This window comes from Zootoca vivipara, chromosome 11 (genome assembly GCF_963506605.1).
Source record: "Zootoca vivipara chromosome 11, rZooViv1.1, whole genome shotgun sequence".
Classification (NCBI taxonomy): Eukaryota; Metazoa; Chordata; class Lepidosauria; order Squamata; family Lacertidae; genus Zootoca; species Zootoca vivipara.
This window is the reverse complement of record NC_083286.1, coordinates 3,723,006-3,853,944: the sequence shown is the minus strand read 5'-3', so window position 1 is coordinate 3,853,944 and position 130,939 is coordinate 3,723,006. Positions and strand designations below refer to the sequence as shown.

Below are 130,939 nucleotides of genomic sequence, written 5' to 3'. Positions count from 1 at the left end.
TCCCCATCCCCTTGAATTCTTAACAGAGGCCAATAGGTACAGGTGAAACTCGTAAAATTAGAATATCGTCAAAAAGTGAATTTATTTCAGTAATGCAACTTAAAAGGTGAAAGCAATACAGTGGTCCCTTGACTTACGAAGTACTGTACTTAGAAATTTCGAGTTACGAATGGAAAAAAAATTGGTCGCACGCTTACGTTTTTTCGACATCCGAAAGGAAAACCGTTGCAGTTTAGATGGGGTTTACTCGACTTACGAATTTTAGATGCGGTTTACTCGACTTACGAATTTTTCAGTTTCCAATGCATTGCTATGGGAAACGGCTTACAAACTTTTCGACCTCCGAATGTGCATTCGGAATGGATTAAATTCGTATGTCGAGGGACCACTGTATATGAAATTGATGTATGACATGCAAAGCAAGAAATGTCAAGCCTTTATTTGTTGTAATTGCAATTATTTGTCGTTGGGCGACAAATTATAAATGGAATGTAATTAATGAAATGTAATAGTGATGTTTATTATTGTAACTATTTGTTTTATTACTATGGAATTTCCAAAAGAAAGCATTTGTAAAAATTAAAATAAAAATAAAAAATAAGTTGCAATACTGAAATAAATGCACTTTTCAACAATATTCTAATTTTACGAGTTTCACCTGTATGTACAGATAGGTTCCACAAGCTTTAGCCCCAAGTCTGCAAAATGCATTTTGCAATAGATGTATTTTGTAGTATAGTAAAAAAATATTTTTAAAAAATATAATACCTAGATTGGTAGTTGGTACATGGTAGGACCAGCATTCTAGTTGCAGAGTAATGGACTGTTACAGCCATAGTATATTTTGTTCCCTCTTCCTTTAAGTAGTGGGATGCTGTTGTCATTACGAGAAATTTAGATATCTTGCATTAAAATATCAAGGACTGCAGCAGCTGTAGCTAGATACACTTTATTTATTTATATTTATTTCATAAAAAATATACATGGCTTGACTGTAGAAAAAACAAAGTGGATACTATTAAATACACATATACACACACCAATTAACTTTTTCAGCTTTAGATGAATGAAAATACATCACAATGTAGACAGGGTTAATTTTCCCCAGAGGTCTCTAATGCTCCTGTATCCAAAGCAGCTTTTGGAATCCATTCATTCGCATGCTTTGAACCAACCTGGCCCATGCCACTTTACTCGCTTGTGGACTTACCGCGGGCGCGCTTTTGGCCACAGAGGAAAGGCTGGATCGAGTCTTCAGTCTGACCAGCAGGGCTCCCACGTGGTGCCGGTGTAATGCAGAGCCCTTCGCGGTTCATAGGGTGGGATTTCAGGGCCGCAACCCCGAGGGCCGTGTCACCCACGCCAAGCCCCTTTAGCGGGGCCTCGATATCTGCGGCTGCTGTTCGTGGGAGAAAGGCGGGAGGCCGAGGCCCTTCTTCCCTCGCGGACACGGAAGGTTCACGGGCAGCCAGATCGTGGGCCCGCCAGGCAGGGAGCCAGGCGAGCCTGGTTCGCCTCAGCCGCGTGGAGCTGCCTCACTCCCTATGGAACTCAGCGCGCTGAAGGAGCCGCACCACGAACGCAGCCTTCGGCGGCCCTTCGCGTCCGGCTCGTATCTTCCCGCGAGAATTCGTTCGTCCGTTCGCGCGTGCGCGGGGACCCTCGCGGCACAACGCGCCTGCGCAGCCTCGCTTCTTTCGGCGGAGATCTTTCTGCGCGTGCGCACACGGCCTGAGGCGGGAGGAGGAGTCGGCGCCGCCGCGCTGGGCGAGATACGGTTGGTCGCGATGCTGACGGCGGCCGCTTCTCTATGAAGCAGGAAGCGCGAGCGAGGAGCGTCAGCCGTTGCGCGTCGGGAGGGAGCGGGATGTCGGCCGCCGCCGCCGCATGCGCTTTGTCCCGGAAAAGGCAGCTGCAGCCGCCGGGGAAGGCGATGCGCAGGGGGAGCCGGCGGAGCGGGCCCGGCGGAGAGGCCGAGGAGGCGGAGTGGGAAGGGGAAGCGGCGCTCGGCAGCGAGGGGCGCAAGCGGGAAGCGCAGCAGGTTCCGCTGCAGACCCAGCCAGCGGCGGAGGGCGGAAAAGAGGAGGCGGAGAAGGAGGAGGAGTTGGAGAGGGAGCACTTCCGGAGAATCATCAACGCCTTCCGTTACTACGGGTAACCGGCTCCCCCCCCCCCGCCCCGAGGCTGCCTCCCAGAGCCTGGGCCTGTGGAGTAGCGCCCGCTGGATCCACTGGCTGCCCAATAAGCGCGCCAGGAGGACGGTGGCGCTGCCATCCCATAGTACAAGGGGGATTGCTCCTCTCCAAGGAACCCTGAGAGCTACTTCAGGATGGAGGAGCAGTCAGACAAACTAAAGTTGCCACGAGTGTTTGAGGGAAAGTCGTGATGTTTAACCTGGGATAAAGTGGGAACAGGGTAAATAAAACTTTGTACTGCAGTTAGTTCCGGATATTAGAGGCAGATTGGTAAGCACCCAATTCAGTACAGCTAATTAACAATAGGATCAAAAAGCTTGAAACCTTTGAATTAAAGTACCTGCCTTATTGTTTGTGCCATGCTAACAGTAAATACTTGTGTGGGACTGCTTGCATGCATCCACACATTTCAACTTCAGACATCACACTGGGAGGATGCATCCAGACAAAAATAAGTGTAGCTTTTCCAAAGCTTGCTACATAAACACCTAATAGAATTCTAATGAATACTGTACAAATATGTCTCTTTATCTTATAGATTAAATAGTGCTTTTGGTTCTGTTCGGCCTCTCAGTATTTAGTACCTTGGTAGTTCCTGTCATTCATTGGGTGGTGTTGGGCAACTCCTATTTGATATCTTGGCCTTTGACACTTGGTGTCCCTCAAGCATATGAAACAAATAAAGTTAAACCAACAGTAAGTGGCAACCCATAACAATTCCATAATAATTGTTTGCTTTTGGTTGCATGGTGAGATGTACAGAACTCGTATATCTTATACAAGTAACCATATGAATATAGAATTAAAAATGGTCCCAAAGTAGGAATCCTCAGTGGGTTTACAATACTAATACAGAACTTCAGCTTAATTTTTGTTTATATTTGTTTCTGATGTTCATTTTGATTTTTAAATTCTAGAATTAATATGCATGAAAGAGTCAATCGTGCAGAAAGACAGTTCAGATCCCTTCCAGCCATTCAACAGAAATTGCTTCCTCAGTTCCTTCCTCATCTTGACAAGATTCGGAAATGTATTGACCATAATCAAGGAATCTTGCAGACAGTTGTGAATGACTGCACACACATGTTTGAAAATAAAGAATATGGTGATGATGTATGTATAAATTGTATTTCAATACCAACTATTTGCTACTTTCCCTCTTTTATCGGTTTTATTTCTTATCTCATCATAAATGTGTGTTTTCTATAATTTATGTATGTTTTACAGAGAGATGGGGAACCTGTAGCCTTCCATATCTTGTTGGACTCTTAACTTCTGTCATTCTCAGCTTGCATGTTCAAATGCAAGAAATAATGTTAGAAACTCAGGTGTATAATCTAATCGCCAAATGGCACCTCAAACCTAGATTATGGTTGCCGCAATGGAATGTCTGGGTGCCATTTTTTTAAATAATGAAGTTTATTGATGTTGTTAATGTCATTTCTATACCGCTTTAGATTTTAAAGTACAAATCTCAAAGCAGTTGACAACACATTAAAACATCAAATGAAACCAGAATAAAACAAATTCAAGCTTCAAGTAAAATATTTCAGATCCTTCTCTAAGGGACATTTTGCTTTCCCCTGTTACCTCCTGGCATCCAGAGATCTCCACAAGGTTGCAATTGGACTATCGCCAGTTGCATAACACACCTGGCTAGTTTCAAATACTGTAGAAAGGCAAGAACTCTGGCCACACAAGCAAAATTGTGTTGGACTAATAGTTCGAATGATCCAATTTTTCCAAATAGTCTCTTATGGGTAGATTAATTTTTTGAAGTTTATATGCCAGGTGAAGTTTATGCGTCAGGACATGACCCTGTTTCGAAAATTCTTCAGCATATAGTCTTAAAGTCAACGTGTACTGGTAGCTTAGAGTTCTATGTAAGCTTCAATCAAGAACTCTAACTTCTTTAGTTTCTAACACTGGCAAGAAATTATGGGAATTGGAGTCCAACAAAATCAGGAGGGCCACTGGGCTAATCAGTTATGAATATTATTTTTGTTCCTTGATACATATTAAATCATTTGATTAGAGCACTTGGTGGTTGTGTCCAGCATTAGTAACTATATTCTTACAGTTAAATAAGCATAAAATTTCAATCTTTGTAAGTTAACTATTATTGCACATTTGTTCTATCATTTGGGCTGTATCACTTACCTCATAATTCATTTTAAATGCTTCTTTTCCTTGCAAAGCTTTTCTTTGATTTCATGGACTACATATAATTTCAAATGGCTCAAGTTCAAACTTCTCAGTGAAGTCTTGCAGTGTGTGTAAGAGCCCCTTACTGAGATAAAATATGCAGTTTCCATGCTAGCTTAGCCTTCCACAAGTATTACTAGTCCATATGTAGTTTCCACAGGCCAATTTGCCCATACTTCTGTGTTCTCAACTTATAAAGCACACCAATTAAAAAGGCCTCTGCTTCTTTGCCTAGAACAGATTCTTACTTGCCACATTTGGTGAAGTAAGGGGCTATTTATGTCTATGTTTTCCTATTTTACTTAATAACTGCCCTACTTTCTATAAAGAAGTATATTCAGAGAATGGTACAGTATGTTAAGGGTAGATGTGATGTTTTCACGCTTACTTCATTTATGATTCAGTTACAGTGGTGCCTCGCTAGACGAATTTAATTCGTTCCACGGGTCTTTTCTTATAACGAAACATTCGTCTAGCGAATCCCATAGGAATGCATTGAATTTTTAGTTTGATTTTTTTTTTGCCCATAGGAACACATTAATTGAATTTCAATGCATTCCTATGGGAAACCGCGATTTGCTAGACAAATTTTTCATAAAACGAATTCGTCTAGCGAGGCAACCTCCGCTAGAAAAATCCTTTTGTTAAGCGGAAATTTCATTAAGCAGGGCATTCGTTAAGCAAGGCACCACTGTATGCATATAGATGAGTCTCAACCTGGAGGTGAGAAGGAAAGGGCATATCAACTAACTGCCCAACAGTCCAATATACCTGAAGGAGCGTCTCCACCCCCATCGTTCTGCCTGGACACTGAGGTCCAGCACTGAGGACCTTCTGGCGGTTCCCTCGCTGCGAGAAGCCAAGTTACAGGGAACCAGGCAGAGGGCCTTCTCAGTAGTGGCACCCGCCCTATGGAACGCCCTCCCACCAGATGTCAAAGAGAAAAACAACTACCAGACTTTTAGAGGACATCTGAAGGCAGCCCTGTTTAGGGAAGCTTTTAATGTTTAATAGATTATTGTATTTTAATATTCTGTTGGAAGCTGCCTAGAGTGGCTGGGGAAACCCAGCCAGATGGGCGGCGTATAAATATTATTATTATTATTATTATTTACTTGATTTTCTGGTTTTACACTTTTCTCAGGAAAATGGAAAAATTACACCAGCTTCAACTTTTGATATGGATAAATTAAAGTCCACCTTGAAACAATTTGTAAGAGACTGGAGTGAAACTGGGAAACCGGAGCGAGATTCCTGCTATCAGCCAATCATTAATGAAATTGTAAAGAACTTTCCAAAAGACAGATGGTAAATCATTTTTTAAAGATGTATTTGAAAGGAAGGTATGCAGAAGAATGCATTTGTTGCCAATAATCTTTAGACTGGAAAAAACTATAAAATACTATTAGAATTGATCTTTAAAAATGTCCATGTTAGCTGCACAAGGAGAAGTTATAATAAACTTCGGCACACCTTACTAATATGATTTTGCTCAAAATGTTAAGGTTCAGCAGTTCAAAATTATGGCTGCACAGACAACACTCCAATTAAGTTTGATAGGATAACATACTGGATTAGCGCCAAGAAAACATAATGCATACTATTTATATTTTATCATGTGGAAGAACATGTTAGATATAACAGTATGATTCTCCTACAATCAGAAGGACTTAATGGCTATCTAATCTAGTCCTCTTTTCTAAAATAGAATAAGTACAGTGTACGACAAGTGGAGAACAGATACACTATTAGAAGATACTTATATCATCAGTTTCTAAATAAATATTGCAGGAGGTGAAGCTGCACATTGGAGGAGAAGCTGAAAGGTGTCTTAAAGCAAAATAGAATAATTAAAGAAACACTATCACATAATATTTTTATTTTTTGCTTTTTATTTCCATAAATGTGAGGTCTGATTACACTGGTTATAAATAGCTAGCAATAGTATAGCATTGGTTTCCTTACAGAATTGAAACGGCACTTCAGTCTTGATTCAGAGTGCCTCTTCTAAGTTGTCACTTGGCTCTGTTGACAGAATTCCTGTTACAACAATGGTGGGCTAGTCCAAAATAACCAGCCATCTCCAATCTCACTTTTAACTTAGCTTGCAGTCAGTGTTGCTGCATTACCTAACAAACAAGAGTTTTAAAGAAGATAAACGCTCAAAAGCTCATTCAAAATATAACATGAATACCCTTCCCTTGTTAGATTCAAGGCATTCAAGAATGTCTTCAATTGTAGAAAAATATACGGTAAGTTTTTATACATCTAAATAAAAAGGTGTTTTGCTTTGTTCTAAATAATCGCATTCTCCCCCAGCTTAGTTGAAAATGGAATGTTTCCAAATTTTTGGTAATTTAAAGTTGTGTAGAAATGCTTATAGCTGAAGATCAGCATTGTACATTTTCTGTCTTTCTACAATGTACTCTTTTTGTTGTTGTTCTATTTCTTTTATAAATTTACTGATATTTGACCTTCCACTTGTTCAAGGCAAGGGCAACTTTTTGCTGATCACCCCATTCACTACTGTTCAGTGACCCCCCACAAAACAGGTCCTGATGGTTTGGGGAATCCTCGAAAACAGTATGGGATATGGTGCAGAGGACTACAGTCAGTACAGAAGGTTTGAGAAAATGAGATGTCCTGACTTGCACAAGTAGAGGCGCTTTCTGCTACTGCAAAGCTATAATTGGACATAATCTACTGGGCACAGTTATGTATCATAGGACGTTATGGTTATATTGTACCATGAAAGTACAGATTGTTCCTTCTTTGCTCCTCCTTGCTAATAAGCAGAAGCAGCAAACCACAGCACATGACTTAGTGTTATGTCTGAATAAGGAACCATGGTAATTTTGCGCCAGACAAACCATACTCTTTGTTCTTGGCTTCCTGGCATAACACAAAGTCAAGGATTGTGGTTTGTTGCTCCCACTCACTAGTGAGAAGGAGCAAAGGGGAGACAATCTGCTTTTCAACATTAACCACTGCTTATGCTATGATGCATGAATACAGACACTGTATTTTAGCATTTTAGCATTCTAAAGCAGGTGCATATGCATCTTAAAATGTTTGGCTAGCCCAAGCAAGTGTTAAAAGAAAAAAATACAGGACTGTTGAACAGTATTCTGATTAAACAAGTAATTTTTCGTAACTAGGGTGGAATTCAACATAGCACTAAGGTTCCATCACCACAATAATTTCTCCTTATGCAACAGAACAGTGTCCCCTTTTCCTCTCCTTCTATGCCCCCTGTCTGTTCTAGGATTTCTCTCAATCCTCTGGAGCAGATTTAGAGATGGCGTGGGTCATGGGGAGTCCTGTTACACAAGTGGAAGTTCTCCTCATGTAGTTATTTAGTTGAATACATCCAGTGTTAGAAACTAAGATATGAAAGCTAGGAGCTAAATGGCATCTGAAATCTAGGTTATGGGCGCCACAACAGAATGTCTAAGCACAGTTTTTTAATAACAAAAATACAAAGCTGAAAATGAATGAACTGCGGCTAAAATCTTACATTCACATGGTCTAGTCCTCATCTGATGACTGCACAAAACAAAGCCCTGCTTCCCCTGCCCATCCCCCTAATATTCTTAAGAGGGTTCCTTCTCCAGTCTTCAGAGAATGGCTGGAAGTGGGGAGGCAGAAAAAGGTCCTCATTTCCTTCCACTCTGCAGACAAGCTCTGGATTCTCCCTACACCCCCTTTCATTCATATAAATATATCTTTTTGGCGCCACAATTAACAGGCCTATACAACTGATGGCAGAGACACCCACCTTGAGTGTCCAGTTCACTAATCTAAGACTTCAGTGTCCTTCAATAATCCCACTCCAAAATTTGTTTCGAGAGTCTGAGGTAGATAACATTTTAACATGAACTAATTAAACCAAACCTATTTAAGCCGATCCGAGGCCACAGAGTGCAAAACACTGCCTTTCTGTAAGGCCAGCTGAGAGGTGGAACCTATCAACTTGCTTGACGCTGCAGCAATCTCTAGGAAGTCCAGCAGGGAGGAATTTCTCCTTTCATGCCTTCAGCGTAAGCAGTGAGAGATTTAATCTGATATCTTAGGCGCAGTACTGCACCCAGAGCTCAGAAACTACTTGCTCTAATGAAATTCCCTGTCGCAAAACGTGCCTAGAACAATGGGAGTTTCGAACGTTGAATACATCCCACAATTTTGAAATACCAATGTGACAAAAGCAAATTTGTTGAGCTATTTCTTGGCAGAATGTTTGTCTTCATACATTCTTTTTCCAAATCATAACATTCTCTGAACAAGCCAAAATATATTACCAAATCTGAATTCTTAGGTTTCAGGCAATATTTGTAGTCTGAAATAAGTAGCTTATCTGTTTCTTCCATTTTTTTGGGTGGTGATGTTGAATTAATTTTGAGGAAATTGAAAATAATAGATTGGAGCTATATAAGTTTATTATTCAACTAAGATAAATCTTAAAATGCTTGAAAATGTTTAAACATTTTCAAACAATCCTGTTTGACCGTTGCCAGTGTTCTGTTCTAATTTTCCCCACATTAAACATAATTAGTAGCATCTACATTTGGGGATTATGGGGCAGTTTTATGATGTAAAATACAATAACTGTCTTAGATTTATTTTACTGTTAGATGTTGCAGTCATCCCCACCCCTCGTATAATGAAGAAAGAGAGTTGCATTACGAGGAACTTGGTTGACTTCTTAAATCTGAAATACAGTTTTGGATAATTCAACAAAGAAAATATGCTGGAAGCCTATGTTTGCCTTAGGATAGGGAAAGCTGACATGGTGCTCCCTAGATGTTGCTGAACTCCAGCCACCATCAGCACCAGTCAGGATGGCCAGTGGTTAGGAATGATGGATGTCCTACAACATTTTGGGGACACCATGTTGGCTGTATGTAACTTAGAACATGCCTCCAAAGACAATAATCAAATGTTTAAACTACTTTCAGGACTTTGGGATACAGGTAAAGTATTTGTGTTTGCAACAGATTAGCAAATTTGTATTCTTAAGACTTGCAACTGAATAAGAGTTGTCTTGGTGGTTATAGAATGAGAATGGTGATATGAGAAGGCATCTATCAGAGCTAATTGTGTAGGTAAAATCCAAACAGCAGCAGTAAAAATACATTTGCTGTAATCAGCTGAAAGTCATAATGTAGTGACAAAGGTCCCACTACGCGTTAGTATAGCCTTGCTGAACCTGGTACTCTGTAGATGTTTTGGACTACAATTCCCATCACTCCAGCCAGCACAGCCCTATAATGCTGGGGCTGCTGTGAGTTTGTAGTTGTAGTCCAAAACCTCTGGAGCGCAAGACGTTGCTGAAGGCTACGATCAAAGAAACAATGGCTTCTCCCCCTTTTGAAAATGAAGCCAGTAGTCAGAACATTCAGGTTCCTTTGGGAGATAGAGAACAGAAAGAAAGAAAGCATTGAAATTCATGTAGGAGGAGATCTGGAGATACTAAGTAAATATAAACCAAATTTAATATTATTTATCTGCTAAACAAAATTTGGGAAATAGCACAAATTATCCATATAAATGTGATCAAATACCTGCAAGATGTAAAAACCCTTGACAGGGCTATTCATTCTATCAAATATATTTATTAAAGGATTAACAATTATTTTTGTTGTGTTACAGGGATCTCTCCAAAGTTAATATCCTGGTACCTGGTGCTGGGCTAGGTAGATTGGCCTGGGAAATAGCTATGCTTGGTTATACTTGCCAAGGAAATGAATGGAGCCTCTTTATGCTCTTTTCTTCTAATTTTGTGCTCAACAGGTACTTAAACTTGTTTTCAGTTGTTGGTTGCTTCTTTATACATGTAGTTCTGTATTTATATCTCTGCTTTGGCCAATGTCAGACTTGTTTAAACCACAATTTCCCATTATTTTTGAATTGGGAAACTGTTGATCAATCCATGCTTATTAACTGTGAAATGATAATGGTTTCCTATCCAGGTTAATAAGCAGAGGCTAAACTACAGTTATCCAGAGCATGGAAAAATAATTGGAAACTATGTAATGTGTAAGCAACCCACCATATCAGCGTGAAAACAGGGAGCACAAGGAGAGGAGGGCAGGAGCAGGGCAAGAAGGGAGTATATGGGCATGTAGTTCATTCTAGGATTCATCCATTTATCAGCCAAAATTCATTATGTCTGGATCAAGCTCCTGTGTGTACATGTTTATAAATCAGTAGATGGAACTGCTTAAAACATGAAATTGAAAAACATTTGATTCTTTATTCATTTATGTACATAATTTATACCATGACTTAAAAACAATTGTAAATTGGTCCCTGGCCTCAGGCTCACAATCTAAAAAGACATGACACATAAGGAAAAAGCAATAGGAGGGAGGAGGGGGAAATAAAGTTAAATCTTGGGGAGGGCATATAACTTCAGGTATGAATCTGTACACACATAGTTATTATAATTTGAAAAATTTGAAGATAGGTTCACGAGGAGAAAGCATATTGGAGAACTGCATTACCTGCAAGCTATCAAAACCTTAATTTAAAAAAATGTTAATAGGATTAATCACCAACACAAATTAAAGCTAACCTCAATCTATTGCTTTAAGAATCTTAGAATTTATTACATTTTCAGAAGTAGAACCAGACTTTTAAATAGTGAATGGTTTCTCTGATTGCGTCTTTTGTAACTCTTTATATTGTTATATTAATATATATAATATATATATTATATATGATGTATATATGACATATATAATATATGTCATATATTATATTGTTGGGATGCAGGTGGCACTGTGGGTTAAACCACAGAGCCTAGGGCTTGCTGATCAGAAGGTCGGTGGTTCGAATCCCTGTGACGGGGTGAGCTCCCGTTGCTTGGTCCCAGCTCCTGCCAACCTAGCAGTTGGAAAGCATGTCAAAGTGCAAGTAGATAAATGGTACTGCACCGGCAGGAAGGTAAACGGCGTTTCCATGCGCTGCTCTGGTTCGCCAGAAGCGGCTTTGTCATGCTGGCCACATGACCTGGAAGCTGTACGCCAGCTCCCTCGGCCAATAATGCGAGATGAGCGCGCAACCCCAGAGTCAGTCAGGGGTCCCTTTACCTTATATTATATTGTTAATGAATAATGGACCTTCAGGATGATGTTAAATTAACTACCTCTAAAATGCAGATTGACACTCCCTACCAGCTTGTGTTACTGAAAGTCAAACTAAAATTTTTAAGCTTTGCAATGTTTGCAAGATTCTTTTCTGAGTGGCAAGGTGAAATTGTTCTTTTGATAATCATATGTTACAGATGCTCTGAAACTAATTCACACAAACTATATCCCTGGATACATCAGTTTAGCAATAACAAGAGATCTGCTGATCAGATACAGCCAGTTTATTTCCCTGATGTTGATCCTCACAGTCTTCCTCCTGATGCAAACTTTTCTATGACAGCGGGAGATTTTCAAGAAATCTACTCTGAGTGTAGTAAGTAAGAAAAAAAATACTCAGACAATAAAATTTATGCCATTTGTCAATCCTTACTAGAAAAACTGTAAAACAAAACCGATTATGTGACAGATATTACTGTGTTTTATTACGTATTTTTAATGCAAAGAAAAATCAGTCCTTATGTTGTAAAATAATTTTCTACTTCTTAAATTTATTTATTTTTAAAACTTGAAAAAGTTTATCTTCTTTAAATGTTTGTTTCCCCTGATTCAAAAGTTAAGAAGGTGAATTTGTTTACCGGCTAATATTCAGTTACTAGAGGCATGCACAGATGTTTATAATTGAAGATTAGGTGTGATCTATTCCTCACTGAGAGTGAGCAGGGCATATTCAGTAAGCAGTGAACACTTGTGCTTAACCTGTGTCAGTCTCTGAGAGGCTGCAGCTAGAATCATCGCTTAGAAAATTTGGGCTGCCCTTGCTGTGCATTTTCATGTCCTAGACTAGCTCTCTTGTCTGAATACAAAATTCATCTAATACCAAGATCTATCTGTCAAATTAATATTTTGTAAACGGGACTTTGCTTCAAGATTACTTCTATACGATTTACTTCTGTATCATTGGCAGTGTTAGCATATCATTTGAAACCATGGTTTAGTGTAGAGGTTACCAATGTTTTTGGCTCATTGAACATAAGAATGGAAGAAGTGCCTTCTGGATCAGGCGAGTGGCCAATCTAGGCCAAAACCCTATTCTCACAGTGGCCAACCAGATGCCTGTGGGAAACCTGAAAGTTGGACATGAAACAACAGCATTCTGCCCACCTGCAATTCCCTGCAGTGGAGGTAATAACTATTGATAGCCTTACTCTCCATGAATTCGATGTGCAAATGTGGCAATTTTGTACAACTAGAGGGAGTTTTTTGGGCAGGGCTAGCCAACATGCCTCCCCCCAAGATTTGAACTACCGTATATTCCGGCTTATAAGAAGGCTTCTGAACCCAGGAAAATCTTTTCAAAAGTTGGGGGGCCGTCTTATACACCGGGTACAAGAATCTGCAGTCGCCACATATGGTGGGGGGAGCACAAAAACGGCCGCGGCTGCATCCCCACCATATGCAGCGACCGTATGAACGCGAAGAGGTGCTCAGGAGAGGGCTGCTCCCCACCAGGGAGAACGGCTCCCTCATGGCTTCACGACCCGCATCAGCATAGAGATACAGTTTTGTGTATTTCATTGGTGTCAAGCTGCTGGCTCTTCTCTCTTTGTCAGCGCATAGCGAAGGGATCTCTCCGTCTCTCTCCGCTCTCTCTTTCACTGCTCTGCTCAGCGTCTTTCGCTGGCTGTGCGAGCCCCGATGTCTCTGCCCCTCTATCTCTCTCCTCTCTATGGCTTCTATTCCCCTTTCACTTGCTCAGCCAGCCTCGATGTCTCTGCCTCTCTCTCTCTCTCTGCCTCTCTCTCTCTGCCCCTCTCTCTCTCTCCTCTCTCTCCTCTCTATGGCTTCCTTTCCCCTCTCAATAACTAGACAAACAAACCACCATTTCCCCAGCTGCAGGCTTGAGTGCTGGGGAAGACAGCCTCCCCTCCCCTCCCTGCCAAAAAAGGGCTAGAGTATATCCCAAATTCTATATTTTAACTTGAAAATTAGGGGGTCGTCTTATACGCCCATTCGCCTTATATGCCGGCATATACGGTACTGTTCCCATCAGTTTAATGGGCCATTGGTCAGGGATGGTGAGAATTAATGCTGAAAATACCTAGAAGACACCATGTTGGCTATCTCTGTCTTAGGCCCAACAGAACAAAGAGCAATAAAAAGTGAGTAATAATGTGAAATCGCCTCCATTTCTTTTGGAGGCATGAATATATGGTTCAGTTATGTGTGAAATGAGACTGCCTCCCCCACCCCCTACAAAAAAGCTGCTCCTCTGGAACACTGTTTGATGCACTGCAGAGGGTTGCAGCTGGGGAAGGAAGAGGGAGAGGGAGGAACCTCCACTAAGCAAGGCAAAGTGCTTTTCTGAAAGTATCTCTCAGTTCTAAAAGTGCAGGTAACAATGCGCAGTAAAATATTGAAAGCTAGATTACTTTCTGCCTTTATACAGATATATGGGACTGCATAGCAACCTGCTTCTTCATAGACACGGCACATAATGTCATAGACTACATTGACACAATATGGAAAATACTCAAACCAGGAGGAATATGGATCAATTTAGGTAACTTGCTATTTTGTTGAGTAATTTTAGCAGAAAAAAACTAATGTTAGAACTAGAGTTTGTACAATTAAGGAGAAAAACTCAACTTGGTCTGTACTTCTGGAACTAAGTGGATTTTAAATATTAGACTTGTTCTCTTTTAATGCCAATCCATTTTGTCAAAATTTTCTCTAAAATTGGACCTACATGGATTCAACAAAAGGATGCCAATGAGCATATGAGGTTTGGACTTGTTTGTTCCATCCCGCAGGGGTTGGGGACCCATTCAGATAGTCTGCTCCTGGAAACTAATGGAATCCAGTGGATTTCTGATTGCTCTGTAGGATTTGTTTGGGTGGATAGAGTGGGCCAAGTTTAAAGGTTCTGCTGTTACTATATGAAGCCCTAAGCAATTTGGAATCAGCCTACTTGAGAGACTTTCTTCTCTGTTATTGACCTTGCCTGGTCACGGAGATCATCTGAAGAGTTCTTCACCATCCAGGTGGTGTTATATGCTTTGGGAATTTGTAATATGTTAAGTGATTTATAAGTATAAATAAAACAATTAAAAACAAAATCTAGATTTATAATGTTGTATTAAGATGCACCCAGTTCTGTCCTTGATCTATAGTAGTTGTTTCAGGGTTGGCAGAATTTATGAGTATCAGATACATTTGACAAGTTAATTTTACTGACCTTTTCATTGTATTGCAGGTCCTCTTCTTTACCATTTTGAAAATTTAGCAAATGAATTATCTATTGAGTTAAGCTATGAAGATATAAAAAGCGTTATATTGCAATATGGATTCCATATAGAGGTAAGTATTTTTCTGTTGTATTAGCAGAATAAATAATCTAAAACATTGGCTATTAGATTTCAGATAGTTCCCCACCAAATTTTGTCTTCCATCAGCCCTGTGTCATTAAGATGCGCTTTCAGTCATCACAAATACTAATACTGATATTGGGTGTTCAAGTGCCTATCAGTTTGGCCGCAAAACACAGCAGCCCAAAATAAGGTAGTGGTTTCTGCATAATGGATCCATTTGCCTTATCCATATTATGCCGGTGTTGAAATATCTGGGTTGGCTGCCTGTTAGCTACCAAGCCAAGTTCCAGGTTTTGTTGTAGAAATGTAAAGGCCTAAAAAACTTGGGACCAGGATTTTTTAATGTTCCCGTATCTTTTTTATCCTTATTATTGCCTGCTATTTGTTTTAAAACAATAAAACAATTCGACTTTTGATGTATTGCTGCCTTTTAATCTTTGGGTTGGATCCAAATTTAGTCACACATAGAGTAGACAGACTGAAACCAATGGGACTTAAAATTATAATTACTAACTTAAATCCTGTTGATTTCGTTGGGTCTATGCTAAGCATGGCCAATTCTGGATCCATGCGAACATAAGAAGAGCAGGCCTGGTCAATGTATCAATACATTGTTCAGGGCTGGTGGGAGGGGCCGACTGTGATAGCGCAGGTGAAACTGACGGCGCTCCTGTGTCCCTCTGCTACCTGTGCCGCTTTCAACATCGGGCTGCTGGTAGTAAAGGGACTCAAGAGCAAACAGCAGGGACATTGAGGCTTGCTCAGCTAAGGAGCCGGAACTTACCCGCTCCCCCAGCTGAGCAGTGCAAACAAGCTGTGTTGTCCCGGCCCTCAAGGTGCTGGGGTGGTTGCACCTCAGTTCCTGCAGTGAGAGCTGCGGCAGTTTCACCCCACACCTCTCAGGCTGGGGCCAAAGCAGCTTCTTGTTTCAACATTGTGGTGTATCACCAGATCCGTGATGTTTGGCTGGTGATACAATGTGATGTTGAAAATCTGACATTGCCCAGCCCTAAAGAAGAGCCTGCTGGATCAGGCCAAAGACCCTTTTAGTCCAGTATCCTGTTCTCGCAGTGGCCAACCAGATACTTGTGCGAAAGCAAGGAGCAAAACGTGAGCAGAAGAAAGGACTTCTTTTTTATGTATTTATATTTCATTTGTTTTTGTACCTATTGGAATTTCAATTGAAGGGAGGTATATTAATTTCTACAATAGCAGTAATAATAACATATATGAATGAAATGCCTACAAGGGTTTTCAAGAAAGTGTTGTTTATTTTCAGGTGGAGAATGAATCTGTTTTGACCACATACACTGTGAATGAGCTATCTATGATGAAATATTACTATGAATGTGTGATGTTTGTGGTTAGGAAACCAGGAAGCAGTGTCTGAAGTGGATTATCCAAGAAGAAAAATGCACAGTGGCTTCTGGAATTATGACTGAACACAACCTCATATCAGTGGTGCCTTTTTATTCATCGCAGAATGTAGCTCTGTTGTCTATTTTTTTATCTATCCTATAATCTCCAGATGTGTACTTCTGGATATTTGTATCTGTGTAATGAACGTAGAGAGCAAACACTCCTGTATCATTTCTTCAAATTCCGATTAATGGGTTTTTTTTCTGACGGGTACTACTTTGCAAATGCCATTACTAACACTTGCAGTTCTCTGTAAGGTATAAAATGGTCTAAGGTTTTCTCTGAAATAATATCTAATGTCATATTGGATACACAATTCATTTTTTGTCCCATGTTGTACAGAAAACAAGACCACTCCTCATCTTAGCATATTTAAATACTATTTGGGTGACTTTACTCCCCATAGAAATTTTGGTCTTCTGCAGTCTGATAAGCAGCATCATGTGAACTTGGTCTTCTACTTATCAAACACTTGTAAAAATGTAAAGAGTTTATAAAAATAACACGTGCATTCACAAGAAAATATTACCGTGAATCTGACTGATATTTGTGGCCGATGCATTTATATATATACATATACTACACACACACACACACACACACACACACACACACACACACACAATTATACTATTCTTCATGCCATCTTAAGCATTTGATGGGTAATTTGAAGTAATATGTGGCTGAAGTCACTTAAAATAAGATCTAAATTAAGACTAACAGTAATGTTTGTACATGAGTACTTTGATCCCATTAAGGGTGTTCTAATCAAGACTGAAATTGATGAGTTTAAGTACAGTGAAAAAATTTTACAAGACGAATGCGCCTTGCGATCTGATGGTGACTCGCAAGATAAATTCATTTTGCGAAAAATTTGTCTTGCGAATCATGGTTTCAAATAGGAATGCATTGAAATTTAGTTAATGCATTCCTATGGGCAAAAAAAGAAATTTTAGTGCATTCCTATGGGAAACCGCGATTCACAAGACGAATGTTTCGCAAAACGAATTGACTTGCGGAACGAATTAAATTTGTCTTGCGAGGCACCACTGTATGTTAGCTGTGGGTTTACAATTTTAAGAAATTTTTTGATGGCATTAACCACACAAAGTGAAACAAATATGGGCAGAGCAGTCCCATTCCACCACAGTGTAGTGGGTTGTTTTTAGGTGCAGGTATTGCTTCACCCAGCTGTCCATATTCTGATGCACGGAACTTCCAATGGAGCCTGCTTAAGCCACAGGGGAAAGCCACTCTTAGCAGGATTTAGAATCATAGAATCAAAGAGTTGGAAGAGACCACAAGGGCCATCCAGTCCAACCCCCTGCCAAGCAGGAAACACCATCAAAGCATTCCTGACAGATGGCTGTCAAGCCTCTGCTTGAAGACCTCCAAAGAAGGAGACTCCACCACACTCCTTGGCAGCAAATTACACTGCCAAACAGCTCTTACTGTCAGGATGTTCTTCCTAATGTGTAGGTGGAATCTTCTTTCTTGTACAGTGGTACCTCTACTTATGAATTTAATGCATTCCGAATGCACATTCGTAAGTCGAAAAAAATTGTAAGTCGAATCCCATAGGAATGCATTGGGAGAAAAAATTCGTGAGTCAAAGCAACCCTATCTAAAAATTCGTAAGTAGAAAAAATCCTATCTAAACCACATCCAAGATGGCGGACGGAGCTCCATTCGTAAGTAGAGGTACCACTGTAGTTTGAATCCGTTGCTCCATGTCCGCTTCTCTGGAGCAGCAGAAAACAATCTTTCTCCCTCCTCTTTATGGCATCCTTTAATATATTTGAACATGGCTATCATATCACCCCTTAACCTTCTCTTCTCCAGGCTAAACATACCCAGCTCCCCAAGCCGTTCCTCATAAGGCATCGTTTCCAGGCCTTTGACCATTTTGGTTGCCCTCTTCTGGACACGTTCCAGCTCGTCAGTATCCTTCTTGAACTGTGGTGCCCAGAACTGGACACGGTATTCCAGGTGAGGTCTGGCTTTGGAGCTTGGATGCTAAAGATTCATGGGATCCTGAGCCTGTCCCTCCAGTATCAACAGGCCTAGAGCTGATGCAAACAAAAAGAAAAGAAAAATTAGGAGTTTTCTTCCTGCTGCTCCCCCCCTTCTGCCCTAGCCAGTGCAAGCAGCCATGCTCCAGGTGCAGTTGGTGCTCCTACTTTGTGCTAAGCCCTACTGCTGTTGCTGTTGCAGTTTGAATTTCTTTCTAAGTTACTGTTTTAGGCCCATAGTATTGGCAGTTCTACCGAATCCACCTGCACATGTGAAGAAGCCACCTGACATCCATGCTTATGAGCTACTGCCATTCAGCTTGCTACCTGCTTGTTAGCTATTCTTAACTGAATGTCATGCTAATCAACCGCCTGGCCAATTTACACTTTCATAATTCTTTTTGGAGTTATACTAAGGTTACCAGACATCCCTGTTTCCTGGGGACTGTTCCTGGATTTACAAATCAGTCCCCATACAAAATCCATTGAAGTTGAAAAGTATCCCCAGATTCATTGGAAAAGTCTGGTAACCTTAAGTTATACCCATTGATGTCTGATAGGTTGAGTTTCCAAATTGTGTACAGGTTTTCTTTAAGATTAATTACAGTTAGATTTACAACTTAAATTAATGATCAGATCCAGATATTGCAAGACATGAGATATGCTGGGTGCTTTTTCTGCACACCAAGTATGATGACCTGACAAATACAATCCAAACTGATGGGGAAACTAAGCACAATGGCTTCATTTTCAAAAATACTTTTAAATTATTAAAGGTATACTGAGGAATTGGTGAAATCTAGGACTACCTTTTGCTGAGGATATCAAATAACACAAGTTTGTCAAATGGTTAGGTTTGTGGTTATGTGCTAGCAAAAGTCTGAATGTCCAGTTATTATTTTATTTTATTCATTTTAAAGGGAAAGATTTAACTTAAAATGCAATGTAGAAGTTTAGCATTGATTTCTTAATTTACAAAGTCAACCCATATGCAGCTGATATAACAAAGAACTGTTTACAGCAACTACTTAATTAGCTAATTAGACGCACTTGCTTCACCCTCTCTGTTCCATGCTCTCAAGTGCTTTTGCCTAGCTGAAACTTGTTCATGAACTGTGGTAAGTTTCTTCCTTGCCTGCATGAAGAACGGGGGGGGGGGGTTAGAAGCCACAATTTTCCGAGGGTGCCATTCATTCCGTCGCTCCCTGCCACCCTCCCTCCCTCCCTCCCCCTGCCTGGTTTTGCTTCTGGCATTGCCCACCATCCTTGGGCAGCTCGGGGGGGGGGGGCGAGGCCTTATCCCTTGCGCTGAGAGTGATCCTAAGAATGTGCACTCGGAAGTAACTCCCATTGCACGCCAGGAAGCTTGCTTTCTTCTGAACGTGTCTAGGGTTGCAGCGTTCACAAGGCGCATGTGGCGCTATAGCTGGCCAGCGCTGGCGGGGAACGCTACTCCCGTAACACCCTTGAGGCGCGTCTCCGCCAGGGGGCGCCGGCGAGCGCGAAGGCCCCGCCCTCTCCCCGCGCGTGCGCGCTTGGGGCGTGGAGCGCGGCGGCGGCGGCCCCTATGGCGAAGCGCGGCGCGGCGGCGGCGTTGGCGTGTCACGCGCCCGGGTGCGAGAGCTTTGCGGCTGCCGCGCCGCTCCTGAAGCGCCGCCGGGGCGATCCGGAGAGGAAGGAGGAGCCGCGAGGCGGAGGAGGAGGCGGAGGCCTGAAGCGCCAGAGGGCGGAGGAGGGCGAAGAGGAGGAGGCGGAGGCGGCGGCGCGGGCCGCCAAGAGGGGCAGAGGCGCCACGGCTCTCTCGCGGCAGCAGCGGCCACAGGGCTGCGGGTCGGCGAGGGGAGGCCGCCCCAAGGCGCCTCTCGAGGAGGTAAAGAGGCCGGGGGGGGAGGGCTCCTTGAATCCGCACAACAGCCCTGCGAGGTCGGCCAGGCGGAGAGGGGAGAAGGTTGCTGTGGGCGAAGAACCAGGTTGCAGCAGCGCCCCCCCCCAAAGTAGCTAACACAAGTGAGGAAAGGGGTAAATGGGGCGAAGGCTTCTGAAGTAAATCCCTTTATTTTGCGAAGCTTAGCCCAACTTTGGTAAAAAGCGGCGCACTGTCTGAAGGAGTCCAGCAGTACATAATATTCATATGCAGGTGCCCCATTTCCAACAACGTCCAGCCAGTTGCGCCCCCCCCCAAAGGGTGTTTCCAGAGGGCGGTTCACATGTCAGAAATTGGGGTTTCTGCAGAAAGAGTGAAAAGGGTGTGAGAGGGACCTTTCTGTGGTGATCCCCCAAAGTGCACCTGGCGTTGTCATTATAAATTTTTAAACACACCTTTCTGCACGTGCTTTTGGGACCAGAGGATGCAATCAGAATATTCCTCCCATTTAATGTAAATGTATTGCACGTGGTTTAATTGTATTGAGCCGTATGTAACCTGCCATGGTACTGTGGTGAAATATGTAAATAGAAATTATGGTTTGACATTTTGATGCTGACCTCGCAGTATAGATGATGTGAAAAATTTGTATCCATGAGCAGCACTGATCCCACGATAAACACCTACAACGAGTAGCCCATAGGTAGAGCCATGAAGGTGGCACTTTGTCAGCAACTGATTCAGTTTCTCAGTCCACGTTATATTTAGATATCATGGCTACCGTAGTTGGTAAACCTTTCATAAATTTACGTAAATTTAAAGCTATATATCATAATGGTTATCACCACAGTAAATTTTATTAATGAATTATGCATTTGTGAAATACTTTAATTTGTTTCTCTAATATATTGTTAATTAATTTCATTAGCTGATCCTGAGTTAGGCTACTATTGCTAAAGGATAATATTTCCCCTATTGCACCATTCATTATTTTATATATCTCTATTGGCTTCATCAGCATGTTACTTTAAACCACAGTTTAAAATAAACTATGGTATAAAGTGAACAAGCAGTGTGCATGCTGCTAAAATCAAGTGAAGTGGGTTTCAGGAAAATTTTGAATTTGCATTGGAACATTTTCTGATGACCTAGAAGGTGATAGAATGTAACATGTTTATCTTACTTATATTTAGTAAACAAAATCTGTCATGTATGATCGAGTTGTGATTCCTGCATTGCAAGGGGTTTGACTAGATGACCCTCAGGGTCTGTTCCAGCTCTATAATTCTGGTTCCATATGATTCTTTGTTCCTATTTGATGTCTTCAATCTGTGGAATTGACCCTTTTACATAAAGGTCCTTCCTCAAATACATGTTTGGATTAAAATATTGAAAACTGTTGCCTTAAAGAAATAATCCTTGCTATTTGCAATTTTTATACATTGCCCCCCCTCAAAATGTAATAATACAACAGTAGCTTATTTTAGCAGCGAGAACTGTCACAATGAGAACAACTGGTTCTAGGCCTAATGGACAAAATAAAAACTGAAAAATCACTGGGTCTGGATAGTATCAATCCCAATGTTCCAAAAGAACTCAAATGTAAAATTGCTGATCTGTTAACAAAAGTATGTGATTTGTCCCTACCGGTAAAGCAGGCTGCATACCTGAGGAGTGGAAAGTGGCCATTGTAACACAATTTTTTCAAAGAGAATATGGGCAATCCCGGATATTACAGGCCAGCTATCTTAATGTCTGTCCTGGGAATACGGGTGGAAAATATTGTTAAACATAGTAACCAAACATACAGAAGAAGAGGTCTTGCTGAAGGAAAACAAGCATGGCTTCTACAAGGTCATGGACCGTCTCACTAGCCTGTTAAGAGTTTTTTAAGAGTGTGAAAAGCTTATAGATAAAGGTGATCCAGTTGACATTGTGTACTTGAACTTTCAAAAAGCTGTTAACAAGAGTCCTGATTAAGTTTTGCAGTCATGGAATAAGAGGTAAGGGACTCTTGTGGGTTAAGTGACATGAAGAGTAGAAATAAATTGACAGTTCTACTGATAGAGCGATGAAGAAATTGAGGTGTCTCCAAGGATTGGTATTGGGACCTGTGCTTTTTAATTTGTTTGTAAATGATCTAGAGTTCGTTATGAGCAGTGCGGTGGCCAGATTTGCTGATGATTTTAATTTGTTCGGGATCATTAAAATAGAAAGGATTGTGAAGAGTTCAAAAAACACCTCTCCATACTGAGTGGATGGCTGTAAAAAGGCCAATGCAGTTCAATGTAAACAAGTGTTAGTGCAACCAAAATGATCAAGGAGCTGGAGCAACTTCCCCTATAGGTTACTCACCTTTTTTCTAAACGAAACAGTCCCAAACACTGCATCCTTTCCTCATAGTGGACAGACAAACAAAAGTACCTCACGCAGCACATAATTAAACTATGGAACTCTCCCACAGGAGGCAGTGATGGCCACCAACTTAGACTGCTTTGAAAGAGGATTAGAAAAAATCATGGAAGATAAGTCTAGCAGTGGCTGCTAGCCATGGTTGCTTTGCTCTGCTTCCACAGTCAAAGATAGTATGCTTCTGAATTCCAGTTTGCTGGAAACTGTGTCATGCTTGTAGGTTTCCCAGAGGCATCTGAGAACATGATGCTGCACTAGCTGGACCATTGGCCTGATCCAGCAGACTCTCCTTGTGTTCTTAGGATAAATGTTTGCCTGTTTGTGTGATTCTCTCTCTATTGCACATGTTCTTTGCGTTAGATCCTGGCTCTTAATTTTTACTAAACTATTGAATTTTTCATAAATAGAGATTCTTAAGCTGTAGATTTGGCTTGTCATTTCGAAGTGCTTTTTTAGAGGTGTTCATTTAATGTTTAATAGATTATTTTATTTTTCTGTTGGGAGCCACCCAGAGGGCGGGGTATAAATAATAAATTATTATTATTATTTTCTGCTACAGTGATATCTGTTAATTACATTTTATTTTTCTAGCATGAAGATGATGTTTGGCGCTACAACTCCTTCCAGTACTGGAGGTCTCCATTGCCTGCTATTGATCTGTCTGATATTCTGGATTTAGAAAAAGATGATACAATAGATGCAAGACAGTCCAGCAGTGTTTGCCTCTCAGAAATGGAAACCTGAAACCTGATTAATTCTCAAGTTACTTTGCCGAAGTTGGTTTCTTCTTTTGCTTGGAAAAGTAAGCAGAGATGATAGCCTGCTGGAGAAAAATATGTTTTGAAGGAAGGAGAGCTTCTTAAAAAGGAAGAATGGCAAAAGAACCATCATTGGACTGTCTAGAAAATTGATGGTATACAGAATGAAGGGAGCATGAAGCTTTGAGAACTATTGGAATATTTGAAAATGGATGTATTCTGACAAAAAAAAACCACGTACTGTAGTTGGTACTTACTTCATTGAAAGAAAGTCAGAAGGGTGTGTCCTAAGTTGAACCTGGTCAGATAACTCAGTTGAGATCTGTGCTGTCTTTGTTGGTAGACAAAAAATATTGTCGCTTAACCAAAAAATATTTTTTATAAATCCACACTTCTATGCAAAATGATGGCAATGGATATCATTTTTTTGCCAATGCCACTATACAAGTTTCTTTAAGCATTTCTGAGAATGGTGTGAGGGTAAAAATGATGTCAGGAGCTGATTGCATTTTGGCTTGAGCCAGCAAATACATGGACTGCGATGGACAAGGAAAAAGAACCATGCTGTGCAATGTGAGACTATTGGGCACATTTCTTGGGGCTTCTTGCTGGACTCCTCCAATCCTACCTAGTTAATATGTTTGATTCTTTGTGTTTTGTATCATGTGCTTGTCAGATATTGGACTTAAGTATGAATGTCACCATTTTATATTCTTTGCTAGGAATGACTACATGAAACTAGAGAGTTTACCAGTAGACTTCAACTTCAGATCTGCTAATCATTTCATAGTGTTATTCCAGTTGAATGGCATTTCTTTATTAATACACCATAACTTTGGCATATTTGTGGAAATACTTTTCACTGTGTAATAAAATCTCCAGTATGTTTTTTTAATAAAAAAACCCTTCTGAAGTAATGCTCATGTTGATTATCTCATTTGAATACTTTCTCTGTGTGCCTGGATGCTTTATCAGTAAGCTTTTCTGGGGTTGGGGGTGGCTTTTAAAAATGTACATTCAGTGTTAACAGTGTACACATTTTACTTTTTCCTGAGCTGTAGAAAGGAAAATATGATTAGACTATCACAGCCCAAGTTTTTATTGTTTCCAGTGTTCTACACACCATCTTTTACTTTTAAGTCAAAATGTAAACGTATGTACATTTCTTGGACTAGAGGTATCCCTCCTAGAAATGTTACAACAGAAAAGGAGGCAGGCTCCAAGTGAAAAGCTAGGCCTTTACTGAAATACAAATAATGTATAGGGACAGCCTCAGCAATTAGCAAGAGGCTGTAAAGGACCACTTCCAAAGCGATGGGTTTTTTAAATACATTTTCAGATTACACACATGGTTTCTATTCACCAGTCAAAGGATCACAGCAATCTTAATACAGTGGTACCTCTACTTACGAATTTAATGTGTTCCGAACGCACATTTGTAAGTCGAAAAAAATTGTAAGTCGAATCCCATAGGAATGCATTGGGAGAAGAAATTCGTAAGTCAAAGCAACCCTATCTAAAAATTCGTAAATAGAAAAAAAAATCCTAGCTAAACTGCATCCAAGATGGCGGACGGAGCTCCATTCGTAAGTAGAAACATTCGTAAGTAGAGTTATTCGTAAGTAGAGGTACCACTGTAGATGCAACCAAATGTCATCTTCCTGAACCAATCAAAATCATTTGGCTCTTCGTATCAGCCCTTATCATAATATCATATGATTACAGTGGTACCTCTACTTACGAATTTAATGTGTTCCGAATGCACATTCGTAAGTTGAAAAATTTTGTAAGTCGAATCCCATAGGAATGCATTAGGAGAAAAAAATCGTAAGTAGAAGCAACCCTATCTAAAAATTCGTAAGTAGAAAAAATCCTATCTAAACCGCATCCAAGATGGCGGACGGAGCTCCATTTGTAAGTAGAAACATTCGTAAGTAGAGTTATTCGTAAGTAGAGGTACCACTGTACACATAAATTCTTTTCAGTGTCTTTCTTTATTGACTGTTTTTCCTATTCATTAAATGTCTCCCAGTATCCTCTTTAATCTGTCTACAAAACAATTGCTTAGCCAGTTCTCTTTTCATGCATACAATGGCCACCATAGATTCTAACAGTTTATTCTTTTCATTGTTCTGGAACAGACATTCACTGCCTACAGTACCTAAAAGCAGCTAGTTTTGTACTGTAAAAGGTAGGCAGGTGCAGACCTTTTCAGTTTAGCTAGGTCATAGACTCAAAAGAAAATGGAATCATCAAAATGATACAGTATGAAATTATTTTCTCTACCACATTTTTATATAGCTTTAAACTAGAGTCACAATGAATTCCTATACATGTCTATTCAGAAGCAAGTTCAAGTATGAAGAGGTACAGAACTACAACCTCAGTTTGATCAGGTGAGGAGGACTGTGCATGTAGATTGCTCCCTCACAGAGTGTAAAAAAAGATAATGTTGCAGCCTTTCTCATTTCAGTATCCTGTTGTGATTTTGAAGCATCCATCATCTGTCTCTTGACCAAGGAGAAGAAATTTAATGAATTCTCCCCCTTTCTCTTAATCTGGGGCTGGCGGAAGGGGGGAGGTTATCCCATGGAGTGTAGAATAAGCTTCCTTAAGTATTATTGCCCATTTACTAGCATTACTTTCCTATTATGGGTTGCAAAAGGAGAATGGGGAAATTTATAGGAAGAAAGTAAGGCAGTGTTTAGAAATTATGTGGGAAAGCCAAAGGTGCCACCTTTGTAGTAGAATAAGCACCCCGGGACCTCTTTTTCTGCTGTGAATATTGCAGTGTATGTAAGTTCCTGAACAAGTGCTGGGATGGAAATGGAGAGGGGAGATTTGAGCTGACAACTGAGGTTTGGGACAGGAGAAAATATGCACATACCTTAATTTAGACTGGGGACGGAAACTTTGCTGGTCTCGTATATACTCGCAGGTACATTGGCCAGCTGGTTTTTGCAATACACGGCAAGACCTGAACACAAATTGTTAATTTTCTGTGACTTGTCGTCTATTAACTTACTCAGAGCAGGCCCATAACAAAATAAGATCCAGTAATTTCAGGGAGTCTACTCTGAAGTAACAGTTTGTTGACTACAACCCTGTATTTACCCAAAGGTCCCAGAGCTTATGGTTGTAAGGACATACTTGGCTACATACAAACATGAGCAAGTTTCCTGAAGATACTTCATGCATTTTATTTTGTGGCAACTGGTACCATTTGAGAACAAATGCATTTATCGTAAGTACTGTTGAGATAAAATAGAAACTAGTGTAGCCTAAATTGCTCTGTAGTCATCATAACGCAAACAGTTATAAACCAGACTCTTTAGATGGCAATAGAGATGCACAATAAACTCTTGAAAAATCTGAATTTGTTTTCATTGGAAAGGTTTTATTTTGAACCGGGCTGTTGTTGAAACAAGTGTCGTGAATGTTAATCATTTCCCTAATGTGGTATATAAACTTGAAACCAGATTGTGTCACATGCTTCTGATTACCAGGTGATAGTCTCTTCAGTTTAATTGCAGTACAAACATTTCACCAGTTTTCAGGGGCCATCTCTTTTCCATCTCATTAAAGCTTTTAAGTGCAAGTCCATGGAACTTTGTAATCATTGCTTTTTGGCATTGTTTCCACTAGTTTCTAGAGCTAAGCAAGCTTTATCTGATTGGGAATGAGATGGAAACTTCAGACTGAGATCCAGTGGCTGAAGGCTACAAAAATGTTATGTTTTAGTGATCAGAATGAAGGTAAGTAGGCTGACTTTTCTGTTGCAATGTTTAAGATTTTGATACAAGCATTGCTTAATCTGGAATAAAATTATAATGTGTTTTTAGTAGCTTCAGTTGGAATGCCTAGTTTGTTTTTTAGTAGAAGTGCATTTCAGACACTTTTCTAACAGACTGTTTACGAAAAGGTAAGGACTGGAGACGGAAAAGTTGAAATGAACGCACTCTTAAATTGACAGCCTTTTCAATTTCAGTTCAATTTGATGCTTCTCTTCAAAAGACTATAGAAATATCTTTGCAAAACAGCAGTGCTTGGCAAATGTAAAAAAATGTTGGATTTGGTTCTGTGAATAGTCCATCAGCATAAATTACTAAACAAGGGCCTATAAAGCAGGATGAAAAATTAAATTATAGCTTTAAATTATTAATTGTGTCAATTAAGACTTGCTTACTAATTTTTTTATCTAAAAATTCTTGAATCTTCAAAATTCATGATGTTTTTGTATCCTTATAACAAGTTTGCAGTCCATTAATTTCATGAACTAGCTTATCATCTTGCTTTACACGTTGAGCAGTTAAGTACTGATTATGCTCCTGTTATATTTTAAAAAATAAATTAACATTTATTTAACTCAATATATCGATAGCTTCCTATACATTTCAAAGTGATTTATTAAAGACACCAATAAAACATATATAAAACAATATATGAAGACAATTAAAACAATTTGGTGTTTTTATATATGAAATGGTTTTAATTGTATTAAAAAACACATAGTCAACCAACAGAAGCAGTCTTAGAAGAGTTTTTTATATGTGACGAAAAACCCTTCTCCAGAAAAAAATATAGGGGGGAACAAAAATATCATACATTATGGACAGTAGACAAATAAAATACAGAGCTGGTACCTGAACTCTGGCTACCATTTGGAACTAGTAAGAGGAAATATGGCAAGAGATTATTTCTCAAAGATATATGGAAGATAGCCTTTAGAAATCTGCAATGGACCGCACAAGGGAACAAGCCACATTAAACATAGTGGAACTTCTGATTAAATATGTGAAGGATTTTTCTGCATGTTGCCAAAAAGGGGGTTGCTGCTGCGACAAATTTAACTGCATATAAATGTCTACTAGCCAGTTAAAAATGGGTGCAAATTTAGAAAGTGGTTATCTTTTGTAGATGACTAGATGACTGGCGAAATTTCAGTTGATCAGATTGACAAGTAGTTGAACTTGCCAGTTTCCATGTTGGTTGTACCAAAGAAGGCAGACCTGTCATAACTATAGATGTTCTGTTGAAATGTGTCTGACAACCAAGTGACACCTGCAGTTATATATATATATATATCTTATACTCAATGGTATTCTAGAAAACCCCCAAAATATTTGTGTAATAAAATTATTAACGTACCACCTTTCTCAGGACAGCACCCAAGTGGCTCACAATATCATAAAAGCACAACAATTGCAATGATCTAAAATAATATTTTTTAAAAATAACAAATGCAGCAGCAGTAACTAACATTAAAAAGGTTAAGTTAGAAGTGGTTCAGCTTGGTTTGGTTGTCTTACTGTATTTTCTAAGAGCTATATAAAAAGGGAGTTTAAAAAGATGGGTTTTGTAGCAGAAGTATGCTGGTGTCCTTTAGCCATTTCCCCCTTCAGAAATACGGAGTGAATATGCTCCCCCGTCTTCCTCCGGTGGTGAATGAGATGTGTCCATTCATGTCTTTGCCCTTATAGAGAGGAAAAGCAGCTAGGGAAAAACTTTATACAGAGAAACAAACAGAAGAGAAATGTGTAAGAAGTCCCCTTTTCTCCCAGTGTTCCCCCACTCACACAATCTCCTGGTTTCTGCTTAGAGAGTTTTAAAAAATACATAGCTGCATGTCACATTGAGTTCAGACCCTGGAGCTGAAGATGCACGTTGATCTGTACAAGAGGAAATGTCAAGCATTAGTTAATTTTTTAGAAACTACCAAGTGCTTACACACAAATTATGTCCTGACGAATATCAAAGAACAACAATGCCCAAGTGATTTATATTTTTCAGAACTGCCTTTAGTTTTCCTTAATGCTAAGCTTCTCTCTGCCTTGAAAAATACATGCATGCCAAGAAAACATAAAGCGGGCTACATTTATGTCACAGGTAGTGATATCAATCAAACTAAACTAGAATTGCGTGCAAACTGGATTTTAAATTACATGTTGCAGAAAATCTTGAAAATGTGACCAGCTATATTTTCTTACACACCAGCCCCCTTTCAAACTGAAAGCCGAGATTGTGTGGTTAGTTGGCCCAGCCCTGCTTGACAGGTTCCTAATAAGAGCTTCAAAAGTTTAACTCCCTCCCATTATTATTTAACCTAAGGAATCACAGAGTATCTCATCAGGGGCGGAGAAGTATATTGGTGTTTATAGTGGAATAAGATTCATAGAGTGATCTGTACAAGAGGAAATGTCAAGCATTAGTTAATTTTGGCCTGGCCTGGTTGTTGCTTAAGTGTTGTGCAAGAAAGCGACTTGGTATGTAACCTGCTGAGCTGCTGGAAGAATCCAGGCCATAAAGACAGCTGCCAATCGCTGATAGGGGAAAGTGGAACATTAACCATTCTCTAGTGTGGTCCAAGGATCAAGGAGTACTCCTTGAGGTCTGAATGGGCTTCCTTGCCTCCTGCCTACACTTTGGTTGCTGCAGAAGCTTTGGGGACCAGAAAAGAGTTTGTCTTACGAGCGCAGTCCTGACTGTGTCCAAGAATTACAAGATGCAAGAGACAAAGCAGGACAAATGAAAGTTCAAATGAAGGTAAAACTCTGTACACATAGATAGGCAGATAGATGAGTTTGGACAGGAACTTAAATGCCTCCTGGCAGCTACTGATCACCACAGGTTGAAATGTGAGCTTAAATTTGCTAACTCACTCTTCACCACCGTTAACTTTCCAGGGTTCATTTGCACAGCCATTCTGTTAGGCTTGTGGATTCAAAAATAGACTGAAGCAAGAAAGAAATACAGATGATCTGCAGCATATGTGAGAGAGTGCATTGCTTTGTTTCGGGATCTGTGGCATCATTAGTTCAGGAGGTGATTATATATTTTGAAACTTTTGTCCTTGTTTGTAAGGTATGGAGGAGAGCTGTATAACACCATTCCTGGCTTGCCAGTGTGTTCAACTGAGTGGGCAGACGGCAGTGTTCTAGGGTTGCAAAATGAGGTTAGGTGTTTGTTCTGTAGCTGGAGGAAGCAAGAATCTTCTCAAAGGAGCCACCTGGCACCCTTAGTTTCAGCAGTATTAATTTCAACAGGATTTCCAAGAACTTCACTTTGATTTAAGTAGCAGCATTATTGTCATATACTGTACTTATCGTGAAGCCTTTGCCAGTACCGTGTCTCAGTGCTAGGCAGCTTCACCTGCTAACTTTGTCTGAATAAATTGTTAAAAGCACAGGTGCCCTGCAGAAAAAGGGTCATCAACCCTACTTACAAGTCCTGCGTATTCCTTACACTTCAAAAGTTAAAGCCCTTTGTGCCTCTTAATGCGTTTTTTTCTGCAATAGCAAGCAGGATTCAGCGTGGGTGGGTTTGTTTTGTTATTGTTTGTATTATGTACTTTGTGGTTTTATTTTGTATACTGCCCCGAGTTCTTTGGATGAAGGGCGGTATACAAATTTAATAAAAAATAAAATAAAATAATAAACATTTCACAGTAGATAGACAAGTATCAGCAAATGGGAACCAGTGATCAGGGATGAAGCTCAGTGGTTCATTTTTTCCATATCATTTAAAAGGTTAAGTGGCAAGTCTACTTGTTTCCACACCTTGTTTGGGAGTAAAAATAAATAAATTCAGTGCCTCCTGTCCTAGATATAATAATTAAAGACCCAATTTGAAATCCCTACTTTGCTTAGAATTAGTCTGCAAGATTTGCTGTGCCAGCGTATAATCATGTCAGGGTAGAGTGGAAATGCACATACCAGTTGTTACGTCAGTACAATGTCACAGGTATCGGTATCAAGTTTATTGCTTATAGCCAAAGGCTGCTGCCATGTATACAATGTCATTCAGTAAAATACCATATATTCCGGCATATAAGACGACTGGGCATATAAGACGACCCCCAACTTTTCCAGTTAAAATATAGAGTTTGGAATATACTCGCCATATAAGAAATACGACCTGGCGTATAAGACGACCCCCGACTTTTGAGAAGATTTTCTTGGGTTAAAAAGTAGTCTTATACGCAGGAATATACAAATTTGGTACAAAACTTAGAACATTTTCATTATCAAAACATAACCTAATCAGCACAAAGCTACGGAAACACTTTATTATACCAATTAAAACATTAAATAATAAAATTTATAAACTAAAATCATCACGTGGCCATTGATATATTAAAAGAAATATTAAACAATACAATTGATAATTGTGTACAACTTTGGTGAGAAAGGGGCATCTTGGCTGCGGTCAGATAAATTCACCTCCTTTACAGTTAATAGCTACCTCAGCAATATAATTATTTTTAATTTTCCTGGCGGCAGTTGCAAAAAGTGCTACACACCAGGTCACATATTTATCTGTGTCTGCAAGGAGATAAAGAATCATATCAGAAGGATTCTGGCCAGGGGACCTTGTCATTATAGGTGTCAAAAACCGTTCTCTTCCATCACTGTATAAAGGACAACGCAACATATAATGCGTAAGGTCCTCTAATTCAGGGCATCCTCTAATACAAACACATTCATTTACTGGAATGCCTCTGTGTCTCCCATCCCTATAAGCAGAATTTATTGTGTTTAATCGTAACTCTGTAAACGCTTTCCGGAGTTGTACAAAAGTTAATTCATTAAAATACGTATGTTCATGGGCCTCTCTAAGTTTAAAATATAATGGAGCGTATGTGGATGAATACATGAAATTTAAGTCGTTTTTAGTAGCCACTGTCCTTATGGTACGTTTTTTAAAAAAAATCTGAGCATGTAGGGAAAGTTATTTAAGCTTGGTCATTGAGAAATCATATTTGTCTTTCCCAATTTCTGCCACAATGCATGTCTCGGAATCGTATCAAAAGCTGATTTTAGATCAATAAAAGCAACATATAGTTTTTGCTTCAAATTATGGATGTATTTACATAGCAGAAAGTTCATCACACAGCACTGGTCCAATGTGGATTTCCCTCTTTGGAAACCTGCCTGGGCTTCAGATATCACCTTATTTGTATCTGCCCATTCTTCCAGTCTCTCAAGGAGGAGTCTGGCATATAATTTAGAGGCTACATCTAACTAACTAATAGGTTTATAATTAGCAGGATTTTTCTTATCACCCTTTTTATATATTGGGGCAATTATGCTCAGCTTCCACCCTTCTGGTATGCGACCTGAGTTGTTAATATATGAGAACAGTTTTGCAAAAATGGGTGACCAGAAATCTGGTCTTATAAATCTCCGTTGGGATCATGTCTTCTCCTGGGGCTTTATTGGCTAGTTGGCTTATGATTCGCCTCTTAATCTGGTTGGGCGTGGCGTCTGGCCATTCTGGCAGTTCTGATAACTGAATGTGGTGAACTTGTGAGGGTGAGTAGGTTCGGGGGCCATATATTCCTGTAAAATATGTCACCCAATCCTTTCCTTGGACTGATGCTTCTAGCGAGTAGCCCAGCCCATTTGTACCTTGGACGATCAGATGCCAAAATTTCCGTGAGTCCTTTTGAAGTGCTGCGATGTCACATGGTAAGACATGAAACTAATTCTGGCACCTGGCCAACACTATTTCAGTGCTGCAGCCACAGTGACTTGTCCTAAGGTACCCCCTGAAAGCCTCACCTGTCTCTTTAATTGCTTTAGAGCTTATTGCTTAATGCTTCACATTACGTATGCACTGTCAATTTAGGTTGGCCCTGTAGAAGTTGTGCGCTGCATACCAATTATACGTAAAGTGAACTTTCACTGGGATCATAAACACATAACACTTTAATGTGCAGTTTAGTGAGAGAATTAGAGCTTTTTATTGCAGAATTGTATTTTAAGGTCTTAATTCACCTATTAAATGTGAACAGATTTCATGCCACTCTACCTTGACATCTACTGCAGAACATTCTATGCAGCTAGGAGCTGTCACTCCAGGGCAGAGGCAGATAGATTGAGAAGGATGGCTTTGCATGGCCTTCTTGTTGTAGGCTAGGTTGTTTCTTGGAGGGTGGTGCTCTTGCACCCATTGTCTTATTCACCCTGTTATGCTGGCCATCAATGATGTACACTGCAACTACAGCCTGTGCTTTTGTTTTAAAATGCTATGACATTGTAATACAATATGAAAGACAGCTGGCAGACTTCAGTTTGGGATCTGCATCTTTCAGCCTCCTCTAATGTTCATGTGGAATAATCATGGGCTCTCTAGGCATAATAAAAATTGTAAAGTGCACTGCTGCTTTTTTAATGTGTTCTATCTTGTAAATGGCAGTAAGATTTAATGACATTCCAGAAACAGTTGAATGTGTGACTGTTGTTGACATTACATACTTTGATTTTATGTGGCTCTAGAATGAAATACTTTGTAAAACGTTTTTCAAGTTTTTCCAAAATGTTGCCATTCAGCTGCTTATGATTAAGTCACATAAGCAAATGATAAATGGACAGACATCTAAGAATAGTGCTACCTCTAGGCAGGGTTCATTATATTTTAGAGAGACATAGTTGGCCATCCAGGTTAATGACACATCCATGTCACCAGTAGGAAGCCCTTGAGAAATTATTTTGGGACTTTGATAGCTTTTACCCCACTGAATATGAGCCTAGGTTAGTCTGCATAGCAGTTTTACTGCGTTGCTGATGCTGTCCACTTTCACAATGGACATAAAAGCTTCAACTTATATTGGAAACCCATTAACTACTACACACTTATTTACACTTCTAGCTTCCACAAAATCAATTGTCAATGGCCCAAGCCTACAGTACAACCACAACTCACCAGGCAGGAATTTGTTCTTTAAGAAATGCCTGTTGTAAATCCTTGAAATATAATATCCATCTGTTAAAGTGAGACGCGGGTGGTGCTGTGGGTTAAACCACAGAACCTAGGGCTTGCCAATCAGAAGGTTGGCGGTTTGAATCCCCGCGACAGGGTGAGCTCCCGTTACTCTGTCCCAGCTCCTGCCAACCTAGCAGTTCAAAAGCACGCCAGTGCAAGCAGATAAATGTGGGAAGGTAAACAGCATTTCCGTGTGCTGCTCTGGTTCGCCAGAAGCGGCTTTGTCATGCTGGCCACATGACCTGGAAGCTGTACGCCAGCTCCCTCGGCCAATAACACGAGATGAGCGCCGCAACCCCAGAGTCAGTCACAACTGGACCTAATAGTCAGGGGTCTCTTTACCTTTACCTTTAAAGTGAGAAAAACAGACCCACATATTCTGATTTATACCCACAAATAACTTACTGCAGTGCAGTTCCAGAAGTGAAGGTGTAAGAATATTTGTCACCTACAACTCCCAGTTAAAACCATTCAACATGTCATCCTGGACAATGATAGCATCCCTTTTATAGGCCTTCAGTAGTAAACCTATCCTCTGACTCAGAAGTTAAAACAGCTACTCACAGGCTGCAAAAATGATTACTAATTAAGTGTCTGTAGTGGGTTGATTGGGACCCAGGTGGTGCTGTGGTTAAACCACAGAGCCTAGGGCTTGCTGATCAGAAGGTCGGTGGTTTGAATCCCTGTGACGGGGTGAGCTCCCATTGCTCGGTCCCAACTCCTGCCAACCTAGCAGTTCGAAAGCACGTCAAAAATGCAAGTAGATAAATAGGAACTGCTACAGTGGGAAGGTAAACGGCGTTTCCATGTGCTGCTCTGGTTTGCCAGAAGTGGCTTTGTCATGCTGGCCACATGACCTGGAAGCTATACGTCCAGCTCCCTCGGCCAATAATGCGAGATGAGCGCGCAACCCCAGAGTCGGTCACGACTGGACCAAATGGTCAGGGGTCCCTTTACCTTTACCTTTAGTGGGTTGATTATTGCCAAATACTGTTGTTATGAATGGCAACTTTGCTTATCTGACCATACCCTTTTGTGATTCATGGCTCTTTTACCTCCTCATTTACTAGGGACAGGGGACCTATTCCACACACACACACACACACACACACACACACACACGCTCGATTTGTGAGGCTCCAGTTCCCAGTGTCCCTGATGGTTGGTGGTGCTGGCTGGTGCTAATGAGAAATGAGCATCACTTGAAGGGCCACAGCCTCCCCATCCCTGCTATGGAGACGGAAACAAGCATTTTTAACAGAGGAGAAAATAATTAGAACTGAGAAAAGAGGTGAAATAGGAAATAAAAAGTTGGTATTGAAACCCCTGCCGTATCCTCATATTTTATGTGAGTAATACATACCTGTCAACTGCATTTAATGAAGTGAAGTTTAGTCTGTGACCAGAATTACTGTTAGTTTTAGGTGTTGAAAGCGTCTTCATTATCAATGGCCTGACAACATGCTATTTGTTAAAGTTTGCTTCTATGGGTGGAATGCAATGTAGTCCTGAGTGGGGTACAGGCAGCCCCCCGTTTGAGCAGGTGTTACATTCCGAGGCACCGTGTGTGTTAGTGAAATCGTACAGAATTGAAACCCATTGGAAAAGTCTACAAACACTCCGTTCTGCCCTTGTGACGTCTTTATGACATTTCCAGGTCACTAGTGAGTTCAGACTGGGAAATGGGCCTCGTTCCGCTGACCTTTTTGACATTTGCTCACCTGGAACCAGAATATCCTGGAAGGGAACAACAACAGGGTAGTTTCCCCCTTTCTTGTGCCTTCCCCAGAAACGGGCTTGAGTCAGAGCTGCTGGGAAAGGAACTGCCTTTCTTGAAAACAAGTCTTACCCTACATGTGCCCACTTGACTGCTTCAGTCGGTGGAATTGCCACTACTACAGGTGCAATATAATACCTGTTCTGCATTTGAAAGAATTCAATGGCTTAGGGTGGCAGCACCTGCTCTTTGGAACTCCCTGCCTCTTGAGATCAAGCAGGTGCCTTCACTGTTCTCTTTTTGACACCTGCTAAAAAATCTTTTTTAGACGAGCCTAAAGGTAAAGGGACCCCTGACCGTTAGGTCCCGTCGCGGACGACTGGGGTTGCGGCGCTTATCTCGCATTATTGGCCGAGGGAACCGGCGTACAGCTTCCAGGTCATGTGGCCAGCATGACTAAGCCAGTTCTGGCGAACCAGAGCAGCACACGGAAACACTGTTTACCTTCCTGCAGGAGCTGTACCTATTTATCTACTTGCACTTGACGTGCTTTCAAACTGCTAGGTTGGCAGGAGCTGGGACCGAGCAACAGGAGCTCACCCCGCCACGGGGATTCAAACCGCTGACCTTCTGATCGGCAAACCCTAGGCTCTGTGGTTTAGACCACAGCGCCACCCACGTCCCTTTAGATGAGCCTACCCAGGCTTTAAAAAAAAGCGCGCATGGAAATGCCGTTTACCTTCCCGCCAGAGCGGTACCTATTTATCTACTTGCACTTTGACATGCTTTCAAACTGCTAGATTGGCAGGAGCAGGGACTGAGCAATGGGAGCTCACCCCGTGACAGGGATTCAAACCCCGTGACAGGGATTCAAACCACTGATCGGCAAGCCCTAGGCTTGGTGGTTTAACCCACAGCGCCACCTGCATCCCACAGCGTTTCCGAGCGCTGCTCTGGTTACCAGAAACAGCTTAGTCATGCTGCCCACATGACCTGGAAGCTGTATGCTGGCTCCCTCAGCCAATAATGCAAGATGAGCGTCGCAACCCCAGAGTCGGTCACGACTGGACCTAATGGTCAGGGGTCTCTTTACATTTACATTTACCTTTACCCAAGCTTAAAAGGGACGCGGGTGGCGCTGTGGTCTAAACCACAGAGCCTAGAACTTGCTGATCAGAAGGTTGGCGGTTCGAATCCCCGTGACGGGGTGAGCTCCTGTTGTTCGGTCCCAGCTCCTGCCAACCTAGCAGTTTGAAAGCACGTCAAGTGCAAGTAGATAAATAGGTACGGCTCCTGCAGGAAGGTAAATGGCGTTTCCGTGCGCTGCTCTGGTTTCGCCAGAAGCCGCTTAGTCATGCTGGCCACATGACCCGAAAGCTGTACGCCAGCTCCCTCGGCCAGTAAAGTGAGATGAGCGCCGCAACCCAGAGTCGTTTGTGACTGGACCTTACCTTTACCTTTACCCTTACCTTTACCCAGACGCTTAGAAAATTGAGGTAACTAATCTGATTTAGTATTGTAACTTTTGTATGTAGGGTTATATATTTTTTTCTTTTTTAAACTACTTTGATAATTTTTTATAATCAAGTGGTGTGTAAATTTTACAAAATAAACAAATAAAATAGATAAATAAAGTAAGTGTTGTTTGCCAGAGTGCTCTTGAATGGGATCACGGGCATAAACTGGGTTATTCTGACCATGCTGTAACATATAATGCCCAATAAAAGCAACTGAGTTGAACATTCCTGGTGGCTGTGTCCATTTGTGTAAGGAAGATGAGGGCACTGGGAGCGGGAGCAGGGACCCTTTGCTGTGCCTCTGGATGCCCCACAATCTCCTGTAGAGTGGTGCAAACATGCAGCTAGGCTGGGCCAGCAGAAATTCCTACAGCGCTCACTTCCCAAGGAAAACAATATGCAAATAACACCAACATTAGTTGTCTGAGAACATATTGTGCTTCATGGCAAGGTTAACTTAATTTATACCGTGTTTCTCCAAAAATAAGACACCGTCTTATATTTATTTTTCCTCAAAAAAAACACCCGGTGGCTTATTTTCAGGGGATGTCTTATTTTCGGAGAAACATGGTATGTGCAAAAAATTTAAATTGCCTGTTGGGGACATTAATAACATTTTTTATGGAACCAAGAAAACCAGGTCTGACTGCCGGGGCTGTAGCTAGGGGGTGGTGAGGTGGGCCCCCATCAGGGGCGCAGGTGGGGGGTGCAAAATCAGCTAAATAATATTTCCATAAATATAAGTATCAATTATTGCCTCATAAGAAATGGTTTCTAATAGAGGGCGAAATGAATGGGTGGAGGGGGAGTGGTTGGAGGAGAAGCAAAAAGCAGCTAATTTGTCCATGGCCAGGGGGTGCAACCTGGCTGGTTCTGCCGGTGGTGCAAGATCACCTAGCTATGGCTCTGATGGCTGCCTTAATAGCCAGCTCACTGGCAACTATCTTCACCCTTTTTATTTTTGTTTAAAGAAAGCTTGGAATATAATGGTGTTGGGATAATAATGCTCTTGGAATACTGATGGTTGTATTTATACTGTAACCTAGTTTCTTTCCAGTTCAGCAGTCAATTTCTGAACAATGCCTATTTATGTCCACACTCATGCAGACTTCAGTTTAGTAAAATTAATTCCAGAGCTGTCTAAAATACCTGTTATCCCTTGCTTATCGGTGCTTAATTAGTGTACTGTACTGCATCAAAAAGATTTGACTTCCGGTCTAGGTTCAGCTTTATGTCAATTGCTAAAACAAGTATGGTTTAAAATGGAAAGCCCAGACATGACAATCAGTCCAGGGATCAAGTTAGGGCAAAACAAAGAGCATACCAACTCTTGGTGCACATTACTAGTCTGCTTGTGGCACATATTTTATTTTCCTTCTGCATTGGTGGTTCCTGAGGGCTGAAGATCAGTTCCCATATATGTAGTATATGAAGTGATACACCTATGTCTGAACTTGGCAACTTCAGACTGTAGGTGGTGGATTGCATCTCTATCCGCTTCTTAGCCACATGAAGAAAGCCACCAGATGTTCACATGATGCAGTCTCAGCCAGTCTTTAGGAAGCACCTTGTGTTTTATCAGATATGGTCTCTTCTTCTTCTTCTTCTTCTTCTTCTTCTTCTTCTTCTTCTTCTTCTTCTTCTTCTTCTTCTTCTTCTTCTTCTTCTTCTTCTTCTTCTCTCGTAGCCGAGTAAGGTTGTCTTCATAAACACGGTTTTAACAATGAGTCCGTAAGTGACTGTGGAGGCCAATTCTGGATCCACACATCCTTCCACAGTGGGGACATTGGTTTCCAGGTGGGAGTTGATCACGGTGTGGATTTGCCAAGCGTGCCTTCCTCATAGCACATTTCTCCCTTGCTTCCTGAGATCGAGTTTCTTCAAAGCCCATGATACCTTTGGTAAAGGCTGTTCTCCAGCTGGAGCGCTCGCAGGCCAGTGTTTCCCAGTTGTCAGTGTTTATACTACATTTTTAAAGATTTGCCTTGAGACAGTCTTTAAACCTCTTTTGTTGACCACCAGCGTTACACTTTCCATTTTTAAGTTCGGAATAGAGTAGTTGCTTTGGAAGACGGTCATCAGGCATCCGCACAACATGACCAGTCCAATGAAGTTGATGTTGAAGAATCATTGCTTCAACACTGGTGATCTTTGCTTCTTCCAGTACACTGACATTAGTTTGCCTGTCTTCCCAAGTGATGTGTAAAAAATTTCAGAGACACCGTTGATGAAATCTTTTGAGGAGTTGGAGATGGCGTTTATAAGTGGTCCATGTTTCACAAGCATATAGTAAGGTTGGTAGTATAATAGCTTTGTAAACAAGCATTTTGGTTTCCCTGTGAATGTCCTCTGCACTTCAGTCAGGAGAAAGCTGCACTCGCAGAGCTCAGGCGATGCTGGATTTTGGCATCAATGTTGGCCCTTCTGGCCTCTTGTCTTTATAACACATGAACCTGTATCCAACACAGAGGCTCACAGAACTTACTTCAGAGACATGCCTTTTACCGTAGATGGGACTGGCATTTAGAAACCCAGCAGAACTGTGGAAAGACTAAATGAACTGGCAAAGGGAAACATCACATGAAAATGCCTGTGATCCAAATCTCACAAGGGTTACAGGTGATTGAGATTCATAAAATAAGAAAGGTAAAGAGAAGTGAAAAGCATAACTGCATGGTACTGCCTTGTGGAAGGAGGAGCAAAGAAAAGCGATTTGGGGGATTTTCACGGGAATTGAAGGATCCAAGACTGCATTCTCCAGATGGGTCTGGAGTGGCTGGGAAAGGATAGGTTGTTGAAGTGTGTGTGTGTGTGTGTGTGTGTGTGTGTGTGTGTGTTAGGGATGCAGGACAGTATTATTTTCACCCCCCGTTTATTGTATGCAGTACTGGTTCTGTTCTGCAGCAGTTCATCTTCTGCCATTAACTATGTTATTCATCACAAGAGTGAATATTTGCTGGATTGATTTCTGTTCTAGACATGGGACCAATAAGTGAATATGGCAATTTCCAAATGTCTTTTCCTTGGAATTCATAGACATTTCCGGGGGGGGGGGGGGCTTTTGTTCAGTCTGTTTCTGAGATTCTCCTGCAATGGGCTCAAGCTTAGCTTGGCCACATCTGATTCCACTCTGGATTCCTTGGAAGCCTTAGCATATGGTTCAAAAAATAGCAAAAGCTTTTCTTTTGGGAGAATAATAGAATCATGGAGTTGGAAGAGACCACAAGGGCCATCCAGTCCAACCCCCTGTGCTTCTTACAACAAAGGATGTGGCAAAGGCAGCAAAGGGAAACAAAGGTAGGATGTCTAGCTGAGTAAAAAGGATTTCTTCTGCCATAGATACTCATGGAGCAAGCTCAGAAGAAAGTAACATGGTGCAGTCTTTTGGAAGTCCCCCCCCCCCCAAAAAATTGAACAGACCTGCAGACTGATGTGCTCATTTGCAAGACATTGATTTCCTGCTATGCATCTCTCTGTCAGAGTATGATATTGTAGAGGATGGGTAAAGAGGACATTACTTGTGCCCTTTGTCAAACCATGACACAATATAATTATTCCACCAGAGAGACATTGGGTGCATTTTTTTTTCTTACTTGTAAAAGATGTCAACACTTTCCCAGGATATTCAGACAATCCAATTACCAGGAGTAAGTGCTTGCAGGAGGATGCATCTTAATTACTATTTGGAAATTTGGGTGGTGGTGTTCCAGGAAAAGCTGTTCCGTGTCAACTCCCAAATTCTCTCCCCACAGAGGTGTCCATAGTGTCTTCATTGTACAGCCTTTGTAATATGCTGAACACAAACAAACCCCTGTACCTTTGACAGCTGTGATGTAAGTTCAGGACCTACACTGTATTTTTAATATGTTAAGTATTGGTTTTACTTGCTTTCAAGTTGCATAATTGTTTTGTAGTAATCTGCCATGAGACTTACTGGTGAAAGGCAGGTTAAGGAATCCTAAAATAAAATAAAATTAAATGAAAATATGAACTTGCACTAGATATGGCAGATTAATTAATTGGGATTAATTGGGCTAGCATTTGATTTCCATGGAGAAATTCCCCTGGTGTGAAGCATTAGAGTTTCCCCCGCAAAAGACTAAGTTGAATTTATAGTTTGCTTGAGCTGCTTCTGATCACATGCACTTGAGCTGTGATCTTTGTTCAGAGTGAAACAGAAATGCATGTGGAGACAGTGGCAGAGGAAGAGGAGTGCGGGGGGGAGCACACCGCCCCCGGCAGCGTGATCCTGGTGGGGTGCCATCGTGGCTGCTCCCCCCGCCCGCACTGGGTGCCATGCCCCCGCAGGCAGCATGCCACGCCCCCAGGACTCGCGCCAGCCCTGCCCCCACCTGCTCTCTCTCCCCCCCCCCCCCCGGTGCCAGAGCATGAAGCTCTGCCACAGCGTGCAGAGTTCCAACAGAACCCATCTTCGTTGGTTTTTCTTCCAGGCCTTCTCCAATTGACTGAGATTTTAACATAGTGTCTTAGTGTTCTTGCCTTACTCAATTCTTCCTTTTCCCTCATGTGCCAGTAATTTATTTAGATTGTCAGACTGCTGGCATTTTGTGATTAATTCTGTGGTGCTTCCTTCGGTGCTTAATAATTCATACCTGTCTAATTTTAATAACGTAATGAGATGAGAGTTGGTCTCAAAGATCTCCCACCACCCATTTACAACTCTGCTTGTGGGTCAAACCGGTTGGGCAAGTTTAATGGGGCAGATTTCCTACTGTTGGGAAGATCTGGTGCACCTGGCTAGTGAGCCTTTGCATCACTAAAGAAAGGGCATGCTCATCTACTTCAGTTTCCCCCCTTTGTGGTGGATGATGTCACCAAACTGTTTGTGAAGAAGCTGCAGGCGCTAAGGGTGGAGGAGCTCTCAGACAGAAATCTGATCTTCCTGATGGCTTCCCTGGAAATCTGGTGTGGAACAGTGAATTTGGGACACCTGTTGGAGTGAAGCAGTAGCAACACCTACACTCAACCTGTATACAGTAATACTGTGTAATGAATCATACCGGTATGATTGCAGAGCTGGAAGAGACCCCAATGGTAATGGAATCCTTCTTTGGAGCTTTTAAAGCAGAGGTTGGGTGGCCATCTGTCAGATATGATCTAGATGAGATTTCTGCATTGTAGGGGTTTGGACTAGATGACCCTCAGGATCCCAATGTAAAGATCCTTAACAGTACTTTGTTGATTCATTGCAATTACATTTTTAAATTGCCATAAATCAAGCTGGGGGGGGGAGATAAGAACCACATGAAAACACTATACAGTCATACCTCTGTTTAAGTATGCTTCGGTTTGAGTACTTTCAGTTTAAGTACTCCACGGACCCGTCTGGAACGGATTAATCCACTTTCCATTACTTTCAATGGGAAAGTTCGCTTCAGGTTAAGTACGCTTCAGGTTAAGTACGGACTTCCGGAACCAATTGTGTACTTAAACTGAGGTACCATTGTAATGCAATGCTCTAGCTGTCTATCACTACTGAAACCAGGATCCTTTGTAAATAAATTAATGAGTGAGTGAGTGAGAGTGAACAATGGCCATTCAGCAGAAAACATCTATTGTGGAAGCAATTATAGATTCATAAGAGTTGGAAGGCACCCAAGGGTCATCTAGTCCAACCCCTGTCCAATTAGATTTGGATGTTTAAATGCCATGGACCACATCACAGGAAACTGAAGACTTCCAGAATTCTGAACAGTTTCACTGTAGTTGTGGCTTTTGTTTGTGGAATATGTTTATAGGTAAAGGGACCCCTGACCATTAGGTCCAGTCGTGACCGACTCTGGGGTTGCGCGCTCATCTCACATTATTGGCCGAGGGAGCCGGCGTATAGCTTCCAGGTCATGTGGCCAGCATGACAAAGCCGCTTCTGGCTAACCAGAGCAGCACACGGAAACGCCGTTTACCTTCCCGCTGTAGCGGTCCCTATTTATCTACTTGCACTTTGACGTGCTTTCCAACTGCTAGGTTGGCAGGAGCTGGGACCAAACAACGGGAGCTCACCCTGTCGCAGGGATTCGAAATGCCAACCTTCAGATCAGCAAGCCCTAGGCTCTGTGGTTTAACCCACAGCGTCACCTGCGTCCCTTGGGTTATGTTTATATAATTTGGCAATTCTGAAATGGTTTTTTGCTAAATGAGCACATGGACATATAATGCATTTTAAAAAGAGAATGCTGCCAATAAACAACATTGAACAAATATTTAATCTAGGATCAAAAGTGGGGCATTCTTCTAAGTAGACAGGTTTGCATAACATCTGCATAATAATGCATTAGACTACATCTAGCACAAGTCCCAGGGGATGAAATCCCACATGCATGTGAGCATAATTTACACCCAGATCAGGCATACAGCCAAGGCTTTCCACATCCCTTGACTGATTTTTACTAAATAGTTCATGAGTTGTCTAAATACATGGGATTTACAAAACAGCTTATCAAATATGTGTTAAAATAATTCAAGGCTTCTCAGAACCTCTTGTCCCCTTCTCACCCTGAGCTTCCACTCACACCCTGCCTGTTTCCTTGAAACAGAGTTGAAGTGCAGCTAGGCAAATCTAAGCAGCTATAGATCATGAACCAAGACCATAAAACCTGAAAGTTGATTAGATTAGTTTGGCTTTTATTGTAAACAAATCTCTTGGAGGTTTTTCAGCACAGGGCCGTCTTAAGCATATCCGGCGCTGTGGTGCAGAAGGGGCGGGAGGCGACATTCTCGGCGCCCCTCGCCCCCCTCCTCCCCGCCCCCTGTGCTGGGCAGAGTCTCCTCTAGTACCATAATTCAAAAGCATAAATTATTCGGCGATCAGCCTTCTTTATGGTCCAGCTCTCATGTTCGTAGCTATACCCGTAGCTATACCTCTCATGTTCGTTATACCCGTAGTTCGGGTATAAATAATAAATTATTATTATTATTATTATTATTATTATTATTATAAACTGATATTTAGAATTCTGATGTGTTTTTAGTTTATTGCTAGCTTATGATTTTTCAGAATTTTTTTAAACTAATAAACTTGCTGTTCTATTCTTTTTGTAAACTGTTTTGAGGTTTTCTACAATCAAGCAGTCTATAAATTTTATGAAATAAATAAATGTCTGTCATGGTTTGGTGAAGAATGGAATATAGAGCTTCGCAACATAGGAGCCCCTGGTCCATCTAGCTCAGGCATCCCCAAACTGCGGCCCTCCAGATGTTTTGGCCTACAACTCCCATGATCCCTAGCTAAGAGGACCAGTGGTCAGGGATGATGGGAATTGTAGTCCAAAACATCTGGAGGGCCGAAGTTTGGGGGTGCCTGATCTAGCTCTTCACTGACTGGGTTTCAGATAGACTTCTCTCCCAGGCCTTTCTAGAGATGCTGGGGATTGAACCCAAGGCAGATACTCTACCACTGAGCTCTGGCCCTTCCTCAGTCCAATTGCATGGAGCAATCTGCATATCTGTAGATTTGTGCCACTTGCCTCACTTTTCAGACACTCAGCAAATATTTCAATGGGTCCTATGGAAATTTCAGGTGACCCAGCAAGGCTCAGGGGTTCCTTGAAATTTTTAATGATTTTTGAAAGCTATCTGAATTATAAAGTTATTCCCCATAGTAGGGTAATCTTGAATTTCCATTCATTTACAACAACAACAATAACAACAACAACAACAACAACAATTTATTATTTATATCCTGCCCATCTAGCTGGGTTTCCCCAGCCACTCTGGGTGGCTTCCAACAGAAAAATAAAATACAGTAATCTATTAAACATTAAAAGCTTCCCTAAACAGGGCTGCCTTCAAGTGTCTTCTAAAAGTCTGGTAGTTGTTGTTCTCTTTGACATCTGGGAGGGCGGGCGCCACTACCGAGAAGGCCCTCTGCCTAGTTCTCTGCAACGTGGCTTCTCGCAACGAGGGAACCGCCAGAAGGCCTTCGGTGCTGGACCTCAGTGTCTGGGCAGTAGTACCCGGATGGCCGCCGCCGTAGAAGTGGATGGTACCAGTGCGACCTCCAGCCATTTGGTGTAGGAATCCACCACTATGAAGAATCCTAGAACAATAGGATTCAGAATCAGCGGGAGCTACCCAATCCAACTCCAGGTGGAAGTGAATCCTCAACCTGATTGGCCTGCTGGAGCAGCCAATCAGGCGGCTGGCAGAAGTGAATCTGCTACCTGATTGGCCTGTAGGAGCAGCCAATCAGGCTGCAGGCAGAAGTCAATCCACAATATAATTGGCCCACAGGTGTAGCCCTGAAGTAGCCAATCACGCAAGGCCCATTGTGTAAATAATGTATATAAGCAGACGGTTTGGGGAAAAGAGCCATTCGTCTTCTCTTCTCCTCCTTGATGACTATGAGCTGAATAAAGAGCATGAAATTCACTCTTGACTCCGAGTATATTTCACTGGCGACGAAGGTGGGATCCTGCTGAGCTGACCGCCACCACGCACTGCACCGCAGCACCGCCACCTGCTGCACCGCTGCATCGCACCGTGCATCCAGGCTTCAGCTCCAGGACCCAAGGAACCCAGAATGGCAACCGACAGCAGCTTCTCACCATTCAAACCAGCATCAGGAGACTGGGAAGGGTACGCCGCCCGTTTCAACTTCCTCCTGCAAGCAAAAGAAGTCACCAACGATGCCATGAAGAGGGCAACATTCTTCAGCGTCTGTGGAGAGGAGACGTTTGAAATCGCCCGGGCTCTCCTTGCACCTAGAGATGTCGCTACCGTCTCTTACAAAACAATAATGGAACGGCTGAAGGAGCACTTCTCACCACAGCCCTCGGTGGTAGCTTGCCGAAATGCCTTCTACGCAAAGCGGCAAGCCCCGGGGGAAACCATAACTGGGTTTGTGACCTCCCTCCGCCAAGCCGCCCGGTTATGCAACTTCTCAGAATTGGAGAACATGCTTCATGACCGCCTCGTCGGTGGCCTGAGGGACGAGATGTTGCAACGACGCCTCTACGCCAAAAAAGACCTCACGTTCCAGATTGCTCTGGAGGAAGCCCTGGCAACCGAAGCCGCCGAGAGGTCAACGCAAGAGGCACGACCGGCCCCGCCATCCCAACCGAGGGTCTACCACGAAGACCTCACCGACGAATCCGAATCTGACAGGGAGGAAGTACACCGAGTACAGCGGCGCACTCAAGCAGCACACACACCACAGCAGCCTCGACGAGAAGGAGGGAACTGTGCAAGCTGCGGGGAGAACCACGAGAGGAGGACCTGTCGTTTCCGCAACGCAGAGTGCAGGCAGTGCAGAAAATTGGGACACATCGCCCGGGTGTGTCGGGCTCGACTCACCCGTCGACAAGCATCAGATGACCGACCCAGGAGCCCCAGGTCACACGGCACCATGCACCAAGGCAACTCGACGGAGATCACGGACTACCAGGTATTCCAGTTGCCCCATCCCAGCACAGAGAAAATTTATATAGAGGTACAGATAGAGGGAGCCCCATGCCGCATGGAGCTGGACACGGGTTCAACTCTATCCATAATCTCGGCCCGAACATTAAGGGAACTGTGCCCTAATGGGGGTCCCAAACTAAGGCCGGCCCCATTCACCCTCCGGGACTTCCAGAAACGTAAGGTCCCTACTATGGGGGTGGGGACCTTCAGGGTGCAATATCGAGGGCGAAAGCAACAATTGGACTTGCTGGTAGTTAAGGGCCCCTACGTTAGCTTACTGGGACTGGCATGGTTTGGACCTCTGGGGCTAGCCGTTACCGGGGTGAACCGCACTAGCTTACAAGTGGACGTGGACGCCATATGCAAAGAGTTTCCAGGGGTTTTCGATGGGGCATTGGGACGATATACAGGACCCCCCATTGCCCTACAGCTAGACCCCGCTGTACGACCCATCAGGCACAAGGCCCGCCGGGTCCCGTTCGCCCTGAAACCCCGCATAGACGAGGAATTGGACCGGCTCGTGGAGCAAGGAGTGCTGGAGCCGGTGCCCAACGCCCCCTGGGAAACTCCAATTGTCACACCCGTCAAGCCTAACGGTTCGGTCCGCATCTGTGCAGACTACAAATGCACCATAAACAAGGCTCTCACGGCCCATGCATACCCAGTGCCAGTGGTCAGCCATGTCCTCGCCACCCTGGCTGGGTCAAAAATCTTTGGCAAACTGGACTTGGCCCAAGCGTATCAACAGTTGCCTGTGGACGAAGCCACAGCAGAGGCTCAGACGATTGTGACGCACAGAGGGGCATTCAGAGTTAAGCGGCTGCAATTTGGCGTTAGCGTGGCACCAGGCATATTCCAGAATCTAATGGACTCTCTCCTTAAAGGGATTCCTGGCGTCACCCCCTTCTTCGATGATGTACTGATCGCCGGGCCCACACCAGAGGAATTTGAGGACCGCCTCCGCTCCGTCCTGCACCGTTTCCAGACGGCGGGCCTCAAGGTGAAGCGGGAAAAGTGTTTACTGGGAGTGCCGCAGGTGGACTTTCTGGGATTTAAGGTGGACGCAGAAGGGGTCCATCCAACCGGTGACAAGGTACGGGCCATTTGTGAGGCCCCAGCGCCCAAGAGCAAGCCCGAACTTCAGTCATTCTTGGGACTATTGAACTTTTACCATGCCTTCCTTCCCCATAAGGCAGCGGTAGCGGAGCCCCTACACAGACTCCTAGATAAAAGGGCCCCTTGGGTGTGGGGCCAGCGACAAAGGGCCGCATTCCAGGCAGTCAAGGACTTGCTCGTCTCGAACTCGGTCTTAGCACACTTCGACGAGAGGCTGCCAGTGGTGCTGGCATGCGACGCCTCTCCCTATGGCATCGGCGCTGTCCTGGGACACCAACTCCCGGATGGAAGAGAGGTGCCGGTGGCATACTTCTCCCAGACGCTTGCTGCAGCCGAACGAAACTACTCACAGATTGACAAGGAGGGTCTGGCAATCGTGAAGGGCGTAAAAAAATTCCATGATTTCTTGTACGGGCGGCCCTTTACCATAGTGACTGACCACAAGCCGTTGCTTGGCCTGTTTGCTCCTGAGAAGCAGACCCCCCAAGTGTTGTCTCCACGTGTCCTCAGGTGGTCAATTTTCCTTGCCGGCTACCAGTATGCACTAATCCACCGCCCTGGGAAGGCGATGGGCCACGCAGACGCCCTCAGCAGGCTACCACTACCAGAAACAGGCCCCGACCCAGCGCCTGCGCAAGAGGTTATGACCCTGGAGCTGCTTCCCGACCGACCCATTCAGGCACAAGAAGTTGCGCACCATTCCACAAAAGATAGGGTCATCTCCCGGGTCCTGGACTGGGTGTGGCGAGGATGGCCCAGCAGCAGCCCCGGGCCAGAATTCGCTGGCTACACAAACCGCAAACATGAACTGTCGGCCCACAAGGGGTGCCTGTTATGGGGAAGCAGGGTTGTTGTTCCCCAGCCCCTCCGCAAAAGGGTCCTCACAGCCCTACACGAGACACACCCAGGGGTAGTGAGGATGAAGGCCCTTGCCAGGAGTTATGTGTGGTGGCCGGGGATTGACAGAGAGATAGAGGCCTGGGTCCAACACTGCCAGACCTGCCAAGAATCCCGCCCAGATCCCCCAAGGGCCCCAGTCCAGCCCTGGGAGTCCGCCCGACATCCATGGTCACGCTTGCACGTGGACTTCGCTGGCCCCTTCCAGGGAAAAACATTCTTCATAGTGGTGGATTCCTACACCAAATGGCTGGAGGTCGCACTGGTACCATCCACTTCTACGGCGGCGGCCATCCGGGTACTACGTAAGCTGTTTGCGACCCACGGGCTCCCTGACACCCTCGTCTCGGACAATGGAACCGCATTCACGTCAGAGGAGTTCCAGACCTTCACAGCGCAGAACGCCATCCGCCACATCCGCTCAGCACCATTCCACCCTGCCACCAATGGCCAAGCGGAGCACATGGTGCGGACCACCAAGGACAGCCTCCGCCGCATGACACAAGGGGACTGGGAATACCGCCTTGCCGCATTTCTTCTAGCACAGCACAGCACCCCAAGCACAACGACGGGCCGGAGCCCAGCTGAATTACTAATGGGCCGGCGCCTTGCAACTAGACTGGACCGACTTCACCCCGACAGAGCTCAGGATGAGGTAGTGGTGGGGAAAGGCAGGAACCCCCGGACATTTGTGGCCCAGGACCCAGTGTATGCAAAGAATTTTGGGGCAGGCCCAGCATGGGTACCCGCCACAGTCACCAAGGTGACCGGTCCCGTGTCGTACGAGGTACTAACGGAAGGGGGGCAATGTTGGCGCCGCCACTGCGACCAGCTACGGCGACGATTCCCAGGAGGAACCCGGGAGGAGAGCGGGACAGAGGGGTCCCAAGGGGACAGCAGGGCAGTGAGGCCTGTAGAGCGAGAGGGGTGGGCAGGGGAAGCAGAAGCAGTAGGCACAGAGGGGCGCCCCGAGGCTGGAAGGACACCGGAACCAGAGCTACAACCTAGTGGTTCAGTGGCGCCAGACCAGACAGCCCTGGCACAGCCAGCAGCCTCGGAACACGAGCCAGAACCAGAACCCCTGACCAAGGAACACCCCAGGCCACAACGCACACGGAGGCGGCCAGCAGACCTTGGGGACTACGAATGCAACTTCCCGGGCAGGACTGGAACTTAGAGGGGAGGGGTGTTATGTACTGAGCTGAATCCTAGAACAATAGGATTCAGAATCAGCGGGAGCTACCCAATCCAACTCCAGGTGGAAGTGAATCCTCAACCTGATTGGCCTGCTGGAGCAGCCAATCAGGCGGCTGGCAGAAGTGAATCTGCTACCTGATTGGCCTGTAGGAGCAGCCAATCAGGCTGCAGGCAGAAGTCAATCCACAATATAATTGGCCCACAGGTGTAGCCCTGAAGTAGCCAATCACGCAAGGCCCATTGTGTAAATAATGTATATAAGCAGACGGTTTGGGGAAAAGAGCCATTCGTCTTCTCTTCTCCTCCTTGATGACTATGAGCTGAATAAAGAGCATGAAATTCACTCTTGACTCCGAGTATATTTCAGGGGTGGAGACGCTCCTTCAGGTATACTGGACCGAGGCTGTTTAGGGCTCTAAAGGTCAGCACCAACATTTTGAATTGTGCTCGGAAACGAACTGGGAGTCAATGGAGATCTTTCAAGGCCGGTGTTATGTGGTCTCGGTGGCTGCTCCCAGTCACCAGTCTAGCTGCCACATTCTGGATTAGTTGTAGTTTCCGGGTAGGGTAGAATTTCTTGGATAAGTTTCTCTCCATGATTGTCATTACTAAATTGGAACAGAAGGTTTTGAATCTTTTAAGAAAAGAACATGACCACAATTAGTGATAGCCAGCACCATCTGTTCATTGTACAAATGTAAAATAGCTGCCAGGTATTAATATTGTGTCAAGCAAGTGGAGATGAGTTCTGTCAGTTCAGCATTTCTTCCTTATCTCACTCAATTCGTTTGCTATTAGGAAGGTTGTGAGCTTTCTTCCTATCTCTAGGCATGGGTTAGCGTGAGTGAATTCTAAACTCTAGAGTTTAGGTCAGCACAGATTAATCTGCAATGTTCTGAGATAAGTAACTCTGTAAACTGATCTCATGCACAATACTAATGCCAACTGTGTTCAGTCCTACAACATGTGCTAATAGCTACATATAGGTAGTTCCTATGTGCGGTATTAGTTATTGCAGATAGTTATTTTGCCTCCCAAAGTATCTGTTTGATGTATAATATTTCTTTTTAGTCCCAGAAATCTTGGATTGAAGGTGTCTTCTGTAAAAGAGAGTGTGCAAAAATCGTGCCAAGTTCCAAAGATCATCACAGGTACTTTATTTTGCTTTGTTTTGGTTGAATTGTACAAGTAGCAAGAAGTTAAAAATACAATTAAAAACTTCTAATTCACACTTTAACCATGTCGGTTTTGCTTGAATAAATATAGGCCCTCCCCGCTGCTACAAGCACAACTATAATCTAGTTAACTTCAGCCATATTTTCATTTTGAATTTGAGGCTCACGTTTCCCTTAAAATGGCAGTCATACTTTGTACAGTATCATTTATTTGTTTTCTGACATGTTTATCCTACATTTCTTCCATCGTGGAACCCTCTCTGACAGAGCCAGGCCTGCTCAGCTTCAGTAAGGCATTGGCTTCATGCGGCTTCAAACATTTATACAGGGCACTGCAGGCAACATTTTTCCAGTCATAGCTGCCAAGTTCCGGCCTGAGAAATAAGGGACTGGACCGGAAGTAGCAGACTGAAAGTAGCGCTGCCGCCATTTTGGAACTGGGCGTAGCATGCTCAGAAGCTACTTTTGATGCTGCTCTGCCCTGTTCCAAAATGGCCGCTGCACCAGAAGTCATGCTGCAGCCATTTTGGAACTGGGCAAAGCAACATCAAAAGTCGCTTCTGAGCATGATCCGCCCAGTTCTAAAATGGCCGCCGTGCCAGAATAAACCGGGGAAAGACAAAAAAATCTGTTTTTTCGGATGGGAACAGCTGGAAAAATGGGGGTTTCCCGGGGAATACGGGAGACTTGGCAGCTATGTTTCCAGTGTGTAACCCACAATCCATGAGTATCATAAGAACCACCCAGAGAGACCCTACACTAATAGCTGCGTACGAGGGGCTGCGACCCCTGCCCAGTCTGCTTACCCTCCCCCCCGCCTACCAACGCCTTTGCCACCCCTCCTTCCCACACAGCTGGCCAACTTCCCCTCTTTTTACACCTTACCAAGTTTGACCCAATCAATTCTTTCATTGCTTTGAAATATACAATACAGGTGATTTTGACAGGGATAGATGTAGTATTGATTATTAATGATTTAAATCGGTGTAGCATGCATATTTAGGAAGTCAAAGTTAGAAACAGTGGTTCTATTATTATTTTTTACCAACCTTGAAGTTGTTGTTTTGAACCATTACATTTTTGCATTTGAACCTTTCAGTAAGTTACTGATAATGTTGTCCAGATAAGACATTGTGTAAAAAGTGTTACTCAGTTTTTTGTGACAGTGGTGCAATGAAATGCTTCAGATGAATGGTCTGCCTTTTTGAAGCCTAACTTCTTTTTTTACAAATGTAACGGTACAACATACTGCTGTTTTTAACTTCTTCTTCTTCTCCTTTTTCAGATGTCCCGCAAGATGCCAAGTGTGCCAGAACTTAATTCGGTAAGACCACATATGATTTGGGACTGTATTTTTTAAAATAAAGAATGGGTGTGAAATATTCCTAACCAAGGATGTGTCCACTGCTAATAAAAATGGTTGATTGCATTTCCGTCAGTTGCTGGAGGATTTACTAGAAATCCTGCTGTGGTCAATAAACTACATGTGGCATCCACAGACTTCCCTGCACAGCTGGTGCCTCCTGTTGGAGATGGGAAGACAAAGAAACAAAAAGAGAGTGCAAGCAGTTACACAGCTGTCAGTGGGCTATGCCTACATAGTAGAGAAAGTTTGGTGTGGAGGAATAAAATAGTGGTGCTTCCAAGTGGAGGCTTTATGTTGCAAACCATAGCTTAGTGCTAGAGCATCAGCTTTGCATGCAGAATGTCCCAGGTTTAAACCCCAGTACGTATCTTCAGGTCAACTCAGGAGAGACACTGAAACTCCTCCTCCAGAGGTCCTGATTCCAATGGAATATCCTCACACCTGCTATAAGCGCTTCAAAATAACAGGAGGATATATTATTCACATCTAGTTATATCGTCCACCTGTCCTTCATTACAAAACAGCTGTGAAAAGCTGCAGGCATCCAGATTATGCTATTCTATGCATATATATTTGAAAAATTGCCACATTTTCTGTCTTATCCTTCCATTCAGTCCGAATTTTCCAGTGAGAAATCTCTGGATTGATAATTTAAGATGTTAACAGGAGCCTTAACCTGCAATTTGCTTATAATTTTAACAAGATATTCGTACAGTGCAAGGTGTTTGGGTTGTTCAGCATTTCTATAGAACTTGAGAAATGTCTTACAGCATTCTAGTACAATGCATTACTGTCAGCTAGTCACTGTTTATATGTAGTACTGTAGTTTAGAAATACATTTAATTAATTTATGCCAATGTTATGAGCTTTTTGTCTTTTTTTAAAGATGTTGTTGTGGACGGCTAATTGGCGACCATCCTGGGATTGATTGTTGCTGGCCCATCTGTCTGTCTGCACAGGAGGTAGAGAACAGGGAATGGTGTGTCCAAAAGGACACAAAGACAAGTCCAACTGATGCATTTGGTACTATCAATTTTCAAGACGGTGATCACACTTACCATGCCAAGGTGCGTACACACTTTGAAACAGGGCTGTAATAAAATAACTTTCTCAGTGACTTAGCATAAAAACAACTAATAGTGCTAAACATAAAACTGCTGGTGTTAGATAAAAATCCAGTATAAATTGGTATGAGTTTGTTCCATGCTGTCACAGTGGCGCTGGTGGCTACTCTAGAGTAACGACTCCTCACAGCTCTGCATTTTATCCTTTTATTTAGTGCAGTCTATTTACAGTGCTGAAACAGTGCTACCGTGTTTCCCCTTTTTTAATACGTAGTCAAAAAGTAAGGCATGGCAGGGTTTTTAACCGTTTGAGAAATGTAAGTCATACCCCGAAAATAAGCCATACTTCCGCGACGTGCAGAGCAAGACCACTGAGCGCCCCAGCCAACTAGCGGGACCCAGCACGGCGGCCGCAGCAGGAGGAGGAAGCCTGCCAGGTTGGGTCGGTGCCCGGAAGCGGCGGCGGCTGCTGCAGCGCCAATGAAGCGTGCAGCAGTACCGCACGGAGCACGGAGGGCACAAGCCAGCAGGACCCAGCTCCTGCAATGCCGGCCATGGCAGGAGGAGGAAGCCTGCCAGGTCGGGTTGGTGGTCGGAAGCGGCGGCGGCTGCAGCGCTGACAAAGCGCGAAGCAGCACCGCTCTCTCTCTCTCTGTGGGTGTCAGTCTCTTTCTCTCTGTGTGCGCGCGCGTCTCTCTCTCCCCCCCCCCCGTGCGTCTTTCTCTCTCTCTCCCCCTGTGTCTCTCCGTTTGTGATCGCGTCTCTGTTTGTGCCGCGCAGGTTCCTCTTCGGCTCGTCATTCAGCTGCTCCGGCCTCCTCGCCGAGAGCTGACGCCGCTCCTCTCCCCCTCCTTCCCTTTCCCCCCTCCCTTCCCTTCCTTCCGTCGGTCGGTCCGTCAGTTGGGGTTGCGCGCGCCAGAGGCGCAGGCCCTAACCTGGTCCCCCTCGCGCTTCCCTCACTAGCGTCTTGGAGCGGGACGGGTCCCAGCCTCCCTCCCATTCCCCGGCCAGCATGAGAGAGCCCGGGGAGCAGCCTCTATACCTCCGCGCGCACACACACCCGGCCGCCGCTGCCTTTGAAGCCATGGCGGCGAGCGCCAAGCCGAAGCAGGAGGAGAAGCACCTAAAGCTGCTGAGGGAGATGGGCAGCTTCGTGTATACCTCCTGCTCTGGCATCCTATGAGGTTTAAATCCACCTCACAGAGTGAAGCCCCCCCCCCTGTGCACGTCTGTCTCCTAGGCAGGTGGACATCCAGCCTCTGCTTAGAAGCCTCCAAGGAAGGAGAGCCCTTGACTCAGGATGGGGAGGAGGGGAAACGGAGAGAATAGAGGAGGCAGAAAATGCACGCGGAAGAGAGCGCCAAGCGTCCTGAGCCAGTGGGACCCAGTTGTACTGGCACTTTAAAATTAAAAAAAAGACACCCCCTGAAAATAAGCCACCGTGTGTTTTTTTGAAAGAAAAAAGTTGTAAGACGGTGTCTTAAAAAGGGGGAAACACGGTATGTACATGTTGTCAGTCGGGTGCAGAACCTCCGAATGGAGATTCCTGCGTTTTCCTCCAGCAAAGTAGCCTGGGGATACTAAATCTCCGCCCACGACGTTTCCTGCACAATTCCGGGGTCGCTGGGATCGGTCTTCTTCCCGCGCCTTCCCTGCTTCCCCCTTCCGTTCCCAAGCGGCGCCTTGGCTCAGCTACCTTGCCCGAGCCCTGGCTCCTACTTCCTGATTCCTCACTAGAGACATCCCCCTCCCCGCTCCCACTGGCGCTTGGGGAAGAGCTTGTGGATAAGATGGGAGGCGGCTGTCTATAACTTCTGTCCCTCACACATGCTATCTCATAATTTGATGACTACAATATTAAGAGATAACATGCATGTGTCTAAAAGATCAAGCACCACCATCACATATAATAGAGTGCTTCTAACAACTTCCATCATCTCTGGCATAATACTTTTGAAATTAAAGCAGTGAACATATTCACCTCTGAATGCTTAGACAAAAAGATAAGCACACATGAGTTACTCAGCTATACATTAAGTGATAGTGTACTTTAGTTCCTCACCATAATCAATGGATTTCTGTTCCTGTGTTTGAAAGGAACATTATGCTAACCCATGAGGTTTGTGTGTGCGCGTTTCACTGTGATGTGATTTTGAAAACAGGCCAATTTAAACAGTTGGAAATGTTCAAACTATTAGATTTTGCAGCAAATTGAAGAGGTTAGGACTAAGGTGATATCTTTACCCTATAAAATATATGCTACCTTTTCTCGATGTGTAGTTCTAACAACTACAGTTTATTTTCCCCAGTATATTAGAACATCTTATGATACCAAGGTGGACCAGCTGTTACAACTCATGGTGAAAGAATGGCAGATGGAATTGCCCAAACTGGTCATTTCTGTTCATGGTGGCATCCAGAACTTCAAGCTTCCATCTAAACTTAAGCAGCTTTTGAGCAAAGGCTTGGTCAAAGCTGCTGAGACCACAGGAGCATGGATACTAACAGAAGGCATCAACACGGGTACAGTCAACTCTTTTGAAATGTAATGTTCTCTCTGGGGAAGATAGAAACACAAAAAATGGTCTTATACTGAGCCTAACCTTAGAATTGTCTAGATTATTGAGGATTTCCCCCCAATCTACATGAAGATGCCAAGAATTGTGCCTGGATCCTTTGTATGCAAAGCATGTGCTCTACCACTGAGTTATGCCTCCTCTCATAGCTTTGGTTTCTTAGATGACAGGCAGCTTGTGGCTGGTTAGCTTGTTAGAGCTGCCTGTGTGAGGCAATTTGACCCTTCTGTGCCTTGGTCATATGGAATATTTGGATCTGTGTAGTTTGTTATGGTTTCTGGGAATTTTGATTTCCGAGGGGGCCTCCTGACAACCTGTGATCTTACCATATGAATTGTTTAAATTTAATAAATAATCATGACATAATAATAACTCTCAGCACCCTTAACAAACTGCAGTTCCCAAAATTATTTGGGGGAAGCCATGACTGTTAATAGTTTAAGTGTATAGTGTGGATGTAATAACTATGTGGTTGAAAAACATTGTGTTATTCAAGAAATACAGCTCACAATTCTGTGGAGAAGTCCCACAAATGCAACATTTTCCATGTATGTAACTTCACCATGTTCTTAGGCTATGAGCTATATCCTTTTTGCAGTTTGGATGTGATATAAATTTCTTACTTATTTCTGTCAGTTTGCATTTCTTGGTACAGAAAGTATTGATCTGTAGAGATCTTTCCTATTCTAATTAATTCAAGAGGGTTCTGGAAGCTTCTCCGTGTGAAAGAAACAAGCAGAAGGTTCATGATGTTTGGGTTATTCCTTCAGAGAAGCTGAGTACAGCTGGCTTAAACTGCTCCTGTTATCTCTTTCTGTCAAGGTCATGCTAATTATAATAGTGAGGCCAGAAGGAGCTTAGGTTTCACTCTCTTCCTGTCTCTAGTTCCTTCTGGTGTGGTGTTCTGTATATAGTGTTAAGTTTTAGTCCTATTGTAAGTTATTGTAAGTTTAAGTCTGCTGCAACTGGACTTCTTATGGACGGTGTCAATTTGTGACCATTATGCTCAGTAGCAGTAAAGCTCTGCTGGATGAAATACAGTTGCCTCTGGTCTATTGTTTGGGAATCCCACAACATGTTTAAGTTTTTAACTTGCTAACTATACGTTGGAGTCAGGGCCGGCTCTAAGGCAAGCCCGGGGGGTGCAGGGCTGCCAGGGGGGCGCCGCGCGGCTGCGCCTGCCTGCTGCGGTGAGAAACAGGGCGGGGCAGGGGGCACCGGAGCGATCATCGCACCACGGCGCCAGGGTGCCCGACATGCTTAAGACGGCCCTGGTTGGAGTTCTGCTCTGGATCAATACTGAGTAGAATCCATGACAATTTCATGTCTAGACTGCCTTTCATCTATGTAGATTACAAAGAATCTACAGTACATAGAATTATATGCTGTGATGGCAAGATGCCAGCTGTTTTGTAATATTAATGATGATGGTGATAATATTTCTAGGCGTGTCTAAGCATGTGGGAGATGCCTTGAAACTACATGCCTCTCAGTACTTAAGAAAGATATTGGCTGTTGGAATCCCCCCTTGGGGTATCATTGAGAACCAGAGGGACCTCATTGGAAAAGATGTGAGTTAATGAATGCTTTTTGTTTTCTTGTTTTAAGTGCACTCTTTCCCTCAGCCCCAAAGCCTGCAAAGTAGGGGTTTGCCTGTAGGGAAGAGCTGTTTCGTATGTACAAACTTGTATCTCCAGCAAAAAGGGTAAAGGTAAAGGTACCCCAACCATTAGGTCCAGTTGCGGATGACTCTGGAGTTGCGGCGCTCATCTTGTTCTATAGGCCAAGGGAGCCAGCATTTGTCTTCAGACAGCTTCCAGGTCATGTGGCCAGCATGACTAAACCGCTTCTGGCGAACCAGAGCAGCACACAGAAATGCCGTTTACCTTCCCGCTGGAGTAGTACCTATTTATCTATTTGCACTTTGATGTGCTTTCAAACTGCTAGGTGGGCAGGATCTGGGACCGAACAACGGGAGCTTATCCCGTCGTGGGGATTTGAACCGCCGACCTTCTGATCGGCAATCCCTAGACTCTGTGGTTTACTTTAGACCACAGCACCACCCATGTCCCATAGCAAAAAGGGTGCTTTGTGCAATTATTCTTGTGTAACTTACCATCAGCTGCACATATGTAATTTATGCAATGCAGATACTGTATATATGGATATTAGTGGCAATGGGATAGAAACTATTGTATGGATTACCTCATATCTAAGTGCTTCCCAGATGGGTGTTTATTGTGGAAATCTATGCAGTTTTTTCACAGTATCTATATGATCTATATGATGACATAGGGACCCAGGTGGCGCTGTGGTTAAACCACTGAGCCTAGGGCTTGCTGATCAGAAGGTCGGCGGTTCGAATCCCTGTGACGGGGTGAGCTCCCGTTGCTTGGTCTCAGCTCCTGCCAACCTAGCAGTTTGAAAGCACGTCAAAATGCAAGTAGATAAATAGGAACCGCTACAGCGGGAAGGTAAACGGCGTCCCCTTTGTCTACTGTTTGGGGAAGTTTCCTCAAGGCAGTTGGAGGAGTGGGGGTGGGGAGGAAGAAATGGGGGGGGGAGCCCCCACTGTGCTAGAGGAAGTCCTTGCACTCATTAGTCGAATCTGGTCCAGTTTTACTCGTTGTAGACCCATTGAAATTAATTGACCTAACGTAATCATTCTTATTACCTTAATTCCAGTGAGTCTACTCTGAGCAAAAGGTAGTTAAATACCACCCATAACCCTGTTGTACTTCAGGAAGGATACCATTATTCTGCTGTTTGGAGACTGGATTGGTGATGATATAAAAGCAGTGCTTTTTTCTATATAAAAAAATTAGGAGTACTCTCAGTTTCCTACTCATATTGAAATACTCCCCCTCAATGAGGCCAAACTTAGATTCACAAAATGTGTCCCCCCAGAAAAAAGCACTGTGTAAAAGAATGTTTTTAAAATAGCAGTGACCAAGGACCTCAGGTCTTCTGCCTTATAGAATATCAATGTGTACAAGGATTATTAGAAAATACTATGCAAATATATCAAGAGCTGATGCATGAATTCTTGTGAAATAAAACAAATTATTTCTCTATTAGGCAATAGAAATGTCTAAATCAGGCAGATGAGAATGCTATAGTATTTTGGTGGGGCTGTTTTGTTTTGCTTTTACCTGAATTCTCCTCAGGTAGTGTGCCTGTATCAGACCTTGAGCAATCCTCTCAGCAAGCTGAGCACCCTGAACAGCATGCATTCCCACTTCATACTGGCTGATGATGGCACAGTGGGCAAATATGGCAATGAGATGAAACTCAGGAGGAATCTAGAAAAATACCTGTCACTCCAGAAAATACACTCTAGTAAGTTATCCTTGTTCTGGCTTCACTTTGTAAGAAGTGTCTTATCTCAGGCACCACTGATAGCTGGCTTTGCCCTAAGAGAAGAGAAGTAACTTCTCCTGGATACCAGCGAGTCATGTTTTCTCTACAATAAATTGGAGCCTGGAACGTATCTTAAATCTGTTTTACAAATCTTTAGGGAGGAGCACAGTGGAAGTTTTCTGCACTGTCATTCAGTATGGTTTACTGCGACCATTGACTATGGTGTATTGTGATATGTGAATGTTGCCAATAAAAATTAAAGGCTTAATCAATTAGCAATTGTTTTGATAGGTTTTCTTTTGTCCCAATTCATTGAGTAGTACATTTTTTTATTTAAAAAATAATACTGCAGTTTTAATACTTAGTTCCAGCCACCTGCAGCTTTTTGAATACATCATATTTCTTCTCTGTCACACTTCCATCTTCTAAGAAGCGGACATACAAGTTCTTCTTCTACAAAGCAAAAGCTAATAACGCTTTTTGCTTTAGAATTATTTATGTTTTACTCACATGCATGTTCATGCAAATTTAATCAGTGAAATTGACAGTTGAGTAAAACATTATTTAATTGACCATTAAAAAAAACAAAACAGGCAATAGCCCTACTTTTTGTCTTGTGATTTTTAAAAATCTTGATGGGTACAAAAGTGGGTTATTATATCACTGTGGAACTCTGCCCTGTTAACGTTTTCAATGTGATTTGAAATAGGAATGGGACAAGGAGTGCCCTTAGTTGGGCTGCTGGTGGAAGGTGGTCCAAATGAGATCCTGACAGTGTGGGAATATGTGAGGGACAAGCCGGCTGTCCCTGTAGTAGTTTATGAGGGAACTGGGCGAGCGGCTGACCTTCTCGCTTTCACCCATAAGCACACAGCAGATATGACGTGAGTACTTGCAGCTTGCAGCATTTGCTTGCACTTGCCACTTCATTGCAAAAGATGCCTTTAATCAAACAAGTCTATAGCTAAGAAATCTTGGTGTTTTTTAAAAAATAAAAACATGGTTTAATTAGATTGTCTCTGAACTTCTCACTCTTGAGCAAGGAAAGAAGAATTGCTCAGCCTTTTTCTAGGCCTTTGCCCAGGACCTTTCTGGCCCTGGTGCTGATCCTTTCATCTGCTGTCTACTAAATTTTACTCAGGCTAGACCCATTTAAATTAATGGCCCTAACATAGTCATGTTAATTAATTTCAATGGGTCTGCTCTGAGCAAAACTCACTGGATACCACCTGTTATCTCTTTCTCATACCTGCCCAATTTGCTTCCTGTACTGCTAGCTAGTCACATCCTTATTTTATTTATTGACTGATGGATAGTACAGTGGTACATCTACTTACAAATAACTCTACTTACGAATTTTTCTACTTACAAATGGAGCTCAGTCCGCCATCTTGGATGTGGTTTAGATAGGATTTTTTCTACTTACGAATTTTTAGATAGGGTTGCTTCGACTTACGAATTTTTCCTCCCAATGCATTCCTATGGGATTTGACTTACAATTTTTTTCGACTTACAAATGTGTGTTCAGAACGCATTAAATTCGTAAGTAGAGGTACCACTGTACTGGGAATATGTGCTTGGCAAATGGTGAAGATTCTGGTCACCACCATTTTCTTTTTTGTGTCCTCACAGGGTGGTTCTGGAGAAGTAGCTTAAAGTGGTCCAATTGGTAGTGAAACTGAGATGGTGGTCAAACTATGATTCTGATGCTCCACAAGTGTTGTAGGGCACATATTCTGAATAGCCCTATATTTTCAAGATTTAACTGTCTAATACTTCCAGCCTAGTTTCACCAACTTCAGCATATTTCTTACCATTCAGAGATGTTTCTCTTCCCCTAGATTGGACATTTTCACGTTGAAATTGTACTGCTCATATTAACATTTGACATTACTATTTATAAGCCATTATTCTTTGGGTGCTTCTACAGTGGAAATCTGGCAGCCCATCGTCCAGATCAACCACTAGTTGACCCATCATTGCCTTGGGCTCATCCTATGGGTCCTATTAAACTCTTTAGAAGACATCTGAAGGCAGCCCTGTTTAGGGAGGCTTTTAATATTTAATCGATTATTTTATTCTTCTGCTGGAAGCTGCCCAGAGTGGCTGGGGAAACCCAGCCAGATGGGCGGGGTATAAAAATATTATTATTATTATTATTATTATTATTATTATTATTATTATTATTATATTCTTTCTCCACAATCTATGCATATGTCAACAACAGTAAGTGGGGCAGAGGCAACATACGGTAATTTCGCCATCAGCCAAACTAGTTACCAATCACAGTTGTACAGTGCGGATTGACTGTTACTTAGGTGGAATGCCTATAACCAACTAAGTGTGTGGTAAAGGTAAAGGGACGCGGGTGGCGCTGTGGGTTAAACCACTGAGCCTAGGGTTTGCCGATCAGAAGGTTGGCGGTTCGAATCCCTGCGATGGGGTGAGCTCCCATTGCTCGGTCCCAGCTCCTGCCCACCTAGCAGTTCGAAAGCACGTCAAAGTGCCATTAGATACATAGGTTCCGCTACAGCAGGAAGGTAAACGGCGTTTCCATGTGCTGCTCTGGTTCGCCAGAAGCGGCTTTGTCATGCTGGCCACATGACCTGGAAGCTATACGCTGGCTCCCTCGGCCAATAACGCGAGATGAGCGCTGCAACCCCAGAGTCAGTCACAACTGGACCTAATGGTCAGGGGTCCCTTAAAGGTAAAGGTACCCCTGACCATTAGGTCCAGTCATGGACAACTCTGGGGTTGCTCTATAGGCCGAGGGAGCCGGCGTTTGTCCGCAGACAGCTTCTGGGTCATGAGGCCAGCATGACTAAGCCACTTCTGGTGTACCAGAACAGCACATGGAAACGCCGTTTACCTTCCCGCCGGAGCAGTACCTATTTATCTACTTGCACTTTGACGTGCTTTTGAACTGCTAGGAGGGCAGGAGCTGGGACCGAGCAATGGGAGCTCACCTGCATCCCTATGTATGTGTAAAGTAACATTAATTTAGATGAGATTTGCAGGGAACCATTCTAAATTGCACCCTTTATTCTTTTTGTGGACAAGCCTTGACTTCAGTTGTTTAGGGGTGATGTTTTAGTCACTATATAATGCAAGGGTAGACTCAGTCATGCCCTCCATATTTTGGTGGACTCCAGCTCCCATCATCCCTGACCATTGTCCAACAGGTTGGTGCTGATGGGATTTGTAGTCCAATAACATCTGGAGGGCACATACATTTGTTGCCCTAGTGTAGTGGGACAAGCAGTGCAAGTAAAGTGATGGGGGAAGCTTTGTGTGTTACACATTTGTTGAAAAATATTTACAGTATTACAGTAACTGACAATAAGTATCTATTGGTGCAATAATAATTATCTTTTTGTACGTACATTTCTTTCTCAGGAATTTGAGCCCTCAGCTTAAGGAAGAGATATTATTAATGATTCAGAACACCTTCAGTTTGGGGCAGAAACAGTCCCACCATTTATTTAAAATGTTAATGGAGTGCATGGAACACAGGGATTCTGTAAGTATGATAAATTCATGAAATTCTTTTCATTAATCTCATTCTCTAGAGTGCCATTGAATTTTGACTTGGGTTCAGAAGATGTTTCACTAAATTAATCATGTTTAGAAAAATGATTGCCGGTCACAGTTTCCTGCCTATCCTTTGCCCACCATGTAGTTCTGAATTGTCTGGTGGTTTTCACTCTTCTCTCAGTAAAATGTTTTGTTATTTTGACAGATAACCATATTTGATGCAGAGTCGGATGAGCATCAGGACATTGATTTGGCAATCCTGACTGCACTCTTAAAAGGTACGTGCATATCATAATTTCTGCCTCTTTCTTCAAAGTCATAGCAATGCATAAGAATTACTTATGAAGCAGAAGAGGAAAAACTTTTTGTATAAAATCTAAAAGAATAATTTATTTTTTGTAGGAACAAATATGTCTGCTCCAGATCAGCTAAACCTGGCACTGGCCTGGAACAGACTGGACATTGCTAAGAAGCATATATTGATTTATGGACAGCACTGGAAGGTAGTTTTCACATGTATTTTTCACACACACTATGGACAAACATTTACAGTTGTGTTTCTGCACTCTTATATTTGTCTTATTGTGTTTAAGGAGAATATTGAATTGGAGTTTGCTCACCAGCACTGAGATGCAAATAACTCCCAGAAATTGCAAAAGTTATGAAGAAAACAATTATTTCTCCCTCTTACTTTACATTTCCTGCAATTTTTTGAAGGTTGGGTCCCTGGAACAAGCAATGCTTGATGCTTTGGTGATGGATCGGGTAGAATTTGTGAAGTTGCTAATAGAACATGGAGTGAATCTGCACCGCTTTCTTACCATAACCCGATTGGAAGAACTGTACAATACTGTGAGTGCCTGGAATTCCAATGCTGAATACATTTTGCTTAAATATGTATCTACTTTGCTAATATTCAGAGGTAGTTCCAATGGAACAATAGGTCGTTTCTGCATTTTTGCGTGGATGTTTGAACTTGTAGCATAGAATCCCAAAAGCTGTTATAAGTATGCCTAGTGCCCCCCCCGAACTCGTTGCATAGTTCTGGTCATAGGTCTTGGTGAGTGGCTATTGTGCAGTTGCATGCCTAGTTGTATATGCTCCTGCAGAACTGCCTGTCATGATTGCTTTATCCTAGATGGATGAATAGGCAGATGACCCAAGCTACAAAGTAACGTCATCTTCTGTTCTTCCTTGTTTATCTGTTGATCTATTTGTTTCATCGAAAAGAGAGCAGACAATGATGTTTTTTGTTTTGTTATTCAAGACAGTTTGCCATTTACTTCATCATCACAGCTGAGGCCTTGCAGTGCATATGCTGAGGCTTCTGCAACAATGAGTCATTCAGAAACTGATCCCCATCACATCCCTCATAAAACTGGGACACCTGGAATCTAAAATGGATGTCACTATCCATTCTGAAAGTTTGGAATGATACAGATTGGGCTGGGGGCGGATCTGGGCGCACCAAACATATTCCAGAACAGAGTTTTGGAATTTCACCCTATTAGTGCAATGTAGTATTCAACAGTATAATAAAAATAAATAACCCTTCAGTGCCTTGGTCCTTGGATTTTGCTCTTTTGGATGTATTTAAAGATATGAAAAAGTGCCTTACCTTCCACAAGTGTAACACTAACTAGGCAATTTGTTTAATTTTCTATTAGAGGAATGGCAGAAAATGTAAAGGGCAGGTTACAATGCCCCAAAGGCCAGTTTAAAATCTATGAGGGAGGCATGCAGGATAAGACAGCAAGGATAAAAGAGAGACTATTTCCTCTTGCAGTCCCACAGCCTCCACCTCTTGCCCAATCTATATAAACAAAAAAGAAGAAGCAGTTTAGCCCGGCAGGAGGCTCATTTGAAGAGAACGATAGGTTGATTGATAGATTGATCTGATGGTTCTGTTGTGATCATGGGGAGGAAATGCAGCTGAAGAATGTGCTTTCTCTTTTTAAATACAGCTTTCTCCAGCCCAAGTCTTAAACAAAATTTAGTTCTTAATAAATATTAATGTACTAGCTGTCTTGTTTCTGAATCTTTATTTCTGAATTAAAGAAAATAAAGTTTCTTCCTTTCTTTTAATTTAGTCCCTGTGTTCTTGTCATTCTTCTTTTAACATTTCAGAAACAAGGGCCAACAAATCTTCTTCTGCGTCATCTTGTTTGTGACGTGAAACAGGTAATTACATTCTGAAGAATGATGAGCTAGAACTCCTTTAAGGTAAAGGTAAAGGGACCCCTGACCATGAGGTCCAGTCGTGACCGACTCTGGGGTTGCGGCGTTCATCTTGTGTTGTTGGCTGTTTACCTTCCCGACGGAGCGGTACCTATTTATCTACTTGCACTTTGACGTGCTTTTGAACTGCTAGGTTGACAGGAAGAACTCCTTTAGATGGTGGTTTTTGCCATGATCACAACTGAATCACCACTTGCTATATGCTGTTTTATAGTATAGGACTATAGGGTCTGTATGATCACCTTGGGAGCTGTGCTGATCTTATTGGCCCAACCAGACTAGCAGCAACTTCAAAAATGTTAGGAATAGCAACAAACACTCATTCTAAATAGAACTTGAACTGTTTTCTTCTTCTTTGGTGATCACTCATAGCTGAGTAAGATTGTCTTCCATGAAGACAGTCTTAACTGTGTTAACAGTCTGTAAGTGACTGTGGAGGCCAATTCTGGATCCACATGTCCTTCCGCAGCGGAGACATAGGTTTCCAGGTGGGAGTTGATTAGAGCTGCTATCAGTAGGATATATGTCATCTGGGCACAGCCAGTCAATATGATAAAGATGTTGAAGGAAAAACATCATATGTTTACATATGGACAATCTGAGAAACTTCTTATTGGCTAATAAGTGGCTCAAGCTATTAAACTATTTTCCTGAACATTTATTTAGTGGCTCAGATTATAAAGTGCTTGTGAAGGATTCTTGATTCGTGCTCTAAAGCAGTATCAATATGCTTATGATTGTTATATGAAATGTCAAATATTTGTGTTACAGAGTACTCTTCCTGTGGATTATAAAATATCTCTGATTGATATTGGATTGGTAATAGAATACTTGATTGGTGGAGCTTATCAGAGCAGCTACACAAGAAAGCATTTCCGAGTTCTGTACAATAGCCTTTACAGGAAACATGAGGTAAACTCAATAAAATGGTCACAGCTGCTTCCATCAGGGAGAGCTTATAGAAATAGAGTTTAAGGCAGGCATCCCCAAACTCGGCTCTCCAGCTGTTTTGGGACTGCAACTCCCATCATCCCTAGCTAACAGGTCCAGTGGTCAGGGATGATGGGAATTGTAGTCCCCAAAACAGCTGGAGGGCCGAGTTTGGGGGTGCCTGGTTTAGGGGAAATAGTTTACCGTGTATATGTTATTACAGTTTGGGTATTTAGTAAGGATTCGGAATTGGAATACAAAAAAACGCATTTCCACATTCAGTCAAGCATCATATTAATAGATAATACACTAGAATAATAAATAATGCAAATATAGCCAATTTAACCATCATTTAGCCAATTTATTTTTGATATGAGATGTAATTGTTAAATAGAATTGTGGGGATCAATATTTATTGTGTCTTCACTGGTTATAATGCTTGTTTACAAAATAAGGTAGTACTTGAACTTTCTGCTTCTCAACTCTTGACATCATTTTAATACGTTCTGATGCCTGTCTAACAGATTGCAATTTGCTCACCTTGTGCATTTGTGAGCCCAGAAAAGCCTTTCAGTATCAGGTGGGATGTTGGCTCAGGGCCCTTGAGGGCCCTTTCTTCCTATTTAGAGGAACCTATTTTTCCATTTATCATTTTGTGCTCATGCTACTGAGCAGTGGTAGTTCCTCGGAAAGGCAGCATATCCTTGTAGTACTGTGTCCGTCAGGAATCGGGATGGGATAGGTTGATGTGGCGATGGAGCGGTCAGGGGAGTGTCACATTGGCAGCAATAGTCCTGCAGGTGTGCACACACCAGCGGGACTGCCGACCCTATGTTTCCCTGACATTGTAGCAGTCTGCTGGATCAGACCAGTGGCCCATCTAGTCCAGCATTCTGTTCTCACAGTGGCCAACCAGATCCCCATGGAAAACCCACAAGCAGGGCCTGAGCACAAGAGCTCTTTTCTTTCCTGTGGTTTCTAGCAACTGGCTTTCAGAAGCATTGCTGCCTCTGAGCATGGAGGCAGAGAATAGCCATTGTGTGGAGATGTTGTTGGATGCCAAGCCAGCATGGCCAACCATCCAACAATATCTGAAGTGCCGCAGGTTCCCCATAACTACTTTAAGTGGAAGAGAAAATTATAAACCTCTGTTACTGTGTTTTGGTAAACATGGTCATGATGATCCGGATCTCATTTGTCTCTTTCTCTTTGTTTCATGGAACCAGAGAGTTGTCTCCAGCTTGACGCAGAACTTCTCCCTTCATCACAATAATCATATGAGGAGCAGAAATAAATCTGATGAAAGCACCTCACATTCCCAGTTCATCCGAACAGCACAGCCATACAAATACAAAGTACTGTGATTCTTTGCTTGCTTATGCAATTTGATAGAAAACCAGCAGGCTGAAAAATCCTGTTTACTCATCCAATGGGTTTATACATGGGTCAGAGGCAGATTCAATGGCTAAAGTAAACCATTTCCTCTTCAGGGCTTGAATCACATGAAAATCAAGAACCACAGTTGGTTCCCTATAATCCCCTTGGGGATAATGGTTTATTCTGTGTTATGAGGGTTGGTGGTTGAAAAATGTGAAAGTGAATGACTGTAGGTCAATGGGTTCCTAATACAAATTTAGATTTGTGTTCCTTAGAGTTTTTCAGAAACTCTGAGAGGCCAGTTTCTCCATTCTTCACTGTCCAACAATCCAGAGAAAGACTCGTCACCAGCATCTTCTCTAGATGTGTGTCATGCACCTCTAAATTTGTTCCTCTTTAAGGGAAGGGCAAAGAGACCTTCCTCCTCCTTGTTCCCAATAAGGCAGGGTGTTCAGACAGTTTTGGACCCAAGGCAAGTGAATAGGCATTTTAAAAGAAATTCCAATGGAGAGCTGTTCTGGCCGACGACTCAGTGGCAGAGCACATATGAGTTCAATTCCTGACATCTTGAGAGACTGCTGTCTGAAGCTTTTGTCAGTCAGTGTAGACCAGGCATCCCCAAACTTCGGCCCTCCAGATGTTTTGGACTACAATTCCCATCATCCCTGACCACTGGTCCTGTTAGCTAGGGATCATGGGAGTTGTAGGCCAAAACATCTGGAGGGCCGCAGTTTGGGGATGCCTGGTGTAGACAATATTGAGCTATCTGGATCAAGGATCTGACCTATTAAATCTTCCCAGAATTTTCTACCTTTCTGCATAATAGAACACAAAATTGATATTAATAGTTGCATTCTGTTATATGGAGCTTTGAGTATATTATTTCATCTAGAATGTGGTTCCTTTTGTGGATTGTGATTCTGTATTTATCATAGCTGTCATTTAATATATTGTATAATTCTTGTGGATAATAGCCCCATAACTCAGAAATTTGATTTGAAGTAAGCAAATTGCGCCTAGAGGTGCTAGACTTTGAGTAACTTTTTATTTATTAACTTGCAGCAAAAAACAGCTGTTCTTCACAAGTCTAGAAAGAAGCTGAAGGATGAATTTACTGTCTCTGATGACCAACAATCAGTTGGGTTTATATACCCATATAATGATCTCTTGGTTTGGGCAGTATTGATGAAAAGGCAGAAGATGGCCATGTTCTTCTGGCAGCATGGAAAGGAAGCCATGGTCAAGGCTGTGGTGGCTTGCAAACTCTACAGAGCGATGGCACATGAAGCTAAGCAAAGCAACATGGAGGACGATACGTCAGAAGAGCTGAAGAAGTATTCAAAGTAGGGATTCTCCCTTCACTTCAGATAATACAGATCTACAGTGCTTAGAATGGTTAGACATTTTTCTCTCCATCACCTAAGATTATATAATGGGCTTCCCATGGGCATTTAGTTGACCACTGTCAGAAAAGAGTGTTGGACTAGGTGGGCCTTTGGCCTCTTCCAGCAGGACTCTTCTTCTGTTCCTAACATTAGAGTTGGTGACAGCTGAAGGGTATCCTTTAGCTTAGCAGGCAAAGGAGGAGAATAGTTCTAAAAAGGATGATCTGAGCTGAAAGGCACATTTCCTTAAAGAAGTACATTTCCTAATAATAATAATAATAATAATAATAATAATAATAATAATAATAATAATATCCCGTCCATTGGGCTGGGATTCCTACCGGTAGTAATGAAAAGAAAATTGGTGAGAAATACTGACAAGCCAGTATTCCGTCTAATGTAGAATTTTCTGTGCCTTCATTTTTTATTAGAAAAAGTCCATTATTTCAACTCTATTTTTATGCCATTCTTTGCCCCATTGGGCACATCAAGAAACAGAACTTTTAGTTTAACAGAAGTTCCATGTAGCTGGAACAGAACATTCCCAAGAAGGATCCTATGTGCTTTCCAGTGTAAGAACATAGTCCTTTTGAAGCAATAGAATTTTTGTCATGCATGTTAATACTTGATTTTTTTTATGAGTTTTGTATCTTATTATTTTGATTCCTGATTTGTGTGTGTGTGTGTTACATTAGACATATATTTTTTAGTAATATTGTTAGGAAAGTTTTTTAACTCTATTGTAGGTTGACATAACTGAGCTGAGATAAATATTGTTAAAGTTGCTTATCAATGCTCATTCTTCCATGTCTCAGAAGTATAGATGTTATCCACTAAATACTGTTGCATAATATATATTTTGAATTATATTTGCAATATGATTTTATTTATTTCATTTATGTCTTCTGCTTGAAGGCCAGCTATATATGATTTCAGTATACAGTATTTTACATTCATTTTAAAGTTCTTTTAAAAATGTATGTCATTTGTTTTAGTGCCAAGGTCAAAATACTGTAAGCTCCATTGAACAGTGGAAATTACTTCTAAGTAGGCAGACATAGAATTGTGCTTACAGAATTGTGCTGTAAGGAGTTCAACAGGTTTCATAGCCCAAATCCATTAAATCCAAAATCCATTAAAAATCAACAGGCGTTTTTCTATAGATGTACAGGTGTGGGTCTAAGATTAGCAGAAGAATTTCTGGATTACCAGAAGAATTTCTCAGAATGATGGGTTTATTTGAAACAATAGGAAAAACACAATGGCTGTACTCCTAAGCACACATTTACTTGGAGAAATTCCTACTGGAGTCCACAGTTTGGACCACGCTGTTCATATGAGAGGCGCTTAATACAAGCCATACTGCCTGCCTCTGTTATTTGTGCTCCGTCAGTACTCTAAGACAGGCAACATTCCCCCCCCCCCCAACCTGGCTTTTCTTTTGCTGTCATAGTGAGTTTGGGCAGCTGGCTCTAGATGTGCTGGATAATGCTTTCAAACAAAATGAGCAGATGGCCATGAAACTGCTAACATACGAGCTGAAGAACTGGAGCAACTCAACATGCCTGAAGCTGGCCGTGTCTGTGGTATTGCGACCCTTTGTCTCTCACACGTGCACACAGATGCTGCTGACTGATATGTGGATGGGACGCCTGAAAATGAGAAAGAACTCCTGGTTTAAGGTACAGCAGCTGTCGGCAGTTCCTTATCCTGTGTGCCAATAGTGGGGCTGGGGGGTTTGATAATCACTGCATGATGGCTCACCTCATTCAAGTTCAATGGGTTTGTTGAGAGGAGACTTTCAAAGATCAGGTGTGAGGATAACTTAGGTGCACTGTCCTGGCTTGGATTGTGCAAATAGTGCAGCCTGCATTAGGTCTGCTGTTGCCCTGTGCTCCAGTCACAGAAGATGTTGCGCACTATCCATCGGCGCTCTTGTTCATCGCTGAGTGTATTCATGCAGGGCAAATGCAACTGATGAACTGTGGGAGCAAGAACACAGTCAGAAACAGTTCCTGTCAGCACTTCAGCACTTTCCCCGACACCCCACTTTCTGTCCTCTGGGAAAGCTCCTTTAGCACAATGCAACACAGTCTGTTGAGTGAGTTGGAAATCAGCCCTGTTGAACTCAGGACATGAGGGCAGGACATGAATCACAGGCAGGATGGACCGAAAGTGGGCATCTTTGTGAACCCTCCCCCTGGAAATACCTATTGAAGGATGGTAACATTAAAGAAAGAAATCTTAGTTAAGCAGTCAAATCCTTCCAGAGTCCCATCTAAACATGCTTTGTCAAATAGTTGTAGAAAATTGTGTCATATCTCTGGTTACAAAAGGGAAAAAAAATGTATAGGACAGAAACTGTGTAATCCATCTGTCACAACAAACAGATGGATAAGGATATTGAGGGTGGGGGAAGAGAATTGCTAAGGCAGAGGAAGCAAACTTCTCCTTGAAAAGCTCCTAGAAGACACTCCTCTATGTTTCTCAAGAAGTCAGCTGCTTATTATCTCTTTGCAAGTGTCTCCTACTAGGCCTGTTGTAGGGAAGACTGTGTACCTTGCACTCTTGAAAGCCATAAAAAGGAGTATATTCCTTCCCACAGAAGCACCTTAGTTCCTTTTCTGCCAAAGCAAACACAGATTTAAAGTCTCCTACCTTTAATTACATTGTAAAAGCTTTCAAAGTCAACAATTACTCCTGTGCCTTCCATATTTGTGTGTGCAGCATAAGGAGGTAGATATTTAGAATTCCGTAGTTTTCTTTCCCAAGCCATAGTTTTCGAGGCAGCTGCATTATCATGTCCGTCTGCTGGGAAAGAGAAAATGGCTGGCTGACTGGCCAGCAGAGGGAAAAGGTTGTTCTGACTGAGGGACATGCAAGCAAGATTGCATGCCTGTGTGGGGCTTGTGGCTTAATTTGACCTAGCAAAATTCCTCTTGGTTGCTTGCCCCAGTTTTGCCTGCTTATTGCTTATGCTACTCTCCATTTGGGAGCTCCTTCTGTTTGCCACACATATGGATTATATTTCTCTTAATCTATGATGCCCTGAATTTTCTAAGTATTGGCATGTGTGCACATGTATGTATGCACTGCTTATGACTTTATTGGACCTGGCATGCGCAAGTGTAATGTTAACACTTTCGGTAGTGGCGCCCGCCCTGTGGAACGCCCTCCCATCAGAGGTCAAGGAGATAAACAACTACCTGACATTTAGAAAACACCTAAAGGCAGTGTCAGGAGTATGGGCAGGAGTCAGGCTCTGGGGCCTGCCTCAGCTTGTGCTGGGGAAGCAAGGCGTGGCCACACAGGTGAAGACCTCAGCTTGTGCTGGAGAGGCAAGGAGTAGTCACCCAGGTGAGGCCACTTGAGATCTCACTGCACCTGGTGGCAGGAGCTGGGAGAGATAAAAGCTCAGCATTTTCCTTCAGCTCTTTGCCACAGCAACGCGTTCTCTACCTTGCTATGTCTGGCCTCTTGCTTCCTGCCTCCTGACTCTCGGACCTTCGCCTTTGGGACGCCTGCCTCCTGACCTTTGCCTGCCTCCTGACCTTCGCTTTCCCTGCCTGGTTGCCTCTGGCCTCTTGCTTCTTGTTCCTTGGACCCTCGCCTTGTCGACGCCTTGCTCCTCGACCTTTGGACCTTCGCCTTGCTTCTTGTTCCTTGGACCCTCGCCTTGTCGACGCCTTGTTCCTCGACCCTTGGACCTTCGCCTTGCTTCCTGCTCCTTGGACCCTCGCCTTGCTTCTTGTTCCTTGATCCTTCGCCATTCTCCTTGCTCCTTGGACCCTCACCTTGTCGTCGCCTTGCTCCTTGACCCTTGGACCTTCGCCTTGCTTCCTGTTCCCTGGACCTTCGCCTTGCTTCCTGTTCCCTGGACCTTCGCCTTGCTTCTTGTTCCTTGAGCCTTCGCCTTGCTTCTTGCCCCGTGGACCTTCGTCTCTGCCTTGCTCCTTGACCCTGCAACTGCCTGCTGCTGGACCCTCAGCCCTGCACCTGTCCTGCTTCTACACCACCATCTTGCCTCTGGTCCTGACGCCTGCCGACCGGACCGTTACAGGCAGCCCTGTTTAGGGAAGTTTTTAATCTGTGATATTTTAATGTATTTTAATCTTTGTTGGAAGCCGCCCAGAGTGGTGGGGGAAACCCAGCCAGATGGGTGGGGAATAAATAATAATAACGTTTGCTCATTTTACCACAGAAGTGGATTGTACTTTCACTGCCAATACTGTGCTGATTGAAGGAATATTGTGTTTTGAATCTTGCTATATGATCTGCTTGTTTTTTACTGGCATTTATTCCTGCCCTGGTAACAGGAGCAATTCCGGGTATCATGTGGCTGGTTTAAAATGAGAATTTAGGCTAAAGCTACTGATGCATTGTGGAGACTTCTTACTAAATACAAGCAAGAGTTTCCCCGTGGATGAGGAGCCATGCCCTTTGTTTCTGAGGCTCTCATAGTTCCTGATAATGTTTTCCCTGCTCACATCTGTGTGTGGCAGCGGAGGGGTTGGTGGGCCTTTGGCTTCATCATGCTATTGCCTGCACGTTTTCTTTCTCTGGAAGCCAAATGTGTCAAGCTCAGTGTGAAAAGATTTGGGAATCACAGATTGATTCCTGACTATAGTTGGAGCCAAAATTGGGGATGATACCAACATAATGGTGTGGATGCTTCCAATTTCCCCCCCAACGGAAATCCCAGGAAGTAAGGTATGCTCACCTGTCCATCACTTGATGCTATGTGATGCCAGGCATAGGTTCAGGGCAGTTAAAGCTGTGGCTTCCAACTGCTCCAAATTCAAGCCATGACTTTCTTTTGCAGCTGTGGGTTAAATTTGGCACCTTTCCATGCTACGTTCACCAGGTTTTGGGCATCCTTGGGAGGTCCTGATTACTCCTGAGTGCACCCAGCCACTTCCAAAAACAAGACAAGAGTAGGGCATCAGATTCAAAGGGTAGAATTGGGAAGACACTCTAACTGCACTCTTGATTTCTCCTTTGCATCAAAGGCTTGAATTTCCCTTTCCTGTTTTGGTTTAGAGCAACTAGGAGGAACTTTGGGCAGTGAAGTAGAGGGAATGGTTGGGCAGGAGGAGAAAGACTCTCACTTTTTGTAGGCATCAGCCAGCCACTTTTTGTAGGCGTCAGCCAGCCTCTTTGTTAGTTTCATATAAAGGCTAGTGATAAGATCCAATGCAATCTTACTAACTGCCTCATGCTCCTAACTGCAGGTGATCCTAAGCATCCTTCTGCCTCCTACCATCTTGATGCTGGAGTTTAAAAGCAAGGCTGAAATGTCTCATGTCCCTCAGTCACAGGAGTTCCACCAGTTCACATGGTATCATGGTGATCCCAGCGCTTCCAGTGTTAAAGATAATGTCTCATTGGTTAGTATGGTACCAGGTTTAGATTTCATTTTTCCTAAATGTGGAACATATATCTTTTTATTTCTAAACATTTAGTTCTATAATGTGGTGGATGCTAGAAAAATGCAGAACTAGATTCTGATGCTCTTATATGGGCTAAGCATTTGCTTTCCCATATATATCATTGACATTACAAGTACTGTGCTAGACCATTTTAGACCATTAATTGGTGCTATTTACGATGACTGACAATAGTTCTCTAGGCTTTTGGAAAGGGCTGGGAATAGATCCCGGGACTCTCTGCATGGATAGCATATGCTCTACCACTCAGCTACAAAGCAGTAGCTTTGTCTTTCTGAGCAATGACCTTTCCCTGGGATAGGATGCTAGAAGGAAATTTTACTTTAGAAAAACACAACTTCTCTACAACTTCTCACTAAAAATGTGAATTCCATGAGAATATTTTCTGTTTTCCATCTCATATAACCCACTAAAGGAATGTTATAATTAGATGCACAAGAACCTAGGGAGGATAAACAAAAATATGTATATTTTTTATGGTGTGTAGATATATCGCAATCTCATTTTTTTTTAAAAAAGAAACTTTGAACATCTTTCTGGGCTTAATGTTAATTTCTCTTCTTAAGGTGTTGGAACTGCAAAAGATCTTCAAGTTCAGTTCAAATTCAGAACAATAATCTCCAAATTACTGTTTACAATTATAGTTTAAGCTTGAATGATAAACCCATATATTTGTTTATGGAAAATAACCTGGTTATTCTTGCTTTTCTAGCATATTCTAGCATTTATTATATTTATATGCTTTTCTAGCATATTCTAGCATTTATTATATTTATATAATAATATTAAATTATATTTACCCAGCACAGTGTGTTCCAATGTCACTATTCCATATTTCTTTTCCATTTTGCTTATGTACAGAATTTGCATAATAGAAGTTTCTTATGGAGTTGGATGACCACTAACAAGAGCACCTTGTTTTCTTATACAGAGCCATTATGATTTAGAGAAAGGAGTTGAGAAGCAAGAGGAAAGCCAGAATTTCCCCGGCAATAATGAGCAGGGGAGCCTTCCTGGAACTAGGAAAGTGTATGAATTCTACAATGCTCCAATTGTGAAGTTCTGGTTTCACACGGTTAGTCATTGTTTATGACTGGTTGCCCCTCCTTCTGTGTGAGGCTGAAGCTCATGGTTCTTAGCTGTGGCAACGTCCACAGTCTTGGAGCATAATCCTATACTCCCTTGGATCTTATGTTGCCATAGTCTTGGAGCTCCTAACCTGCCTGCTATGGTTGCTCATGGTCCCAAACAATTTGCGGTCAGGTTGCCTAAGGGACTGTCTTGCCCTACATATGGCTGCCTGGCAAATGTGTTCCTTGGATGTGGCACTGCTGAGAGTACTGCATGCCCTAGTTGGTCCTAGAAACCAGGCTTGTCGTGATATTTAAAGGTAAAGGACCCCTGACATTTCAGTCCAGTCGCGAACAAATCTGGGGTTGCGGCGCTCACCTCACTTTACTGGCTGAGGGAGCCGGCGTACAGCTTCCAGGTCATGTGGCCAGCATGACTATGGCACTTCTGGTGAAGCCAGAGCAGTGCACAGAAATGCCGTTTACCTTCCCGCCGGAGCGGTACCTATTTATCTACTTGCACTTTGACGTGCTTTTGAACTGCTAGGTTGGCAGGAGCAGGGACCAGGCAACGGGAGCTCACCCTGTTGCAGAGATTCGAACCACCAACCTTCTGATCGACAAGCCCAAGAGGCTCAGTGGTTTAGACCACAGCTCCACCCGCGTCATGATATTTAGGCACCTGGAAAAGGTGTTAAGAAGGATTTAGAGATCACCCAGTCATTTATGAAACTTTAAGTCTACAAATGTAGGGATGGTTTTATTATTTTTAGAGTTTGTAAGACTAATTGTCATTGTTTTTAGAATTTGTATTATTACTTTTATCTTTTTCTACACCACTTTGAAGGCTTCAGGCTGTGAAACAGTTTATAAATTGGTAATAATGATGATGCACACCTACCCTGCAGAGTTTACACAAATGGTGGTGGGGATTGTGTTGTGTGACCTATTAGTTTCCTCTCTATTTTGCCACAAATGTGTGTTTATAAGGGCTACGCATTGTGTTTGTGTGTTTTGTAGATGGCCTACTTAGCATTTCTCATGCTGTTCACTTACACTGTCTTGGTGGAGATGGAACCAACACCCAGCGTGCCAGAATGGCTTGTCATCATTTACATTTTCACCACCTCCATTGAGAAAGTCAGAGAGGTAGGTCCTTTCTTTCATTCTGATGTTTCTGCTGTCCATGCCTATTATAGGAATTAAGACAAGCAATTATCTATGGGGTAAGTTACAAAAGCGATGCGGGTGGCACTGTGGGTTAAATCACAGAGCCTAGGGCTTGCCGATCAGAATGTCGTCGGTTCAAATCCCTGCGACGGGGTGAGCTCCCGTTGCTCGAGATGAGCACCGCAACCCCAGAGTCGGTCATGACTGGACCTAATGGTCAGGGGTCCCTTTACCTTCACCTTTAAGTTACAAAAAAGAAATCTTTATGAAATTGAATCAATGTACATTTTTCATAATAATAATAATAATAATAATAATAATAATAATAATAATAATTAATAATAATAATAATTGTAGCTTTCAAATATAGGAGCCTGGAGTTAAGTTTCCAGTTTTGAATGAAATACAGGGGTGGGGGGAGATTTGGGCGTAAAGCTTTTTTTAAAAAAACCCTTTTATGTATTACAGTATATACATTTAAATGCATAAAATTACATCTTTAGGATTTTGTTTGCAGTTCTTTTCTGCAATTTGAAAATAGCTATTTATATCTCTCCTTGTGAAGAGTTATGGGGCAGGGTTAGACCACAGTTCCTGCAGATGCCATGCAGGGATTAAGTGACTGTAATGTGGAAGACAAGGAGAGGGGGTTTAAAGTGGTTAAAGTGGGGGTTGAGGGGCTGCCACTGGGACAGCTACTCCTGTATGAAGCAATTGTTTCACATGTGGTGGTTCTGGCCCACAGGATAAAATGGGGCAGGACTCTGTGTTACATACACGCTTCATTAACTTCTCCAGGGTTTGCTATGTGTAGTGCTGGAAATCGTTTTTCTTTAGATAGTATCAAGTAATTGCACCCTTTGGCTTTCATTCCTCTAATATGTTGTTACACATGCTAATAACATCATTCGCTCAATGGTACTCATATACATAAAGTTATTTATACATGTCTTTTTTCTAAGGTTTGGCTAACACTTCGACATTCCCCTTTCACTTGCTGCTTATCAGTTTGATCTTAGCAGTATGTAATTGGACTTTGCTATACAATGCGAGGAATCTTGTTTATAGCCATTCAAAGACTCTTTTTCACCATTTGCTTAGCAAAACTGAAAAGGCCCTCTGGCGAACCCTTGTTGTTCAAGAAATAAACATCTCATTTTCCACCTTCCTAATTTTGAAAACTTGCCTTTTCAAGACTGCCATGTCCTTGATAAATGACAAAGATTTGTTTCTTTCTGTTTGCACCAAAGTAAAACTAATTTGTTACTTCACTTATGAAAGCTGTTCTGCTTTTTTTCCCATGCCTCCTGGGGCTTATGCAATATTTATTGTCATTTTACAACCCTTTCTTTCCATTTCACCAAACCTCTGATTTGTTTCTATTAAAGAACAACAACATAGTCTAACAATTGTACCCCTGAACTCACTTCCTGAAATAATGAGCAAACAGAAATACATTTCAGAAGGAAGAATAGAGATATATTGAGGGCGCAGAGTCTTTGAGAAGCAATGCAATGTTTCATTTCAAACTTTAAGAAGCTGTGCCATTGCAGCTTGTGTTGTGACCTTGCAATATAAAAACTCAAGTCTTGCTCTTTCTCAGCTGTTTATATGTCATGGAAACATGGAGCCAAGCAGAGCTTGTTCCAATTTCCGAACTTGGCAACCCAGCGAGCTTCCTCCCAATGTTCAAAAACCTCCATGAAATACTTGCTTACCACCATCCTGACTCTTGACAGACCCTCGGGACACTCCCAATGTAGTTATTATGAGTGGCAGGAGTATGTGTAGAGTGAAAACCAAAGATAGTGTCACATGGTGTTCTAAATAGAAAAAGAATGAAATATTCTGAAACCAAATAAAAAAAACAGCTCAAGCCTTTTTGCACTGTGTGGGAAACAACTGCTCACCTGCCAACTGCAGGGGAGTGGTATTTGTGGTCCAGTGGCAGCTGCCGGGCAATCTTCCGGTTTTGACCCAGCTGGGGGGGCATCACTTCTCCAATGGCTTCGCTGGCTGTTGGGGCTTGCCCATGGTTGCAGCCAATTGGGGGTGCTGTTCAGGGAGTAGACCAGAGGGAAAACTTCTCTCTGGTTCTCTCCCTGGCTGCAAAAGCCAGCCATGCCCAGGCCTCAGCCTCAGCTGGCACGTGATTTTCCACTCACCTGATGCTTCATGTGTAGGCCTCGCCAAGAGAAGTGGGCAAGCCCTGCGTAAGACCTTGCTATGGAAGTCTTCAGTCACCGTATTTGGGACTACAGGGGAATTTGCCTTCCTCATAGCAATTGTCTCAACTTGATTGTGGATAAGCCAATGGGTTGGATCCTTAGTCTAGATGGAAGGCAGTTCAGGAGGCCCCCCATTCCACCCCACCCTCGGTCCAAGGAATCAGGGTATCCTCTTAAAGGGATCCAGGGGAGGTGCTTCTGTCGTCCTCCCAATTTGATTTATGTCATAGGACAATACTTAATCTTGGTTAACCATGCCAAATAATCAACCAGCAGATGAGTTGGTTAAGTCAGGATACACACCCACTGCCTGCACACAAAAAAGCTGACACCTGTAATCAATAAAGTTGAGGCCTGTTTAAATACCAAGTGGTCGTCCCGTGTTCATTGCAACTTCCCCCTGCCTTGGCCTGCTCCCTGCGGCTTCTCTGTGCCCAGGCCTGCAAATATTTACTTATATTTTATTTTAAAATATATATGTGCCAAAATGGCTTACAGCAGCAACAACAAAAATTTAATCACAAAAATGGAAACTTACTCAGAGCTCCAATAGCATCATACTATATTCCATTCTACATCCAGGAACAAGACAAAAATGATAGGACACAATCCAATGGTTATTTTGAACCTAGTGTCTGAACAGCCCTCTTCTGACTAAAATTTTAACTTGTTTCTAAGATCAGCCTCTGATCTGAGGACTGGAACATATTACACCAATTTTTAAGAAGGGATCAAGAATGGGAATCCTGAAAATTACAGACTAGTTAGCTACAGACCTATGCCTGCTCCATAAAAACTGGTGAAACACACTGTTAGAGAGAGTGTATATACAAAAGCATATACAAACAAACAAAAACAAACAAACAAGCAAACAAGAAAGGACAGAATCCAAACATTTCTTGACAAGGGCTAATGAGTGTAGAGACAGTCTCCCTTCTGTTTGCAGCAGATAGGAGCACATAAGGGAATTGTTGCCTTGAATAATTAAGGAGTTAAAATGAGGGAAGAATAAGAGAAGCATACATTCCTGCTTCTTTCTAAACCATTTGTCCATGAGAATATTCTTGTTAATAACCAATCGTTTGAAAAGAATATTTAATATGCAAGACATGACATCATTTCTATCCGATTCATTTGCATCCGCATCACAAAGAGCATTAACATACTATTTTAAGGGCAAGGGAACTGATGGTGAAAGGTGACAGCTTGCCCAAGATGACCCGGTGGCCTCTGCCTTATGTAGGAAGATCACCTGCAGAGATACGTAATGTTGTTTACATGGCTCATATAAATTCAAGGGATGTTCCCATTTTTCTGTTAGGTATTCATTTCAGAGCCGGGAAAGTTCAGCCAAAAGGTGAAAGTGTGGATTTATGAGTACTGGAACTTTACAGATTCTATCGCCATTATCTTGTTCATGACTGGTTTTGGCTTGCGCTGGGCAGATCCTCCCCTTCACACCGCAGGAAGGTTAATTTACTGTCTGGATATAATATTCTGGTATACTCGGCTTCTTGACTTCTTTGCTGTGAACCAGCGTGCAGGTCCATATCTGACAATGATTGGGAAAATGGTAAGTACTGGTATTTAGAAACAGAGCACTTTCTCCCTATGAGGATACCACTTTTTCTTATAGAGGCAGAATTTCAGCTAATGAAGTTTGAATCTTCACCTATGAAAATTTTGCCTATTATATATGAAGTAGAGAGAAATGTAAAGCCCCATCACACACTGGCCTAGTCAACATGCTAAGCCAAACCATGGCTTAGAGCAGTGTTTCTCAACCAGTGTGCCTCCAGATGTTTTGGGACTACAACTCCCATCATTCCTGACCACTGGTCTTGCTAGCTAGGGATGATGGGAGTTGTAGTCCCAAAACATCTGGAGGCACACTGGTTGAGAAACACTGGCTTAGAGTGAATAAGCAAAGGTGTTGCCATGCTGCTGTGAGCTAGACCTCAGCCTCCTGGCCAAATCCAGACTTGTGGTTTATTTCCCCCAGTCAAACTGCGAGTGGTAAGCCATAGAACAAACTTTGGCTACAGGTTGTGGTTTTCCTGGAGTGAGGCACATTCAAACCTGGGTTCATGGTTTAATACTAAACCAAACCATGGCTTTGCCTACAGCAGCACAGCTGTAGGGGAAATGGAGGAAGAGCAAATGAGCCATGTTTTTTTTATCTGGGAGCCTGCACATTTGCAAACTAGGTCTGTCTTTGCACTAACTGTGCTGTTGGAAGTATAAGAGGAGGAAGAAAATTCTTTATATATCTGAATTATTTAGTAGCCCTATTCTTTGTGCTATGCCAGATACTTATTCTGGGTGCTGCCCTCTTAGATTAAGTGCATTTGATTGACTTGACAGGAACTTGTACAGAAGGAAGTACAGGACTGCTGCCATTCTGAATAACTGAACATCAATACATCCAATAAGATGAATGAAGTACTTTATACAGCGTTTCTGCATAAGTTGATTAAAATAGCAAAATAATGTGTCGTAGCCACAGGAAACAATTTTTTCACCTTGCAAAATCACACCACTTTGATCACTGTGTTTAATTTTCTTTTTCGTGCAGACAGCAAACATGTTTTATATTGTCATTATGATGGCCATAGTATTGTTAAGTTTTGGAGTTTCTCGAAAAGCGATACTCTCTCCAAATGAGCAGCCTTCATGGAGCCTTGCAAGAGATATTGTATTCCAGCCTTATTGGATGATGTTTGGTGAAGTATATGCAGGAGAAATTGATGGTAGGTCTGATTCCAACAAAATGTGAACAATTATATAGCATATCTATCACTTAACACAGCCACTAGAAAAGGTAGCATTTTCAGAAATTTTGCAGCTGTGGGAAAAGCCAGATTCCCCACCACCACCATTTTTTTCCAGAAGAAAGTCTTTATTATATATAATTATTATATTATATATGTATTATTATATATTACTTGTTTTCCTGCTTTAACAGCAGGAAATGTATCACGTATAACATAGAATATAAAGTTGAGCGATTGAGCTGCTCAGCATAGGTATGAAATTTAAATCCACAAATGCCATAGTTTTGTAGAAGCAAAAGTCAGCATATATCAATTTTTAGTTCACCTGTAGGTCTTGGTTACTGTTCAGTATTCAATTTGTCATTTTTTTCCTCTGATATTTTGGCATTCACAACAGTTCTTTTGAAGTTTCTGCTCCATGCCACTCTGGCCTCAACCCCCACCCCCACAGCAAAGCAAGGCAATGAGCTGCTTGTGTCCTAGTCTGCAGTGGGGTGTGTGTGTGAGAGCGATAGTTGTCAACCAGAAAGGAGTGACCAGATCAAAGGGGCAGTGGCAGTATTTGTGGTTCTAGTATGTCCAAACTAGATCAAAGGTCACCGGAAGAAGGCAAGCAGCTCTCAACAAGCAATGAGGCCCCATATGAGTATTTTGTTTTCTCTAAAAGAGGTCATTGGATTGGGGCATTTGAGGATGCTTGTCTTAGACTGCAATGTACCGTATAAGGGTTGAACAGATAGGATTTTTAAAAATAGAGTGGTAGTTCAGTAGTTTTTCAAATTTTTCTTAGTATAAATTGGAATACACTTCAATATTATGTATACTTTTTAAAAAAACCTAATACAGTGGTACCTTGTGTTACGTACCATCCCCCTTATGAATGCTGCGTGTTAGGCACTCCGCCAACCCGGAAGTAGATGCCCCTTGTTGCAACTTTTGCCCCGGGATGCGAGCAGAAGTCGTGTTCCAGCGGCATGTGCGCGCAGCAGGAGGTGTCATAAACACCCTATTCACCATTGCCAGTCTGTATCCACGGACTGGCAATGGTGAATAGGGTGAATAGGGTGTTTATCCCACTTACTCCACACTATGATGTCATATGCCAGGTGTCACCCCCTGCTTCCACTTCCTGGGTCACAAAAGCATGCCATGGCCCAATACCCTTGATTGGGGGAAAAGAACAAGCCTTCTTGGTCTATGAATGAGAAATCTATCGTTAATTAGCTGACAATTCCTATGCTAGTGTTGCATACAGAAGCTTTCCTTTTTAAATTTACAGCTTGTGAAGCAAACCCCGACTGTCCTCCTGGTTCCTTCCTCACACCATTCCTTCAAGCTGTCTATCTCTTTGTACAGTACATCATCATGGTCAATCTGCTGATTGCTTTCTTCAAGTAAGTGCCTGTCATATTTCCTGTTGGGTTTATTGGTGCTATTTCTGTTCGGTTTCTGTTAATTGGTTCTCATGGGAAACTTACAGATTCTTGCTTCACACAGTTAACTCAAGGCAGTGTCAATTTACTCTTGGCAGAAAGCCAAGGTCTGCCTGGCCTGGCAACAGCTCTCTGATTGGTTAACGACCAGCACTGAACTCTGTTATCTAGGAATGCTAGCACAGTTGTTTCTTGTTGGGTGTTAGGAGTAGGAGTGCTGCATATGGTTGGAGGGAGAGAGACAGTGAGGATTTATTTTGCTTTGCTTTGTATGCAGAAACTCTGCTGGTTTTATTTTCTTTTAATAAATCCTGTAAATAGTTATTCTGTGTCTAGCCAACTAGTCATTTCCACCTCAACTAGCTTCTGCGCTGTGCAGGAAAACTCTGCTACGTTTGGGCTAAAGCCACTAGAGCTATGCCTGACACTTCAAAATTCTAAGAATTTCTACATTAAGTGGACCCACCCAGCCTAGGAGTAATAAAGTAATAGAGGAGAAGCATCAGTCTGGACTACCATGATAAATGAGCGGAATGATTTACCTTCTCATTTCTAGTAGATTACACAACTTTAAGCTTCATTTTCAGCTGCCTATAGACAAAGGGAAACTTTTATACAATTTAACAACAACCACTAAATTAGTTAGTGCTAAGATTGCCAACATCATCTGCAGACACCGTGATGCCCCTTAATGCAGTGGTTTGCAACCAGTATACCATGGCACCCTGGCCTCTGTCCCTCTTTCCTCAAATGCCCTCTCCCATCTCTGACTCCCAAAGGCTTCCACAGCTGTTTGTTGCAGCAGCCCTGCTGCCGCCACGACTGCCTCCCAAGGTAAGGTGCTGGCCTCACCTTCACCTTTCACCAATCTCCATTGGGCCACTGGGGGGGGGCATCCTCTGGCCAGATCCCTGTGGGGCAGTGTGAGGGTGCACCTCTCTTTGGGGCAGAGGGCAGCTCAGAGGCCAGGACAGCAGCAGCAGCAGCTGCCCAGAGGACTCCCAAGGACATGGGAGAGGAGAGAAGGCCGAGGGAACACTGCACAAAGGAGGGTGTTGAAAAAAGTGCGAGAGACTGCCAGCTCTTCAGGCAAGGGGGGACATAACTGGGCTCCTGAGCCCCACAAGGGAGTCACAGAAAGAACAGTGGTATCTCGCAAGACGAATGCCTCACGCAACGAAAAACTCGCAAGATGGAAGCGTTTTGCGATCTTTTTGTTCACTCGCAAGACGAATTTTTCTATGGCTGTGCTTCGCAAGACATTTTTTTTTGCTTTTTGTCTTTTGCTTTGATTTGTTTAAATTGGAAAACCGCAAGATGAAATTTTCGCAATACAAAACTACTCGCGGAATGAATTAATTTCGTCTTGCGAGGCATCACTGAATATAGTTGGTCAAGGAAGCCTTGGACTCAAAAAGGTTGAAAACTTCTGTCTTAAACACTTACCCTCGTGTCTGCAATGCCTTCATGGCCCCTCCCTTGTTATCTTCCTGTGTAAAAAACCATGAAGATGCACACCGTAGATCAATATTTTTGTGGTGCTGGCAAACTCAGGATCTGTTCTTTAACTTGCATGGTCTACCACTGTAATCTTTAATTTGATGGGGTTTTTTTGGGGGGGGGGGGCTGTGTAAAATCATACAAATTCATGAAGACCCATTTTTATTCTTCTGAATCCAACTTTCACCCAGAGGGGGCCCCCCACTTCTTTTTATCTGGTGGTGGTGGAGAAGAAATCTGGGGGAGGGTGGTGGAAGAGGTAACCAGAGTGGACCCACAGCACCCTCTCAAAATTCCAAATGTGCTGAATGATTTTGTAAGACCCATGAGATAAAGTGAAGGATGAAAATACACATGTATTCAGTATGCTGGCAGTTCCCTGTATGTCAGACACAATTTTTTAATCCTCTCCGTTGTATGAGCTTCTGCTGCAGCTGAGCAATTCAAAGGAACAAGTCATAAGTAGCTGCTTTGATGTCTGTTTGAATATGTTTATTTTAAAAATTACCATATTTTTTCTGTGTATAAGGCTAGGTTTCCCCCCCTTAAAAATAATGTCAAAAATTAGGGTGTGTCTTATACACGGATACATCTCCCCCATTTTCTTAAATCTGAGTCCCCCAAAATAGGGGGTGTCTTATACATGGGGATGTCTTAGAGATGGAAAAATATGGATGGTATTTGTTGGTAAAAAGCTTAATAAACCGAATCAGTATTGCCATTATTAGTAAGCATTATGTGTCTAGATCCCACAGCAAGTTTTGTCAATCTCACTCCTTGGGGAACTCTGGTCTCCATATTTTGCTTGGTTAATATAATTACCTTTTATTCATTATCTTAATTTATATATTCTGCTACATATTTTAACATCGTGGGTTGTTGTTTTTTTTTAAAGTCTTATGGATCTCTCTCTCTCCCACACCCCTTTTCCTCTGCATCCACAGTAATGTTTATTTTGATATGAAATCCATCTCAAACAAACTCTGGAAATACAACCGGTATCGGTACATCATGATGTATCATGAAAAGCCATGGCTACCACCACCTTTTATCATACTGAGCCATATTGGCATCCTCATAAATTGCCTTTGCCATCGCCGGCTGCCAAATGAGCTGGACCAAGAAGAGGGGCATGTTGAACTGAGTAAGCAGAGCCTGTTCTTTCTGGTGCTCCTTATACAGTGGTACCTCGGTTTATGAACACAATTGGTTCCGGAAGTCTGTTCATAAACTGAAGCGTTCATAAACTGAAGCAAACTTTCCCATTGAAAGTAATGGAAAGTGAATTAATCTGTTCCAGATGGGTCCGCGGAGTACTTAAACTGAAACGTTCATAAACTGAAGCATGGGTGTAATTGGTTCCGGAAGTCTGTTCATAAACTGAAGCGTTCATAAACTGAAGCAAACTTTCCCATTGAAAGTAATGGGAAATGAATTAATCCGTTCCAGATGGGTCCGCAGCGTTCATAAACCGAAAATTCATAAATCGAGGTGTTCATAAACCGAGGTTCCACTGTACAAGGTTCACACTATGCCTAAAGTCAGTAAATCCAGAGACCTTCTGTCATGGGACCCTAACTTTGTTTCTATTCATCATAAACATAAGGACTGTTCCATGTACTTACAGCAGTTAGACAGTATTCGCACCTCAGTGCTGCTTCCATTTCAGTGGCAAGTACATTGCTCCTTAATATGTTTTCTGGAACCATATAACTCCTAAGACATAAGAAGACATAAGAAAATAGCACCATCCAGTGGAATCGGACTGCCAAAACTTAGCTGTAGTGACTTGATCATTCCTCAACAAATCATGGTACAGTTCCAAAGAAGATTGAAAGTGATGCACTCTATTACAAATGCACACCTGAATTCAACATTTATTTGTCAGTCTCACTTATGCAGTTGCCACTAGTATTTTCAGCGTGGGAACAATTTGGAAATGGTGAGGAAGGGGCTTTCTAGATGCATTGTAGTTATTCACGGTATAATTCACAAAACCCAAAAGCAAGAAATGGAAATGAAATTAAAATGTGAAATTCTCATTTTGGGTTGGGGCTGAAGGAACAAACAAAACAGGAATTAGTGCCGTAGAACAAAAAATAATACAAGTAGACTACATGGGGAAGGAAGGGACCCAGGTGGCGCTGTGGGTTAAACCAGAGTCTAGGGCTTGCTGATCAGAAGGTCGGCAGGTTCGAATCCCTGCAACGGGGTGAGCTCCCGTTGCTCGGTCCCAGCTCCTGCCCACCTAGCAGTTCGAAAGTACATCATAGTGCAAGTAGATAAATAGGGACCGCTCCGGTGGGAAGGTAAACGGCGTTTCCGTGCGCTGCTCTGGTTCGCCAGAAGCAGCTTTGTCATGCTGGCCACATGACCCGGAAGCTGTCTGCGGACAAATGCCAGCTCCCTCGGCCTATAGAGCGAGATGAGCGCCGCAACCCCAGAGTCGGACACGACTGGGCCTGATGGTCAGGGGCCCCTTTACCTTTACATGGGGAAGGATCTAAAGAGCAACTAGGTGCACCAAATAGGATATTTTAAATTGGTCTTCCTTGAACAGTCCATGCCCTGTCTCAAATTGTATTCTGAAGTTTCCTCAGTTTCCAAAGTGGCTCGCTGGAGCCCTGGGAATGTGTCCTTCAAGGAATGTGCCCTTTGAGAAGGAAAGAACTGGGAATTGTACCTGCCCATGTTTATGTGAAGGTGTGAGTAGAGTCTCAATGTGTACAAAATGGCTTGAAATCTCTTACCTGGTCGAGTGATTAATTGTGCCCTTTCAAGTGCCACATCAAAGATGGTGAATTTGTTTACCTGTGACATAGAGTGGTGCCACATGTCCTGGTCTCAACCTTTGTGGCACCACCCTTCACACCTACTGTCTAACCTTGTTTCAAGATTCGTGCCATTGGAAGTGCATTAGGCAGAGTGAGGTAACTGCCTCAGGCAGTAGATTCTGGGTGGACAGCAGGGACAAAACATCTCTGGTGTTAAAATAAGATCCAGCTGCTCTCCAATCAGCTTCTGTACATGGGGTGGGCGTCTTGCATTTCACCTTAGTCAGCAAAATATTTCGAGCCAGCCCTTTGCTAGTGACATGTTTACGTCACTGTGTTTAAACTTTCTTCTCATCACCATTATCCAGAGCTGTATCTGAGTGATGAGGAATTGAAAAAACTTCATGATTTTGAAGAGCAGTGTGTGGAAAAGTACCTGCATGAGAAGAATGGAAGCCTGCATTCCAGTGACAGTGAAAGGATTCGTGTGACAACTGAAAGGTAAGATAACTTTCCCCCTGACAATGTTAGTTGTGTTGTTGTTGTTTAGTCGTTTAGTCGTGTCCGACTCTTCGTGACCCCATGAACATAGCACGCCAGGCACTCCTGTCTTCCACTGCCTCCCGCAGTTTGGTCAGACTCATGTTCGTAGCTTCGAGAACACTGTCCAACCATCTCTTCCTCTGTCGTCCCCTTCTCCTAGTGCCCTCAATCTGTCCCAACATCAAGGTCTTTTCCAAGGATTCTTCTCTTCTCATGAGGTGGCCAAAGGTGCATATGGACGTTTGTATTGAATGTCAGCAAAATGCAGCTAAACTCTTTGAGTTCCCTTAGTATGTTAAATGCAGCAATGCTTTCCATTATTTAGGGCCACATGGAGTACCACCTTATACTGATTTAGAGCATCTATTCCAGCATTTCCAACCCCAAATACTGTAGTAGCAAAACTTAAACAGTTTTTTTTTAAGGTGAAGGCTTAGAAAGATTACCTGAAGTTACAGTGGAACCTCGGTTTATGAACACCTCGGTTTATGAATTTTCGGTTTACGAACGCCGCAGACCCATCTGGAACGGATTAATTCACTTTCCATTACTTTCAATGGGAAAGTTTGCTTCAGTTTATGAACGCTTCAGTTTATGAACAGACTTCCGGAACGAATTACACCCATGCTTCGGGTTAAGTACGCTTCAGGTTGAGTACTCTGCGGACCTGTCTGGAACGGATTAATCCACTTTCCATTACTTTCAATGGGAAAGTTTGCTTCAGTTTATGAACGCTTCAGTTTAAGTACTCCGCGGACCGTCTGGAACAGATTAATCCACTTTCCATTACTTTCAATGGGAAAGTTCACTTCAGTTTATGAACGCTTCAGTTTATGAACAGACTTCCGGAACCAATTGTGTTCATAAACCGAGGTACCACTGTATATAGCTAAAATAAGCTAACAGACAAGTCATAATCTAAATGGATCTTGTTGAAAGACATTTTGAGAAGTGAAATAGATCTGGTAGACTTGAAAGCGGGGTTTTTTGTACAGAAACCATGAGAAAAAATAAAAGAGGCTAGCAAATAGAAAATATTTTTTCTCCCTAATATATTACTGTTTTTTTACATTCAGCAACACTTGCAGATTTGAAGATTTTTTTTATTACAAAAGAGCAATACTTCAGGCAACATTTTACACACTCATTTCAAACATAGCTACCAGTTTCCACTTAGAATCATAGAATTGTGGAGTTGGACTTATATATTGTTTCTTTATAGTTACCAGGCATCAAATTTTATGGAAGTATAAAACATAATTTGTTATTCTGTAGTACACTCTAGTTCTCGGGAAAAGAGTATATTAATACTACAGATAAATTATTGATTGTTTTGTCACATTAGTATCATATTTATTTGTAATTTATATACTAACTTTCATTTCAAAAGAAACACCAAGGCAGTTCACAAGACAATAAGGCAACAACAAAATACAACAATAAAAACCAATCTCAATTACAGTGGCTAGAACAATGGTTCCATTCACTATTTGAGGGTGAACTATTCAATGATTCCAGTCACTATTTGAAAAATGGAACGTTATTAACGTAACTGATATACTGAAGAATATATATAATGCAGTTTTTAATACATCTATTATTCTCTCTTAGAGTGGAAGAGATGTTTTCACAACTGAAGGAGGTGCATGAGAAAGTATTTTATGTCAAAGATGCTTTGCTTGCCCTGGATAGCCAGCTCGGACACTTACAAGACCTCTCTGCTTTAACCGTCGATACGCTTAAAGTCATTTCAGCTGTGGACACTTTGCAAGTAGAGGAGGCCCTTCTTGCTCACAAGAAGCATCAAACATACAGGAAGCTTCCCCATAGCTGGAGCAATTCCATGTGCTCCAAGGCTCTGAGCAGTATGGAAAGTGTGTGTGACAAGAAGTATAATTACTACAGCATGCCACCTTCTCTTCAGAAAAGCTTGGTCAGGACACATTGGCCCCCAGGGGCTCGTTGTGGCATTCTTGGTGCCCTGGACTACAAAAAGATAAAATCAATAAGCAAACATCAGGAGCAGGAAATTGAAAATGACACGCTAACCTCTGGGGTATCTTCAGAGTGTAAATCACCCCCTAGATATGGACAATTCCTCCTGGTTCCTTCCGGTCAGCAAGGAGCCTCTTTATCTGAAAATGCCACCTTAAGTTCAGCCTTCTCAAGTAGTCTGCTCAGAGAAGATGAACTGCAAGCTAAACCCCAAACCAAGCATGGCAGCATCACTGCTCAGCTGGAGATCCACAAGGCTCCAGAAAGAAATCCAGTTATCAATGAAAAATGGGAACTGGAATTTTCGTCAGACCAAGAGGATAGTGAAAATATCACTGAACCCTATTTGAACTTCCAAGAACCTAGAATTGCCAGTGAGGTCTCTATCCGTTCTCATCAGCACAGTGAGGAACTTGAAGGAGGTTATGTGAACTGGGGGTTCTTGGGAGATGATGAAAAGTGTTATTTTAGTAACAAGTCAAGGCAGCTGCCATGCACACATTTTAACTACAATAAAGGCTGCCGTAATCCTCAACATGCAGAGATAAATGAATCCAAATCGTTTTCCTACGTTTCTGACAGATCAGGCTACAGTAGTGACAGCTCCCAGTCTCCTCTCCCATTCCAGCGCAGTATGTCAGTCTGGATCAATCCCCGCAGGAAGAACTGGCCTTTTGGCAAGGGAAGTGGATTCTGGTCCCGCAAAGCGGAGAAAGTGGGAAAGACCTTCAGAATAAAAGGTAACGGCTACACAGTGTTGTTGCTGTTTGATTGATTTTACTGCTTGTTCTTATGCATTCATCTCCTGGTGGTCTCCTGCTTTGTTTTGTTTTTAATAAGGATTTTTTTTTAAAGCATGCCCCGAACACTTATTTTGAAAGACAATATATAAATGTTTTGAATAAACAAATAAATGTTACATTGCTTTAAGCCACTTTCCACAAAGAAGTTCCAAGCCCTTCCCAGCTGTTTAGGGGTCATTGCGCAGTCAGGCGGAGTCCCCCCTAAACCCCGGGCAGCCACATAAGCCACGTAAGACCACATTTTATGGGATTGAAATTGGCCCCAACTTTATTAAAATTCAGACGTAGGAAGACCTTGGCTCAGGCATTGGGCGTGTATCCCTCCCAGCCCCCACCCGGGGGTGGGGTAACTTTCAGGGTTGTCCAGCATGTGCGGGGGTTGGGCTAACTCTGGAGAACATATGTTCAAGCAGATAGCCCGCCCCCCGCGATCGCCACCGCTGGAAGGGGAGGGCAATAACAGCCAACTGGCATCGCCAAATGCCCCCACTTTCCCCGTTTACGGGAACCCTGTTATCGTCGCCGCGATGGAGCGGGGGGTCACCGCCCCCACGCCACGTCCCTTTATGTAAATGACTAAAGGATTCCACCCAAGGCCTGCAACCGCCAAGTTGTGACAAATTGCTATGGGAAAGGCGAAACCTGCCAATGCAGGGAAATTCCTTTCTGGCCCTTCAACAGCAGCCTTGTCGTAGCAGCGCCTGCGTGCGTGTACGCCTGTGGAAGGAATCAACCTGTAAAGCAAGCATTATTTTAGGGAGTGGAGGGTGGGAAAGCTCTGAATCCGTTGGCTGCTTCCCCAGAATGGCTCCTCTTCTCTGTGTGCCAGGTTCTTACCTGGCCAATCCCCCAGCACACCTCCCCTTGGCTGGATTGGTCGACTGACTGAGTGGGTGGAGACACCAGTCTCCAGCCTCAGGTAGGCAGTGCCGGCTTCCGAACTACCAGGGCCGCCTCACGGATCCCAGGGGGGCTGCACGTGACTGCGCAAAATGCGCCTCCCCTTTTAGGTTGGAGAAACGGTCATTGTTAAGCAATAGCTGTGGGGTGGGGGTGGTTCTCTGCTTCAGTATTGGACTACCCTAGATCTGCTGCCTTTTCCATCCACTTCTCAGAAATAAAGGATATATGCTTACTATCAAACAGGGTCAAATGGAGCTGTTGACTAATTAATGATTTTAAAGATCAATCAAGTAATCAGTAGATTATATTTACTTACATTGTGGTAATTAATTACATGATGGTTGGTACTTGGCCAATAAATTAATATTCTATTCTATTCTATGTGGCATGCACAAGTGCTGACCCTTATACACAGTAGTAAAATGGCTAGATAAGAATACTGTAACAATCCAATCCTTTCAGTAGCACCTTAAAGACCAACTAAGTTTTTATTTTGGTATGAGCTTTCGTGTGCATGCACACTTCGTCAGATGTCAGGTGGTACTGAAGGAATTTTTTTTATTTTGTTTCGACTCAGACCAACACGGCTACCTACCTGTACCTAATCCAATCCTTTGTGTGACTGCTCAGAAAGTCTCACTAAATTAGTTCAATTAGGCTTAATGCCAGGTAGGTGTGAAACTTTATTAAGTTTTCTTTGAAATATGAATTTAGTTGACTCCCCCCCCCCCGCCTTTTTACTCTCAGAGTTATCAAAATCTGCAGAGTCACATCAGCCAGTATTGGCAAAGGCAAAACCTGGAAACAAAGAAAGGAAATCTTTGAGGAAGAAACAGAAAACTCTTCAGGTGCCGGTAGGTGAAGGTGGAATTAGAATTGAATGTCCTTTTTCTGTTTTTTTAACAGGCTGAATAAATATAGAATGACACAGTTATGAAAGCTCAGCTCTGTTTTGAAGATGATTATTAAAACTGTTACTGGCATGGCTGATTAATCATTGCATATTTGGAAACTGTTTGGCTCACACTCACATTATTGGGGGGCCGGGAAGCAAGTAGCTCTGAATGAAATCCAGCTGTCCATTACCCACCCCCCTTTGTTATTGTTGTTGTTGTTTAGTCGTTTAGTCATGTCCGACTCTTCGTGACCCCATGGACCAGAGCACGCCAGGCACTCCTGTCTTCCACTGCCTCCTGCAGTTTGGTCAGACTCATGTTCGTAGCTTCGAGAACACTGTCCAACCATCTCGTCCTCTGTCATCCCCTTCTCCTAGTGCCCTCCATCTTTCCCAACATCAAGGTCTTTCCCAAAGATTCTTCTCTTCTCATGAGGTGGCCAAAGTATTGGAGCCTCAGCTTCACGATCTGTCCTTCCAGTGAGCACTCAGGGCTGATTTCCCCCTTTTTACTCTGACTAAAAACATCTTGACTATGACTTCGGACAAGTGTTGTTAATGCTATACTTCCTCTTTGTTACTGCTAATGCTTTATTAATGTAACATTTGCAAACAATGATCTGCCCTCCCCATTATGTATAAGGGACTTTCCTGCTGGAGTGGATTGAAAGGGTTTTGCTACTGGCAACTTAAGCTCAATTTAAGTGGGTGGCGCTGTGGACTAAACCACTGAGCCTAGGGCTTGCTGATCGGAAGGTCAGCAGTTCGAATCCCCACAATGGAGTGAGCTCCCAATGCTTGTTCCCAGCTCCAGCCAACCTAGCAGTTTGAAAGCATGTCAAAGTGCAAGTGGATAAATAGATACCGCTACAGCAGGAAGGTAAACAGCGTTTCCGTGTGCTGCTCTGGTTCACCAGAAGCGGCTTGGTCATGCTGGCCACATGACCCGGAAAAACTGTCTGCGGACAAACGCCAGCTGCCTCGGCCAGTAAAGCGAGATGAGCACCACAACCCCAGAGTCGTCCACGACTGGACTGAACTGTCAGGGGTCCTTTACCTTTTTACCTGTCATCTTTGGCTGTTTACTATTTTCCCTTTTCTTTTGGCAGATGATTACAGTTGATGGTTGTCCCCAGAGTACCCAAGTTAGTTCAGAGCCACTTGAAAGGAGACCTGTGGGAGACAAATGGGAACACAGAACAAATGAGCTAACTTCATCTTGCTTCAATCAGCTAAGTATGTATTGTTGTTGTTGTTGTTGTTGTTTAGTCATTTAGTCGTGTCCGACTCTTCGTGACCCCATGGACCAGAGCACGCCAAGCACTCCTGTCTTCCACTGCCTCCTGCAGTTTGGGCAGACTCATGTTGGTGGCTTCGAGAACACTGTCCAACCATCTCGTCCTCTGTCGCCCCTTCTCCTTGTGCCCTCCATCTTTCCCAACATCAGGGTCTTTTCCAGGGAGTCTTCTCTTCTCATGAGGTGGTCAAAGTATTGGAGCCTCAGCTTCACGATCTGTCCTTCCAGTGAGCACTCGGGGCTGATTTCCTTCAGAATGGATAGGTTTGATCTTCTTGCAGTCCATGGGACTCTCAAGAGTCTCCTCCAGCACCAGAATTCAAAAGCATCAATTCTTCGGCGATCAGCCTTCCAGCTCTCACTTCCATACATCACTACTGAGAAACCATAGCTTTAACGATACGGACCTTTGTTGGCAAGGTGATGTCTCTGCTTTTTAAGATGCTGTCTAGGTTTGTCATTGCTTTTCTCCCAAGAAGCAGGTGTGTTTTAATTTTGCGACTGCTGTCACCATCTGCAGTGATCATGGAACCCAAGAAAGTAAAATCTCTCACTGCCTCCATTTCTTCCCATTCTATTTGCCAGGAGGTGATGGGACCAGTGGCCATGATCTTAGGTGTTGTTTTTTTTAATGTTAAGCTTCAGACCATATTTTGCGCTCTCCTCTTTCACCCTCATTAAAAGGTTCTTTAATTCCTCCTCACTTTCTGCCATCAAGGTTGTGTCATCTGCATATCTGAGGTTGTTGATATTTCTTCCGGCAATCTTAATTCCAGTTTGGGATTCATCCAGTCCAGCCTTTCTCATGATGAATTCTGCATAGAAGTTAAATAAGCAGGGAGACAATATACAGCCTTGTCGTACTCCTTTCCCAATTTTGAACCAGTCAGTTATTCCATCTCCACTTCTAACTGTAGCTTCTTGTCCCACATAGAGATTTCTCAGGAGACAGATGAGATGATCAGGCAGTCCCATTTGTATAAGAACTTGCCATAATTTGCTGTGGTCGACACAGTCAAATGCTTTTGCGTAGTCAATGAAGCAGAAGTAGATGTTTTTCTGGAACTCTTTATTCATAATCCAGCGCATGTTTGCAATTTGGTCTCTGGTTCCTCTGCCCCTTCGAAATCCAGCTTGCACTTCTGGGAGTTCTCAGTCCACATACTGCTTAAGCCTGCCTTGTAGAATTTTAAGCATAACCTTGCCACCGTGTGAAATGAGCGCAATTGTGCGGTAGTTGGAGCATTCTTTGGCACTGCCCTTCTTTGGGATTGGGATGTAGACTGATCCTCTCCAATCCTCTGGCCACTGCTGAGTTTTCCAAACTTCCTGGCATATTGAGTGTAGCACCTTAACAGCATCATCTTTTAAAAATTTTAATAGTTCAGCTGGAATATCATCACTTCCACTGGCCTTGTTATTAGCAGTGCTTTCTAAGGCCCATTTGACTTCACTCTGCAGGATGTCTGGCTCAAGGTCAGCAACCACACTACCTGGGGTGTACGAGACCTCCATATCTTTCTGGTATAATTCCTCTGTGTATTCTTGCCACCTCTTCTTGATGTCTTCTGCTTCTGTTAGGTCCTTTCCACTTTTGTCCTTTATTATGGTAATCTTTGTACGGAATGTTCCTTTCATATCTCCAATTTTCTTGAACAGATCTCTGGTTTTTCTAATTCTGTTGTTTTCCTCTATTTCTTTGCATTGCTCGTTTAATGAGGCCTTCTTGTCTCTCCTTGCTATTATTTGGAAATCTGCATTCAATTTCCTGTATCTTTCACTATCTCCCTCACATTTTGCCTGCCTTCTCTCCCCCGCTATTTGTAAGGCCTCATTGGACAGCCAATTTGCTTTCTTGCATTTCCTTTTCATTGGGATGGTTTTCGTTGCTGCCTCCTGTATAATGCTACAAGACTCCATCCATAGTTCTTCAGGCACTCTCTCCACCAAATCTAAATCTTTAAACCTGTTCCTCACTTCCACTGTGTATTCATAAGGGATTTGATTTAGATTGTGTCTTACTGGCCCAGTGGTTTTTCCTACTTTCTTCGGTTTAAGCTGGAATTTTGCTATTAGAAGCTGATGATCTGAGCCACAGTCAGCTCCAGGTCTTGTTTTTGTTGACTGTATAGAGCTTCTCCATCTTTGGCTGCAGAGAATATAATCAATCTGATTTCGATGCTGCCCATCTGGTGATGTCCATGTGTAGAGTCGTCTCTTGTGTTGTTGGAAAAGAGTGTTTGTGATGACCAGCTTGTTCTCTTGACAGAACTCTATTAGCCTTTGCCCTGCTTCGTTTTGAACTCCAAGGCCAAACTTGCCAGTTATTCCTTTTATCTCTTGATTCCCTACTTTAGCATTCCAATCCCCTATAATGAGAAGAACATCCTTCTTTGGTGTCATTTCTAGAAGGTATTGTAAGTCTTCATAGAATTGGTCAATTTCACTTTCTTCAGCACCGGTAGTTGGTGCATAAACTTGGATTACTGTGATTTTAAAAGGTCCTTCTTGGATTCGTATGGAGATCACTCTATCATTTTTGAGATTGCATCCCAGTACAGCTTTCACCACTCTTTTGTTGACTATGAGGCCCACTCCATTTCTTCTACGGGATTCTTGCCCATAGTAGTAGATATGATAGTCATCCGAACTGAATTCACCCATTCCCTTCCATTTTAGTTCACTGATGCCCAGGATGTCAATATTTATTCTTGTCATCTCATTTTTGACCACATCCAGCTTACCTTTATCCATGGTTCTTACATTCCAAGTTCCTATACAATATTTTTCTTTACAGCATCGGACTTTCCTTTCGCTTCCAGGCATATCCGCAACTGAGCGACCTTTCGGCTTTGGCCCAGCCGCTTCATCAGCTCTGAATCTACTTGTACTTGTCCTCCGCTCTTCCTCAGTAGCATGTTGGACGCCTTCCGACCTGAGGGGCTCATCTTCCAGCGTCATAACTTTTATATGCCTGTTGTCTTTGTCCATGGAGTTTTCTTGGCAGGGATACTGGAGTGGCTTGCCAGTTTAGTCCAGTTTAGTCAAAACTCTTCACTATGACCTGTCCATCTTGGGTGGCCCTGAACGGCATAGCTCATAGCTTCTCTGAGTTACTCAAGCCCCTTCGCCACGACAAGGCAGTGATCCATGAAGTATGTAATCCAAAGCAACTAACGATAGGTAGAATTTGAAATGTTTGGTGGCACCCAGGACCCATAAATACTACCCACAATAGCCTTCTTAAGAGAACAAATTGTGGGGATAGGCTATTAAATTTCTTGTGAAGTATCTCTCCTGGTATCCTGATATCATCTGGGTCTGGATTGACTTCCAGAAATTTCACACTTTTCTGTTTGTTTATTGGCTGTTTGTCTCAAACCAAGAGCCCTTCAGTTTAGCTTATACCAGAAAGCTGCCAAGGTTGAAAAATCATAGAATCATAGAGTTGGAAGAGACCACAAGGGCCATCCAGTCCAACCCCCTGCCAAGCAGGAAACACCATCAAAGCATTCTTGACATATGGCTGTCAAGCCTCTGCTTAAAGACCTCCAAAGAAGAAAAACCATTGAGACAGGTGAGGGGAGCCAAATACTCAGCATCAAATCCACCTGACCCCTCCCCAAACCTCCCTCTCACACTTATAGACCAATCAGTGAAAGGTTACAGGTCAGCTCCCAAGAAAATAGGAAACCTGGGATCACTAAAGTACATACTTCTCTTCTACAGAGTTAATGATATTCCTCAATACATGCTGGTCGAAAATGTGTTTTGATTTGATTGCCTATGTATTATACTCCATTTGTGGCACAGTAATTACGTTAATGAATAGGAAGTTGTTTTATTTCTACTCCCTGAGCATCAACGCTACATTTGAAATACAGACCTGGGTGAGGTGACAGGGTATGCTTCCAATTCTTTTGCTTTAGAGGACATGATAACATCAAGAGCTTGCATACAGCTTGATTTTGCAGATCTTCTGGAAACATTCCATAGATTCTGAACAGGAAAGTCTTGCATTGGAGTGTGTCCAGAATAAGCCTGACCTACTTCCTCCCAAAATGGAAAAGGCTCACTCACCTCATTGCCAAGATGATCTGAATTTGGTCCATGGGCTGCTCAAATTCCCTCTCCTTCTTTCTCATTCCCTTCAATCCCACTTCCTGGGATGTCACCACAGGTGCCTGTGCTGTGATGGAAGCATAGCATTGGGAGAAGAGATGGGAAGGGACTTCTCTTTCTCCTCCTCTTGCTCACTGTCTGCTGTGGGGATGGGGGCAAATATTGGGGGCGGAGAAGTAAGCCTCCCATCAGCTTTTATTTGTGGGGGCGGTGGCAGTGAAGGGACCTTGGGCACTAAGAATTGGCTTCTATGGATGAGAAGCAACACACTAGGTTGCAAAGGCTCAAGCAGCATCTCCAATATTGCAGTATCCTGTACATTTCTCAGAGGCACAGAACATCCTGTTCAGACTGGGCTGTTCATGCTTGCATTTGTGTGCCTTTAAAAAAAATCTTCACATGTGTTCTTGCTGTGCTTGCTTACTTGGCTAGGTTTGGACCGTATTGGTTGTATGCGCCAGAGAATGAAAAACCAAGAAACGGCAAGACACACGGTACAGATTTGTGACTACCTGAGGCAATCGCAAGAGGTAAGGCTTGAAGACATAAAATTATTGCTGATTCTTGTGCTATATCTTGGTCTGAATTCATGGCTGAGCACTAGGAAGAAACTTTTTCTTGTGAAATTTCATTTTATGCAGCAGGCACAGTAGACTCTGGGTAAGAAATAAGTAATTAACCACTTAACCTTCAGAAAAGATTAATAAAAAAAGCCATTAAACTATTGAATCATGAAATGGGAGTCTATATGAAGAGGATACTTTTTTTGAAACTGAGGTTTTATATGGTAATTCTCTAGGCCATTAAGAAAATAGACTGAGTGGAGTCGGCTCTATTGAAGAACGATATTAAGCAAACTTCTTAGCTGTTTGGTGATATAATTATTCCTTGCAATTTGGGGATTAAACTCATCCTGCTATTTGTATTTTGGATTATGCATTTACCTTTAGATTTCCCCCCTTTCCATTTGAACTAATTTATGCAAACTAAAGTAGTGAAAACCAGAATGTCAAGGGCAATTCAAGGCAATAATATTTTTGCCATTGACTTAAGTAGAAAAGCTTGCTGATCAAAACAGACTTTGGGAATAGAATTGGTAGGGCATTTTAACTGCTTCTCTTGATACCACAAAAGTCTTTGTAAACATACTGCCCCAAAGTAGAGTAACCTCCCAGTTTAGTAAAAAAAATTCCTTCAGTAGCACCTTAAAGACCAACTAAGTTTTTATTTTGGTATGCACACGAAAGCTCATACCAAAATAAAAACTTAGTTGGTCTTTAAGGTGCTACTGAAGGAATTTTTTTATTTTGCTTCAACTCAGACCAACACGGCTACCTACCTGTAACTCCCAGTTTAGGTCAAACATTGCCATCTTGGTGGCTCCTTGCCTTGCAGGTCTTTTCCACCTGGCCTGGGAGGTCAGTGCCCTGACTGATGGCAAGGACAGAAACTGAGGCTAAACAGAATATTGGGCTGGGGCATGGGCCTAGCCAGGAGAGGTCAGCGGGTCAGCTGCCTGCCTCTAAATCAAGTGAATAAATAAAAATACTTCACTAATTGACCAATTGTGTCACAGATAGCTTGGTTCTGCCATGGCTAACATAACCATGGGTTGCAGTATTTCTGCTGTTGTTGATGTTATTTTTTGTATCTTTATTTTTAGATCTTATGATCTATGTGGAAATAGTTCAATTTGGTTGTGTACTTTTTGATGTGTTTTATTTATTTTTCATGACTACTTGGTTTACGTCTGCAATTATGTAAATATTTTTATGTAGTAAGCCGCCTTGAGCATAATTTTAACAGTGGAAAGGTGGCATACAGATAAAATGATGGTGATGGTGATGATTCCTGGATAAACATGGCTGCAGACTTGAGGACAACATGCCCAAGCAGCCATGAAATCAGGCCATGTTTTAATTGAGAAAATGTACTTGCCATTTCCCTCCCCTTTCAGGATTTAAATAACAGCATGACTTGGACTAGGAAAAATAGGAAGAATAATTTGAGCCGGAGCCATTCGTAAGTAGTCCTGTTTGTATCACCAGCTACATCTGTCTTCCTTGGTTCACTTTAGATATGCAACGTTGCTAATATCACTGCACAACAAATTTTGACAAAAGTAACACCTCTGAGATAAAAGTAGCCATTTCTTAAAAATGAGTTGAGGAGCTGAAGCCAAATGTGACAATGAAAATGCAAAATTGGCTACTGTTTCTTAGAGATCTGCAATAGTTTATTACATAATCAAGGAATATGTACATACAACAAGGACCAGTGAGAGCCAGCTTCTACGTCTGATGCCACTCTGCCTGTTCCTCAGGATCCTCTCTGGCAAACGCCCAACAGTAGTCAGCCAACATGGAAGTAGACCACTTTCGCTGGAATTGTTTCTCCATTGTTGCAATTTCCTGATGAAAACGTTCATCATGTTCATGACTTACCATATTGTAGTTGTCAGGGAATAAATCCAAGTGGGAATGGGAAAAGTGGATCTTTAAGGACATTTTGCAGCCAAGTTTATAATACAGAGGCAACATGTCCTCAACCTCTTCCTTGCAGTTTTCTGTCCTGACATTTCCAAGGAAGTTAGTTAACACCAAACAAAACACATCCCAGCCTTTTTTCCTGTCACCCTGAAGCAAGTTGTCAAACAGTATGTCTTTGAAGAAGAAGAAGAGGAGTTTGGATTTGATATCCCGCTTTATCACTACCCTAAAGAATCTCAAAGTGGCTAACATTCTCCTTTCCCTTCCTCTCCCACAACAAACACTCTGTGAAGTGGGTGGGGCTGAGAAACTTCAGAGAAGTGTGACTAGCCCAAGGTCACCCAGCAGCTGCATGTGGAGGAGCGGAGACACGAACCCTGTTTCCCAGATTACGAATCTACCGCTCTTAACCACTACACCACACAGATCTGAGGACCTACACACACACAAAAAACCAACCCTCTTTAATTTTTGCTTCACTGAGCTGAGGGAAATTTGCAGCCAGGTACTTGAAAGGTGATCCATGGTGTTTACATTTTTTTCACCAGACCAAGTTTGATGTGTAGGGGTGGTGGTAGGATTTTGTATGTTTCTGCCAGTGCTGGGTATTTCACATTATTCTCTCCAACCTTCAAATATTTTCTCTTTGCTCAGCTGTCCCATCAACATAGACACAAGCTTCATGTCACCACAAAGCAAGCAGTCATACTGGCTGTATTGAGGACAGTCTAATGGCTGTTTTAGGTTGCCATGGGCTTCCTGGCCTGTGTGCCTGGAGCCGCCAATCTAGTGGATCATATGTCAGTACTGCTCAAGATGAACAATTCTAACAGCCCTATATTGTCCTGCACATCTTCTTAATGTGGACATAATTTTATGTTCCTTTCCAATGTCTGTAGCATTATATGTTTCTACATGTGGTACTGCACATATATATTTTTGTTATCATTATTTGTAAAGATGAAAAACTTTGTTCTCCCCCCTGCATTTATTATATACTTAATATGGATATATATTTTCCCAAGCACATGAAGCTAACTCCAGTATTTTATTTTGAACAGGTTGAGTAGTTCAGATGGAACTCTTGGTAAGCATTTTTCTTATTTGTAAATTGCATAGTTATAAAATGTATAATTAGAATAGACCTTGGTCTTTTCAAAAGTCTGTTAATATCAGCTCATCATTTTTAGACCTTCCTATAGTTGTGCTACTTTAATACATAATTCAGAGGTTGACTTGGAGACTTCTGCAATGAAAATACACTTCCATTTATGACTTTTTTTAAAGTTAATGCTTCAGATAAACTGTATTCAGAGGACTCCTAGAAAAGATGAGGCCATGCTTTGCTAGACATGTGATGGTAAATGTCTGCAAAACCTGAAAGGTCACATATATATCAGCCTAACAGATATATATGTTTATGTTTGGAGCACAGGTCTCCAAACTAACAAGATGAATTTCAATAGGGACAAATGTAAGGTTATGGATTTAGGCAGGAAGAACCAGATGCACAAATATAAGATGAGTGACACCTGGCTTGTCAGTAGTACATGTGAAAAGGATCTAGGGGTTTTAGCAGACCACAAGCTTAACACGAGCCAACAGTAGAACCCAAACCATGGCAAAAGCTTACAAATGTATACACAAAGCATAGCATACAGTTGCTTGTGTGCCACCCTAAATGAAGCCAGTTTAGACATCACTGCAAAGTATAGTTAGCAGAAGCCATGGTTTGTGCACCATCTTCAAATCATGGTTTCTGATTCTGGTTTGTCAGAGAAGCTAAGCACGTATTGTCAGTTCATACTGCATCACACCTAACCATAGTTGGGCATCCTAAACCATGCCTCTGACATTGATGATGTTTGAATTGAGCCTCTGTTTCAAGTAAGATCAGAGTTTGCTTTGTACAGTATAGAATCTAGGCCACTTTATAAATGCCTCTTTAAATTAGTTTTGCTTCTTTATTATTTGTCTGTTTTAAATTTTACAACATCTTACGGTAGATGTCATGAGTTAATGAAGCAGTATTACTATAACATCATTGTCATCATGTAGTTAATGGAATGCATAATGACTGAGGATGGAATTGAGGAGATCATACCTTCGGGATCCCATGAAGCACAGTGGACAGGAAAGGGTTTTTTTTATCATCCCTAAAGTGCAATTTCCAGCTCTTTAGTTTTGAAGAAGCTGAGTGTCCTTGAGTTGACTATTGCCTGTCATTCTGTGTTCTCCAGCATAATTACATGTTGTTTTATTGACAGTTTACACAGGCTACATTTTGTACTTTATAACACAGTTAAATTAATTCCCTTTGGTTATAACAAAAATCCGTTGTTTGTTGTTGTTGTTAGAAATCTCATCCTCCTTAAAGACTCAAGATCTACACCATCATTACTCAGGTAAGTATTAAGTATCTAAGTGATAGCTGAAATATTGTAGTAGTTGATAAGCATATTACTGTAGTTCTTTTCCCCTGCCATTTTTTGATAGTCTCACTTTGAAGTAATTTGTTATCAAAAGTAAGATATTAATGTGATTTGTAACAGAAGTGAGTGAGAAGATTATTTATCACTTTGCAAGTACTGTAGTTGTTGTTGGTGAACCAAGTTCACCAACTTGTTGGTGAACCAAGTTGGTGAACCAAGTTTTTTTTTAAAAAAAAAACTACTGGCAAGGAAGAAATGGCAGTTTCATAGCCAAAGACAACACAAGGAAATAATAGAGGAGCACACAGAAGCAACAGCTTGTTAATCTCTATTAATTTGTACTTGTCATAAAAATGCAATATTTCCTGCATATTCTTGTTCCTAACATACCGGTAAGTGGATTATCTTCAGGTTTGGTTTGTTTTCAAACTGGGAATTTCTAAAGTAAAATTTCTCATATGGAAGGAATCTGAGGAGCATCCAGACCAACTACCGATTATTTCCCCATATGCTGCATTAACTTGCTAAAAAGTAACACACATCTTCCACTTCATCTTCCACTTCAAGGATGATCACCTGCCTTGCATGTCTGTAAACAGGGAGATTTTTATTGTAATTTTAGCAAATAGATCAGGCTGATTGTGTCAGAGTCTTGGTTGCAGTCTCTCAGCTTTATGTACACTGCTTACCGTAGAGTTCTTATTTAAGTGATTTATATTTTCTTCTAAATAAACAAGAATTAAAAGGAAAAGTCTCCAGATCTTAGGAAGCCTGCCTTGTCGCTAGTGGGCCACAACTGATGTATCAGATCAAATGTAACAAAATAGCCTTCATAGCTTCTGATTTCCACCTTAAACTGATTAAGTTCCAATTCAACCGTTTGAACATTGCTTAGACAGAGCTCTGTTTTACATTCTCCATCTGAACATGTACCAGTCAGTAGTAGAATGCCACAAAACTGGGTCTTTTTCTGTGAGGATAGTGAGAAATGGGTAGAACTCGCCAGTAGATGTCCCTATAGTCCACACTTACTTTAGAATCTGAAAATCTTTGCACATTTAAATTGAGAAGAGCACATTTAAATGAAATTCCAAACTTGTGTCAGATTTTCAGTCAATAATGGCCAATTCCCCCTCCTCTCTACCTATTACATCATAAGTCCAATGAATGTATCAACAAAAATCAAACACAACTGCAATGGGTGAGTTGTGGCTAAGAATGCCATGGCCACCTGGTATGAAACAAAAGAGAGCAGTTCTTTTGGGAAGATTGGTTGGGAAGATTTCCACTGCAAAATTGAGTTGGAGAACTATGTTTCCCTAAATATAATATTATCCTTATTTAGACCTATTTATTATTATTTATTTCTGAATCTTAACCCTGATTTGTTTTCTACCACTGGAATATTTCTTCAAATGCAGATTCTGTATGGCGTCTCCATCCTGAAGAATGGCTACTACCGATAGTTAGGTTGGCTAGTCAGGACTGTGAATAATTTTAAGATTCTGGGTTGGAAACACAGCCTTGCCCACTTCAATTCCAGCCGGTACCACAGACGGCTTGTTTGACTTTAGGCAAGCTTTTTAAACATTCTCTACAGAAAAGAACCTAACACACATTGTCCTATGTTGTGCAATAGTTAATTTTCCTTGCTCTCCCAGAAGGGAAGGGATAACACCTTCCTATGTTAGGTAAAACATTTCCATCATTTCTCACCTGAGGCTCTCCATTGGGCGCCTCCCCTTCGAGAGGTCCGGAGGTTGGCAACAGGAGAACAGGCCTTTTCTGTGGTGGTTCCCCATTTGTGGAATGCCTGTCTTTAGGTACTAGGCAAACCTGTTTCTCTTCAAACAGGTGTCGGGCTGATTTAACATTTTATGACCTTTTCAATGTGTTTTTTGGGAAGGGGGTTATTGGTTTGTTTTTGTTTCATTATGCATTTTGTGTTTCCATTTTGTATTTTTAAGTTGTGAACCATCTGTGAACTCCAGATGAAGCGCATTATAAAAATTAAAAAAATAATATAATAATCTCACCCATACCCAAAAGAGAAGACTCCAGCATCACACAACACTCCAGAAGTTGTTGATTATTTAATTTACATGCCACTTAATGCTGACATAGGCTTCTAAGCATATCAACCAGGGATGCTAAAATCTTACTGGCTGTGGGGATGAGATCTCTCCCCCCCACCATTGATGTTCTGCTTAGAATAGGGGAACAAATAGGAGGGGGGGAGAGTTGAGGGCAAACTGTTCACTTTATTTTGGAGGCAGCTGTTTTCCCCCTTACAACTTTAAAAAAATGCTACTTGAGGCAATTGGAGCAAATGTCATTCTAGGCTAGGGCTTTCTAGAGCAGTGTCTCTTTGTTGAAAAAAGTAGTTCCTTTCTTTTTAAACCACCACGGTAAAGGTAAAGGTAAAGGGACTCCTGACCATTAGGTCCAGTCGCAGACAACTCTGGGGTTGTGGCGCTCGTCTTGCATTATTGGCGAGGAAGCCGGTGTACAGCTTCCAGGTCATGTGGCCAGCATGACGAAGCCACTTCTGGTGAACCAGAGCAGCACACGGAAACGCCGTTTACCTTCCCGCCAGAGTGGTACCTATTTATCTACTTGCACTTTGACATGCTTTAGAACTGCTAGGTTGGCAGAAGCTGGGACCGAGCAATGGGAGCTCACCCCATTGCGGGATTCGAACTGCCGACCTTCTGATCGACAAGCCCTAGGCTCTGAGGTTTAATCCACAGGACCACCCGAGTCCACAGTAACCTGTGGTAACCAACCCTAAACATCCCCTTGCTGAAAATGAAGCAGTTTTGTCCTCCTTACTGAAAGTCATCAGACTTCCACTTCCACTTTGCAACCTGCAGTGTGGCCATAAATTCCTTTGGGGGGGGGTGGCTGTTCAAGGTAAGCACAGTTCTAGGATATTCCCAAACCACTCCATCTCTGGTGAGCTGCTGTTAGGTAAAGGTAAGGGGACCCCTGACCATTAAGTCCAGTTGCGGACGACTCTGGGGTTTTGATGCTCATCTCACTTTACTGGCCGAGGGAGCCAGCGTTTGTCCACAGACAGCTTCTGGGTCATGTGGCCGGCATGACTCAGTTGCTTCTGGTAAACCAGAGCAGCACCGGAAACGCCGTTTACCTTCCCACCGCAGCAGTACCTATTTATCTACAGTCGTACCTCGGGTTACGACCACCTCGGTTTGCGAACAGTTCGGGTTACGAACTGCGCAAACCCGGAAGTGTTTTCGCCGCGCGCGCGATTTGCGCATGCGCAAAGCGTGAAAATCGTGAAAATCGCGCTTTGCGCATGCGCAAAATGGCGGCGCCCATCGCGCTCGGTTTGCGAACTATTCGGGTTACGAACTGCGATCCGGAACGGATCGCGTTCGTAACCCGAGGTATTACTGTACTTGCACTTTGATGTGCTTTCAAACTGCTAGGTTGGCAGGAGCTGGGACTGAACAATGGGAGCTCACCCCGTCGCGGGGATTTGAACCACCGACCTTCTGATCAGCAAGCCCAAGAGGCTCTGTGGTTTAACGGCACTCTTATTTCCAGGAAAGATGCCTGCAGCCAAATCACACACAGATGCATGTAACTTTCATATTATTATAATTATAATAATTATTATTATTTAAAGATAGAACCTATAGCAGGAACAGGCTATTTCTCTTAGTACTCTCTCCCCCCCCCCCCAATCTCCTGGCTGCTTTTGTCCCTGCAAGGATAAAGATAAAAACATGTCCCTTATCTTTTTACCTTTAGGGAGAAAACCAACTGGGGTGTGTGTGATCTTGAGCTAGTGAAATGGCTGAAAGCAAGGAGATTAATCACCCCCTGCCTGTCACAACTTTGCTCAAGATTACAGTCTCTAATGCCTGTCTTTCTTAATAAAGAGAGAAGAAAAATATTCTGACTACATACAACATGTTGCATAGCCTTTTACGTACTTGTCAGTACAACTCGTGTTCTTTCTTCCCAGCCTACACAGTTCTTAGCATAAATTATGACAGCAGCTGCATACAGACATGCTACTTTATTCATGCTAAATGCCATCTTCACCTGGTCTCAAACGGAAGATATCATAGTTAGGCAACACTACCAAACAAACCAGGAACTAAGCACATAAACCTGATAAATATTCCTGCATTGTCCCTAAACTTGATTGCTTGAGCTTGAGCCAAGGATTGCAGTGGTAGGGAAGATGGATGGGTTGCTATGTTGGGTAAAAACTACATTATATTATTATTATTATTATTATTATTATTATTATTATTATTATTATCTGCCCCAGCTGTACTGGATGTTTTTTCCTATATTGCTGCAGTGCAGAGTAGGGTGATGTGTGCTTTGAAGATGGGCAGAGGAAACCCAGTACTTGGAAAGATGATAAATAATGAGGATTTGATGTTTGGGAGCCAAAGGCCTTGTCCACATGCATATGTTGAGAAGTATCATCAAATGTTTCTGGGCAGAAAACAGGAGTAAATCATGCACTGCTCAAGTATAACCTCCTTCCCCTATTTCTTTGCAGCTGTCGAAAGGAACAATTTAATGAGATTGGCTCATACAATCCCTTTCACACCAGTGCAGCTCTTTGGTGAGTACCAGCTTCTCTACGAATGCACAAAGAGGGGAGTAAGCCCCACTGAAATTGGTGAGACTTACTTCTGAGTAGACAAGCATAGGAGTGCACCATTACTGGATGAAATCATACGACATCAATATATATTACATCTTACCTCTTCACTGTGGTACCAAGAAACAACTGCTTTGTATATACAAATAGTTTTAAGAAAAGAAATTCAGCCTAGAGTACGCTCTTCTACTTGTATAAATCAATGCGACTGTTTTCTTTCCAGATAATATTTCCCATTTATTTTGTCTTAGCTGGAGAAGAAGTGACTGTCTATAGGCTGGAAGAGAGTTCCCCACTGAATCTTGATAAAAGCATGTCCTCCTGGTCACAGCATGGGATGGCGGCCATGATTCAAGTGTTGTCTCGGGAGGAAATGGGTGGAGGCCTCAGGAGGGCCATGAAGGTCATTTGCACATGGTCTGAGAATGAAGTGCTGAAGTTGGGTCAAGTCTTCATTGTGAAATCTTTCCTCCCCGAAGTAGTTCAGTCATGGCAAAAAATCTTCCATGATGGCACCGTGCTCAATCTCTGCCTCAGAGTGCGTATGACCTGGCTAGAAATCTGTACTGACTCCATGTGATTGTTGAACATACCTGCCAAGTTGCTGTCAGAGAAATAAGGGACCGGGCCGGAAATAGCAGACCAGAAGTAGCGCTGCTGCCATTTTGGAACTGGGCGGAGCATGCTCAGAAGTGACTTTTGATGCTGCTTTGCCCAGTTCCAAAATGGCTGCCGCGCCAGAAGTCGCACTGCAGCCATTTTGGAACTGGGCAGAGCAGCATCAAAAGTCGCTTTTGAGCATGCTCTGCCCAGTTCCAAAATGGCCGTCGCGCCAGAATAAACCGGGGAAAAACAAAAAAATCAATTTTTTCAGCTAGGAACAGCTGGAAAAACGGGGATTTCCTGGGGAAAACGGGAGACTTGGCAGCTATGTCGTTGAACCCCTGTGAGGAATTATTTAACAGAAGTCCTTCCTGAAGTTGAATGCCTGACTACCTGGGAGGATCCTGGTGGCATAAATGGGAAACGTCACCATTTCTGTCCCCTTTTGTTGAAATTATATCCAAACATTGCACATAAAATATATTGGACACACTAGGCTGGGACAGACCAAAAATGACAATGTAACTATAAAAGTCAATGAAACCTAATTTGCAAGCTGCCTGCAGTGTTTGAGGGGGGCGCTGCATAGAAGGCACCCCAAGGATGTTTTAATATCTGCTGTAGCAACTGAAGAGGTCAGACAATAGGGTGCTTTGTATCTTTGATTGATGCTAGAAAACAAAACAAGGTCAGGCATCCTTAGCATTAAACAGATAATAACTGACGTTTGTTTTCTCCATCTAAGCCACAGGTAGTGGTTAGGAGTATGATCTCTCAGCTGGAAGCCCCCAGTGCTACTCTTTCTTCAGCCATAAAAAGACTTACTGGGGTGGCCTGCAAGCTGCAGAATCTTGCCCCAAAGTGTAAATCGGAAATAATGGGGATGATGATAATACTAGCTGTCTTATTTCAAGAGCTGTTGTAAGAACTGTTGTAGCTGTAGTACTATTTTTGTTGTTGTTGAAAAACACTAAATGCAAGGCATTGTTGTTTTTCCTAGGAAATACAGCAGCAAAGAGCTGCTCAGAAGTTGATATACACCTTCAATCAAGTGAAGCCACATACCATTCCTTACACCCCAAGGTAGGGAAGCTGTTTTCAGGCATAACATGGAAGAGGTGAAAGCTATCTAGATTCTGTATAAGATGCCTTGCTTAAAGAGATAATGAATCAGTCAATGACGAAAGTCAGTATTACCAGGCAGGCAAAATCCTGGTTCAAAACTAAGACAAGTATTAGACAAGCAAACCGATATTTATTTTAATGAATTATTTATCAAGGTAACATAAAGTTTTGCCACACCATTCCACCATAAAATAGCACTTAAGGTGGCTAACAAAATAACAGCAACAGCAGCATTAAAATAGAATATGGACCAGGGGTCAGCAAACTTTTTCAGCAGGGGGCCGGTCCACTGTCCCTCAGACCTTGTGGGGGGCCGGACTATAGTTTGAATTTTTTTTTGAATGAATTCCTATGCCCCACAAATAACCCAGAGATGCATTTTAAATAAAAGGACATATTCTACTCATGTAAAAACACCAGACAGCCCCCACAAATAACCCAGAGATGCATTTTACATAAAAGGACACATTCTACTCATGTAAAATGCTGATTCCCAGACCATCTGTGGGCCGAATTTAGAAGGCGATTGGGCCGCATCCGGCCCCCAGGCCTTAGTTTGGTGACCCCTGATATGGACTTTTGTCAAAGTTGTTTAACAGATATTTTCACAATTTTATGATGGCAGTATTTGCAGCTGAGTTGTGCTTCTTTAACCCTCCACTGACAGGTAGGGTCAAATGCACTCCAACAGCACGGAAAATTCCACAAAACCTTTGGGATAATCTTCTGCAATTCCATGTTCCAGGTTGTCCTCAAGTGTGATGAGATGTATGGTTGTTTCAGACTCTCCACTCCTTAACTGAGTGATCAGTCAGTACTTTTCCTCTTAAGTTGTGTGGTCAATTCTACTCCTTTTGGGTTGAATGAGGAACACAAAGAAATAGAGGCATTGACCTAAGCTCATTGGGGTGAAAGGAACCCTGCAAAACTTAAAGTTATTAGAACTCAGCACCTCTATGGATAGACCAGAACCTGTTCTGTCTATTTTGTGTGAGAAAGGAGCACAGAGAGTGAAAAAATACCCCAGTTTTTCTCATAATCAGTGTGTGTGTTGGGGGGTTTGGCGCACGCACGCACGCACACACACACACACACACACACACACATCTTCCTTGGGTGCCAGCACATAATGACTACTGGGACTCCAGATCAGTAAGTTCTGTCATGAAAAAGCTCTGGTGATAACAGGTCTCACACCTTGTGAATACCCCACAAAATCTATTTACAAACTTGAATTTTATATTTTAAAAGTCCAGTTAGAAGCTTCCTTGTGATCCTGCAAAACATTTTTTCACCCTATCATTTTGCATGAAATGTACTAATCCAGCTTTTGGGATTACTGACACACCCCAGTTGTATCTGCACTTTTAACTTGGCTGGTGGTCAGACAACTCTTGATCAATGACCTTTGGGTGACAATTGCTCTGTGTTCATGAAAAGGTCCTTGTGAAATGTGTTGTGGAGGGTGACCACCAGAACCTTTGGGGTGCCGTGTCACTGGTTTATTTCAGAAGAATCAATACAATTGTCAGCTTCAACCCTGAAGTACCAGGGTAAGAGACTAGCTTTATGCTCTGCACAATCGTGTAATTTGTCCTTAGAAGCCAGCACCTTGCTAATAAAAGAAAAGGAAGGAAGAGTCCCTTGTCCCATAAGTAAATAAATAAAATTGCTTGTGATTAAATGTGGGATGGCTTCAGTGTAAATGGAAGCACACACACACCCCCTCACTAGCACGCATTCATTCATCAGTGTATCAGAGCTCAGAACTCGTTCTGCCATGAAATAAAATATAGAGGCCAGGCCAGGCCACTGATGGATCAGAGCACAGTTTGAAGAGAAGTAAACTTTGGACAGCTAGCCCAAAACAGTCATTCATTATGTGGAGGTGGCTGAAGAAGAGTTTGGATTTGACCAGCTGACAGCTGGTGAAGAACTAGGGAAGGCTTCTGAAAGAAAGTGGCACCTCTGGATTCAGGCGGTGGCCTGGCTAAGGCCAGACTCATCTCAACTATTTAGCCTTTCATAGCTCTCAGCTCAGTTTCAAAGCTGTAGCAGAAAAAGAAAATCCATTTGAGTTTATGTTTTAATTTTCTGTACCGGGTAGAGGTAATATACTTAAACACCCACCTGTGCAGCTCAATTTCAGATTTATCCATCTAGCCGTACTTATTTGATGAGAGATCTCATAACTTGGTTCTGAATACTTACAATAAAATTTTACAATTTGTTTTACAAGCAATTTTATAGAGTATCAAGAGTAATATTGGCCTTTTCCTCATAAAAAAATCTGAACGCTTTATCAAAGTGAAAAACAGTGTTCCATTTCAGAAGAGTTTTTAACCTGGTTTTTATTAGAAGGGATAAGCCTATCTGATTTTTAAGGACTTTGACCACACTTGTTTGGAGGACTGCAACTAGACCAGTTAAAGTTGCTATTTTCTATCTCATCGGATGGCTCTGCTACAGAAATAGATACTTTTGTTCAGGCTGTGATTGGCTTTTTGTTATAGTTTTTTATAAGCTTGATGTGGGACCCAGGTGGCGCTGTGTTCTAAACCACTGAGCCTAGGGCTTGCTGATCAGAAGGTCGGCGGTTCAAATCCCTGTGACGGGGTGAGCTCCCGTTGCTCGGTCCCAGCTCCTGCCAACCTAGCAGTTCGAAAGCACGTCAAAATGCAAGTAGATAAATAGGAACCGCTACAGCGGGAAGGTAAACGGTGTTTCCATGTGCTGCTCTGGTTCACCAGAAGTGGCTTTGTCATGCTGGCCACATGACCTGGAAGCTGTATGCCGGCTCCCTCGGCCAATAATGTGAGATGAGTGCGCAACCCTAGAGTCGGTCACGACTGGACCTAATGGTCAGGGGTCTCTTTACCTTAAGCTTGATGTAAAGCATCTTGCCATAGACAGGAGTGTTTTCATGACTCAAGGGAATTAAAAGGAACTTAGTTGTACACAGGAGTTTAAAGACAAATGTGTTCCCTTTTGACTTAAAAGAAAATGTTATTTATAGAAATGTATTGTTTTTTTGTTAAATAGTAGGGCTGTGCATTTGCCTTGGATGAGGCGTGATTCTGAGGCAAGAATCTCCACCCCAGAGATATTAGGACTGCCTAGACTAGAGGTTCATGGCAAAGCAGGAAAGCTCTGAGACTTTGCCACCACTTCAGAGTCTTGGGAGGGCTTCTAGGATTAAACCCAATTCTGCAAAAAAAAGGTATATAGGTGTTAGTTCATTTCCCACTTTAAGCCAATGGGAAACCCATCTGAAGCTCCAGAAAACAAGATGAGGTGACCCTCTGTTCTGAGGCAAAGTTACAGGTAGTGACTGTACTTTGGCATTTGCCAGATATGCAAATTATTTTTTGTTTTCACCAAGTGCAGCAAAAGAACTTTTGCTGCTCTTTTTGGCTAAATAACAGATTTGATGGCTCAAACACTCCCTGCCCCCCGCAAGTATGAGGATACTGTGAAACATGCCCACCAGATTAGCACATGGTGTGTTCTAGAATGTATCTCTCTGCAGGTGACACTTTTTCTGCCAGGTGTATTCTTGCCAGGTAAGTCCCATTGAACTCTGTGGGACTTAGTTCTGAGTAGACATATATATACTGGTGGAGGAATGGGAGAGCGGAGGGAGCGGACTGCCCCCGGCACCATTATTCCGGTAGGGTGCCATCGTGGTGGCCCACCCGCGTGCCGGGTGCCATGTCCCCACAAACAGCATGCCACGCCCCCAGAATGTGTGCCATGTGCCCGTGGGTGGCGTACCACGCTCCCAGGACACACACCATGCCCCTGTGGGTGGCGCGTCACACCCCCGGGATGCGTGTCATGCCCCCGGGGGCGCCAGCCATGCCCACACCTGCTCTCCGCCCCCGGTAGCGGAGCATGCAGCTTCGCCACTGAGCTGCATTATTAATAAGTTTATATAAGTAATACATAGGTGCTGTTTTTTGTTCTTAAGAATTCTGAAATGAGCGAAGGTTTCAGGTGGGAGCAGCATCCTGGGTAACATTCACAGAATCTCAGAACGGTAGAGTTGGAAGGGACCACGGGGGTCATCTAGTCCAACCCCCATGCAGTGCAGGAAACTTTTGCCCAACGTGGGGCTCAAACCCACAACCCTGAGATTAAGAGCCTCTTGCTCTACTGACTGAGCTACTAAGCTGTTCATTGTGCAGAATGAGGCCGGCTTTTGCAACAGCAGTCCCCCCCCCGACTCCTCTCCCTGGGCTCCTGCTCTGCTAAATCTGCCCACCCCCTCATATTTGGCAATAGTGGTGTGGCTCATGGGAAGATGTTCACCCCTCAGATGACTTCCTGACTGACAATATCCTTCTTTCAGGTTCCTGGAAGTCTTCTTAATATATTGCCATTCAGCCAACCAGTGGCTTACCATAGAAAAGTACATGACTGGAGAATTCCGCAAGTACAATAACAACAATGGGGACGAGATCACACCTAGCAATTTGCTGGAAGAAATGATGCTGGCTTTTTCTCACTGGACTTATGAGTATACTCGAGGAGAGCTCCTTATATTAGATTTGCAAGGTAAGTGAGAACCCAAAATACACTGCTCTAAAACTGAGGGAGGCCATTCAACCCTTACGTACAACATACATGAAAACAAGGACTAGAGACAGCTGTAAGCTGTCAGTTTCTTTTCATTGAAATTATGACAGGTAGTTTGGTGCCCAACTCAGTTTTCTTACTGACTCCCCTTGGATTCCACCTCATCATTTAGATGGCTTGGTCTCTTTAAAGAACTCTCTCACAGGAAGTGATCATGGAACTCTTGTGCCTCCTACACTGCTTGAAAACTGATTTGGTTGTCATCCTCTTCCTCTGTCTGCTGAAGGGCAGAACAAGATTTCCAGAGGCCACCATACCTGCCAAGTTGCTGTCGGAGAAATAAGGGACCGGGCGGAAGTAGCAGACCGGAAGTAGCGCTGTCGCCATTTTGGAACTGGGCGGAGCATGCTCAGAAGTGACTTTTGATGCTGCTTTGCCCAGTTCCAAAATGGCCGCCGCACCAGAAGTCGCACTGCAGCCATTTTGGAACTGGGCAGAGCAGCATCAAAAGTCGCTTCTGAGCATGTTCCGCCCAGTTCCAAAATGGCTGCCGCGCCAGAATAAACCAGGAAAAAACAAAAAAATCCATTTTTTTCCAGCTAGGAACAGCTGGAAAAACGGGGATTTCCCGGGGAATACGGGAGACTTGGCAGCTATGGAGGCCACATGGAGATGGATGAAGGGCTGGTAGGGGCAGAGTAGCATTAAAGAGATATGTAGCCCCTTTAAGTGATAACCTCTCAGTGCTATCTTTCTTTTAGGGAAATGTGCAGTTGTGCTCTGCTAACTTCTGCAATTGTTCTTTTAAAAATTCGCAGGGTTATACAACACAAATGTTTCAGTAAATGTGGTCTGAGCTGTGCTAGGCTCACCTGCCCAATGCATCACTGCCCATGTAGGAAAACAACACTTCCAAAAGGACAGATAAGTTGCAGCTACAGAAAGAGTGAGCACATTCACGCCCATGAAGACGCTCTCTTCTGTCCCTCTCTGCTCAGAGTAAACCTGTTGAAGTTGATGGACCTACATAGGTCTATTCTATGAGTGACACTGGGTTCAACCCTCAGATGGAAGAAGCATTGGGACAAGAAGCAGGGGGGGGGTTTAGCAAATAGGCACAAAATGGGCCCTACATAAAACAGAAGGGTCCACCCCACACCACAGGCTCAAACAGCAGCTTCACATGGAAAACAAATCTTTCACACATACAGGCGCTGGATTGGGACTAGTGTGTTTTAAGGGAAATATTAGACAGTTTTGAAAAGATGAACAGCCACCTATAAAGCAGTAGCAATATAATTGTCTGTTATTGTGTCAAAGGAAATGTGTACTGAAAGATAAAGGTTTAATTTATTTACAGTGTGCAAAAGGCCTGAATTACACTGAGACACATTTTTCAAACAAAATAAACCTTCCAGTCCCCTAACCTCATTTATTGTTATCTTCACATTCAAAATTTAAGAGTCAAGTGATTTAAAACTGCCGTGTGGGTGGCTTCTTTTGAAAGCTTAAGTGCATGTGAAGGTCTTTGCACAGAGCCATGGAAGACTTGTGGGGAAGTTTGTGCATATCAATAAAAGTCAACAACAAACTCTGACATATTCAGTTCAGCTTTCAGAAAAGGTTTGGATTTCAATATCGTGATATTCTTAAAATTCATATTCAGGCCAGGGTGCTCCAAGCATCCCTTTGTCCATAGCACAATATATTTGCATGCTCCTTAAAGCATAATAAGCAATTAATGTGCTATTCAGAGAGTAAAAATTGCTGCTGCCTTGGTCAGTGGGCATGGGGTACAGAATGACTGTTGCAGTGGTTTTCTGCATGGCTCTGTAGTATTACATATTGTAACCTGCTCTGGGACTGGCTGGTGAAGGTGGGTAATGAATTTAAGATTAATATATTCATTTCAAAGAATTGCAGACTGCTTAACCCCAGCAGAGGCGGATTTAGGGGAGCACGACCCGTTCGCCTGCACTGGGTGCTGGGGGGCACTGCTGGGGATGCCACAACTAGGATTTACAACAGAGTGCGAGAGGTGGAGGGGTGCCAAATTTTGGCATTGCACAGGACACTGCTGAAATTTGGGACCCCAAGATCTGCCATTGTTCCTAGCAATCTCTAAGAAGGGTACAGGGGACCCAACACAATAATAGTAAAAATGAGTTAAAACTATTGTTAGGTGGTCTGTGTTTGCCTGAGCTTGAGTCTGGACTAAGGATTCTGAGCTCCTGTGTTCTCATTCAATACATGATGTCCAATCACAGAACATTTCAGGATTTGGGCCTCTGCCATTGGCCCTTGAACTCTGAGTCATGATTCGTAGCTTGGAAGTTTAGACAGCCAATCATGTTGGGAGTGGGAGTGGCCTAGGCTTTCAGGAATGTATATAAGCAGTTGCTTTGCCCCTGTTTCCCAGTTACGTAGTTCAAGAAAGGTTCTTGCTGTTATCACTGTGTCTTGCCTTGTGGGAACCTACCTACACTTCAACTATAATATCAGAATTCAACTAAAAAGCCTGCTGGAGGAGAAGGAAGAAGTATTCAGTAAGCATCAGACATTCAACAGCGATAGGAACTCTCTGATCTCAAGTAGAAGGAAGTTCCACAGAATGGGAACCACAATACAATGCACAGAGCACCATGCAGCTATGAGCTGTGCCATTGAATTCTTGGAAAATCTGAATCTCAGCAAGAGAAGCACCACTGAACACAAATGTCAGCCATTAAGTGGGGATTTCACTTCTGCACCTCTCCTCAATTTTACCTACACCCAATTTCAATTTATGCCATCACAATCTAGGAAGGTTGGAATTTAGGCAAATTGTGAAGTAGTCCCTGTGAAAAATGTTTGTCAGTGGCTTCTTAGATAAGCCTAGTCTTGTACAGGAGATTCTATAGATATGTGTATATATTGATATTGATATTAATATTCATATATATAACAACACAGCTGCAAAATATTCATATGCACAAATGGGTTTGTAAGGAACCAGATACAGCACTTACCGGTAATATACTGTACACAAAATGCAATTATTTTGATCCAGGATGGCAAAGTTTGAGCACACAAGATCCCCCACCCCGATCTAATAGCTGCGGTCTGCGCATGGAGATCCAAGCGCACATGTGCAGCTCTGCACTCAGCTAGACAACTGCAAATAAAATGTTTTGAAATGTGTTTTAAGTGTAATGTACAATTTGACACTAGACGGCGATGGTGAGCCTTATAGAAAATTCAGTGTAGTTTTAAAAAACGCTTTAAAAAAAATTCAAAAAGGTTTTTATATGTGTGTAGATTCCACCTCTGTCTCTATAGAGACTGGTCTATTTCTTTCAGTGTCACCGAAGTCTCAATGCACACCAAAGGGACGCATTTCTTGAACTCAATTTTTCCTGACATTGATATATAGTTCTTGCTCACATATATTTCAGGTGTCTATTTGGATCTACAAAACACTTTAGATTGATGTTGTTGAGGTGGTGGTGGTGCATTAAAATTGAAAAAAAAAAGATTTTAAAAATAGCTTCAAAAATGAAATGAGCATGCAACATTTGTTGTAATGTTGTTTTTTCAGTTTCTGCCCTATAAAGTGGAAGATTAGATAGCTGTAAAATGATTGCACAGGCTCCAGTTTCAGAAAGGATTTTTAAAAATACATTTTCCTTCTAATATACTTGGCAAATTTGACTTCTACAGGGGTTGGAGAGAATCTTACAGACCCATCCGTTATTAAACCTGAAGACAAGCAGTGAGTATCTAGCGTCACTTTATCATACCAAATGTGACATCTTTCATGTGATTCAATTAATATTCCATATTAGCTGTGATGCGCATATGCATATTTGTCACACTGCTGACAGGGGCACGGTTTGTGTTTTTGCTATCATTGCTATCATTGCATGGGTCAGGCTTGTAACTATACTCAGTTTCACCTATATACTCAGTTTCACCTAGGCTTGTAAAAACAGGCCCCCAAAACTCTTGAAACTGAGTATAGTTCCAAGAATGAAATGGTGTCTAATCGGAGTTTCCATGACACTGGTTTAAAGGAATTATTTGTTGAGTAACTCCAGGTTATTGCCCCAAATTATTTCCAGACTGACAAAAATGGGACAATCTTGCCTCAGGCTGACTAAGAAACGTCAGCTAGACTTGCTAGCCAAGGGCTGCATTGGCTGGCTGGGCTTCCCCCGGTGTGGGGGGCAGGGGGCACGGCACAGCCCTGTGAACCCTCAGTGTCCCGCCCCTGCCCAGTAGCGGCAGCGAGGGTTGGGCTGGCACAGCAGGTTTTCTTTACTCTCTGTGCCCAGCCCCTGGTCCTGCCTGGGGCATGTGTGTACGCACCCCCCCCCCAAGGTGCCAGTGAAGGACGCAATGCCACTGGTGTTTTGGAAATCTACTTGTGTGACTGACTAGGCTGACATAAGGACATAGAAACAACCAGCGCTTAGTTTTGCAAAGAAAATATATTCATGTTTAAATATCCTTGGAAGCCATGTCTTCTGTCATTTGGTGTGCAGGATGCCATGGGTTATTCAGCTGCAAAGGAAGGGCTCTCTGTACATTCTCAAGGCCGTCTCTGTATGATACTATCCCTGATTGAAAAAAATAGTGGCTTTGCTCCAAGTTCTGTGCTTAGGTATTCTACAGGCTGGGCTGAACAGCATGAAGCTGTTGTCTGTCACCATTCTGGGTCCTGGAGCTGAAGCCTGGATGTGCGGTGCAATGCTGTGTTGCCTGTGGTGGCTGTGTGTGGTGCACGGTGGACAGGTCAGCAGGATTCCATCCTTGTCGCCAGTGAAATATACTTGGAGTCCTGTGGTGACTTCATGCTCTTTATTGCAGCTTGTAAAACAGTGAATCACATGCCCCCCCAACATCAGGCTTTTATTTACATTATTTAGTCACTGAGTCCTGTCTGATTGGATGATTCTGCTTCCCTCCCGGAGCCTGATTGGTCTTCTCCTGCAGGCCAATCAGTTGTTGTGTTCTACGATCCTACCAGCCTAATAGGCTGATTAACTTCTTCCTGGAGCCTGATTGGTCTTCTCCTGCAAGCCAATCAGTTGTTGCATTCTAGGATCCTACTTGCCTATTGTTCTAGGATCCAAGCTTAGTACATAACACCTCCTATACTCTCTGCTCCACCCACCCTTCTTTTCTTTCCTGGTAGTAATTTTCCATATAAGGGTTGAAGTGATTGCCCAAACATCAGTTAAGAAAAGCATTTGGGTAATTACACTTAAGTAAATCTATGGAGAGGAGTAATCATGTCAATCCCCACTGCTTGTAAAAATTCAGTCTGAGATGCTAGTTTCTTTAATGCATGGTGTCTCTGAAAGTTTACAATCAGTCTGGGAATTGTCCCACAATACTTGATCCAGGGAAAGGTTCTAGTTGCAAAAGGACTCTCTAGGTTGTGCCCAAATCTTTGGTCAGAGAATTCAAAAGTTTGCATATCCCTATATTAACAAAATATATTTTATAAAAGATTTCAACCTTAAATACCTTGTTCCTCTTTGTCCTATTTTGCTTGTTTGCAAATTTCTCTGTCTCTGAAGACAGTGCTTATATGAGGAGAAGGCGAGGGAGAATTTGCTTTCCCCCTTTACTGTTTTAACATATAGAAATAAAATGCACTTACTATGGGCAGCATTTTTTGTACATCCTTTTATATGAGATCCAGAGGGTTAATTACATTCTCAAGAATAATGGTGGGTAAGTAATACTGCTTTTTAATGAGCATTGATCCTAGGTGTCAAATTGCAGAAATATATTAGGTGAGGATGCAAATACTGTAAATGCAATGTATTGCCCTGTGTTTTTTATTGTGGTTGTTTTAATTCTGGATGTTGCATAGAATCGCTATCACTGCATTCTGGCAATGATCTGAAATCTTCCGTCGCCAGTGGTTTACTTACCTAAGAAATGTCTGTCCAGTTTGTGTGTAGCTAAATCAAACAGATGATACACTTTGTTTATCCTGGGAGAGCATTTTTAAATACAGTGCAATTCATCTGTAGTCTTCCCTTTTCTAAATACAGTGGTGCCTCGCTTAACGAATGCCCTGTAAGACGAATTTCTCGCTAGACGAATGGATTTTGCGATCAGAGGTTGCCTCGTAAGACGACGAGGTTTTCTATGGCTGCCGCTTCGTCTTGCGAAGCGCGGCCATAGAAAAATGAACCTCTGCAAAGTCTACCGTGTAGCGAGAAATTGCCAGGGCTTTTTGCCGCCTGCCTTCCCCTTGGCTTGGGGAAGGCAGGCGGCAAAATGCCCCCACACCACCGCACTTAGGCTCCGGGGACAGAGCCGAAGTGCGGCAGTGTGGGGGCTGCGAAAGCTAAGCCCGAGCTAAGGGGGAGGCAAACGACGAAAAGCCACCACGGCCGCCAAGCCAGTCCCCGAGCCGAAGTATGGCCCTGGGGGGAAGGCAAACGGCGAAAAGCCCCCGCTGCGGACTGGCTTGGCGGCAGCTCGGGGAAGCAGGCAGGGAGATGGCAAGAAGCTGCGGGCTGTTGCTGTCTCCCTGCCTGCTTCCTTCAGCTCAGGGAAGCAGGCAGGGAGATGGCAGGAAGCATGCCGGCTTTGCGCTGCGAGAGGCGGCGGCGGGGGAAGAGCTTCTCCCGTTGCCACCTCCCGCCTGCCTCCCCCGACATGGGGCACAGTTTCGGAGACCTAGGTCAGGAAACAAACAAGAAATATGTAATCAGAAACTAACGTGTGCATGTAATGTACATTTTCTATGTAATGCAGTGGTATCTTGGGTTACAGACACTTCAGGTTACAGACACTTCAGGTTACAAACTCCGCTAACCCAGAAATAGTACCTCAGGTTAAGAACTTTGCTTCAGGATGAGAACAGAAATCATGCAGTGGTGGCGCGGCGGCAGCGGGAGGCCCCATTAGCTAAAGTGGTACCTCAGGTTAAGAACAGTTTCAGGTTAAGAACGGACCTCCAGAATGAATTAAGTTATTAACCCGAGGTACCACTGTATGCTTAATCCGAGGTTTTTTTCCATAAAAGTACTGAGTAACTGCTAGGTTGTCACACTACTGAATTTTCTAAATTTTGTTGGAGAACTGCTATTTCTCAATGAAGCAGAACAGAGGCCCTGAGTTTCATTCAACATTGGGGGTGGGCTGTTGTGCATTGTGATGTCACACATGCGACGTGCATATGTGATGTCATGCGCATTGTGATGTTGCACAACTGTCACAGACCTCCCAAGTGCTGGTTTGGTGTATCTTGATGCTACATGGCCCAGGGCAGCCTCCAGCCAGGCTGTGCCAGGCCATATGGCATTTCTCCACACTGCACGGCAGGACAACCTCCAGCCAGGCTGCACGGCATCTCCCAAGGTGGCAGAGGACAGCAGGCAAAAACAGGAGGGAGGGAGAGGGCAGGCAAGGAAGGGCTCAGCCTCCTTTGTCCCTCCATTGCTCAGCCCTATCCCAACAGACACTGGGGGGCTGAAGATGCCTCATCCCTGTAGAGTGGGCACCTATGAAACAGAAAGAAGGTACATTGCAGAGCCACTCACCTTGGCTGGATTGATCCAGGATTCAAATGGTTAGATGCAGCTGCGGAGCAAGCCAATTGGTTGCCTGGGGCAGGGCCAGCCAGGGTAGGACGTTCCGCGGGGCCTGCGAGGAGTCTGCCTGCCTGCCTTCTCCCACTCAGCCACCCTACAGCTGGGGGGAGGCGGCGGATGGAGCGTTTGGGCAGCGCGGAGCCTGCAGATGCCCAAGCCACCACATCACTCCCAGGAGAGACACGTGGCTTGGGTGCGCTGCAGCCCCCGCAGTAAGTGCCGCCAGGCATTTTGTCACCCCCTCAGTGGTGACACCGGGGGCGACCCACCCCACTGCACCCCTGTGACGAACTTACCCTAGTAGGAAATATTTTGGTTCCCACCTGTAAGAAAAAGGGTTAATCCATCTCCTACCTTGAGTGACAGCACATGATTATGGGGGCGGAGTTAGGGACATTCTATAAGGAGGGAACGGCGGTTAATGACAGTTGAGAGGGAAGAAGAGGGACGAGGGAGTGAGAGAGATATAGTGGGAAAGTGGGAGGTTTGGTTGGATACTATGATTAATCTAATGCACTAGTTTTATGGAATAATTGAATACTATGAACTAAGAGTTTAAACAAATGAAACCATAAAGAAACATGTTCTCCAGTTAAATAAAGCTTTCATCTATGTTGTGTCAAATTGGATGTTCCTCCTTATTCCAGCAACGTATCTAAACTCAAAAGGGTGGTGACTGAAGAGGGGAGATAAAACTAAGCCTGAGTAGCAGGTGGATAGTTTGTATCTCAAAGTCACGCACAGAGGAAGCAAGTGGAGGGAAAGAGTGCCCCGAAGTAGCTAAAGTGCTGAGGCAAACAGCTGCAGAGGTGAACCTGAGTTGAGAGGGAAACCTTACTGAGGGCACAAGATTGTTCCTGTAAAATTTGCCTGGAGTTTTTAAGGATACAGAGCCATGTTCTTTGGAAAGCTGGAATTGTACTCTATATACTAGCAACCCCCATATAAAAAGAGAATTTATTTGGGAGGAAGGAGGAATAGTGGGTTGTTTGAACAACAACTGAAATTCCTTCAGCACTCTGTTAGTAATAGAGACGCGAGGGGCTTGGGTGAGCTGCAGCCCCTGCAGTAAGTGCCGCCTGGCATTTTGTCACCCCCTCAGTGGTGACATCCGGGGCGACCCACTCCACTGCACCCCCTTCCTCTGCCCTTGCATAGGGACCAGGTGACACTGACAGGTAATCATTATAACTTACTCCAGAACAAATTTTGAGAAACCAAAGGATGAAGTGAGCAAGTTGGTCAAGATGGAGAACAATGACACCAGGAGTTATCAGGAAAGTAGTGGCCTAGGCTGGATACACAGGTCAAAGATTACTCCATCCAGGGTTTTGTTATGAAACTGTTGACTTTTACAAACGTTTAATGTATTATTATTGTTTTACAGTATGGATAATAGACACAGAGAGCACCATCTGTATAGATAACAGTTTTGCTGTGTTGTACAGGGAAATCTGTTCCTAAATACCTGTGGTCTTCTGTCAAAGTCATTCCTAGCTGTAAATCACTGTGGGAAAGCTGTAAAGAGCAGAACTGTATTTATGGCAGCAATAAAATAAGACCTGGTACAATTTGGCAGAAAATGGAACCCAACCTTCTGGATGCCTAAAAACTGAAATGTTTACAGGACTCTTAAGAAAATCACAGATCCGTTCAAAATTATAGTTTGTACAGGGCTTTTTTTTCCAGCCGGAACTCGCTGGATCTCAGTTCCGGCACCTCTCAGGTTGGCACTGTTGCCATTATAAGAGAACAAGGAAGGCATTCAGGGTGAGCTCCAGCACCATGTTTTCTAGAAAAATAGCACAGCATTTGTACCTTAGGGCCCATTCCGCTGTCATGTTTGGTGTTCAGAAGCAGCAGGAGTTTTTGAAGTAATCCTGTAAGCGGGGCCAGTTGGGGGGAAGGGGTTACAGGGGGCATTTGGCCTGGTGCACAAGCTCAAAGTGGGCCTCAGATTTAGTCCCTTCTTAATTTTTTTGGTATTTGATTCTTCTCTCAACTTGTTTCTACCTGCAGCAGACCAAAATGTGATATCCACTCTCAGCTTAGAGCTGCAAACTTAAGCAAATGAGAGATGTGATTTGGTAAAAGACATGGTTCTTTTTTGTTCACAGATATTTCGTCATATTTAATTACGTCTCACTTCTTTAGTGTGTGGCGCTATTTTGTTTTGTGTTCCATCCTTTTTAATTTTTTATTCTGTGGCCTAGGTCTCTCTGAACCACTGAAACAGAGTGTCCTGGATCATTGTTCTTGCTGGCCAGGGCTGGGAGCAGCACGCAGGCACTCAAAGGCTTGGCCAGTATTCTCTGTAAAAAAGACTGCAAACACACACACAGCAAGCATGTACAGAACATTTTGTGATTTGCAGTGTTTCTGAAATGCAGAAAATTCAAAAAGCACTATAGACAGTAGAGTCTGCAGCGAAACACTCCAGCATAAGTGTGTAATGAGATAGCATTCTTTTTATTGCTAAAAGAGATATAGCATAAAATAAATATCTAAATATAACAGTTTTATACTTTTCATTTATTATCCCTATTTATAGTTAACCCTATGTTGTAAGCATCCCAGGGTGGGATACAGAAGCATTCAGTTAAAAAGAAAAAAATCAAACAGAATATGCGTAAGAAAAGATAAAAACCAACAAATTTGATAATAAATATATGCAACGTTCCATGCTACCATTTTTAAAAAGCCAGTTACAGGACTGGAACCATTCCTTAGCCACATTCCTGGTATGGTTTCCGTTTTAATATGACTTTGATATCTCCGCCAAATAGTGGGTTTTTCTTCACACTCAAGTGTCACAGAAGAGTAGTACTGCCTGCACTTCCCCCTCAGCTTTGGGCTTTCAGGGTCTGTAACACTTTCTTACAAAATTTACCTTGGAAGTGTTTGTTTCACTCATTTTCCAGAAGTATTTTTCACCCAGAACCAGCGTTCCACTTAAGAGCTGTGAAGCTGCAGCTATAAACCCCACATAGATAGAAATACCAACACATATTTCTGTTGGAATGGGAGGCATTCCCAAAACCTCAGGAAGCTGAATTCCTTTGTTTGTTAATATAGAATGCAGATTCCACGAAATGGAAATAAGTACAAATGTACCTGCTGCCAAGTCCACAATTGCTCCAAATCATCATGTTTTCCAGGCTTGAAGATGTTATAAAGCGCAAAGGCCATACAAAAATCGGTCACCGCATTGGCATCCCAGTTGAAAACAGGATACCCTACACAACAGCCATACCGGGAAGGAGCCATAATGTGCCTGGGGTGGAACTTTAGCTTTGATACTGGAAAGGCTGGCAATTGAAGGCACACTGGAGAAAAACAAAGACAAAAGATAACCGTTAGATACTTAGACGCAGTATCATATGGACATCTCCTAAAGTTTGAGCAAATAGTGATGTGCAGCTAAAACAATGCCATCATTCTAGGGCAAATTCTGCATTTCCCACCTTGAGATGTAGGAATGGAAAATTCTGCTATACCTGCAATCATAAAGTCAATTTGTTCTTATCTGGGAAAACACTGCTATGTTGGTGGGGAACTGAGGAGTGCTGCATATATGCACCTGCATGAGATCAGTTCTTCAACCAGTCTCTGGTACGCAAGGACTTTTCCCAGGACTTTCTCTTCGTGTGTCTGGCCTAAGAAAAGACCTGAGAAGAGTGAAGCTGGTCTGAGCACGGTAGCAACTGCCCCTTGGAGTTCTGAGGCAGTTAGAATGCAGCTTGCTTTGAACGCTCAGAACAACACAAATCATAACTCCAGTGTCAGGGTTGAGACAGATGAGGGGGAAGAGTGGTGGCACAGCCCCCCTGACGAAGTGGCACCCACAGAGGAATGTGAGGAAGACTGGTGGAGGCACGCCTCAGAAGAGGAAGAGGAAGAGGGAGAAGTTGAGTCAGAAGCAGGCCCCAGTCAGGGAGGGGACCAGCCAGCCCCCTCACCCACCCCATTCACAGCTCTACAACACCGAGCAAAAAAATGAAAGATGCAATTAGAAACAGCTGCAGCTCGTAGAAAGCGTGGGAGTGAGTCAGATACTTAAGAGAAGGCAAGATAAGAGTCAATCAGTGTCTGCAACTGCCGCGTTTGAAGGCATAAGTTGAAACACTCATAGTGTGTGTATTCCTGTATTCTGACTCCTGACTAACCCTGTTCCCGGCTTCCTGATTTCGGCATTTTGACTCCTGGCTCCCCTGACCTCGGCTTCCTGACTGACCTGGACTGTGTACTTTGGCTTTATCTGACCCTGACTGCTGGCTTTGACCTGGATTGCGTACCTCGGCTGCATCTGGCCCTGACTGCTGCTCTTCAGCACACTGACTTGTCGGCGTCCTAACATCCAGGGTACTGGTCATTTGGAACATTTGGCAAAGATTGGATACAAAATTTGGAAATAAACACCCCAGCTGCCGGTTCCAAAGGAATGAGCAAGCTAGATTTGGAATAAAATACACAAATAAACAAATATTTAGTTGTTTCCATTGGGTTTGAACACACTTTGAATTACAGCAACTTTATTCAGTAGTACTGGTGGCTCTGACTAGTCCAGTATCCCTTTTCTAAAAATGAAAAGCTTTATAAAAACTATGGGGACAGGCCAGTATTTTATAGTCTGGCAGATGTGTGGAGACGTCTGGTACTGTGAAATAATTTATTGCTTAAGTTAGGGCCACTTTGTAAATTCATGATGAGGGGGAATCTTTGAATCAGAGGTTTCCCAGCCGATTGGTTGCTTTCCTGGTCACCCAAATATCAATTCTTGCTACAGTCACTGTGTTGGTCCCCAGGTAGATGAGTCTTTTGAGATTTGCTGATCTTTGTGTGCTATGGACTCATAATATTTGTTTGTAGATTTATCAGTCTTCTACAGAGGCTTTTTCTGAACATGCTCATGGGTATTCCTTCTCTTATAAAATGTGGGATCCCAATCTTGTTTCAAACGTGGCTGGTGTTAGGTGGTGCTTATTTCCCAACTAAAGTTGTGTGTGCTTTGCTGTGGTTGCCTTGGAAGGAAAGCCCCCACATTCTGCAATAAGAGCAGAATAAGGAACTGCTTAGTTGGACATGACTAAGCCCAATGCCACCAACAGCGGCGGAGCAAGCCGATAGGGTGCCTGGGGCGGTGTGCGTGCCCTGCGCCTAGGGACAGGGCTGGCCCCCCACTGGTGTGGGGCCAGCCAGGGCAGGACGCTCCACGGGGCCTCCGAGGAGTCTGCCTGCCTCCTCCCACTCAGCCACCCTACAGCTGGGGGGGGGAGGCAGCAAGTGGACTGTTTGGGGCAGTGCGGAGCCTGCAGGTGCCCAAGCCACTGCTTCACTCCCAGGAGAGACGTGTGGCTCAGGTGCGCTGCAGGCCCCGCAGTGAGTGCTGCCCGGCATTTTGTCATCCCCCTCGGTGATGATACCCAAGGCGACCTGCCCCCACCGCACTCCCTTCCTCCGCCCCTAGTTAGTTGGTGGGGAAGCCTGCCAATAAAAGCAGCCAACCTGGGAGATCTGAGCCAGCCACAATGGGCAGCAACCTGTAACTGGGCAAGCAGCCATTATATATCTGTATCAGGGTGGGGAACCTGTGACCCCCCAGATGTTGCTGGACTCCAATTCCCATCTCCCCATCCAGCATAGCTAATACTAGGGGTGCCTGAAGTTGCAATCTAGCAACATCTGGGGAGTCGAGCCTCTCATTTCGCAACTAATTAATTTAAACAAACTGCTATCATACCACTGCTTTGCTTTGCAGTATTTTGGGAAATAGATAAAAACATAGGCTAACAATTCATTTGTACTGTTGTCTCTTCCAGATCTAGAGGGATGGTATTTGGACCAGCAAACCTTGGAGAAGAAGCAATACAAAACTTCATTAAAAAGCATTGCTGCAACTCTTGTTGCAAGAAACTCAGACTTCCAGGTAAGCAATAGAAAAGCTCTGCATTTTGCTAGCTCCAGGCACCATGAAGCAATGAGTGGTGGGGCCAAAGCATGGTGAAATTGCAATAAACACAGCACAACCACTTTTTTTTTTAAATGATGCAAACAAATGTCAAATACTTCTTGAACAGATACCATGGGGTGTCTTATAAATCTTCTGTTCATAAGGATTTTACAATATTTTTTTCTTAAGCTGGTCCATCAGTCATTACCCCATTACTTTGCTACCCACAACTTGGTCAGCCCAACTCTCCACTCATCTCTATTGCCCTTCTGAATCCTCTACCTCTTAGTCTGTTTCTTGGGCGTATCAGGAGTTCACAACAAAGCCCATTCCTGATGAGGAGCTCAGGTACACAGCAGAAGGCACAGAAGGTTTAAACGCAGGAAAAGTGTTATGTTTGCTGAGTGATTCGCTTCCCTTTCACTTCTTTGAAACCAGGACTTGTTTAGTGGGACTTGGGAGAGACAACAACATAGCACTGTATTTTTTTGCTCCATAAGACGCACCTGACCATAAGACGCACTTAGTTTTCAGAGGAGGAAAGGGGTAAAGCCCTGTTTTGGGGGGGATCAGCTCACAGTTGTGCAGCTTCGTTTGCAAAGAGGAAAAGCCCCATTTTTTAAAGGATCAGCTCAAAGTTGTTGAGTTTACTTTGCTAAGGGAAAAAATCCTGTTCAACTCACAGTTCTGCAGCTTCTGATAATCTACTCAACCAGATAATCCAATCAGCCAGTCATATGTTGCTGGGGAAACAAACAGCCTGCCTCTGCAGAACAGTCAGCAATGGAGGCCTGGGCAAGGGGAGGGGCCGGGAAGGGAGCTAGCTCCCTGATCTCCCTCCCTGATCTCTTGCAATCAGCTGCCAAGCAGCTTCTTTTCAACACCCCTCTTTCCCTCTTGTTAGCCTTTAGCTCTTTCTAAAAAAAATTTCAAAAAAGCACGATCTGCCTTTAGCCCCTGGGCAATTCGGCTCCAGGGCCCACACATTCACTCCATAAGATGCACAGACACTTCCCCTTACTTTTTAGGAGGAAAAAAGTGTGTCTTATGGAGTGAAAAATACAGTAAGTGTGGTTTCTTTTCTGTCCTCTACCATGTAATGGATCGATTTAACACTTTGTATATGCTAAGGAATTATGATCAGAGTTTTCACTGTTTTCTCCACAGATCTGAAAAGGAACGACTACACACCTGGGAGGTTCAATCCAGCTTTTGAAGCTGAAACTGAAGCAATGGCAGCAGCAGGAGATGAGGCACTTAACAATAGCAATGATGAGCCTTTGGAATATTGCACTCGATTGTGATGTAAGGGATTGGCAGGCCGGGCCTTGCCTTTTGAGCATCTGAATGATGCCCATTATTGAATTTGCCTTGAGGGACAAACAATAGGTGCTCAGATATGCCCATTGTCCATACATTTATATGCCAAGGAAATGAAAGCCATTTACATGCATTCCAGTGTGTGAACAAATATCCTATTGAAAATGGAACTTCTTTAGATACTGACTTCAGGGCACTCTGCTTATAGATTGTGCCAAAATTATCCATTAAAGTCAATGAAATTGTTGAGATTTACCGTATTCAATTTATTTATGTTTTAGAAATGTTGCTGATAATAACAGTTTGGAGGAGAATGATGAGAAAATGAGTTGAAGAGATTTGGGAATTGCTTGATCTCTCTCCCCCCCAACTGAGAACTTTTATTTCTGGTGGAAACAAAGCAAATCCCAAAAGCCATGCAGGTCCCCCCTAGCTGTCTAACTTCTACTGCACAAATTTTGTGAGCACTACCTTCTGCTTGAGTACTGTAAATAAGTAGTCACAAAACTATGGATATCTTTGAGGGAAGATCTCTTAATATCTTACATTTCCCACCAGAAATTCCCATGGTCAGGAATTCCTCCTCTACTTTCTATGCTATCCCCTGTGAGGATGACCTCGTCTGCCAATGGTCTGATCTCCTTCCTCTGAATATTTCTCAAGCAGTGCCATGCTTACCAGGCACTTTCTTCCTCCAACATTTTACAGTGGTACCTCCGTTTACAAACACAATTGGTTCCAGAAGTCTGTACTTAACCTGAAGCGAACTTAACCTGAAGCGAACTTTCCCATTGAAAGTAATGGAAAGTGGATCAAACCGAGGCGTACTTAAACCAAGGTATGACTGTATAAGGACACAAACACTTCACTTGAATGGCACAGAATGAATAAGGGAGCTGGAAATGAAAAGCTGAGCTGGAAAGGATGCAGTACCGCCATCTCTCTCTCTCTCTCTCTCTCTCTCTCTCTCTCTCTCTCTCTCTCTCTCTCTCATATGCAATACTGGCACTTCTAGAAAAAAAATCTGGTCACTATCAAATGTGGAAGCAGTAATATTGTGTTGCAGAATACGAGCCAATTTCTCTATATTCTTCACAATACAAATTGCACTTAACTTTAAAGGAAGAATGAGGATAATCACAAACCTGGTAGCAAAACAGGAAGTAAATCTCATAGGAGAGATTTACTATCTTAGAGATTTATTATCTTAGGGTTCCGCATCGCAGCTGCTTTTTGTAGAATGCTTCCACACCTCACAATTTAAGATGTATCAGTACTCTGAAACAGAGTTTAATCACCCACAATCCACGCATTGAGGCAAAGACAATAAGATATGCAGTTGAATCTTGCTTCAGTCCTGATGAGGAGACAACATCCTACACATTATCGGTGGGCAGTAGGCTAACTTAGATGTCCCAGGGCTGGTGGCCCCCAGTTTCTGACTCCTGAGACAAACCTGCGTCTGCCTAAGAGCAGGGCCAGCCAATGCAGTTTCTCATTGGGTATAATAGTAGTAGAGAACCAGTGCTACATTGTGCCCCAGGAAAGGCTATTTGCACCCCAAAATATATTTTTGCGCTAACATCAATTTTTAAAAATTGTAGAAAAAATGAAAAGCACAAAACTTGAAAGTGCTAAATTTATTTTAAATTGCAACAATTTTTGATTATCTTCCTCAAATCCAGAAGAAAATATTTTGGCAGAGGTGGATTTAGGGCAATGCAATCAGTTCCAACTCACTGGGTGCCAAGTCTAGGGGGCGCTGCAGGGCATTGCAACTATGACATAGTGAATTGAGGAGAATGGAAGGCTGGAGGCAGGAGTGGGCACTGGCGGACGAAGGGGGGTGGGGGTGGGGAGCGGTCGCCCCAGGTGCATCCCAGGTGGGGTGCCATGATGGCCACCCCCTCCCGGGACGCACGCTAACCACGCCCCCACCTGTTCTCCACTCCCAGTGTCGGAACATGTAGCTCCGCCACTGGGAGTGGGGACTTAATTTTGGCCTTGCACAGGACACTGCTGAATTTGAAAAACTAGAGAACACCCCTGCTTTTAGCACACAAATCATTTTAAAACTTAAGTCTCTTAAAATGTGATGTTAAAACTGAAGTCTCTTAAAATTTTCAATTTCAGGCACATCAAAATCTCACTTTGTGTGTGTTTCCCTTTGCAAATTTTGTCATCAATTCCTTCAGGTCAAGTGCTGATGCCTGGGCATGTTCAACTGTTATAGTTGTCAAGTCTCTCTTTATCAGTTTGAGCTTAGAGAAACTCTGTTCACC

At 43.0% G+C, this 130,939-nt stretch overlaps 3 protein-coding genes across 5 annotated transcripts; all 3 read left to right on the top strand.

Annotated features, from left to right (window-relative positions):
- The first annotated feature begins 1,582 nt into the window (after positions 1 to 1,582).
- On the top strand, positions 1,583 to 16,801 carry CARNMT1 (carnosine N-methyltransferase 1). Its single transcript, XM_035100056.2, has 8 exons — positions 1,583 to 2,154; positions 3,113 to 3,308; positions 5,545 to 5,708; positions 10,050 to 10,190; positions 11,686 to 11,864; positions 13,938 to 14,051; positions 14,745 to 14,848; positions 16,139 to 16,801. The coding sequence occupies exons 1-8, from the start codon at positions 1,811 to 1,813 to the stop codon at positions 16,247 to 16,249; spliced, it is 1,353 nt and encodes a 450-aa protein (XP_034955947.2). The 5' UTR covers positions 1,583 to 1,810; the 3' UTR covers positions 16,250 to 16,801.
- A 3,056-nt stretch (positions 16,802 to 19,857) lies between these two features.
- On the top strand, positions 19,858 to 23,561 carry C11H9orf40 (chromosome 11 C9orf40 homolog). Its single transcript, XM_060280205.1, has 2 exons — positions 19,858 to 20,160; positions 23,158 to 23,561. Exons 1-2 carry the CDS (start codon positions 19,858 to 19,860, stop codon positions 23,308 to 23,310), a joined length of 456 nt encoding a protein of 151 aa, XP_060136188.1. The 3' UTR covers positions 23,311 to 23,561.
- Positions 23,562 to 26,846: 3,285 nt separating this feature from the next.
- Positions 26,847 to 130,504, top strand: TRPM6 (transient receptor potential cation channel subfamily M member 6). 3 transcript variants are annotated; one of them, XM_035099595.2, is made up of 39 exons: positions 26,847 to 27,079; positions 51,024 to 51,103; positions 52,413 to 52,451; positions 53,380 to 53,560; positions 55,867 to 56,080; positions 57,580 to 57,704; positions 59,301 to 59,472; positions 60,203 to 60,377; positions 62,890 to 63,013; positions 63,233 to 63,305; positions 63,430 to 63,530; positions 63,745 to 63,879; positions 65,155 to 65,208; positions 66,037 to 66,177; positions 67,422 to 67,550; positions 68,635 to 68,915; positions 70,411 to 70,639; positions 74,189 to 74,344; positions 75,336 to 75,479; positions 76,495 to 76,623; positions 80,194 to 80,445; positions 81,448 to 81,622; positions 82,926 to 83,040; positions 85,524 to 85,723; positions 87,722 to 87,854; positions 89,508 to 90,631; positions 92,345 to 92,451; positions 93,602 to 93,728; positions 98,344 to 98,441; positions 99,869 to 99,933; positions 101,462 to 101,487; positions 102,758 to 102,805; positions 107,379 to 107,444; positions 107,735 to 108,021; positions 109,087 to 109,169; positions 113,563 to 113,768; positions 117,489 to 117,540; positions 127,207 to 127,313; positions 128,505 to 130,504. In XM_035099595.2, the coding sequence occupies exons 1-39, from the start codon at positions 27,074 to 27,076 to the stop codon at positions 128,639 to 128,641; spliced, it is 6,096 nt and encodes a 2,031-aa protein (XP_034955486.2). In that variant the 5' UTR covers positions 26,847 to 27,073; the 3' UTR covers positions 128,642 to 130,504. The 3 variants fall into 3 exon arrangements, with proteins under 3 accessions (XP_034955486.2, XP_034955485.2, XP_034955488.2); XM_035099594.2 differs by lacking the exon at positions 26,847 to 27,079 and adding an exon at positions 29,681 to 29,867 and having other exon boundaries at positions 128,505 to 130,503; XM_035099597.2 differs by lacking the exons at positions 26,847 to 27,079; positions 51,024 to 51,103; positions 52,413 to 52,451; positions 53,380 to 53,560; positions 55,867 to 56,080 and having other exon boundaries at positions 57,586 to 57,704; positions 59,305 to 59,472.
- Positions 130,505 to 130,939: the final 435 nt, after the last annotated feature.

Bases quoted from the DNA above. Each gene is read 5' to 3' on its own strand.
- CARNMT1 (XM_035100056.2), top strand. From the start codon at position 1,811: ATGAAGCAGGAAGCGCGAGCGAGGAGCGTCAGCCGTTGCGCGTCGGGA. The intron at 3,309-5,544 runs GTATGTATAAAT...CACTTTTCTCAG, and splicing joins ATAAAGAATATGGTGATGAT to GAAAATGGAAAAATTACACC. The intron at 11,865-13,937 runs GTAAGTAAGAAA...GCCTTTATACAG, and splicing joins AGAAATCTACTCTGAGTGTA to ATATATGGGACTGCATAGCA.
- C11H9orf40 (XM_060280205.1), top strand. From the start codon at position 19,858: ATGGCGAAGCGCGGCGCGGCGGCGGCGTTGGCGTGTCACGCGCCCGGG. The intron at 20,161-23,157 runs GTAAAGAGGCCG...TTATTTTTCTAG, and splicing joins CCAAGGCGCCTCTCGAGGAG to CATGAAGATGATGTTTGGCG.
- TRPM6 (XM_035099594.2), top strand. The intron at 53,561-55,866 runs GTGCGTACACAC...TATTTTCCCCAG, and splicing joins ATCACACTTACCATGCCAAG to TATATTAGAACATCTTATGA. The intron at 127,314-128,504 runs GTAAGCAATAGA...TTTTCTCCACAG, and splicing joins CAAGAAACTCAGACTTCCAG to ATCTGAAAAGGAACGACTAC.